Genomic DNA, 144,179 nt, shown 5'->3' with positions numbered 1-144,179 from the left:
GCTGATACTGTAAATATACTCTGGGAAAGCAATTTTTTTTTATTAAATCTCATTATTTGCTGGAGCAGTCCTCAAAAAAACCCAAAGGTCAGATTCCAGTAGTATTAAGAAGGAATAATAAAAGTTTTTGTAACTTTTGCTTAGACCTTAGTATAATAACATCCTATATAATAAAGTCTAAGTGTCTCTGCGTCCAGTCCCTGTGTCCGTGGAATTCGCTACTGCGCATGTGCCCCACGGCTGGAACTGCGCAAGTGCCCCACAGACCGTTAGCTGCTGGAATTACCTGTCCGAAGAGAGGATCTGCCGCCTGCCACCTGAAGAGGCTCCACCGCCGGCGTCTGAAGAGAGGCTCCACCGCCGGCGTCTGAAGAGAGGATCCACCGCCGGCATCTGAAGAGAGGATCCACCGCCGGCGTCTGAAGAGAGGATCCACCGCCGGCGTCTGAATAGAGGATCCACCGCCGCCAAAGGAGAAGAAGAAGCCACCGCAGAGGAAGAAGACGTCACTAAGGAGAAACTGCGTGAAAAGGGCCCAGACGAACTTGACAGGTAAGTCCCACTGGCCACCAATGTTAACCCCCCCTGGCCACCAATGTTAACCCCCCTGGCCACCAATGTTAACCCCCCTGGCCACCAATGTTAACCCACCTGGCCACCAATGCCTCCTGGCCACCAATGTTAACCCCCCCTGGCCACCAATGTTAACCCCCCTGGCCACCAATGTTAACACCCCCCTGGTCACCAATGTTAACCCCCCTGGCCACCAATGTTAACACCTCCCATGTCACCAATGTTAACCCCCCTAGCCACCAATGTTAACCCCCCCTGGCCACCAATGCCCCCTGGCCACCAATGTTAACCCCCCTGGCCACCAATGTTAACCCCCTGGCCACCAATGTTAACCCCCCGGCCACCAATGTTAACCCCCCCTGGCCACCAATGTTAACCCCCCCCTGGCCACCAATGTTAACCCCCCTGGCCACCAATGTTAACCCACCCTGGCCACCAATGTTAACCCCCCTGGCCACCAATGTTAACCCCCCCTGGCCACCAATGTTAACCCCCCCTGCCCTCATCACCATCACAAATATTGCCAGCGCTAAATGAGCCAAGGCCCAAGCCACAGGCTCTCCTTTTATCTCACCCAGGGCCAAGATTAGGGGAAGGCTAACTGAAGATATATGCGCCTAGTACCCTCCATTGTTTCACCCTAAGCACATGCCTCTTCTACCTACCCCAAATTTAGTCACTGATGGAGAGTTTGCTTTCACAATCTAGACTTTGTTAGGTGCCTCATTTATTCAGCGCAATTATTCTTGCCCTATATGTCACTTTTGCAACCATGTGATGCGTATATTAAATACTAACATGCCATGCAGCAGGAATATATTCTAGGTGGTCACAATAAAATAGGTGATCAGGCAACTTACAGATGTAAAATAAAGCACCAACAATATTTAATTGCTACAAAGCTAATAAGTGCTTAGTCTAAATGTGTAGTGCATCAAAAGTATAACAGAGCTGCAACGCTGCTTTTGCGAGGTAAAAATGGTTGGCTTTATTAAGGTCACAAAAGACAATGTTATAGGCCTTTCATCTTTCAATGAGTATCCAGAGCTTTAAAATTGCATGACATTTAACTAAAGGCACACGGACCATTCATCTTTTCTGGAAATTGCACAGGCAATCTCCAAAATACAGTAAACTAAATAAATATTAATTCCAACAGAAGCTTACAGAGGTGCTTTACAAGTGACTGGAACTCTGCTGGAATGATGGAGCACTATTCTTCCACAAGACATTTCAGTGAATGTTTTGTTAAGTTCAGGGTCACCCTTAAAATGTAAACTGTAGCCTGTGTTTTAGTAGGTTATATACTAAGGTTTAACTATAATTCCAAAGTCAATAGCAAATTGAGCAGTCATTGGGGATATTGGGGAACGTTGTGATGGCTTGCATGGGGTGCTGGATAAGGACCATTTATATTAATTGTTATGATTATTTGGAAGAATAACTATAATTGTTAACTTTATGCTGCTTTTGTTAACATTGTGATTATTGTGATCGATGAATATCTGACCCAGGTGCTATCATCCAAAACTGCATACAAACTTCCAAAAATGAGGTGCACACTGGGAGCCTTTTCCAAAAACTAAAATGTCATATTTTTATTTAGTACATGTTAACAAACAGGTCAACGTATATATATATATATATATTTAGAGTTATTAAATGGGAGCTATCTTGAAAATGAAAATGTTAAATATGCTTCATTTTATGAAAATAAGCCACTTTCTACAGATCACTACAAATAACTTAAAATTTGGCATTGTTTCACAACCCTTCTCAGAAGTCTGTCTCTCTACATGCAACTTTGTGTCAGCGTTGGTTTGAAAGACAATTAGCTCTAATACACTGTTTGGCAAAGGGAGCACACATCAATGAATCTGGTCTGTCAATCATAATTTGACCCCAAAACCTGAGAGAAGGATAGTAAAGAATAGCTTGAATACAGTACAGACTTTTTAATTTATTATATCTAGAAAGTTCTATATTTGCAAATAAACTGTCATATTCACAATAGTTTTCCATTTTGTCCCTACTACATACTGTCAGGCCATAAAATGGTAGGAAGTAGCATGCGAATCTCCGGCCCAGTCAGACCATAATTACAGGTATGAGCCTGTTATCTAGAATGATCTGGACCTGGGGTTTTCTGGATAAGGGATGTTTCTGTAATGTGGATCTCCAAACCTTTAGGTCTACTAAAAAATCATATTTATTAAACCCAATAGGATTGTTTTACCTTCAACAATAATTAATTATATCTTAGTTGTGATCAAGTACAAGGCACTGTTTAATATTATAGGGAAAAATTAATAATTTTAAAAATAATTTAATTATTTGATTGAAATGGAGTCTATGGGAGATGGCCTTCACATTATTTGGAGCTTTCTGGATAACATCTTTCCGGATAACAGATCCCCTGTACTTGCATTTTGTCAAATGTGTAATCAAAACAACAAATATTCATAACATGCATGAATATGTTATCAGTTATTTCTAAATTTAATCTCCAGGAAAGGAAAGTTGTTTTCTGATTAGTGCTGCACTTGTAGTCCGAGCTCTGTTCATGTGATAGTTGTATTTATATTGTTTTTTCCAAGCTGAAAAGGAATCTGTCATAATGCCAGGGGACTGCTCATAAACCTTTCGTTCCAGTAAACTAAGTTGGTGGTGATGGCAGGGTGCCAGCGTGTATCACTGCCTCGGGTTTTCCACGTTTTATTTAGCATTGTAGTGAGGTTACTAAGTTACATTGCTAAAAATTGGACTTTTGAGCAGCATTTTTTTCAAGAAAATTAGCAAAGCAAAAAAAGGATACCTTATTAAGTTATTGGAGGGCAAGTTCACCTACTAACAGAAAACCTATATTGCTATTGACTTGCAGTAGAAAGCTGTTCTTGAATGAAAATAATAACTATACTAAAAATACAGAGGGATCTACCCTATTTGTTAAATATAAGGAGATTATAAGTCAGCAATGAGTTTCGTGACCAGAAAGCCACATGTGAAGTGCTTTTATACAAATCAAGGAAGTCCAAGATGTCAATTCCATGTGTTGTGACACAAGTGGCATTCCTAAGCACCAATTAAACCTATTGCTCTTGTTTATTATATGTGTTTCTAATAGTCTAATGGGGAAGGTACAGTGTGTTCTACTAGTGGGTTGTGAAAATGGCAGGTTTATAAATACAGGTTATAAATACAGCTGGAGTGACATACATATTTGGAGAAGGGGAGAGATAAGGATATACAACTGGAATACTACTGGAACTGGAGTGATACACACTCTGTTTCAGTGACATATATGCTGTTGCAGTGGCACACATGTGTACTGGTTACTTCCTGAAGCATTGAGAAACATTTGTTTTGTATTTCCCCACTGTCTTAGAAATACAGTATATAGGGACTAATGTAGTTCATCAAATATGTTGGTCTCATTTTAATAATATTCATTTATTTTTCAATATTTTCCATTTTTAGTTGATCTGGTGAAGCTTTAGCTCCATTTGTATGGAAACAATACCAATAAACATTAACTCTTGTCCACAGTATTTTTTAACTGAACATTTATAAAAATGGCCACTATAATTCATTCATTCTCATAAATTGTACATAACCTCTCAATCACCCCTACCTTACATACTCTGCACTGGTATCTGTTTTATTCATGTGCATTCCAGTGTATATTCTGCATGAAAAGCTGTTGTTCTTTTTTTATTTGTGTTTTTTATTTGGAGGTGGACTGTGAGAGCAATAACATTTGCTGGCTGATAAAATAGATCAAATCAGACAGGCCATATTCACTTGGTGCCCTGGGCTCTTGTGGTCCTCCAAATATTCATTTAATCCCCAAGGCATGTCCTGTGCCCATAGTACAGTATAAAAATAGTAGAATCTATAGATTCAATTTGTGCATGGGCCTCGTGTTTTATAGAAGTTAACAATACAGGGTCACTCTACAGAGACATACATGTATATAAATTCCTAGTTTTTCCTTTGTAACATCAACACTTTTTCTATGTATTATTTTATTTTTATGACTTAGTTACCTAGCTTATTAGGAGAGGCACATATACTAAAGGTTGAATTTTAGTGGTATTAGAGCCTTTTGAAACCATGATTAAACTATATTTCTCTAAAATCACCAATGCCATGAAGGTTATTAAAAGATCAGAATAAAAAAGTACAAACTGAAGAAAATGTTGAACAATCCAAAAAGAAAATAGGAATAACTAATACCTCTAATAATTTGAATTTTTCGGGGCAATTTTCTAGTGAAAAAAATATCCGAAAACCTCAAAGTCTGAGTTGTTAAAAGAAACGTTCAATAGGATTAGCCCAGCTCCTATTGACTTCTATGGGACCTTGATTACTTTTACTTGGCACACTTTGTATTACAGTTTTTTGTGGTTTTTACACTTTAAGAAATCTTATATTTTGTGAGTTTTGAAGAATTTTTTACAGAAAAATAAGAATTTTAGTAAATCAGCATCTTAGTGTGTGAAAGGGTACATTGTCACTAAAGGTTCGCTTTATCTGCGGCATTTTTCATGTTAACCCTCCTCTATTGTCTTCTATGTTCTATGAAAATTATTCCCCCCTTTGTGCCTTTCTCCATTTTATTAACGCTCTTCTCTTTTCTTTGATTTCTAATTGTCCAGCAACCCCTCCTGCCAAATGATATTTGTATTCTAGTCAAGTCAAGAGTCGAGTCAAGAGTGAGTTTATTGTCATTTCATCCATATACGTTTGTACAGTACACAGTGAAACGAAACAACGTTCCTCTAGGACCATGGTGCTACACACAACATAGATGTACCGGACAAAAAGTGCAAGTGCAAAAATATGCAACTCCTGCAAGACAGGACAGCGTAATGCAGGGACAGGACAAGACAGTGCACACTCAGCAGATGTAATATGTTAAGTAAATAATGCTAAACGTCAGACATGATGGGTGTATAATTGTGATATGACAGCAGTAAGAACATGATAAAGTGCAGATGTGCTCATAGAGAACAATTGTATCCAATGGCTATATAGTTATACAATGGCATACAGTGGCTGTGCAACGTTGTGGTATATAGTAAGTGATTTTGTGCTCCCCTGAGCGCCTTTCTTGTTCTAATTAATGCCTTCCTACCATGGTTAGCACTCTCCCCAATTAGCATCCTTTCGTTTATTAAAAGAACATAAATTCCTTCTAGCACCCACTTTTCAAAAGCAAGTAAAGAGCTACCCAAACAAGTCACATTAAAAATGTGTTCAATTATGAATATTGAATATTACAATTAAAAATCTTCTATGTAGCTTTTCTTACTGACAAGGACAAGATTCATGTCTAAAAAGGTTTGTTCTTCTATATAATTTGCTTGTGGGTGATACACTGGGACTTATTTATAAACAGTGGGCAAATTTGCACATGGGCAGTAACCCATGGCAACTAATCAGATGATTGCTTTCAGTGCTCAACCTACAGCTGTTGGAAAAATGCTAATGATTGATGGGTTGCTATGGTCTACTGCAAATTTGTCCACTATTTGTCCATTATTTATAGATGAGCCCCACTGTTTTTAAGAGTTTACACTGCTGTTGTATTTAGGGTTGCCACCTCACCCGACAGACTGAACTGATTTATGTGCAGCCATGCATCATGCATCTAAATGAATTGCTAATTAGCCATGCAGGCTCTGGATTCCATATGTGTTTGGTTTTAAAGGGATGAGGTGGCAACCCTAGTTGTATTATATCAGAATAACATATGCCACTTTGTTCTTTTTATTTACATGACCATAAAGACAAAACAAAAATGATTTTCCATGTTGAGTATTTTTCTAGAATCTGTAAAGACAACTTTTTTTGGGTTTGCATTGCTTTACACTGTTTATACAGCAAAGCAAAGCCAAAAGTTGTCTTTACAGATTCTTGACAAATTCTCAACATAGAAACAAAGCAAATGGTTTTTAACATTTTATGGCAATACAGTATGTATGAAGATTACATGAACATAAATATTAATTTATATGTTTATAGCTACGTGTACATGAAGATGCTAACTCAATGAGAACTATTTATAAAGTTCTATTTGGCAAAACAACCCAACCCAAAAAAAGAAGCAATTCATTTTCCCATTTATTGTGCAGGAATAGCTGAGATTTGGAAATTTACTTTAAGAGAAACAGCAGTTGAGTTTAAATTCAAATAAAGGAAGCATCAGAGTCAATAATGCGTGTCATTGAAATGCAGAATGATAATCAGATTGATTGGGTGATGAGATCTACAAAGGAAAATAATAAAAATAACGCTTGTGTTATTTGCAAGCATGACTCAAAATCAATGCCCATCGGCTTTTGGATAAACTGACCCTTAACTGCAATGGAAAATATGTAGTAGCCACTGTATAAATTACAACATATATTAGTTTCTAAGGAAACAAAGCTGAAGAAAAATTGACATGGGCCAACAGCGCTTGTTTCTGCTGTAGGGAGCACTGTGTTGTCACATAGAATTTTGTTTTCATGCCCTGTGTCTGTCAAAAGGATTATTTATAGATGAATTAATCCAACCCCACTCTTGTGATGTGGTTAAAAGAAAATAGTAAAGTACACAGAATTATGTCTGCATTTTATAACTTAAAATTTGTTTTAAAGCTAACTGGATCAATCAATTATAATTACAAGACCATATTTATACATTGTAACTGATTAGTCTCATGATATCATTATGTTTATTAAAGGGTGTGATTATTCATTACATTTCTGAGCTGTGGGAAAATCTGGAACTAAAAATGTTTGGATAGTAGTATTTATATAAGAGATATAGATAGATAGATAGATAGATAGATAGATAGATAGATAGATAGATAGACAGATAGACAGATATTTTATTTTATCAATGGAACATTTTTCTAACTATGAAAGAAAAAAATTATTTTAAAGAGAAACCTTCACTGTCACTCGGTGTAACTGTATGTGGCAGGTGCCCAACGCCCCATCATCTTTCTTGTCACATCAAATAAAGCAATTATTATTGTTATGTCTTTTTAAAAAGTGTGGCACTAAGTTTCCGTGAGTACAGGTTTGATTGCACGGGGACATTTCTTAAAAATTGGGGGGGTTGGGAAGGCAGAGTGGATATTAAGTGCATTGAACAGGAAGTAGAAGATAGGCAGAGACAGATATCAAGAGGTTACTGCAACTATTTATGTTAAGTGCAGCATTCTGTATATACAGTATATATACTCTACTGTGCACAAATCCCTACATTCTCATGTATTGACTTTTAAATCTGGCTTTCATATTTTGGAGGGTATAGGATGGCTAGTATTCAGATAAATAGCTGCCCTGAATAATATAATATACATATAGATTTTTGCATAATCTGACAGCATACTAATGAAAAAGACTCTGTTGCATAATCCAAATTGTTGTTCTTATTTGTATTCATTTTTAATGTTTACAACTTTTAATACATTTTCCCCTTGGTGTCTTACCAGCCTTAAGACAAAGCCATAAAATTAGTCACTGTGTAGACTGCTTTAGCAGCCAGAACTGATGTCTACTTTAATGTCCAATCTGCAGTAAATAAAGCTTTTAAAACAATAAATATACTGCACTTTATTAGATTCAACGGTTAACAGTAACGAAAGGCAAGATATAAAAGTATTAGATATATTATATCTTGCTGCATATAGAGACAAGGGGCAAGGATAGGAAAGGCTATCTAAAAATTAAGGGAGTAACTACAAAGGAAGCAGACCCTGTGGCTGCAGGGGGTCCCAGTAGGTATAGGGGCCCCATGAGGCCCAAATAAAGAGCAATTTCAATATATGTTGTTAAAAAAGGACAACCTCTGGATATGTTGGGGGCCCTAAAAATAATTTGCTGTGGGGCCCACTAAAATCTAGTTACGCCACTGCTAAAAATATTACTTATGTAGAATTGCTCATTTATCTTTTATTACACCTCAGTAGAAAATATCAGAGGTTGAACAAGTGAGCTCCAGACTGACTGACACATCTAAAGGGCAGCAAGTTAGCTTATTAGTTAATGGCAATTATGGAATTAGACACTTTTGATCTGAATGAGTTTAGTGGTCAAGATTACGTAGAATACAATGTTCCCAAATTGCATATATTTACTGATGTTGCAATGCAATCAGTTTCCTGAATTGAGCAACACAATTCAACCTATCTTGTATTTGGAATATGTCCCAGATATCATTATAGCAAGCTGTGGCTGAAATGAGTGTCAGAGGTATCAGACTGTTGTAATAATTTCCTTTTTGCAAAGTATGTGTGGCTAAGCATGCCCACGATACAGGTGGAATACCAGGAAACCAAAATGATTTCTCACACTATAGCGTTTTTCCCAAAATTCCAGCATCACTGAGGTAAACCTCCTGAATGCCGGCATTAGCAAATAGCCTTGCTAATATTCAGACAAGCAAATTCACACACAGTTTACATCAGGCTTAGCTTGGCTCCTCTAAAAATCCAATGTGAGGACCAGAGCACAGCTTACCCTGGGCCACAAATTCTATTTAAGTGAGTGCAACGGGGTGAATGCTTTAGCACTGGCACCCCAGAATATAGTTCATCAACCTCATAGTATAGGTTTTATAAGTAAACCCAGGTGGTATTTGTGCATCTTGGCTGTAAAGCCTGAGCCATCCAAAATATTGTAGGATCTGGGGGTCACTCAAACCACAACAAGATATGGTGGGGTATGTGTTTGTTTGTTACACATCTTCTCAAAATATATTTATATAAAGATTAGTGCTTGGCGAATCTGTCTCATTTCGCTTCGCCAAAAGAATTGCTAAACTTTAAAAGAATTCACGAAACAGCAAAAAATTTTTGAAACGCATTGAAGTCAATTGGTGTCAAAATCATTTTTATACGCAACAATTTTGACACAAGCTAATCTTCTACGGCAAATTTTCACTGCAGTTTCGCGAAAACATTCACGGGCTGTGAAATTGCAGAAATTCTACGCAAATTCATGCCTGGTGAATAAATTCGCCCATCACTAATACAGTAAATATAAATATATTTATATTGTCTTTTCTTTGTACAGTGAAACAATTTATTTTAGTACATTCTCACTTTATTCTCATAGAGAGGGCAATCCTTACTTACATGAAATTCCAAATAATCTACATAATATCATACACCAGTGTAAAAATGATCTGCCATTTTTTATAGTGTTCAGAAGAGAGCATGCTATTTTAGCTTTTCTGTATACTGGCAGTTTATGTGGCTAGTGAAAACAGCCAGCATCATTGTATATTTTATTTTCAAGAAGCCTTTAAATGAAATGTGTATTTGCTGTCTAGCCTCTCTGTGCAATTTCTTGTATACAGTAAATGGATGGAAACCTTCAAATATATCAGAGTTTAATAAATATAAAAATGAAATAGTATGCTATCAAATAATAGTGCGCTTCAATTATATTTTGACTGGGAAAGAATGTAGGGCACATTAACAAAAGTCATGGAAACATAAACCTTGCTAACCTGTAAAATGAGAAAGGAACAGTGGGGTAAGCTGTTTTGTGCAGAAAGTGGTCTTTTGGGAAAAAGAACCAACATGTCAGCAGGGACATATTGTGTACTGCAACCTTATAATCAGCATGTGTTCTGTGCAGTTGGCAGTTGCTGAGCAACTGAAGTATTGTCACAGAGATTGCTTTTGTCCTGAAAAAAGAAACATTGGCTGTACATTTGTAAAATGCAATTATTTTTAACTTTCTGCTTGGCACAGATGGTCCCAAAAGAACAACATGCTTTACGGAGAAAGGAATATATTTACTGTTTTGTTCACTGGATACTATCAATATATCAAATAACATTAACTATACTGAAAACTGGGTAAGCAGGGAAAAGCCTATCTAATTGCAATATTTATGTCTTAGAGGTATAGGATCCCTTATTCAGAAAGTTCCATATACAGTAGATTTTTAATAATTTATTCCAAGTTTTAAAAATGATTTAGTTTTTCTCTGCTAAAATAATAATAAAACAGCACCTTGTACTTGATGGTAACTAAGCTGCATGAATTCATATTGGTGGCAAATCAATCCTCTCAGAGGAAGCAGACCCTGCGGCTACAGGGGGGCCCAGAAGGTATAGGGGGCCCAATAAGGCCATTTCAACATGTATTGGTAAAACAGGATATCCTCTGGATATTTTGGGGCCCTAAAATGTATTTGCTGTGGGCAGGACCGCCATCAGAAATCGCAGGGCCCCATACGACAAAATTTCCTGGGCTGCGCCCACCGCAAGCCCCACCTACAAGTCTGCCCTCCCCACGCCACAGGTCCCCACCACACAGTAAAAAAACAAAAAAGATATTGGTGGCCAGGGCCCCCCCCCATTATAAGAAAATTGGTGGCCAGGGCCCCTTAAACATCCATGCCTTCCCGAAGTCAGCAGCTCTCAGAAAGATGGGGGGCCCGGCTAATCAAGTAAGTGTGGCGTGGCTGGGCCCCCCTTACCCTCGGGCCCCCTACAACACTCCCCCCTGTCCCCCCCTGATGGCGGCCCCGGCTGTGGGGCTCAGTAACATCTAGTTACGCTACTGAATCCTGTATTTAAGGTTTTTAGCAGACTTAAGGTATGGAGATCTAAATTACTGAAATATCCCTTAGCTATGAACCTCAGATCCCAAGCATTCTGGATAATAGATCCTATACCTGTATTATTCATATACTTACACATATTTCTTTTATAAAACACAGTGGACTGCCTTACATATTGGTATCTACCATGATTTTTATGTATCTTGCAAATAAGGGGGTTATTCACCATAGGTTTAGTTGTTTTTTTCATGGTAGTTTTCAGACAAAATTCTAATTTTTGGGTTAAAAAACTCAGATTTTTCGTGTTTTTTTAAAAACACTTACATTTTTCAAGATTAATTATACCCTGAAGCTGGAAATAACTTGAATCTGAAAATACTTTAGCTAATACCTGCAAGGTCATGTAGAAGTCAGTGGCAGAGGTCCATTCAACTATTTGAAGATGTTTGTAGCCTTAATGATGGTTTGGGGTTTTTTTGGTGGGTTTTGCTTGAAACTAAACTCACTCGAGCGTTTTGGGTTTTTCACACTGAATTCACTGATTTGAGATTTTTACATTTGAGTTGTTTCATAAATTAGAAGACATTTGAGTTGTGAGTTCAATCAAAGAATAAAAAACTCACAAACTCGGCCTTTGATAAATAACCCCCTTAGTGTAGGAGGGTAAGGTTTTTCTAAGAACAAAAAGGAGTAAAGCTGTATATATATATATGTGTGTGAGTATAGGTATAAGTACAGGTGAGGGTATAGATGTGAACAGAAAATGAAAAAGGAAGAGCTAAATGAGAAGTTTAATAGGTGTAGTGTATGTGCAGCAGATATAATGAGAAATCAGGATAATCAGGAATAGCACCCAGGAACTCACAAAGATGAACCAACAACGTGCAATGATAAAAACGCCAAGTCCCTTTAAATACTGTTTGAACTTTGCGCCATTGCGCGCCTATAAAAACCCTAAGCCACAGTATCACCAATGCTCGTAGGAGAAACACCATGCGGTGGGAGTCCCTGCCAGCCCACTGGACCACCAGGGTGAATTTTCGGCACAGTTTCTTTCAAATATGGTGCCCGGAGAGCTCCTCTGATTCCACTGGTTGATGTGGAAAGTACGGTGTTTGTCTTTCTGACACAACATGTTTTTTTCCATGAAACAGACTGTTAGGTGAAATTTTAGCTTACATACACTATATATTTCACAAAACTGTACCACCTGAAAAAGATTGTTTATCCCTACTGTTTGTGTTTATTTTCCCCTTAATTCCTGTTATTTCATGTTCACACTTCAAAGCATAAATTAGGCAAACTGAGCTTTTCCATTTCTGATTTTCCTAGAAAGTAGAAAAAGCCAATATAATCAATAGCTTCCCCTGACAGTATATGACATGTACTCCATTGAACATTCCAGACAGAGAGAAAGACAATATTATTTTGCGCACTAGAGCATGATAACATTCTGCACTTAATGTGACACCAGCTGCAGCCTGTAGTGCACATTAGGCTCTTTCAAATGGAGTAAGTGTGCTGAGCTAACATATTTCATTGGCCTTCATGTCCTAATGCAATCTTTACAACATCATTTAACTGTTTTATAAATGCCTCTTCCCAATATTATAAATCAATTTGAAGCCATTCACTTACTGCATCTCAAGCAATGTGCTCACGTATTACTTTACTTCTGCACATAAGAGCATTTCAAAAGTGTAAAGGCTCTCTTATTCTGAATGACAGGGCATATTTACTAAAGTGTGAGTTCTCTTTTTGTCTAAGGCCACCAAAGTTCTCATCAATACACCAGGCACATTTTCATGGAGACACTGTAAATCTAAAATAGTATTTACGCTACCATAATTTGCCAAAATTTTGGTTGCGTAAATTCTGTGGGTAAATTCATCAATGTATTTTCCCCAATATAATTGTAGTGAGATTCAGAGAGATGACACAGAGAGAAAGAGATAGATAGATAGATAGATAGATAGATAGATAGATAGATAGATAGATAGATAGATAGATAGATAGATAGATAGATACAGTAGATAATACAAATCTCTATCTATTAAGAGATCTGTAAAGGAATAATGAAATCCAGGTATGAGACCTGTTATCCAGAATGCTCAGGACCTGGGGGTTTTCGGGTCTTTCTGTAATTTGGATCTTCATACCTAAAGTCTACTAGAAAATCCTGTAAACATTAAATAAACCTAATCGGCTAGTTTTGATTGCAAGGATTAATGATATCTTAGTTGTGATCAAGTACAAGGTATTTATTGTTTTATTATTACAGAGAAAAAGGAAATCATTTTTAAGACGGCATTTCCGTAAATCTGAATTTTCTGGATAACAGGTTTCCGGATAACAGATCCCATACCTGTATTTACATAACATGCATTTACAGTACTGGCATTGTTGTAATGCTAGCTTATTATTTTTCTCCCATGAAAGCAATATGCACTTGAAGCTATGCTTGTTTGCCTTTTTACTGTAAACCATTTTGTGCCAAGATCCCCCCACACACACACACACACAAGATTGGATGAATCGCCTTCAGGAATTGTCACACACACTTCCCATTATTTCTTTTATCAAAGCAGAAAATCTGAAGCACTGTCTAAAATGCAAGGTGCATCAGAATGTGTAGCATTCCATATGCTCTTGTATGTCACACTACTAAGAGCATGTCAGGACAGTGATGCTGCTATAATTTCAGCTCCAATTATTTTAGACAATAATACAGTATGGGAAGAGGGTGACTCATTAGTAACTAATCCTGTCTCCAAATGATATAGATCACTTTTAAAGCAAGGAGGCATAACAAATAACTGAAAATATTAAAGCTCCTGTAATTACACTATTATAAGAAAAAGACTGTTCTGCGAGTAGATAACACCAACAAAATCATAATGATTTGCAAATCCAATGTCACAGCAGGCACTGTGAATGGTGATACTACTGATACTGCATGTTCTTCTAATAACTGCCACTGCTTTTGTGCATTCCACCATGTGTTTTAGAAAGGTTGTATGACATTTTTTTTTATTAAAAAAAAAAGATATGAGAGCTCATTGGAAATTGTAAGTATAATGCTTGGCATAAAACTGTATAGAGAAAAGCAATTCACAAAGGTTTTTTTGCCTGTATTCACTCTTTAGAAATGATTTGGCAGATAATTCAGCTTTGAAGCTTATGGCATTCCATACAAACTCCAGGGCACACAGGCACAGGTATCCATTGGAATGAATACTTGCCTTGAACAGGTGGGTATTTACAGGGCTCCTATTTTGTGTTCCTATAGGAACTTCCACTTCTTATACTGTATCTGCATTATAATTGCCGGGTGTTCCTACAACTTATGCCTGATTTATCAAACAGGCAAAAGGTTTGCATCTGCATTAACAAATTAGGAACAACGTGTGGCACTTTACATTTTGGAGAACACAGTAATTAGTAAGTGATCCGTATAGTGCGGATCTATTCAAGGTAGTTAATATAAGGGGTGTCCAGAGTTCCAGGATGCCCTTAAAAAGCAGCTCCATTGATATTTGAGTGAAAATTGTGTTACTCTATACTAAGTATTGACTCAGTGCCCATAAACTCCAGTAATACTACAACACATAATGGATCATTTAAAGATGCAAATTTGCATTGTGTAAAAAATTGCATCCATTAAGAGTAGTTTTGTCAAAAGGTGCTCTTTGATATAGTTGCACTCTGCATAATTCAGGCCATCCCACCTTCGTTCTGAATTGAGCATGGTGTCCTATTAATGCAGGAGAATTCTGGAGCTACCAGCATCTCCAAAGGTGACAGTAGCTCCAGGATTCCCACAGTGGCCTGGGCTAATGAATGTCATTCTGCAAAATTGCATCCAACTTGCGACTGCAATCCTGCAGGCAGACTGGCACATACCCCCCAGTAATGCTGCAGGCACATCCTACAGGAATCTTAGAATATATTGTAATCCCCAGTAATGCTGAAGGCACATACAAAACTATGTAATTGTCAGTTATCCCACAGTACCCTGGCACACAATCTCCAGCAACACTGCAGGCACATGTGAAACTATGTAATTGCCAGTAATACAGGCACGCTGGCATATAATCCAGTGATTGTAGAGTTGTTTATTAGACTTGTCCAGTGCATCTCAGGTTTATACTAGCATTATCCCTAATTAGAAACCCATGAATGAAGGGTGCCTTCATACTCAATATTTCAATAGACACGGCCTATATAACATAAAAAACAGTCCCATGGTATAAAACAACATCTAAGAGCTGTGGTCTCCAGTCGAATATTTTTTTTGGAAGTTCCCTTGAATCATATATTAACCTGTCATTTTCTAAATGAAAATTGACTCAGTGCAGCCTTTGCAAACATCCATTTAATAATGGAAAGGACATTGTCATTGTCAATTTTCTGCATTGTACCATCAGCAAGTTGGTTGAAAATATTTGTAACTAATGAATGTTTTCAAGAAACAGTAATACAATCATTGCCTAATCATCTGTTTGTTTCAGGCTTGTCTAATTGTGAATCTGGTGTCAATAAATAACTGCCTGACTGACTAGGAAGATAAATTCTATTGACTCCTGTTGATATCACCGCAAGCAGGAACATACATAGGACAGACTATGTGCCTGCAGGAAGGGTTATTTTTGAAGAGACTGAGTGCAATATATAATATCTACAGTATATGTATTATTATTTTTATTATTATTTTATTAGATAAAACTTTAAAATTCCCTTTACTTTGACTTTGTTCAGATTTTGCACAAAATACATTTATTAAATGTGTCATTTCTGATGTTTGTAGCACTGACATTTGTCTTAAATATGTCACATCCCAAGTGTAATCTATAACTGTCAATGGTACCATTCAAAATGTAGCCAAAGGGCAATGTGATGGAGAAGAAGAGCAGGTGCAACAAAAGTGGAAAGATAAACTACTCTTCTGTTTAAATCAATTCAATTAATTGTGTTAATACTTAGAAAAACTAAAGTACCGTATATACTCGAGTATAAGCCGAGTTTTTCAGCATCCAAAATGTGCTGAAAAAGTCTACCTCTGCTTATACTCAGGTCAGTGGTACCCGACCCGAGTAGCTGAGATTGCAGTCACTTTTAATCATTCCTATACCAACAGTTCACTTGGGGAGAGACTGCAATATCCCACAATGCCCTCTGTTGGTTATATGAAAGAATAATAGTGACTGCAATATCACACAGCGCCCTCTGTTGGTTATATGAAAGATTAACAGTGACTGCAATATCACACAGCACCCTCTGTTGGTTATATGAAAGAATAACAGTGACTGCAATATCACACAGCACCCTCTGTTGGTTATATGAAAGAATAACAGTGACTGCAATATCACACAGCGCCATCTGTTGGTTATATGAAAGAATAACAGTGACTGCAATATCACACAGCGCCCTCTGTTGGTTATATGAAAGAATAACAGTGACTGCAAAATCACACAGCGCCATCTGTTGGTTGTATGAAAGAATAACAGTGACTGCAATATCACACAGCACCCTCTGTTGGTTATATGAAAGAATAACAGTGACTGCAATATCACACAGCGCCCTCTGTTGGTTATATGAAAGAATAACAGTGACTGCAATATCACACAGCGCCCTCTGTTGGTTATATGAAAGATTAACAGTGACTGCAATATCACACAGTGCCCTCTGTTGGTTATATTAAAGAATAACAGTGACTGCAATATCACACAGCACCCTCTGTTGGTTATATGAAAGAATAACAGTGCGCCCTCTGTTGGTTATATGAAAGAATAACAGTGACTGCAATATCACACAGCGCCCTCTGTTGGTTATATGAAAGAATAACAGTGACTGCAATATCACACAGCGCCCTCTGTTGGTTATACAAAAGATTAACAGTGATGGCAATATCACACAGCACCCTCTGCACATGGTAGTGGGACAGTGGGACAATGCACACAGTAATCCGTTTGGCAATTCTCTGTCACCATCAACTTTGCAAAGAAGTCCGGTTGATCGCTGGGGGGGTCGCTTTGGCAGAATGTGCGCTGCTGGGAGACAGGGCTGTAGTTGTGTCTAGGCTTATACTAGAGTCAATACGTTTTCCCAGTTTTCGTAGGTAAAATTAGGTACCTCGGCTTACACTCGGGTCGGCTTATACTCGAGTATATACGGTAAGCATAAAACATTTTTATTTACAGTATATTGCACTATTATGTACATGTATTAGTATGTATGCAGAGTCATACAATACAATAATACATTAACAGAACAAACAGGGGTCAGTACGATATTTAATATAAATAAATCTCCGTAGGTTTGCAATTAATATATAAGTGGCACTGGTAGGAGGATAAGATCTGCAGTTTACAAGTGGTTGTCACTGCCTCATAACTATTGATAGGCAATTTTTTTGCCAGGTTTACAAAGAAAAAACACCCATAGATTCCAATGTATTATGTGCTGAAAAAAAGATTCCATGAAAAAACACATGTGGGATTGTAATTCTGATACAGGCATTTTGGTATTTCCACAACTGCCTATTCCAATAATATGGACTATTCAGAAAGATAATACAGTATTACGTAGTTGTTTGTGTACAATGCTGGGTTGCTGTGATATAATGGTCACTAGTTCAAATCTATTGGTAAACTTTCTTCTACATAGGTATCATTGTGCACTAGGTGACAGTGCCGGTTTGTAAATTAGATCAATGTAGTATGGCCACTATCAGGACTAAAGGGTACTTTACTAACTGCAGGACAGGGTGCACATGTAAAAAAAATTGCGCAACCACTTTTCTCCCTATCCTGCACGTAACAAAATTGCTCCATTTCTCTGCATTTCAAAGCGTAGTCCTGTCCCAACTCACCCACAAACTTGTACATCAATCAGATGCTGAAGTTGGGTATTGGCAACAGATGCAGGACGTAACAGTAGGTGCCGAATTGCAGGCAGACCCTGTACATAAACGTTTTATTAATAATTTCTAAAAGGGCCCACATTTGCACCCCTTAGTGCTCTTGCACTTCTTTCAGGGGTCACAGTAATATGAATTTAAATCAATCCTGTAATATATAAAGGGGTCAGTGAGTTATGTCTTCATGATTTATTCTGTTGATTTTCACAGTGAGTGATAAAGCAAAGAATGCAACTTATTTATTTAAAAATATATTTGAAATTATATCACAAAATAATATATTAAAAAGTCAAAACATAAACACAGCATAAATACTCTGCTGTCTTTCTCTGCTCTTCTGCTATTTAAAAAAAAATTACCAGGATAGGGACACATTCCAAGATTCGGTTCCTTTCAGTGCATGGCACAGAAGAACAATGCCACTGCAACATAGATTTTTAATTTGACAATCCCTGAAATGTATACTTTGGTGTTATTTAATATGTTCAAAAATGCTAATAAACAGAGATTACACTACCATACATTTATCATTTTTATTTGTATTTGGTGACTCCAAGATTATTTAATGGCCCGGATGGATATCCTGGGCAGTTGCAACGTTTATTTGATTCAGTATCTGAAACAAGATGCCCAATCAGTTGGAAAAGTATTTACTAGACTAAATAGATGACACTTTGCTCCATTAGCATGAATTATATTATGTAAGCATTGATGACTCTTGTCCAATTATAGTGCCAGAAACTTCCAACCAATGGCTATTTAGCAGATACTGCTTTCTCAATGTCCAGCTGTAAGGCCATAAACTGAGCAAAGGTTTTATATACACCAAAAACGTTGAGGCACATCACTGCAACAGAATAAATATTGTGTAAGTATAATCAGGAAATTAAGGATTTCAAAAAGCAACATAACAAAACAATTTTTGACTATGTTATGGTTTGTTTTTAATTGTTATGCACATATCTACTTTTGTACTGAAAGATTCTTAAATTTTACTTTTCCTATCAACCATCTGGTTTTGGGAGAAGAAAGAAAGCACAGACTATCATTAAAGGTATGGGATCCATTACCTGGAAACCCGTTATGCAGAAGGGAAGGCCATCTTCCACTGAAGTCATTATAAGCAAATAATTGAATTTTTATAAAAATATTTCCTTTTTCTCTGTAATAATATAAAAATACCTTGTACTTGCTTCTAAGTTATAATTAATCCTTATTGGTGACAAAAAAATTCTATTAGGCTTATTCGATGTTTAAATTATTTTTATTAGCTTACGGTATGGGGATCCAAATCACAGAAAGATCCCTTATCCAAAAAACTTTAAAGGAGACGGAAAGGCAAAAATAATCACCTATCTCTATGTATTTCCCAAGTCCTCCTAAATATATAATATATAGTTTCAACTCACATATGACAATCCAATCGCGTTGAATCACAGTCCTTGTTCGGACTTGGCAAAAGTTTGCCTGCAAATAATACTGCCAAAGTACTTATATCTGTTTTCTTGAAATCTCCCACCCTTCATCCACAAATGTTTCTTGCAGTGTTTTTATAGTATACTAGAAGTCACTGGCTGCCAAGGGTGGAGTGTTAAAGGGGATAGAATTGCTCTCTTGCAATTTACAGGTATACATCAATATATCTAATTAGAGATATTTGTATTTTAGATCTATTTTACCAGGCTTACCAGCAACCCTAGGGATAACTGAATCCAGGAAGTACATAGAAAATGCATAGACAGTTAGGGTTGCTAAAACTCAGCGTAATTGAAAAGTAGAAGTATAAACAGTATAAAACTGTTTATAACCGCTAATATCTTAAAAAATGTCAATTGCACAAATGCTCAAGGAGGTACTCTGAGCAAGTTTACATCAATGAATTTTTTGATTTAAGATTCATCAAAGATACAATTGCACACAAGTGTGAATTTACATGGAAAAGGACAGTCAAAGATAACATGGTGTATATGCATGCATTACTGCAACAGCAACAAGGACTAGTCCAGGACCCACATACAATGATGGGCGATTATGTGGCATATAAGGATTTGGTTTACAATGTTAATTATTGAAAAAGGTGGCCTTAGGGAATGAGTTAGGCACAAGGAGAGTACTAAGAATAGAGCAGTGCTAAAATGGGAAAATAATCTAGACTGCAGGAATATATAGAGCACTTTGATCATTCATGTACTGAAACACATGCATAATAGTCCTTCAGTTTACTACAGCAACCTGACTCCCGTCACAATTTAGCTTGTATCCTGATTAAAGGATGCTTTTTTTACACTGACATACAAATGCGCCCCCCGCATATTATTGTGTTTTATGGCTGTTTATTCACTTCCTTAGTAGTTTCTTTTTTTGAGTACACATGACCATTGATGTTTACTTCCACTGCCATGCTAGTAAGTGATGTCTATAACACAACGGTAGGGAAAAGCAGAATGAGCTTAGTTCAGCTTAGTTCAGATACTGGTGGAGGAAAATGCCCCTATTGGAATCGGGAAGGATTAAACTACTCCCACACAAATGTCCCCAATTTTTCTTCACAGCAGGTTCAAGTCCTCAAGCTTATGTTTCTATGCACTTTGTTAAAACATATTACCAATATATTGAGTACAGACTTTTACTTTTGCATGTGATGTGCTTTTGATGCTGAACTGTTTGTGAGTAAGCAGTTGGTGTTCTGTGATTGTTTTTAAAATATTTATTAAATGGAATTATACTATTATCCTTTCTTTTATCTCCTCTGTATACATTGAGTAACAAATAAACCAAAGAGCACAAAACAAATGTGAAATGATATGCATACTAAACATGACACCTGTCTTTTGTAAGTTGACATATTATTACATTACTGATTATAATATCCACATTAAATGAAGGCATTTGAATGTTTCTGTAAGTCAAAGAATGAATCGTTTGTTTTAAATTACTTTCATTAATATCAAACCCTTGAAAAGCTGAACTAATCTTAATTAATTCTTCACAAATATTGTTATACATTTGGGGCTCTGGTAACTGTAATATGAAATTATAATCACCGGTATTTCCTGAATTTTTGTATAAACTTTAATATTCTGCATCTTGTAATATATGTGTGCCACCTAATGGTTTTATTTCATTACGAGCATAAGATTGCATTGGAACAAAAAATTTATAAAAATCTTTAACATGCATTTATTGGTGTTTATTGTGAATATAACCCAGTCAGGGGATCCCCAACCAGTAAGGGCATGGACACACATTGGGATCTTAGCCGAGTTTTCGGCATGGTTTGCACCGCGGTTTTTAAAAAAGCCGATCGCCACGTAGATACGCTTAGTGTTTTATGCTTAAGGCAATTGCACATTACGCTAGCGTATATGCAGCGGTCAGCTTTTTTAAAAATCACGTTGCGAACTGAACCAAAAACGCTGCTAAAGTCTGCATGTGTGTCCACGCCCTAAACGTGTGTCTTTATGTCTCCAAAATTTGCCTTTAGGCCAGGAATTTACAAAACTATCCAGCACAATTAATTCCATCCAGGATGTGGCATCCTTGCAACACGATCTTGGCAATCTGGGCAGCTAAGTGGCAAATGAGATTCAATGTTGATAAATGTAAAGTCATGCACCTGGGATGTAAAAATATCCAAGCCACTTATACCCTTAATGGGACTGCACTAGGCAAATCCATTATCCTTGTAGGTGATAAACTTGGCTGTAGCAAACAATGCCAGTCAGCAGCATCAGGGCAAATAAGGTTTTGAGCTGTATTAAAAGGGGCATAAAGTCACGGGAGGAGGGGGTCATTCTTCCACTGTATAGAGCACTTGTAAGGCCCCATCTAGAATATGCCGTACTGTTTTGGTCTCCATCACTCAAACAGGACATTATTGTATTAGAGAGGGTACAGAGAAGGGCAACTAAGCTGGTGAAAGGTATGGAAAATCTTAGCTATGAGGAAAGACTGGCCAAATTGGGGATGTTCACACTGGAGAAGAGGTGCTTAAAGGGTGATATGATAACTATGTATAAATATATAAGGGGATCATATAATAATCTCTCTAATGCTTTATTTACCAGTAGGTCTTTCCAGCTGACACAAGGTCACCCATTCCGATTAGAAGAAAAGAGGTTCCGCCTAAGTGAGAGCTGTGAAGATGTGGAATTCTCTCCCTGAATCAGTTGTACAGGCTGATACATTAGATAGCTTTAAGAAGGGGTTGGATGGCTTTTTAGCAAGTGATGGAATACAAGGTAATGGAAGATAGCTCATAGTACAAGTTGATCCAGGGACTAGTCCGATTTTTGGAGTCAGGAAGGAATTTTTTCCCCCTCTTAGGCAAATTGGTGAGGCTTCAGATGGGTTTTTTTCCTCTGGATCAACTGGCAGTTAGGCAGATTTAAAAAAAAATAAAAAATAAAAAAAGAGGTTGAACTTGATGGACGTGTGTCTTTTTTCAACCTTACTTACTATGTTACTATGTAAAGCAAGCACCTGATTTAGGGCCCCCATGAGCAACATCAGGGGTAGTGAGTAACATGTTGCGGAGATCGCTGTTATAGAGCAGCTTTAAGTTATTCTTCAAGTTAATCTTAGCTCAGACTATACAGGTGCTTTCTGTCATGACAACAATGTACTAAGACAAATCATGAGAGCTGATTTATACCTCTAAACTGCTTAGCCACTCAGTATTTCTTTGATCTGTATAAGTTTAAGGTTTGAAGTCAACCATCTGAGTAAATGGTTCGAAAAACAATAAACACTTTAAGGCTAAGGATTTATGACCTTAATATGGTGCTTCACACAATCCCAACCCCAAGACAATTTTAAAGAAATTGGTATTACAAATATAGAATGGTATTTAGCTTGTATATTACTGTGCAACTGAGTGTTGAAAGGTATATTTGTGTATTTCTATTGTTTTTCTACTAATATTATTTTGTACTGTGATTCTCAGATCACTTGAACTCATATAAAGTCGGACTGGGCCAGCGGGACACCTGGAAAAAACCTGGTGGGCCACTGGCCCTCATGGGCCCCCGCTGGCCCAGACCCACTCCCCTGATCTTCCGGGACCCATAACAATGGCATTCACACGGGGGCCCCTGAAGTTTAACTTGGTGGGCCCACTATTGTCCAGACCAACCCTGAATTATCTACAATCTCACTAAATATGGGGTCCGTAGAGAGCAAATTGATGTCTCATAGGGTGCCTGTTTTTATTTTTCCATTTTCAAAACACACATAAAACAGAACTTAACAATAGTTAGAAAAGAAGAAGAAGTGAGGTAAAGAGGCAAGTTGATCAGTTGTTTCATATCATGTTAACACATGATATGAAATAACCCATTTACTTAGCTCGAGTGAAGGAATAGAATAAAAAAAACTTCGAATTTCAAATGATTTTTTTGGCTACTTCGACCATCGAATTGGCTACTTCGACCTTCGACTACGACTTCGACTTCGAATTGAACGATTCAAACTAAAAATCGTTTGACCATTCGATAGTCGAAGTACTGTCTCTTTAAAAAAAACTTCGACCCCCTACATCGCCACCTAAAACCTACCGAAGTGCCATTCGAAGGATTTAATCGTTCGATCGAACGATTTTTCGTTCGATCTAACTATTTGCGGTAAATCCTTCAACTTCGATATTCGAAGTCGAATATCGAGGGTTAATTAACTATGTAAATCTGCCCCTTAGCGTCAAATATTTTGTAGCTCCATCCAAGTTCCCCATATGGCTCCTAATTTCTCTGGGCAACCTCTCGCTAAGTAGGTAAGTTTTTGTCATGGGAGAGAGTAATTTACCAATTTCAGCCAGAGCTGCAGGGAAGAGGGATCCAACAACTTCCAAGACATTAATATTGCCTTTTTTGCATCGTATATTTTTTATATGTATTTTTATGTTTCAGGTAATAAACTAATAATTTGTAGCATTTTGATGGGTGTATCAATGGTGGTTATTTCACACATAGCAATGGTGTCCCTGTTAATATGAATTCAAGCTTTATACAAGGTATTCTGGCCATAGATACTCAGAAACCTTCAGGGAAGCTCAAGGTCAGAAATAATATATAGGAAACATAAATTAAATTACCCGGTGGGCCATAGGTTTAATACTCAAAATGTCGAGAATCACACAGGCCACCTACCAACATTGAATTTATTTACAGCATTATTTTTAGCATCTTGTTAACTGCTAATTAATATCGCAAATCAAATCACCCATTGAACCTAGGCCCTTACATTCATAGCTAGACATAATCACTTTAAAGGAATTTCCAAAAATATGGACTATTTTGTAGGGACAATTTATTTCTGTAATGTGTTTTTTAGGAAGATTTGTGTTTTGCCAAGTGCCAAGATTCCAAAGCTGGAAATACATTTTAGCTGAACATTTTGCTGAGTGATGTCTCCAAATTAAAAAAGGCGGAACTGAAGTGAATAGAATACAGAGAATTTCTGGGAGTTGTCATGGAAATAAAACAGACGTCAGAATTCAACAATGATGCGAGAGGAAACTTCATAAAATAACCATTTTCCCCTTGGGATGGACAATATAAATCATCCTTTATGTTTCTGCAATGACTGTGAAGAATCCATTAATGTATTTGAAGTGATTTTCATTTCTGTTTTATCTGAGACAAAGGATGAAAAATGAGTTATATCCAAATTATTTGCTTGCGTAATGCTTTTTAAAGAATTATTTTATTCTAGCTTAAGTGTGCATATTTTCAGTAACAAAATGAATGTTTGTATTCCAGAAGCCCCTTAAAGTGAGGCTCATAGACAAATAACAGTGTAGCATTTCTTAGCACAACCAATTAAATTGCTTTAGTTTCTAACAAGCACTAGATTAATCATTGGGTTGATTGAGTTGTACTGCACTATTGACAATTCAGCATTGTCAGCATAGAATATACATGGTATTTTAGTATATAGCTTTTCTCAGTACATATTGTACTTTTTGGACATTTGAATTCTACCTGTATCATGTTTCCAAAATCCCAGTACTGTAATGAAAGCTATATGTCCAGTGGCAAAAATGAATACCTCACTGGAAATAGCTGCTTCTATGTATCCCTATTCCCAATACATGCACATTCTGCAGATCATGGTACGGATTATTAAATTAAATTATAAATGGAACGTGAGAATAATTGATTACAACTGAACAGCAGAATTGGAATTACAGAGCATTTTGGAATCAATGTTACTGAAAAAATGAGATTTCAAAGATGTAATTGACATGTAGCACCAAGTGGACAGGAACATTTCTACATCTTGCTTCTAGCTGCCATTCAGCCTTCAGAACAAGGAAATACATACAGGTATAGGCTAATTGGCTGGGGCTTAAAGGTTCCTTGCTTGCTCACTAGAGCTCCTGAGTTCATGGTAAGTGCATCATGGTCTTACTACTTGGTCACACTGTTTGCTGGGGGACATGATTTTGAAATGCACTACAGACTTTTGGGTGAATTTAATATGTTTTGCACAAAAACCTGTGCTAATGTTAGCGACCATGTTAGCGTTTTGCGAACATTTGCAGTGTATGTAATACAATTTCTCAATCGCAAAGCATTTTTTGCAATAAGATATTTAGCAAAACTCCAGAGCAGATGTTAACACTAAACCTTTGCTTAGCGATAATGCGCAATGTAATATTCGTCTGCAAATGATTTTACATTGAAAGCAGTGCCTTTTAATTACATTCCCCCCTTAATAGACAGTGTCGAACATATAATGAGGGACTTTGATGAGCCACGTGAGCTTATATATTTGAACCAAAGTGTGATAGTAAATCCTCATTTTTTGGTAACAATTATTTTTAAAGGCAAACTGTGAGCTGTCAATATTTCTCCTTGTGTTTGTTTACAAATAATGGCTAGTTTCAAGCAGTTGGTCAACTCCAGACTGTGGATTAGACCAAGCACTGGCACAAGGGTGCTTCTAGCAGCTGGTCAACACCACAGGGTGGGTTAAGATGAGCGCCAACGATTTCTTTCCACATTTATACCTCCCATAGAGACAAAGAGGAAAACCAAAGAGGGATATTATAAGCCACATCTTTTATTAACAAATTAACAGGAATGAAACAGAAAATTACATGTAAATAATAGCAATATTAATGTAGGGATGTGAAAATCTTAGACACCCTTACACTTTACAGACAGGCACATCCCTAGTAATATGGACAACTCAGTTGGCCCTTATGGGGACCTTGTGCTTATGTAACCCCTGTAGTTCACCGAGTGTACACCAGATGGCACTGTGCCAGAGTATAAAAGGTTTAGGAACCATGAGGTCTGGGTCCATTGCTTTAGCCCAACCAATCAGGCTGGAAGGGAATGGGTAGTGTTGACCCTAGGCGCCTTGGCCCTAGTAATTAGACAGCTATACTCAATTATAGATCACTCTAGGAGTGATAGAGAGGTTATTTAGTTGAGCAGCTCAAGGCTCCGCCGAGGAGATTAGAGGGATTAAGATCCCAGGGTATTACTGACCCAGAGTAAGGACTAAAGTGTTGAGATAGGGATGGTAGGAATTCCCCTAGTCTGCCACTGGAAGATATCCTGAAAACTGGGCAATACCCATCACTTTGCTGTCAACTTACTCTCTGCTGTATATTCCCTAGCCTGTGGGGATTCAGCCTATACGTGCTGTGAGTATATGCTTCCTTTATGCTGCTGTGTATGTTCTATGCTCCATTGTGGATCAATGTGCTGAATGATCTATGTGCTATTGTTCAATAAATACAGTTCTATGTTCAACCGTTAAAGAACTACACTATACCCTGCCTCCACCGCGTTGCGAGGGCTTGCCCCTGAGAAAGAGAGCTCATCTGTGGTATCAGCCCACAAAGGAAAGTAGCTAGAACTGCCCTCACGCAAGTCATTTTACTATAGCGCTACATTAACATAAACAACAATATATATATCTATAGGAAAAACATTAAAGCGGCCACATGCAATGCTTGATGAAAAAAAAAACACTCAGTGGGCTATTTGTCATGCCAGTCACAAAAGCAATAGGTGGATAAGTGAGAGCATGCAACCAGAATACCTCCATCCTGGGCCCCTTGCCGAGGAGACCATCACCAGCCTTGGCACACGTGCTTCAAACTGGGGTATGTCCACAGCCACGATAAATAACTCATCCCTGGCTCACCACTAAAATGGCTACTATTTTCTTAATAAGCAAGCTAGGGCTCTCCTGTCGGGGAAGTCCTTCAAGACTGCATGTCTGAGGGTCATATGTACTGACACTAGGCTCAGTTTTAAACCCCAATAGAAGATCAAAACTTGACCCAGTGTTAGTGCTTTGTAGGCCTTTGTAATTCTTTATTTCACTACTTCCTTAAAAGTAAATATCCTCTTTACTTTTAAAGTAAATATCACTGTAAATGCTAACCTTAATCTTGGTACAGAATTCCAGCTGTGTAATTATGACAGCATATGATTATATTACACACTTAAAGGTGGGATAAAGTGCTATTGAAAATACCCATGCTTCTAAGAAGAAAAGAACACTTCTTTTAGACAATGGTGTCCTTTTGACATAGTTGTAAAAAGAGTTATTGTAACATATTTCACAATAGGGAGGAACCTCTAATATAACTAATGATTCTTTAATGTTTTGGAGAAGTGGGAACATAAAGAGTAGGAACTACATTATGCTTTTTATCATATTTTTAAGATTATGTTAGTTTATCTTTATTCATTTCACTGGAGACCTGCCTGATAGTAATAAGGGAAACATTTTAGACTGTAAACTCTATAAGTCAGGGCCCTCTCTACCTTGTATTGGTATTTTTGTATGTAATCGGTATGTTCAATATATACACCCATCTATTGTATAGTGCTTCAGGATATGTTGCTTGATAAATATGAATATTATTAATAATAATATAGCAGAACTTCGATTTTATATTTCCAATTAGTACTTGTGATCATAAATGAGGCTTATTATTACAAATTATGGAACAGTTTTTCTAATGTGCAGTATAATACCAGACTGGGGCCTCTCATTTTTTGTAAATCAGTTATGAGGAAGATTCCTAAGAAGTCTAAAGGCAAAGTGTATCTACACTACAACATGCTATCACAGACTAGGTAACACCATTAATTAGTAATATAACACTAGAATATATACATAAAATCAATCTGGCCCATTATTCACAAACTCTATAAATACTTCTGTGCTAAGGCATACTCATGCACCTTAAAGATAATGTTGAAGAAGTGAGAGAACGCTCAGCAGAAAATGGATGATAAGCAGTAACACTGTATCTCATTCATTGTGGTAATACTTAGAAATTCTGCAGTAGTCACACATTGTATTTATGAGAAGAAATGTTATTCTCTTGGGATGCTAGAAACAGTGATATATCACTTTAACTTTATCTTAGATCTATCATTCTACTATTTCTACTGATCACCAGCATCTGATAAATGGCCCTCCAAGACAAATTAATCAAACTGCATAGCGAATATAACTGTGTTTTAACTGCATTTACTTACTGTCTTATTTTTAAACCACCTGTTTTGAAAAGATACTCCGTTTAACTTTTCCTTATTAAGAAGAACAGGTATTGCTTAAATAATCTTTTTTTTCTTTTAAGGTAAATAAAAAATATAGCAATATTGTAGGTAACATTAAGCTACATTGTCCTCACTGTATGGGGCAGATTTATCAAGGGTCGAATTTCGAACTTAAAAATACTTTGAAATTCGACCATCGAATTGAAATACTTCGAATATCGAAGTCAAAGTTTTTTTCATCGAATTTGGGTATCCTGCGGTCGAAGTAAAATCGTTTGATCGAACGTTTCGAAGGATTTCATCGATCGAACGATTTTACTTTGACTTTCAAAAACTTAGAAAAATGCTCTAGAAGGTCCCCATAGGCTAATATAGCACTTCAGCAGGTTTAATTAGGCGAAGTATTGAAGTCGAAGATCTTTTAAAGAGACGGTACTTTGATTATCGAATGGTCGAAGATTCAAACTTTTTTACTTCGAAACGAATTGTAAGTCGAAGTTGTAGTATCCAATTGGATGGTCGAAGTATCCAAAAAATTACTTCGAATTTCGCATTTTTTTAATTCAAAAATTCCCTCGGAATTAATTTCGACCCTTGATAAATCTGCCCCTATGTGTCTCTATCATGAGTTGTGCTGTCTAGGCATATAATAAAAAAGGACCATTGAATAGCTAGTAATCCCATACTGCTAAGCATCAGTTAGTTGCTCTTGAATGAATAAAGGACTGCAGGTTACTGGTGATTAATGTAGGTTAAGTTCTCTCAAAATCAGCATTAGCTTTAGTAGCAGAGACTTGACTTGGGAGTCTTGACAGCCTCAACAAGGGATTTTTCCCTCAAAGAGCTTGTGAGCTCATGAGAGTATGTGGCATTTGTGAAAGCTGTTATTCTTCAAACCAGATTTGGCAATGTTGGAGTCCTCTCCAAGGATATCTATTTTTTTTTTATAAAATTGTACTGAGGCACTAAAACAGCATATATGTCAGGGAATGTGTTCAAAGGAAGAATTTTGGAGCTAAGTTACATTAGGTGGATCTTGGAGATCTGCAGACAGTGTCCGACTCCAAAGAGTTGAATGTGCCTTTTGGTTTAAGTGTTCTAAGTGCCTGTTTATGAAAGCACAGAAGACACTGCTAATAGTGATTGTTGTTGAAGAACAGTTAATTTGTGCCATTAATGGAATTTTTCATTGTTTCACCAGTGCCACCTCCATTCACTATACAGTATTCAGGCCTCAAGAATCATTAACATAGAGATAAACAGACAACAATTAGACTTTGTACCCCTGTGCTCATTAATGAGTGATTATGGGAGGCTGTTGACTTTAACATTTTGTAACATTAAAAAGCCCCCTCCCAAGATACCGGGTCTTGGAAATGACACTGTAGAAATCCTATCAGTATCCCTTTAATGCCAAATGAGCTTCCCTGACATGCTAAAGTAAAGCTGAATGTGATAATCTTGTAATAACTAAAAGGAGGGGAGAGAAATTGAAAGAAGTGGCCCTCACAGTTGCACCTTCCCATATATAACCTCCGAGATAGTTATAAGTATTGAAATTAAAATTAAAACATAACTTTTAATCTACATTTAAAATCGATGTCCAAACAAAAATTATGTTAATTGTTAAAAAAGCAGCAAGAACCAGGACGTTGATTGACTGGTAAAGGAGGGATATCACGAACAGTGCTAAGCAACCATATGGCCCAGCAACTTGCCTTGCTGGTAAGTATCAATTCTATCGCTAGTTAAAGATTCCACGGTTCATATAGCCAGTTCCAACCCCTTCACCCTCATAATACACCACCCGTTGTAAAGTGCCATTAAATAATAATGCCTTATAACTCGGGTACTTTGATTTCTACAGAGAGCTGAAGTTCTGGCCCACGGATCAATTGAACCCATCCAACCCCTTCACCCTCGTAATACACCCTCCTGATCCGTTTTACCAACAAAGTCCCTATCAGACGTCCTGCCTAGCTGAAAGCTAAAAGATGCGCCTGACGCGCGTTTCACCCGCCAAATGCGGGCTTGGTCAAAGGCCGCATTTGGCGGGTGAAACGCGCGTCAGGCACTGTTAGTTAACAAAGAAAGCCACATAAAAATTAAATGTGTGTTAGTAATACGATTACTTTACAGGAGAAGAAATTCACAAACAGGTATAGTGAATTATTTATTCACAGTGAGCAGTGAAATAGTGACCTTTTTCAACTGCAAACATTGGTGCTCTATGCAGAAAAAAATGAGAATTTATAAGTTGGAAGCCCCTCATATCTAGTTACAGTTGGAAAGGATAGCTTTATGAAGGACCTGTTAGCACAAACACAAATATATTTTTCTATTTAACAAATTAGCGTCATAATGAGGTTTGATTGGAGACGTGGTGTCTACAAGGCATCCCTAAGGAGTTGGGATCCCCTTCTTCTGGGCAACTTGCCTAAATGCACTGTACTGTTTAATGCAAATGTAAACAAAAGAAAGTAAGTGATTCTCCATATTCAAGACTGCAGAATTTATTTCAAATCAGCTGCCAGAGACTCATAGTCTGGTCCCTTCATGCTTTACAACTGTACCTTTCATACTAATATGCTTTGATGATTTATTCACTCACAGGAAATTCATTTGAAAACAAACTGTAGAAAACTAGAAGCAAGAACCAGAATGTTCAATATAACTACTTAAATCTTCAATTACAAATGTTTTTAAGGTATTGCATGTAATTGCAGCAAATTCAGTCATGGTAAAACAAATCATGATTTATAAAATGTCAATATTTATAACAGTTCTTTGTTAAAGTCAAACTCACTCACATGTGCCCTTTTTATAGCGGAAATAGATTTTTACCCCAGTGAGATGGTATGTCTTTATACAATCCTAACTGATCCATCTGTACTTATATACCACCAAGCAATTCTTACTTATATTGTGACACCTCTGTATCTATAGTATCTTTATTATAATAATAGTTATAATATATAAAGCATGTTCATGAACTGTTGAGTCCTGCAGTAAATGGTTATCTGCAGGGCAGGCTAGAAATTCAGTAGGTACTGGATAGCAGAATGCTAGTGCACTGCGATGCTGATTTATTAAATTTAAAACAAAAAAATACATGTGCAGAAATAAGCTCAACAAAACTTTTTTTCTGGCAACCACGTGTTTTTATTCTGGAGTTCAAGAAAAATAAAATCATTGTGATCACAAAATGGGCTAGATTCAATTCAGTGCGGAAAAAGGTTTATCACATGCGAAAAAGTCATGTATGAGATTTAATTTGAGATACAATTTATCACATGAAAACTCTATCTTATCCATGAGTTTTCACGTGATAAACCATGAGATACGTTTTTCTCCCTGAATTAAATCTGACCAATGGTATTTAAAGGGGGACACCACACAAACAAAGCTTAAGCTTTTTGAAAAGTAGACATCAATTCAAGCAACTTTGCAATATACATCAATTAAAAAAATATGCAGACTTTTCATGATTTTTAATGGTTTCTGACAGTTCCCTAAGCCTAGTTCCCTGCTCTCCTGCTGATCTCTCTGACTACTTTGCTGAGCTGACTGACTACTAGCAAAATGTTGCATACATTTGTCAAGTGCAAACTCATGGATGACATTTCAATTCAGTTCAGAAAAAAACATTGTTATTTATTATTTATCACTAGTGATGGACGAATTTATTTGCCAGGCATGGATTCGCAGTGAATTTTCACTTTTCACCACCTGTGAATTGCTTCACAAAACAATAATAAAAGGAATATGAAGAATAATTTTGATGCTCATTGACTTTAATGCATTTGGACAAAAAAGAAAATTGTCATTTGCATAAAAAATGCTTAGCCATATAAACTGATGTTTACTGAAGACTCTAAAGTGATACAGTAGTTCCCACCAGCAGCAGCCTTTAAAACATAAACCCGAGGAAATTTTGTTTGTGTCTTTCCCAAATGGTTCAAAGAGCATCAAAAATCCTCCTATGACTCTAATTGTCTTGTGTCTGTGGAATGCATTACCATTGTATAATAGTTGGCCCCCTTGCCAGACAAATTTCCGGAGGGCCGTCACACTTAGGCGCCCCTGCTCACGTCTGCCCAGAACCTCCACTCCCCTGCTGCATGCTCGATCATCGTCACTTAAAAGAAGAGTGAAGTTGGGGATTTGAACACTATAGAGGAAAAAGATCCCTGCTTCCTCTATAATTAAGCCACTGATTGTTGTATTTTCTTCAATATGAGCACAGCTAGTTCTTTACAAATGCACAATGCGATGTTCTGAGCACTGATTTCTCCAGCTCCAGGAATCCAAAAATAAGATACTCCAGTTGCTGGTGAATAACTCCAATGCCCAATTCTTTGTGGCAATGACTGTTCTCTTGTTCATTCATTTTTTTACACTTATAGTTATTCAGCTATGGTTCTGCTTCATGTGTTGTGACCAATAATATTCTATACAAATAAATACTGTATATAAATAACGACAGACAGAATTATGCTAGAAATAGGATTGAAGTAGAAGGAAGGCTCCATTCCAAGCTGGTGCCAAATTTTAGGGCACCTCCCAGATTATAATGACTTACCTGTTACCCCAGGCATGTGCCTTGAGCTAGTGCAGTTTTCTGCTAAAAGGAGCGGAGTATCAAATCATTACAATCTTTGGGGGGTGTCCTAACATTTGGCACCCCCCTTGGATTGGAGCTTTTGTTCTCCTTAATAAGATGTGACATAATGCCTAATAGAACAGGAATCAGCCTTAAAACACTAAAGCCACCTGAGTCTTGCATGTAAATGTAAAATGGCAGTTTTATTTTGATATGATAAATATGCAGTCAAATATCTGAATGAACTAAGGTGTCTTAAAAACGAGCACTCAGATGTGCAAAACTGCTCACCTTTCATGTTCATTTAAAATTCTGTGCCCCACACCAGATTAAAAATAAATCATGATTTGCAGAACATGGGGCAGCCCTGCTCTTTGGCAGGCAGTAAGTCCAGGGGACCTTTGTAGCATGTGCTTGCCATTGCTCCATAATGTGCTCATCAGGATGACATGAACAGTTGGGGAGGGGAGGGTGTCTACGTGCCTTCCTCCACCATTCCTCATGAACATAAAGGCTGAACAAAAGCAGAGCTGTATTCATGCATCAACCACATGCTTTGACTTATGCCTGTGGGTGTTCACCCAAGGATCAGGGTGCAAAATGCAGAAAACCTGCCATTCTATTTTTTGCACTTTGCACCCTTCCCCATAGGTGCCAAATGATTCCAATGGCGTTTACTGACTTTTTCAAGAGGCTCTTGTTTCAATTTCTCCACATGGAATTATGGAACTAGGTACAGAACCAGTGACAAAAGAAGCAAAGGCATGACAGAAATATTATATGTACTACTTCATTGTTGCTTAAGGAATCTGAACAAAAACATATTCTATTATATTACTGGTACCTTTCCTAACCTATACAACCCGTGGCAATTTGACAGATTGCTTTGATCTTAAAACATCAGCATTGTTCCAGGTGAGCTAAGCAGAAATATAGAGCTTAAACGTTCATTAAAGCTTCCTCGAGTGTCTGCGTGCAAAGGTTTAACAAGCACTATTTGCTGGGATTCAAAGATCTCACAAGAGTCTCTGAGATGGCTCCATTTTTATTGAAGCATTAAAAAACACATTTTGTAATGAGTTCCTCAATTGCTTCAAGTGTCTGTCAAAATAAATATTTCAATGCGCATGAACCAGAAACTAAGCATATTAATAAGGGATCTAATCCCACTTCTTTAAATCATCAAAATATGCTTTCTTAATATTGCATCTCTATATGAAGTGTGATTGATTCACATTCTTTGTGGCTTTAAACACACTTTTTTCTGAAAGGCCACCTACCATCTGTTGTTAAGGATTAAGGATTAATCTATAATGTAATGCACAGCACTTGCATTTTCAGAAACATTTAATGGTGTTAACAATGCAGTGATTTAAACCTATGCAATTTTCTTGATGATTCTTGATGTTTCTAAGTGAAACTAAAGCTAAAATCTACATAATTGTATTTGCATTTAATTGAAAACACTTTGAGATTACAAAATTGCTTTAATCTCTCTTTCTCGATCTACACTCTTTTCATATAGATTGAAGTCGTTTGTCATTGCTATGTATTAATTCCATGTATAGTATGCATATTCTTATCTCTTATATTTGAATACTTTGAGGGTTATTCACAACCACAAGTGCAAAGAGCTAGGAGGGGCTATATTTAATGGATTAAAGAAAAGAAAAAGGTTTCCTATAATTACCACCTTTTACAGTAAAACAGCAATTGTTATTTTACAAAAATGTATTTTATTCTTCAGGTATTTTTAAATAGAATGTAGAATAGATTGTATCATTCTTTATATATATTGTATACTGTCTATATTATAATTTGCTTAATACCAAATTTCATAACAAAGGTATTATTGAACATATTAAAGTCATGCACATTGGGTACTTAGATTCTGATATAAATAAAGTGTCTAACAGTATGAAATTGTTGTCCACTGGTCCATAGTTTCAAAAGCTCTACACCATTTCCCCAAAGCACAATATTTTAAGCATATATTTATTTCCATTTGCAAGGAATAACCCAAAGCAGAAATTTCAGGATTATAAAAAATGCAATGTCACTTTATTTACTACATATGTGTGTTTTTTCAGTACAAATAAATAATCAATAGCTAATGTACATCACACATTCTCTACTTCTTTACTGTCATTGCAGTGCTAACCTCCATCTGCACTAGGCTACCGCAGAATAACAATTTATTGTTTTATGATTTCTCATAACATGCTCTCCTACTTCCATATTTCTCACTACCTCTCTACTTATTTTTATTCCTCCGTCTCCTCTTTTCCTTCTGCTTTCCCCTTTATACATATTTTTTCCGCTCTTCCCCTTCCTCTTTATATTCTTGTCTTCCTTTCTACCCCATTGGCTCACCCACTGCTTTACTTTTTTCCTCATTCTTTTTATTTATGCTTCCTTTCTATTTATGATGTCTCCTTCTTGTTCCCCTTATACTATCTCCATTGTTCTCTTCCCATTTCCCTCTACAGTTCTTCCGCACCTTTTATGGGCACTCTTGACTGGTGGGCCTTTCAATCATCCTCCTGTTGTTAATACAGATGTGTAACCTTTTCATAATGGTTGCATCAATTCTGTCATCCATGAGTGACTTTGCCTGCAACCTGCTTCACTCCATCATACCAATAATTGTTATGCAGAAACCTTCCCTTTCAGGAATTACGGATTGGGCAGAGAGGCAGGAGGTCCCCTGTCAGTATACTCAGCAAGTGTGAAGTGAGTTCCTGGGGAACTAAGATAAAGTTAATTGTTATTGGGTTTATTTAATGATTTTACAGCATTATGGTATGGGAATCCAAATAACTGAAAAACCCCCTATTCAGAAAACCCCAGGCTCTGAGCATTCTGGATAGCAGGTCCCATTCCTGTACACTTGAAGACCCATATATGATGACATTCTTTTGTTAGAATAGAAGGAGTAGATTTCCTAAATTTATATACAGTTTTGACAAAAAGGCTGATTCAGGGTTCACTGTGAGAGAAAGTGAATATAATACCTGTAAAATGTGTAAGAACATAGCGTATGTTAAAGGAACAGTAACACCAACAAAAAATGTTTTAACATAATTAAAATAATATACTATACAAATAATGTACTAATGCCCTGCATTGTGTTTGCTTCAGAATTGTTACTATAGTTTATATAAATAAGCTGCTATCTAGCCATGGGGGCAGCCCTTTGAGATGAAAAAGGAAATAGCAAGATACAAGTTACATAGCAGATAACATACTGTAGAAGCTCTGTAGAATACAATGGTGTTCTGCTGTACTTATCTGTTATCTCCTATGTGTTTTCGGGGACTCTGACCTTATTATGCTAGGACTACATCTCTTAGGAATGATACTTTGCAGCGGTGCACCAAAGACTATGAAACAGCACTTCTGTTTGAATTTTGAGACTATGGGGTATATTTATCAAAAAGTGAAGTTAATAGTGAAGTTCCGCCACTAGCGTGAAATTCCGCCACTCTCCATTCATTTCTATGGGATTTTTATAGGTGTATTTATCAAAGAGTGAATTTCACTCTAGTGGCGGAACTTCACTCTTTGATAAATTTACCCCTATCGGTCTGTTTACGGCACACTCATTAAAAATGTTCATTTATTTTCACTAAAAAGTCAGTTTGGGGCTCAAGTATAATTAAAAATTAGATAACATGCAAACAGTCAAAATGTTGGATATCTAGAGTACCGTATATACTCGCGTATAAGCCGAGTTTTTCAGCACCCAAAATGTGCTGAAAAACTCAACCTCGGCTTATACGCGGGTCATGCCGTAGATACGCTCCTTCCGCGGCCCCAGCAGGACTGTCTGTGACTGACTGTCACGATCGCCGCCCGGAGCAGGTCCAGGAGCTCCGGGCGGCGCGTCCTTCCCTGCCGGCGTTCGCTCCCAAAATGGCGGCGCCCATGGCCGCCACGTGGGTAGCGGCGCCGGCCGCTACCCACGTGGCGGCCTTGGGCGCCGCCATTTTGGGAGCGAACGCCGGCAGGGAAGGACGCGCCGCCCGGAGCTCCTGGACCTGCTCCGGGCGGCGATCGTGACAGTCAGTCACAGACAGTCCTGCTGGGGCCGCGGAAGGAGCGTATAGCCGAGAAGGAATAAGAGGGAACATTAGGTGGGCCCCCAGGGCCTCGTCAGCCCAGATCCACTCCTGCGGCTGGCAGAGCTGCTTCTTGCCTTCACTCCTTCCTGACCTCCCCCACTCAATAGCAGCTGTAATACACATGAAGAAGGTAAGCACTTGGGGAGAAGGGGGGACAGAGGGGAATTTGTGGCTGGGGGCCCCGTGCGGGTGGTGGGGAGGTAGTGTGCAGCCTCTGATTCCATAGTTTTCTGTTCCATAGTTTTTGTTACTCCTTTTTCTCAAAATTGTCTACAAACTTCTCAATATGATTTTATCTGTTAAATCATTTCTTTTAAATGTAAAAATTAGCTGACTTTTATGTCTCGATATTCACATTTTGAAATCTGACATGGGGCCCCTAGGCTTATACACGAGTCAATAAATTTTTCCAGTTTTCTTAGGTAAATTAGGTACCTCGGCTTATACACGGGTCGGCTTATACACGAGTATATACGGTAATCCAAAACAGAATTGTATAGATTATCTTATTATTTGTTTTAGCATGAACATACATTGCAATTATTTATGATTAAATGAAGGGTGTGAGTATGATGTTGGGGACACAAAACCTTTGTTATCTTGTCAACTTGTCAGCTGGAAACAGAGCGTTGTAAGGGTTCATTAGAAGTGGTAAGTGGAAAAATAGAAGGTTTTTTGGTCTCTTGCACTCTCCTTACAACATTGGAGCCTGCTCCAATAAACTGTGCATACGAGCAAAGGACAGGGAGTAATGGATTATAGGAAACCCCGAAATTAGCACCTGCCTTTAGCTATTTAGTGGGCACTTGCAAAAATGCTGGAATTCTTTGAGAAAAACCCTGCAACATGGGTATAGAAAACAACACATCATTCACATCAGTCCCTGCCCCAGTGGAGCTTACACGTTAATGGGGAATGTAATATGTTTCACTAGTACAAAAAACCTGTGCAAAGGGGCTGGCGACTGTTATAGACCATGTTTGTGTCCTTTTTGATTGATTAAAAACCTCAACAACGTCATCGCAAAGTTTGCAAACAAATGGCTTTTGCAAACATTCGCGGCTTATTTAATATAATTTCACAATCTCAAAGTCTTTTTGGCTACAAAATATTTAACGAAACTCAAGAGCAGGTGTTAATGCTAAACCTTTGCTTAGGGAAAATGTGCAATGTAATATTCACAAGCAACTGATTTTAGATTGCGAGCAGTGCTAAAGCTAACGCTTGCGACTTTTAATTACATTCCCCCTTAAGGTCCCCATCACATTCACACACACACTATGGTCAATTTTGTCGGAGCCAGTTAACCTGCCTGCATGTTATGCACTGAAGTACCCAAAGGATTCTGATTATATTGCTGTTCAATGCCTTTTTTTTTTTTTTAAAGGGTTCTTATGCACTAACATTTATATGAGATGCCATGTGGGAGATTTTTGGACATGGGAATCTATAAGTTAAAGAAACCCATTCTTCCCTATGTTTCTTGTATCCACAGTGAGCTGACAGTTGTAGGCCAAGTGCTACATGTTGCTTCTCACTTGCATTTGGTGGTTCAGCACAGTGTTATGGGTACATGCCACAATAGAAAGGAATGGGCTCAGTTAACACATAAACACCAGGGTGTTTTTAAGTGCATTACTTTTGGTATTATTGTTTTACATAGCTAATTCCATAGATCTTGCAGTATCTGCATATTTACATTTGCTATTATTACCATCAGCAAGGTCATAGTGGGTTCTTAAAATGAACATTAGGTTAGCATTCCCTAAAAATGAATATAATTTATAAACGATTTTGCAGCAATGCTAGTTTAATTATGTATTTCAGCTTTCATTATCCCACTTCAACAGCACCACCTACTGGGGAGAACAAAGAGCAAAATTAAATGTATGATATTTTTTTCAAATTCATTTACTGCTTCATAAAATCCATGGGCATATATATGATATTTACTCAAGTTTAGCATCCGTGTGATGAAATCATTTACAAATCTTTGCTGAAACAGATATGTGCTTGGGAATTAATTGGGCCAGTTGGCTCTTTTCTGCTCTTACTTTCTGTTTACCTTATTGTGAGCCTTTTATTATACTTACATTTTATATACTTACATTCTGAAGATTTATTGGGACTGATTTATCAAGGCATTTTAACTGTAGAGTAGTTGGGGGGAAGGTTTTTTTTTTCTTTCTCATTGCAAATAGTGGCTTTACCATAAATATGGAATGAATTAAGCACATGTGAGAACAGTTTTTATTTCCTGGTCAGTTTGTGGCCTTATTAATGCTTCAGTCTTGCTCAGTGCAAATCTGTATGCTCCAATTGTGTTACATAAATCTAGTCTGCTCACACAATTCCTCCAGTTTTAGCTCTAAGCCTTATTGATAGATTTTTTAAATAAAATATTTATGCTGTACTTCCTAATTGCTTATCCTCCCCCCATATCATGATTTAAATCAAGCTTTATTTTGTATTATCGTTTTAAAAAAGAAACAGCATTTTCCAGTATACATTTTTAATAATTAGGAATTTAAAAAAAGCATCTAGAGCGGCGTGGAAAAAAAATTGCAAAATGTGAAATCTTCAGTTCCCAAATGGGAGACCTTTATTAGCTTTTGTGATGGAATAGGTAGGCTTGCCAAGCCCATTTATTCACATTGCCTAAGTGCTAATGAAAGCTTCTGAACAGTTTGATGTGGAAAGTGATTGAACTAACAATCCTCTAGAGTTTTGAGTACAAATAAAGGCAGCATCTCCAGACCCCTGCTGCATAACTACATCTTGCTGCGTAATGTTCATGGCACTTACGTTTAGACTTCAGCTGTTGATGTATGTTGCATGTATATTGTACACAGCCACAAAATATAATTATCTTTTGTTTGCAACACCATTTTTATTACACAGGATATGTGTGCAGCCTATATTGCTTCTATTGGAACTGGTTGATTAGGGGCTAATCTTTGTTAGATGTGAGTGGGGGGGCTTTGAATATGATTGATTGATGTTTCAACCAAGATAATGAACTCATTTGAGTTAGTCCTTCCTTGGGAAATGCTGTAGCAACATACATAACAATTCTGACTAGTAATAGTGATATAAACACTCAGATATTACATTATATTGTGTTATTATTTCATATTATTATAGTGTCAAGAGAGTGTCATTATATAAGTTACTGTAATATCTGTATGGAATACCTCCAGCATCCTTTCACCCAGAACAGTTGTGGTTAATGTACCTGTTAGTTTTCAAATGTTGTCACCCATTTAGAGTTGCCAGTTAAAAAAAAAAGACTATAACTTCAGATGTACAAAATGTCTCTGTCTTAAATATATTGATAATGGTTTGAGTGCAGAGGACTCTTGTATTTGTCTATATGTACACATGGAGTAGTCATGTAGTACTTTATGTGAGTCCCCTCCAAAGTTGTTTATTACTTTTACATTTTGAATGCTTTATAATTTGGTTTGCTCTGAGCTGCCCCTTCTTTTCCCAGCCTGCAGCATTTAATGAGTAATTTGCCTGTTGTGTCCCCTATCAGCAGCAATACAACCCCCCATTTATGAAGTACATGATGCATAGCTGTTAAGGATACTTTCAAGTATAAGGAGTTTGATTACTGTTATAATAAGCAAATTCAGCAAGTAGTTGTTTCACCAGTAGAGGCTGTTATGCAAGCTGGCAGCACAGATGGGTCCATTCACCTAAATTATCTACCCTAGGGAAATCTAACTTTATAATTAGATAATTCCATTTTCTATGCTATCCTGCACCAGCAAATTTATCACGACAACTAGTTTAATGATAAGCCCTAAAAATGAATATGGCTAGAAATACACTGAACTTGCTGCACCAGCATCTATATAACAGTAATGATCCAGGCCTTCAAAATTGGACATTCCTCATTTTGGATTTTGGAACTACAAATTCAACTGAATGCTTCATTCTGATAACACTTGAGGCAGTTTCTATGTTTTTTTTATCATTACATAATAAAAACACCAGTGGAAAATAATGGATGCACACCAGCTATAGCTCCTTTCTGCTCCCTATCCCCAGTATAGAGCTACCTTTTTGTTGCAAGCAGAACTTCTCCAGCATGTAAATATAATTCATTTCTTCCATGTCAACAAATACATATATACGTATCCCCACATGGCCCACTGGGTTTGCATTAATGGTATGCATTAATGGCATGACAAAATCTCTATGGCAATGAATATATACAGTATAACAGGAACCTAAGGTTTCACTTTGTGCAAAATTATAACTTTTGGAGGAGTCATCAGGTTCTTCACCAAATGCTATTGTGACTTAGCAGGTAATTAATGTGCACATAAATATTGAGCATTTTTGGAATGTTCCCCTAGAGTGTAGTGAAGTGTTTAACACTTAAATTGCTAGTGATTTATTAGAACTGAATCTGTACACAAAGACACGTGGAGTAGGAAAGAGAAGGGGTGAGATGTGGATTTTATTGCCCATGTTGTTGAGCTGGAATAGATTATATATTCAAAGACCCACATTTGCTATGATACTCTAATAAAGAAAAGTGCCTGCAGCCAAGATAGGGAATGAATGCTAGACTGTTGCATCCCTACAAAGCGGTTATAAGGTTTATCTTCCTAATTAATATTTCTTATTTTTATAATAGTTTTTGATACAGAACAGTTTGAGTCTGCAGCTATTTCTATTTTGTTCAGAAAATATTTGTTTGTCGTCTCAAATTCATTTTGATCATAGAACAGTATCTCAGTCTCATGCTAGGTGGTAGAATTATGTGACTTTTCAATTACATATTTGGGGGAGGTGTTTTTGAGAAATGTTTTGCTGAATACTTTAGAATTGATCAAAAACAATTCTGCGTAGACAGTAAGGGAAATAAGCTGCACATCATTGCTAATGAGCACACAGGTGCATGGCTTTCATTTGCTCTGACATTTCTTATGTCTGCAAAGAACTTTCTTGATTAAATATGGAAACAGGTTAGAAGAAAATCATGTCATTCTTTTACATAATATATCATTGAATCAAAATAGGGTGCATGTGAGTTGATATTTGCCCCTGCCGCATGTTGACAGAGTATCCAAAACTAGCATTCCCAAATGTGTTTTTGGGTTATAATAGGTTGTGCCTTAGCCCTAAAGCATGATCTATTCTATCACTATGATGCATGTTAGGATGGACTGTTTATAACAGAAGTATTACTATAACAAGAAACCACTGTTTATATTGTTCCTTTAAATTAACATTACTAATTATCATTCCTAAAATGAGGACACATTTGCTCCTGTGCAGTTAACTAGTAAGTACTTTTCTAAAAAAAAAAAAAAAAATCAATGTTATAAAAAGTGACATTTCAGTTTTACAGTATGCACAAACTAATTTCTACACCTCCTTCCTTCTTGTGTCCTTCTTTTGAGGTGCATGCAAATCAACTGTTCTACCCTCTCGCTGCACGGGTTGCTGTTATTTACAGACCTCCTTTTGCCAAATCTCCTGCTACTTTTCACTCTGACTTTGAATCCTGGTTCTTTTTTTTCCTATTTTCCTATGTTCTGATAGCCCTGCAATTATTCTTGGTGACTTCAACTGTCACTCAGGTGGCACCTGAGGAAGGGGTTTTCCCCCGAAAGCTTGTGTGTGAAATTACGCTGAAATAAAATGTTTTAAAGGCAAATTCTGAGGATGGTGTGCTTCATATCCTGTTATTCAAGATAAGGAATTTGGCTGACTTGGAGGCAGCTTGGGAGTGGATGCACCCTGAAAAAAGTAAGCGGTGTGCTGAAGAAAAATCATATTTGGACTGTAACCCCAGTCCTGGCCATCATGATTTCTCCATCTAACCACCTCCTTTGATCTCCAGCAGTGGACAAATACAGCAACCCATAAGGATCTTATCTTATCTTTCTGAATTCAACAGTTATACTTTTCCTCTTTCAGGTCACCATCTTATCTTTTTTTCTATTTCAAATACTCACCTCTATGCTAACCTTCAGCAAAAAATTCTGGTTTGCAACACCCACACTGTGGATATAACTGTTCTATCTCATTCTCTTGGTTCTGGCTTTTGGAGTCTACCTTTTGGAACACTAGAATATTAGTCTAGTCCTTTTAATTCCCTTGCTAAAAATTAGCTAGATTGTCAGTGTAAGATGAAAGGCAAATGCAGCATTTCATGTTACATGTTGCTCCGACTGCCTGAGGATTTATATGATTTAAAATGTAGGTTTAATATTATGGGTAACTGATGCTTTTTATGTTAATGTCTAAACTGTGTAATAATCAGTGGCATAACGAGATGTTACTGGACCCCACAGCAAATTAATTTTAGGGCCCTCAACATATGAAGAGGTTGTCCTATTTTACCAATATATGTGGAAATTGCTTATTAATTAGAGCTTCATGGGACCCCTCTACCTCCTGGGACACCCTGCAGCTGCCTCACCAGTCTCAGTCTCACCAGATTCACTGATAGCTCTATTAGTCTTGCCTTTCTACTCATGTTAGTAGTATACACAATCAGAATAGACATATAGAAAAGTAATAGTAGCCACAAGAAGTGATTACAAAGGCAAACGTGCAGATGAGATAGACTGTAGGAAGGGTCTTTTTAAATGAGTGAAAGATCAGAGTTAGTATATCCAAAATGGCATTCAAAAGCAGCTAAAAGTTCATTCCGTTTGCAGTATGAATAAAGTAAGTGATATGCTCATATACCTCTATTACATCCAAGGCAAAAACCCAGTAATCTTGGATACTTTTTTGAGACAGTCTTTCTATCAAAGATAAAACTCAATTATTATGTACCACCAATTGGGGTTTAGAGACACCATTGTCCAAATGAATGTGCCTTCATGGAGCAACCTTACAGAGTTTGGACTGAAATGAGAATCCGTGACATTTGCTGACAGCCCTTAGAGGTAAAGCATGTACAGTTTCCCACTTTCTCCTCCAATTTAATCTGGCTCATAATGATGGGGGCTATTGGCATCTGTTGGCAATAACTTTCACAAGCCACACTCCCTATGAATTCCATGATTCCATGGTAATCAAGAAAGACAATGACCTCAGGACTCTCTCTTTTTTAAAAAAAAATAGAAGTAAATAAGTAGATTATCTAGATGAAAATAAGAATGAATATAGTTTAATAGGCTTGTCGCTATAAATCAATGCAGTTATGAGCTGGTCATTTGGAAAGTGTTACCCTTTTAATTAAAAATGAAATGATATTCCTTTTTTCAAAGGATGTTTTATGCTTACCCTGTTATTTCTGAAGTGGTAAATAACAATGAGCAAAATCTACCAGCTGCTCTTTAATCTCATATTGAATTGGTAATGGCCCACTGAGTAAATTAATGTGAGAGCCGTTAAACACATTACTAGGCAAGTTACAAGAAATTGGCAGAAGAATATAACGACACAAAGAAACTGTAGGAACATGTCCATATATTTTGCAAAAACATGACATTGATTAATATTGTCTTTATATAATTAGGAAATTGAAAAATTCAGGCAAGTCAGGATGTAATATTTCCTGAAGGCTGAATCGCTTCTCTCCTAGAATTAAAAAGTAAAGATAATATATTTTTCAATCATCTAATTGCTTTTGTCTGCACGCCAATCATTTTTCTTAAGATTGGTTTAGAATCTGCCGCCAGTTGCTCAGCATTATTCTGCAGTATATTTAGTTTTTTGCTTCTTTTATCTTTAATTTTCATGTTTTTGTTTAATAAGGAATTTGACATTGAACTATTTTTTAATATTTCTCTATTTGTGTCTGTTAAAATGCTTACCATAAAGGGGATGCAAACTGTTTTTCTTAACCATAGGTTATTGAAATGTTACTGGCCTCCAGTCTCTAGGTTAAAGGTCACTTTCCCCTATCTTTCCAAGGCCAGTTATAAATACTTTACATATAAAATTATAAACATCACAGCTTATGTATATTGGGATGTTGCTTAAAGGAGAAGGAAAGCTACTTAGGCATTTTATTGCCAATAGATTAGCTGCAATAGTGCAAGCTTGAATGCTATATTTATTCTGTAGAATGTTTTACCATACCTGAGTAAAAAGCTCTAGAACCTCTCTGTTTGTTTAGGATAGCACATGCAGTATTAACATGGTGTGACATCACTTCCTGCCTGAGTCTCTCCCTGCTCTGGGCTCAGATTACAGCAGAGAAGGGAGGGGAGGGGGAAGAGGAGCAAACTGAGCATGCTCTTGCCCAGGGCAATGAGGTTTAAGCTGAAGGCAGGAAGTCTGATACAGAAGCCCATGTGTACACAATAGATGGAAAGAAATGCAGTGTTTCTTTTGACAGGGGACTCAGAGCAGCACTACTTTGGGGGTTTACTGGTATATTTAGATGGACCTTTCTGATAAGGCTTACTTAGTTTTAACCTTTCCTTCTCCTTTAAAAGTATATTTTCTCTCAATTTAAAAAATGACACCTGTGCCCAAATCTTTTGGCACAATTTCTTGCCACTATGGCATCCTGAAGTTACTTCCACTTTCGCAGTGACAGTAGCTCCATAATTCCTCTGTGGCAATTAGCACACTGCACTTTATTTATCTGAAAAGATTTGTGGGGAGCATTGAGGCTTGGAGCAAAAATACACCAAAACCTGAAAGGGATACTGTCATGGGAAAAACAAATTCAAAACGCATCAGTTAATAGTGCTGCTCAAGTAGAATTTTGCACTGAAATCAGTTTCTCAAAAGAGCAAACAGATTTTTTTTATGTTTAATTTTAAAATCTGACATGGGGCTAGAAATATTGTCAGTTTCCCAGCTGCCCCCAGTCATGTGACTTGTGCTCTGATAAACTTGTCACTCTTTACTGCTGCACTGCAAGTTGGAGTGATATCACCCCTCCCTTCCCCCCAGCAGCCTAACAACAGAACAATGGGACAGTAACCAGATAGCAGTACCCTAACACAAGATAACAGCTGCCTGGTAGATCTAAGAACAACACTCAATAGTAAAATCCAGGTCCCATTGCAACATCTTCAGTTACATTGAGTAGGAGAAACAATAGCCTGTAAGAAATCAGTTCCATATTGCAGCACTGGTTCTTTCTGAAAGCACATGACCAGGCAAAATGACCTGAGATGGCTGCCTACGCACCAATATTACAACTAAAAGAAATACACTTGCTGGTTCAGGAATGAAAATGTATATGGTAGAGTGAATTATTTGCATTGTAAACAGTGTAATTTAGAAATAAAAACTACATCATAAAAATCATGAGAGAATCCCTTGAAATGAATGTTGCCAATTTTAGAGTGACTGCAACTGGTTTAAACGAGCCTTGTAGTTTTTTTTTCAAGATGTTTCTATTCTATTTTTTTAAATCCTTTTCAGTCTAAAAGCAGCACTAGCAATCTAACCCTAGTTTTCCATCTTTACAGTTGTAACCTCTATCTATGTGCATTTGCAGCATTCAAAATGTGATTGTTTCAGTTTAAAACTAAATCCCCAGATCATAGATAATGACACCAAATGTTACGACTGTAGGGGTCCTTTTAGTTAACCAATGAAATTATACCTTTTTTTGCTAGATACTAGCAAAATGTATTTGAAAATGTATAGTATGCCACTGCAGAGAATATAATAATTAATTAACATGGGGCTAAAGGGAAATTGTGGATCTTTTTTTCTGATATTTGACTTCATGTGTAAATTTTAAAAAAGTTGCACACCATAAACAACAGGGTAGTACTTTGGTGCTTGTCTCAATAATATCTATGCAACCCAACAAATTATGGCATTATTAGACAATTATTTGTCAAAAGCCAACAAAGATTCTGATAATATCTGATGTTTTGGTCTTATTCAGGACCATGTAGAAAACATTTTGTTTGCTGGTCTTGAGAAAGGTCCCTATGGGGACCAAAGTGATGACTTAAATAAACATCCTTTACTAAGAACCATGATGGCACCATTTAGAATCTTTATATTCTTTATCTTCTTTATCCTATATACAATTAGGGACAGTAACTAGAAAAAGCCTAAAGGGAAGATATATATTTCCAGGTCAGCATTAACTAATTGGGTAGTCACTACACCTACAGCTGCGTCTCCTAGCAGTGCTTTTAAATCTTTCCCCTACTTCCTGCCTCTTCACCTTCATTAAGCATTATCGTTTAGATGTCAGGGCTTTTAAAAGGGCAATTTTGATCATAAGTGTGGTGTTTAAACACTGTCACTGTGTTCAGACATACTGTGCATACTTCCTGGACAGCTTAAAAAAGGAAAGTAAAAGTTACTGTTGTGTAATGGCTGCATGAGAGCCTGCAAATAAAGCACTGTTATACTCTCCTCATCCTCGGCTACCCAAAACATTACAAATTGATGACGAGATGGCTCTTCTACGTCTGCAGCAGCCTGCACCTTTTCTTCCAAACCCTGGTGAGCCTACCATACCTTTTACTGCTTTCATCTGTATGTTTGAAAATTACATTATTGCTGCTGACCAAAGGGAGATTTCTGCTTCTACTATCTGCGCTAAATCCTTCAATTTCGATATTCGAAGTCGAAGGATTTTAATTCCCAGTCGAATATCGAGGGTTAATTAACCCTCAATATTCGACCCTTAGTGAATCGGCCCCTTAATGTCAAATATATTGCCAGAGAGCATTGAACACTATGATCACATAGAGTGACCTCTATGATGTCTTTTTATAATATAAATGGAACGTTTATATCAATTAAATAGAAATAGAAGTCTTTTGCTTACAGTCAGACAACCTATTGGCATCACTGGATTAGATAGTCACAGAATTATTATCTTTCAGCTAACTATTTTTATGAATTTTGCAATAACAATAATTATGTAAAGAAAGCATTAGGAGCGTCACTAATAAACAGATCAGTACGATGCGGGTATGAAATATGTAATATAATATAATAGTAATATAATCATGAAATCCACAGTTACATTATAAGCTCAATACCAGATGGCCAAGTAGAATAGAAGAAAGAGAAAGGAGAAGCAGGTTGCGAGGAGATGTCAAGTGCATAAATTATAGAAGCAACCAAGAGATACAAAATTTGTACAACATGAAAATATTGAGTTACATGAGACAATTTCTTGTAAAGAGTTGAAGGAGGCAGGATCAATGTCATTCACAGTGCTCCCCTGGTTGGTATTTGATTTCCCTTAGAAGCCACTATTTGGAGTATTTGAAGGGTGCCTATTTAAATCAGGGATATTCAATCTGCAACGTTTTATGTCATTTATACTCAGCCTAACAGCTTGGTGTAATTTAAGGCTTGGGGCAGATATATCAAAGTGTGAAATTAGCTCACCACAGTAAAATGTCACCACTTTCTATTCATCCTATGGGATTTTTAGAGGCATATTTTTCAAAAGTTCACCATTTGATTAATACGCTTGTAAAAATCACATAGGTATTAACAGAGAGTAGTGGAATTTTACTGCGATAAGCCCTAATTTCTGTTCCTTGTTGCTTTGCTGCTGCATAAGACTGTATGTTGAAGGGTGAAGTGCATCCCCTCACAATCATTTATATCATCACTATATCTTTTACTACCAATTGTACTATACTGTATCTAGATAGGGAGTAATTATACACAGGACAGACAGTCAGTGCATTAGCATTGGGGCATATAGGTTTTTGGCTGTACATTGGGGCTAAGGCTGAGAGACATTAATAGCCATTTATCATGAAACTGAACACAAGTGCTCAGAGAATCCCTTTTATCCTTTCCCCAAGTAAGGGGATAGGTAGGGTGCAGGAGGGGGATGCATTCTTTCTTCTACTGTTTGTGTTTGCTCCTCATGAATACAGCGCTGTTGAACACAGGCAGCACTGTATTCATGCAGAAAGAGAAGATCTTTACAAGGACCTTTGAGCTGTGGAACATCATAAATGGTAGAGTTTATGCAGCGAGATGCAGCTGCACTTGTAGGGAACAGAATGCATAGATGCAGAGATTTATATAAGATGTCCATACTCTATTACCTTTTACACTTATTTCAGAAGTACTAAAATATATAGACAATGTACATCATCTTTGCCTGTCTAGATTGTTTCTTCTTTCTATAGGCTTCAATATTTTAGTTTGTGTACATTATAACTGTACAAATAAAATTGGTATATATTTATTTTCACTGAGCTGGAAAATACATCTAACTTTTATTTTGTTGCAAAAAAAAAATCTTTTATCTAATAAAATCAGACAGATTAGAACAGAACTGATAAATGACTTTGTCTGGCTTTCTTGTCTGGAGTCCAAAAGCAGGCAGTGTCTCAGAGTAAAAATGAGGCTGTTACTGCTAAAAAGAAAATGAAATATCCATGCAGTAGATAAATGGTTTCTGTGCTTCATTAATAATGATTATTTATCAGGACAGAGATAACACCAAGACAGTAAGAACACAAATGCTTAAAATGTCAGATTTCTTTCCGATTTTCACATAACATTAATTTTATGTTAAGTAGAAAACATGCTACTTTCTAAGAATCTTATTTTATGCATCCTAAAACTGAGCATATGTTACAGTAGAATATAAAATTCCCAAATTAGCAAGAAAACCTGGTGGGCCCCAGCCCTCTTGGGCCCCTGCCAAATCAGGTCTTGTCCCTTGCCTGGTTTCCCCTGGTAAAAATTTGAATTAAAGTTATGTGATGTGAACCGGGCTAGTGATGTCGGGAGGGGGGCCCTGTAGATTGTGAGGGGGGCCTTTAAAGTCATAGCCCTGGTGGGCCACTGCTGCTGGAAATGCCTGTGTATGACTTGAAAAGAGTCAGTAAACTACACTGACAGTGTGAAAGGTTTTTTAATTAACAATAACTCTGGTGGATCATCCCCGGGGCCAGGAAGCTGGCCGTTCCAGTTAGGAACATCACAAAACATCATCAAAACAGCTACAGCAATTCAACATTATCTGAATTAAATTTGAAAGTTCTCCAATTTTTTGAGGGTAAAGTCTGTTTCCTCCATTTTCATCCCACAGACTCAAAACATATATGTATGTTAAAGAAGAACTAAAGCTTAACGAAAGAAGTAGACTAAAGATGTTCTGCATTATGTTTTGTTATTCTATACCAGCCCAAGTCAACCACAGCCTTTTAGCAGTGAAGATCTGTGCCTCCAAAGATGCCCCAGTAGCTCCCTATCTTCCTTTCTGCTGATTCACTGCATATGCTCTGTCACGTACATGAGCTTACCGACCAACACACAATATACTGTATATATGGAAAATAAATCTCATAATAAATACACAAGGAAGAATAGCAATTAATTGAGACTCTCATTACATTACAAATGACGCTGCCCGTCCCACAACCTGAAGGCCAGTATTGTCGGCAAAAAAGGTTGTAATACTATCTTTCAGAAACATCTAAGAGTGGTTTGGGGATTAACCTATATTTTTAATTATTTTATACTATAACTCTAAACTTACTAATTACCAGAGAGTTTTCTTTTATGGTACAGAGTTATTTCAAAGCATAACATTGCCACCTAGGGGATTAATATAAAAAGCAGAAAACAGTTCTAATAAACACTTCCCCCCTTATTCAAAGGAACTTTTGTCTATAAAGGGATTGCCATACTAACAGCTAACATTTTAACTCAGAATGTTTATATATAAATATTCCCCTATGCCATGCAAGTAATGTTGCTAACTTGAATGTGCTTATTGCTTAAATTGAACGTTTTGTGGTTGATACATCACTGGCTGCTATCATATATGATCAGTGCATAAGACATTTTCTCTCCAGGAGCTACTGCTATCAACAAATAATTTGATAGAGGGCATCAACATTTGTACATATATACATCGGCAACCACACTCTGATCCGGATTTTCAAAAACTCTTGTGGGTGCTGGATCAAATATTTTTGTATAATCATTCACATAGAACCGCACTCCAAATTTTTAAGTGAATACATCTCCTTAATTGCATAAATCTTGTGTGTCCAACGTCGGACACACAAGATGTATGCAAAACAGGAGATGTGATTCACTTAAAAATTTGGAGTGCGGTTCTATGTGATTGATTTTCTATATTGTAAAATTGTACAATGCTGCGTATCTTAGTAGTGCTTTATAAATAAATAAATATATACTGTGTGTGTGTATATATATATATATATATATATATATATATATATATATATATATATATATATATATATATACACACTATATATATTTTTATATATATATTTATATATATATACAGTATATATATATTTATTTATTTATAAAGCACTACTAAGATACGCAGCATTGTAAAATACAGAGAGTGTGTGCCATGTAGTAAGAGCCATAGTAGGAATGAAGGCTCTCTCCATAAAGCTTAAACTCTGTGTGTATTTCTCTAGATTAAGCATCTTGCAATGAGAAAATGTGTTGCTGACCTTGCCCCTAGTTCAGCATCATAGCTGCTGTGTTGCACTCTTGGCCTCCTCTAATATTTACAGCCTATTGGCAGCTGTCACTTCACAAATACAGGAAAGCTTGCCTATGCATTTTGGATATGCCTTCGAGTTAATCTTGGATCTGGGATTTAGAACATCTTCAAAATCCATCCTCAGCACTTAGGACAATGCATTTTAAAAGTAAGTTATTCAATGTTCTTAACATAAGCATATAAATTCTAAACGCATAAACTTTTACTGAGGAATTGGCACTATAAAAAGGTTCTCTGGGCTGACACCATCTAAATAATGACATAAATATATATCTTCATATTATTGCAAAGAAACAGGTTCTTAGCAGGAAATGTCCAGATTCACAAAGCAAAATGCATTTAGCACTTCCTTACCCTGGGTAAGGTCTGACAGGCCCCCAAATGAGGTCTAAGGACTCCCCTCACGAGTACAGAGCTTTCTGTCTGCATCAGTGCTGTATTTATGAGTGGCAGACTGGGAAAGGCAGGCATCACACCCCCCTAACCATTTCAATGAAGTGCCCTATGATGGAGCCCTGTAGCGGGCCATGTACTTGCAGGTATGAAGGTAGGACTTTCAAATGCTGGTATATGGTAGATGCAGGTTTGTGGGTCCCATGGTTGCGGGTTGGGATGCAGGTCTTATCTATATCAAGTTTTGCTCCTTTACACATTTTTTAAAATGTTTTTTCTGCCCCTGTCCACTTCTAATGATGTCACTACAGAATGCAGCAACATAACTTCCTTTAAATGGTGGTCAGCGCGTTGTGATCAGGTTGCAGATAAGGCAGTTGTAGGTTAGGCAGTGGGTAAAAATGTGGGTTTTGGGTCCAGGTATGGTTTGAGGGTCACTGGATTGGGTCGGGTTTCAAGAATGGACCTGGGAAGGACTTTGCCCTATGACAAGCGGTAAGGATAAGGTTGCATTGTACCTGCCTGAGCTGCTCTCTGCATCCCACATTGGATTTTAAATCCCAGTTGACATGAAATCTGGGCTTTGACTCGGGTGTTCTAAAATATTCAAGTTGGGCCACACAAGAGGGTTCACTTAAAAATGCCCTGGCTGCAGATGTAACAGCACAAAATATACTAATTCAATATAGCCAACTACTATTAGATTTGCTCTGTAGCACCACCTTTTCCTTTCTCTTTATCCTTTTATTTACTAGGCTCTATTTCAGTGGCATGTTATATTTGTTCTTTTTATGTAGACACATCAGCAACATGATTTTCTGTTTCATGTTTTTCTATTCCTTGTCGCCAATTTGTTATTTTTTGGTAGCCGAGGATGAGTAGAGTATAACAGTGCTTTATTAGCAGACTCATGCAGCCATTACACAACAGTAAGCAACTCTAACACCACAAGCTGTATAGAAAGTATGCACACTCAAGCACAGTGACATCTACAGGCCATTTGTATAAACACCACAGTTATATTTGTAATTGATATTGTATGTATATATAGTATATATACATACATACATTGGCAGCTGCACTCTGATCCGGATTTACTGTATTATTATACATCTTTAATGTATAATTCTTCACATAGAGTTTATTTCCAATAAAACATTTATACGTTCATAAGACCTGCAGCTAACCCTGTGGTCTAACCCTTATTTGTTAAATGTTAAATTATTTTATATATATATGTACAGTATATACATATAATTGTTATGAATAACTTGCCAATTCTATATATATATATATATATATATATATATATATATATATATATATATATATAGTACTTGAAACAAAAAACCGCACTCACAGGACTTTCGCAAGAAAATAAGCCCCCATGGGCTGTGACATTTATTCCTCAACGTTTCGGCTAGTACACTCTAGCCGTCACCTCCTGAGGACGGCTAGAGTGTACTAGCCGAAACGTTGAGGAATAAATGTTACAGCCCATGGGGGCTTATTTTCTTGCGAAAGTCCTGTGAGTGCGGTTTTTTGTTTCAAGTACTGTATGCAATTCCGTTACCAGCACCTAGGCGAGTACCTACTTTATTGTGGAGTGCACCATTGCGGATCTGTTATATATATATATATATATATATATATATATATATATATATATATATATATATATATAAATTGTATAGAATTGGCAAGTTACACAGTGCTTTACATTAATTCATAACAATTATACATGAAAATATGCCTCGTACAAAATACAGCTACCAGTGATTTCTATTTTTACACCAAAATCAAAGTGTTTTAATTAATTAAGATATATGTATTCTACAGAATTTATCTGTTATCTGCTACTAATCCTTTGCTATTTCAGCTTTGAATGGCTACCCATGGCAAAATAGCAGCTTATCTAATATATATAAACTATAGTAATGTTTCTCAAGCAAACACACCAGTGTAGGGCAACAATATTTTCACACAAATGCATTTATTCTTCACCGCCCATGTAAGACTTGCCTGGTAACTGTTCATGCACTTCTGCTAAGTGAGGCAGTGCTTTGGCTGTCATAAATTGCTCTCTCTTTCAACTTAGAGATACAGTAAACCATAAGGCCCCATATTTGGCACAAACCTGCAGTACTTTTGCTAAAGGGGAGGGGATGCCACTATAGCCTAACCCCAATCTTTGTGAAAGATTTAGCAGAACAATACCTAATTTGCATATTTGCATATGCATGTTAGGTGCAGAAAGGGTTAAAGAGAACCACGCACTATGTAATGCACTTAAAAAACATTTCACTTCATTGTTTGTGTGACAAAAAGTCATGTGGTTTTAAGGATTCGGATTCTGTTCAGCCAGGCACTTGGATTCAGCAGGACCCTGCTAAAAAAGGTGGATTCCCGAACCAAATCCTGGATTCAGTACATCCATAATTTTGGGTACCAATGTTTCTTAGCCAGTTACTAAATACTAAGGGCCAGGTTTATCAAAGGTTGAAGTTCGAAGTCTTACAAACTTCGAACTTCGAATTCAAAAAGACCAACCGAATGGTGGTCGACGTTTTTTGGGGTCGAAGTGGGCCTACTTCGAATCGTGCGATTCGAAGTAGCGCTACTTCGATCTACTTCGATTCAAAGTTTTTTAACTTCGACCTTCGATCTCCCAAACTCCCCCAATTGCCTCCATACAGGTTCTAGGAGATCCCCAATAGGCTAAAACAGCACTTCGGCAGCTTTTAGGTGGCGAATGGTTGAAGTTGAAGTTTTAAAGAAACAGTACTTCAAAAAAATCCGACCTTCGAATTTCGACATTTTTTTCAACTTCGAATCGAAGTTGGACTATTCGAAGGTCGAAGTACCCTAAAATTACTTCGAAATTTGAAGTTTTTAACCTCGAACCTTCACTTCGACCTTTGATAAGGTTGGAAGGGGCATCAACCTCTCTTGGGGGCAAATTCACTAAGATCCGAAGTTGCGCCAGCAACAGCTTTGTCGCACATTGCCAGGCGTATTTTCGCAAATTCACTAAAATGCGAATTTGCGCTCATGGAGGCGAATGGTAGCGAAGTTGCGCTAGCGTTAATTCGCCAAGCAAACCGAAGTTATGCTAGCGATGCCTAATTAGCATACGGTGCCAAGTTAAAATACAATGGACATATATGTAGCACCAAATACATTACACTACACAAGCTGGGAAAGCTTCATAGAATAAAATAGAGTTGTTATTTTGCCCTATACATGTGCCCACTGTATAGTTTAGGTGCCATATGTTAGGAAATGTAGGGGGGAAAGAGGGTACCTACAAAAAAATTAACAATCTTTTTCAGCCTATCACCCTTAAAAAAGGAAAAGATGCCAGCGTTTTTTGGGACTTTAAATTTAATCTTTTTTTGAAGCAAGTCTTATCTACTCTAGTGCACTTCGCCTGGTCTGAGGTGACGAAGGCAAGTCTGGCGCAAGAGGTAATATTCAGTAAAATGCGCAAGTTAGTGAATTAGCATAGTTACGTCCCATTCGCCATAGCGCAACTTTGCATGGCGTAAGGATGCGATGTAGGTCCACTTCGCTAGCGAATTGATGCCAGCGCCCGTTAGTGAATTGGCAAAGTTATGAAATGATGTCACGCTGGCGAATTTGCTTCGCCCTTTAGTGAATCTGCCCCTTGGTCTCTAAATACTAAATGTATATATTAACTAAACAAGAAAATAGAATTTAACAGCTCATAAAAATATGCAGTAACATTTTCAGACTCATGTCAAAATAATCAATATCTAAAAAAAGTGCAATATGGTGAGTGCAATAAACGTCAAATGGGCTGCACCCCAACTGAAGCTTGATTTTTTAGGAGGCTGTAACCATTTGCTACTAGTGCTGGGCGAATAAATTCGCCAGGCGCTAATTCACAGCAAATTTATTTGTTTCGCCTCCAGCAAATAAATTCACAAAACTCCCAAAAAAACGCATTGAAAAAGTCGATTTCGGCAAAACCGTTGCATATTAGGACGCCCATTGACTTTAATGCCAACGTTAAAATTATGTGAATTGACGCAGGCATCAAAATTTATGCTGATGTCAGAATTCGAGTTTCGTAAATTCGCCCATCACTAGTTGTGACCTTGGGAGAGACTGTTGTGGTCATATGTATAGATTCAATTATGCCTCTTGTTTTTTATTTCTCTTATAATCGATATCTGAACAGTAGTCATGAGTCGCCATTCCAACAAAAATCCCAATTGCAATGGATTCATCTTAAAGTGAATCACAATAATGCTGGGGGAAAATGCAGCACAGTGGGCAAAACATAGCAATTGCATAATGTGCTATATTCACAATTGAGTCTTATATTACATCTATCTATCTTTAAAGTTTTCTGCATTGAATATAAAGCACAATTTGAAATTGTAATTTGAAATTGTAATTTGAAATTGTAAAAAATTGTAACTGGTAAAACACTGAATTTCAGAAGCAAGCCTGACACCTACTGATCATATTGGAAACCAAATTATACAATGTAGTAAAGCATTTGTTGTAAAATATCTCTGGGGCTCACCAATTGTACATGTTGTCTGATAATAAGCAGCATAGCTGGATTAATTAGTAGTGCAGTACTGCTAGAATTGCTCAATACACTTGGGCCCACTGGGGCTTAACTATCTGTTTCACACCTCCAAACATGATGGAGCCATAAATGTGCCCTGGATCCTCTCTGCAGCATAAATTCATTTTGTAAGAACAGCTGTATGGAGGCAACCAGGCCCAGATTTGTGGCGAGGCCACAAAGGCCTGAGCCCAGGGCAGCAAAATTTTAGGGGCGGCATGCCGTCCTGCCGCATCCAAAGGAGAGCTGGGTGCTCCGGTACTCATTTGCACACAGGGGCCGACGGGGCTAGGACCATGTACTGGCGGTAGAACCTCGCAGCCATGGGAGGGCCCTCACGCGAAACGTCCAGTGCTGGCCTCGGGGCACAGCTTACATAAATCCGGCCCTGGAGACAGCATTCTGCCTAACAAGGGATCTTCTCATAGAAGAGCCTTGAAACACCACCGAAATGCTCCACTGCTTGAAGGAGATCGATCACAAAAATGAAAATTAAATATAAGCTTCATCCTGCTGATATAAGAAACTTTCTAAATACAATCAATTTAAAATTTGGTACCATTTATGAAATAATCAAGTTACTCTTCATTCGCCCCCTCTGAGGAACCTGCCTCTCTTCATTCTGTCTTCATGCAGTAGGTGGAGTCGGTTTTTGATTGACAGTTAGGTCTAATACATCCTTTGGGGGGGTTGCACCATTAACCCAGATGCTTACCCTTAAATATAACTGGCTTTGATGGAAATCCTGTTTCCCGTGCAGAGTGTTTGTTATTTTGTTACCTTTTGCTTGTGCTGGAGTTGGTTATTTGAGTTATTCTGCTAAGAAAGGAATCCCCCCTAAAAGACGTATTAGACCTACCTGTCAATCAAAATCTGACCCAGACCTCAGCATGAACAGTGACAGGTTGTGGAGAGTGAGATACTAAACAGAAACTTGATTATTTCTTAAATGGTACAGAATTTTAAATTGATTGTATTTAGAAAATGTCCTATTTCAGTGGGATGAAGCTTATATTGAATTTTCATTCTCGTGATAGATCCCCTTTAACAGGCAGCACACAATGTTCATCTTCAGAGGATCAGTAAATAAATGTTTGTTTTTTTCTATGTTCATTATATATGCTTCTGTATCACTACCTGCTTTTATTAAATTACAGCTCTTTCTGCCAAAGTTCTTCCACAGACCCAAGTCACTAGTGTTTTCTGTGCTTAAAAATATTGTTATATCATCTACAAGACTAACTCTACCTGGGTGTTGACACAGAGATTGCTGGGGTTACCAATCAATGCCTTTATTTCTAATTGGGTCTCCATGGGCACAAATAACTAGCTCTTTAACTGCACAAGAAAAAGTTGCATAGTAGATGTGGGATAAAGAAACTGGTAATCACCTAGGACAAAGGCATTTAGGCACAGTACAGAGATTATTCAGTATCAAAGTAATTCTGCACTCTGGCTACCCAACACCATAGACCTGAGCAAAGCAGAAATCATCAGCATCTTTCCTTTTCTCTTTCTTCTGGTTACAAGGTGTACAGGAAGAATTTGCTACAACTGATACATTTGGATTGCCAGTGTCGCTAGGTGTTGTACTTCAATATCAGCTAGAATGGAGGGTCAAGAGATTCATAGTAGTCTTCAGTAGAACGCAAATGAAAACAACATGTAAGTGAGTGACTGAATTAATCAGCAGATGTGCTGATCTGGGAGGTAAACAGTGTTTCATCCTGGTTACGTTTACCTTGCTTTATTAAACAGTCTTAGTAAGTTACAGAAGTTAGTACTGAATTTAGAGTTGCATGCAATGGTTTATAAAATGCCCAGTGGAAGTACATTGTTTAATCATGCATTCTTTTAAAGTCATGGTATTGTCATTTATTCAGTTTATTTTTATTTATAGAAAGCCAGTATTATAAACGGAAACACAAAGAACAGGTAGAATGAGTCCTGCCCATAAACTTTTACAATCAGCCAAAACTACTGAAAGTTATTGAGGTTAAATGTGATAGGGTATTTTGTTGCTGCAACACATATTTTTATTAGCTTTTTTTTATTTATTTATTTATTTTTGCAATACTGCTTCGCTCTTACAGTACATTAGCTATTATTAGAAACCCAAGTCTAGTAACAATAGATTGTCCAGTAATGTAATGTACTGTATTTTTACCAGTTTGGCAAGTGAAATACTACCCAGGTGTCACACATGCAGTGCAGGTAACTGAATCCGTATCCTTCATGGATACCTCTAACTGTCACACCTCCACAATCCAGAGTGCAGTGCTGGACTTCCATAGGTACCTGACCAACTGAATGACTCCATTGCACACTGCAGCCCAGCTTGGTACAGTCGTTAGCAATTGGAACCTAAATCCAGGGTCGGACTGGGCCTGCGGGTCTGAACCTGAAAATGGTCCTCACTTAAAGGTGTTCTAGGTATTCTAATTAAGTTACAGAATCAGGTACTGTAAATGAACATCAGAACGCCAAATCTGTAGAAGATGAAGCAACTTGAACAAAAAGAAATATACAAATTCCTCAAGGTAAGATGATTACATATATTATAGAAATCCATGTCCATCCAGCAGCACTCACAGAACACAGTCAGGGTGAGGAAATAAGTCACAAGAAATGGAAACTTAAAGGTCATGTTATTGAGAGTCATACAAAGGCCCAGGCATTTTAACACATGCAAAACACATAAAAAATATGATGTACAAACAAAAATGCATGCAAATGCATTTGTATGTGCTTATTGTGCAATTTTAAAGATATAGAGCCCTAAAGCAGAGGAGTGTGAAATTTTTTTTAATTCTAAGCACTGTTCCATTATACTGTATGTGCTGCTTTCATCTGCAATTACATTTGGATATACCTTTAAAACCATTGAATATTTTTGATAAATATACATTTGAAAAACTCCTTCCAATTAAATCATTTTCAACATTTTCAAAGAAGTGATGCCATTTATGTAAATGTCAGTTGTTGCCAGTAGATGGAGCAGTGTATGCAAAAATAGGAGAAATTAAACTAGCTCCTGCTGAAATGTAGTGTGCAGGCTGAAGTTCACACTGCATCAAATAGAAAATGAACAGTAGAAAATGTGTCCAGAAGCAAAGGCAAAAGTGATAGAACGAAAGGTAAAGGTGTTGATGTTAAAAGGGATTTATACCCTTTTTTTAATATAAAATGACTTATAGTTAACCTCTGTGTCCCTGTCTATGCAGTTTCTATGCACTTCATTAGCAGTCAGTTAACCCTATGGTTGACCCAAAAGCGTGGTACAGGTATTAGCATTCTAAAACTGTTATCTTAAAGGAAAACTAAAGCCCAACTAAAGAAGTAGGTAGAAATGTTGTACATGATGTTTTGTGCTTATGTACCAGCCCAAGGCAACTACAACCCTTTAGCAGTAAAGATCTGTGCCTCCAAAGATGCCCCAGTAGCTCCCCATCTTCTTTTCTGCTGAGTCACTGCACATGCTGTGTGCTGCTGTCAGTTACTGAGCATAGGGACCTACTCACAATATACAGTGCACATAGAATAGAAATGTCACAATATAAGGCTGATTAGTAATTAATACAAATAATTACTACATGGCAGCACAGAAACCAGTGCAACTAGTATCAGAATTTAATATTCACCCCTGTAGCATCAACTTATATTACAGACAAACCTCATTTTCTGCTTGATAATTTGTGACGAGCCCTAAGTTCAGCTTCTTAACACTGAGCCCACTGATAATGTGAGTGTCACAGACACTTTCCAAGATGGTGACCCCCTGTGACAAGTTTGAAGTCCTGGATCATTGCTGCTATTGACAAGCTGAAACTTTAGGCTGGTGCAATAAGTTCAGTATATAAAATATGGCATTTTTAGCCACATTGATATTTAGGCTTTAGTTCTCCCTTAAAGGCATCTGAGCAAAAAGTGCTTAGAGGACCCCTCTAAGTTTTCATAATTAATTTTTTTGGATTTAGATCCATTTTAAGGAACACACCTACAGCTCATGAACTTGTGGTGTAACAAAAGCAGAAAGGTCAAAAAGGAACAGTAGGAAGATTAGGAGTAAAATTAGAAATAGTGGAAAAGATGACGTAATGGAGGAAGCTGCAGAGAAAATGGGAAGAGAAGTACAATAAAAACAGTTAATAGACTTATATGGAGACGGAGCTGTAAAATACACGGATAGCTTCTTCTCTGTTAATATGCTCTATAATAGAAAGCTACAGCCCAGTCCTATAATAGAAAGCTAGTCAATTTTAGAAAGATCTATCAAATAATATCCAACCAACGACTTTAAAATTAGAATACAACATTCTATATTGCTTTAAAAAGATAACGTGTGTATATTTTTCTATGTATATTCTGCTCCAGACATCTACACTGATTATTAGACATATGCCCTGATTAACAGTAACACAAACAAAGCATTGATATTCCTTTAAATCCTATACATCTCTACATGTTTAAGCAAAACATTGCACAATTAACAGTTTTTTATGTATAGTTTTTATAGATTTTGCCTTTTGTAGCTGCCTTTGCATTCATAGTAGACAGAAGTCAGATGTGTCTGTGGGTACAGTTTCTACTTCAATATGTTGAAGAGCACTGGAGACATCTGGTGGACAAAATATATTTATTGGCCCTTCCCTCTACAGTTTTAGTAGTTTTACAGTTTTTTTTTTAGGCAAAAAAATTCTGTTTAAATATATATTTCTGACTTGTTGGTCTCATTCTCTGCTGTTTTCAGATTTTCATTTTTGTAATCCGATCATCTTCTATACATTGGTATGTTTAATAAGGGTATTAAGAAATCCCTAGTGTAATTTTTTTCAGGAGCCAATGCCTTGCTGCCCCAAAGACCTCTGACCCTTACACCTTTCGTTCAATGAAAGGGTGAGTTAATCTTTACCTTCAAAAAGTCTCAGGTGTTTTTCAAACACTTTCAGATATAAACCGTACAGAACAAAAACAGTTACCAGACTAAAGCTAACCATAGTGAATAATTCTACGCATGCAAGTTAACTCTCAAGACCCCTGAACAGTGGAAGGATTATTTCAATCAAAGGTGAAGATGGACCTGAAAGCTGTTGTGTCCTATTTTTCATTTTTTTAAAATCTGTGTTGATTAATTGACTTTTATTTATATTTCTACCATTTATTGCCACTTAACTTTATATCAGGGGCCTGTGTGTTCCAAAAGCTTGCAGTTGTTACATATTCAGTTAGCCTATAAAAGGTATCACCAAACTTTCGATTTTCTACATTTTTTCAATGGCTAACATGGTACAACATCTCAAAACTTTATATCACAGTTTCAGAATATCACTCAATACATCATACTAAAAGTTAACAAGTTGTTCGCAAACCCCTTTAAAAACCCTAATGTCTATTATTTTCAAAATGCACATGGGGTCTGCACCTGCAGCATTGACTATTACTGTACATATATCATTTCAAGTGTGTTAGATTGCACCACTTTGCAGCACTGTACTCTTTTTTACAAAACAAATGGTACTGACTGGGTGAAGTTATTACATTTCTATATTATAATAAATAAAAATCATTAAAAAATGAAGTGCCACATGTAAAGAGACACAGGAGCAAGGCCCTGCCCTGTAGAATGCCTGTTCTAACATGTATTTATGAAACATCATTTATTTTGTCATAATCTTTCTTGAAGTGTATTTACACTCAGTTACTGTTCATCTGCCAGACAGTTGATTCATCCTTTGATCTGATCGACCTCTTACAGTAAAACAAAAAAACATTATTTCAGCAGGTATTGACAAGAATTTGCAATATGCGGGCCTTTGATTTATGTTTGGGCAAAAAGACCCTACACACCTGTTATTTATAGTTGATAGACACACACCAACAAATCTATTCTCATATTCAGCACCCTGAAGCAATGGGGCTTTCCTTTGCTGAACTGTCTGGGTAACAAGATTTCACTCACATGCATTTAACCAGTGATGCGTCACAGACATTCAGTTGGGTGAACCCATCCTTTGTCAGGAATCCTATCTTTATAGAGATGGAGGGATGAAATGCTGCATAAAGCAGACTGTGGGAAAGCAATGTAAAACTGCAGCATATGCTGCACGCTGGCATATTGTGACTGACCTATTGTGTATTGCAATGTAACTGTAGCAATATAAGCAGGGGCAATTACATTCACAAGACAACAATGTATTTACAAATTTCAATTTATTACCAAAAGCTCAGGTTTTCAACGAGAGCAATTCAAACTATGGCAAAACGTAACAGACCTGAACCTTCTACAGGCAGTGGCAGAACTACTGTTGTGTCAGTAAATCGCTAGAGACCCATAAGGAGGATGGTGGTGGTGGAGAGGCCCTACAGCAAATTTTGCACTGGGGCCTATACAGTTTTAGTTATGTTACTGTCTACAGGCCATTGTTCTGTATATTAAATACAGTCCATACCTCCCAACATTCTGGAAACAGAAAGAGGGACAAAAAGATTTGGCGCGCGGAGCGCATCAAATTATATGTGGCCACGCCTATTTGTGTGGTCACACCCCGTAATTACCATGTCCATTTTACAAAGTTTGGCAGGTTATGAAAGTTTGAGCACATTTCTGTGGTTTTTATGTTATTTCAGTTTTGCTAATGAAGGTGAATTGCCCTTTAAGCTGTGAGTCTTAGTTCTTCTCTTATCTAAAATGGTTATAAAAGTATCTTTTATGTATTCTTGTCTCTCCGCCAAGAGTCAAATAAGTTAGAAACTGTGTATCTTTTTCTGGCTGTTCAGTGCAGCAGATCAAAGAGAAACTCGGGACAAATCAGTACAAATCCAGGTCTGCGGGTTGAGCTGTCAAAATCGGGACTTATACACTAGGGATGTAGCGAACGTCGGAAAAAAAGTTCGCGAACATATTCGCGAACTTGCGCAAAAATGCGAGCGGTTCGCGAACGGTTCGCGAACCCCATAGACTTCAATGGGAAGGCGAACTTTAACATCTAGAAAAGACATTTCTGGCCAGAAAAATGATTTTAAAGTTGTTTAAAGGGTGCAACGACCTGGACAGTGGCATGCCAGAGGGGGATCAAGGGCAAAAATGTATCTGAAAAATCTGCCTGTGTGTGCTTGGAAGAGATAGTGTAGGGGGAGAGCTGTTAGTGATTTCAGGGACAGATGATAGTAAGTTTGCTGGCTAGTAATCTGCTTGATACTGCTCTGTATTGGAGGGACAGAAGTCTGCAGGGATTTGAGGGACATTTTAGCTTAGGTAGCTTTGCTGGCTAGTAATCTACTGTTCTCTTTAAACAACTGCCATACGTTGACCTTGTAGGCATTGTTTGCCCAGTTTTTTTGGACGCAGCCACTGAAGCACAGTTGCCAGAAAAAATATGCCATATAAATGCTGAAAATAGTCATTTTTCGCCATACGTTGACCTTGTAGACATTGTTTGCCCAGTTTTTTTGGTTGCAGCCACTGAAGCACAGTTGCCAGAAAAAATATGCCATATAAATGCTGAAAATAGTCATTTTTGCCATATACGTTGAGTCAACGTATGGCAAAAAATGACTATTTTCAGCATTTATATGGCATATTTTTTCTGGCCTCTGTGCTTCAGTGGCTGCGGCCAAAAAAACTGGGCAAACAATGCCTACAAGGTCAACGTATACACTACTACAGCGGTGGATACGGATTACGTAAAATATATTATGGCTGCTTGAAAAAAGTCACTCCGGTATTTTTTCTGGAGACGGTAATATTATGGATATTTAGACAGAATGTGAACAAGGTCACACAGCTAGATGGCGGGTTGAAGAAAACAGTGTGCAAATAATGCCTACAGGGCAAATAATGCCTAAAAGGTCAACGTATACACTACTACAGCGGTGGATACGGATTACGTAAAATATATGAATGCTGCTTGAAAAAAGTGACTCCGGTGTTTTTTCTGGAGACGGTAATATTATGGATATTTAGACAGAATGGGAACAAGGTCACACAGCTCGATGGCGGGTTGAAGAAAACAGTGTGCAAATAATGCCTACAAGGCCAACGTATACACTACTACAGCGGTGGATACGGATTACGTAAAATATATTATGGCTGCTTGAAAAAAGTGACTCCGGTGTTTTTTCTGGAGACGGTAATATTATGGATATTTAGACAGAATGTGAACAAGGTCACACAGCTCGATGGCGGGTTGAAGAAAACAGTGTGCAAATAATGCCTACAGGGCAAATAATGCCTAAAAGGTCAACTTATACACTACTACAGCGGTAGTAAAATAAAAAAAAGTAAAATAAAAAAAAAATGAATATTAAAAAAAAAAAATTAAAGTTGGTGCTGCTGAACTACTAGGAGCAGCAGATTAGCACACCAGTCCCACTCCCCAACACTGCTAGACTAATAGCACTGGGCTCTTATAGTAGTAGTAGTAGTAGTAGTAGTAAAACAACAAAAAAATAAATAAAAGCAGTCCTTACAAGGACTACTGTTATTGCAGCAGTCAGCAGATGAGATCAGAAGCAGGATAGCTGCCCACTGCAGCTACATACAGAGCACTGCAGTAGAAGGTAGATTACTAGCCAGCAAAGCTACCTAAGCTAAAATGTCCCTCAAACCCCTGCAGACTTCTGTCCCTCCAATAACAGAGCAGTATCAAACGATTACTAGCCAGCAAACTTTCAACTGTCCCTGAAATCACTAACAGGCAGCAGCTCTCTCCCTACACTATCTCTTCAGCACACACAGGCAGAGTGAAAAAACGCTGCAGGGCTTCGGTTTTTATAGGGAAGGGGAGTGGTCCAGGGGAGAGCTTCCTGATTGGCTGCCATGTACCTGCTGGTCTGGGGTGAGAGGGCAAAAAAAAGCGCCAACAATGGCGAACCCAAAATGGCGAACGTCGCGCGACGTTCGCGAACTTCCGGCGAGCGCGAACACCCGATGTTCGCGCGAACAAGTTCGCCGGCGAACAGTTCGCGACATCTCTATTATACACATACATTTCTCATGTTACACTTTTCCAGGTAAAAGTTGTTGAGGCCCTTTAGAAGCCAATGGGAGCTGCGCTGATCTTGTTGGACCGTTTTAATTCAATTCAGTTTTCAAACTTTTTTTCACTAGGAATTGTGGAAAGTGGGAATTCATCCTTTAATAAAGACGCCTTTCAAAATCTCATAGATATAAATGGAGAGTGTCGGAATTTCACTCTAGAGGACTGTGGCGATCTTTTAACCTCACTTTTTGATAAATATACCCCTCTGAGTTTAATCGGGGTTGCAAAAAAACACTTAAATGCAACCTTTGGAGGAGAAGAAAAATATAGCAGAGAAAAAATATTGTACAGTACATGTAGTATATTAGTTGTCTTAAAACACAAGTGGCGTGCTTATAATAGTTCAATATATAAATAAATTTCTCCTACAGTATAAAACAGAAAAGCCAATGACAATATTTACCAGTAAAGTAATGAATATACTAAATATATATATATATATATATATATATATATATATATATATATATATATACAGTATATATATTAAACATAGAAATGTTACAAATCATATTTCTTGTAAGATTGCATTGTTATGATGATCAGTACTCCCTTTTTGCACAATACCATTTCCTGAGAATTTTCTGATCTTTCATTTGCAGGAATTTCCCAGCTGAAAGTGTAATGCTTAGCATGCTATCTCTTTTCAGAATGTCGGAGATCCAGGGTCGGACTGGCCCGGCGGGAAACCGGGAAAAAACCTGGTGGGCCCCGACCCGTCATGGGCCCCCGCCGGGCCAGACCCCCAATCGTGTTATTTAAAATAAAAAAAAAGCCGGAAAGCGCCGTGCCGTCTGCGCATGCGCGCCAGCACCGCACCGTCTGCGCATGCGCACCAGCACCGCACAGAAGGAAAGGAGCGCACTGCACGGTAAGGTGCGGCTCAGCAAGGGGGCCCTTGACAAAAGTCCCGGTGGGCCCCGGGCCCCCCAGTCCGACACTGCGGAGATCTGTATCCAGTGATACAATCAGTAATATATTTTTTTATTTACTTCACTTCTCTCATGTTGTGACACAGCTGGCTGAGCATTTTCTCAGAATCAGACCCTTTTCTTATATACTCTCAGTATAGAATCTCTAGGGTAGAGCAATGTTTGGATGAATCATGACAAGGGGACTCACCGATTGACCCTTTGCCCTCGGCCATCCCACTGAACGCTATTGTTACATACTGTACCTTAATGAAACACTGGAGCCAGAAATGGGGTAGAATGGTCACAGCATTTATTCACATTTTATTAAATAAAAAGGACATTGCCAGCCTAACCAAGGCAATATTCTGAATCCAGAGTTCTATAAGAGATTGCTACTATGCTCTGCTTTTTCCTCACTGAAGACTTGAGATCAGCAACATGTCATTATATCCAACACTGAGTATTAGTCTGCTTCTACCTACAGATAGGATGCAGGGCCGGATTTACATATTGGGCACCCCTAGGCCCACTGCTGTTCGTCGCCCCTGTCCCCTCCCCTTTATACGTGCAAATTTTTATCATCTGGACCAGAGCAATGGGGATTGGCGCATGGGAAAGTTAAAAAATGATTGTATCTCCAGCGCATCCCCAGTGTTTTTGAACCAATGTGGGTGTGGTTGGGCAGCATGCCGCCCCCCTAAAATCCTGCCACCCTAGGCCCGGGCCTAGGTGGCCTTTCCAAAAAGCCGGGCCTGAGAGGATGGCCCCAAACTCTGCTACCAGCAGAAGAGAAGTTCGGCAGCCCTGCTGCCGCTCCTAAATGTGCAGTGTGTTGATGATAAGGAAATCCAAGCAGGCTGTCACCTAGCACAAGCAGTAGTAGCGCGAGAACCTCCTTTCTCCCTTTTCTAAACATTCCTGTGCAGTACTCTGGCAAGGTCTTACTGTTGCTATGACAAATTTGGTTTTGATCCAGAGGAAGACAAAAAACCCAGCCTGAAACCAGTGCCAATTATGCTTCAAGAGGGAAAAAATTCCTTCCTGGCCTCAATGGAGATCGGAAACATTCCCTGTTCAAGCATTTGACATTAATTTAGCATGAATTAATACAGTGCAGACTCTCACATTTATACTGTATAAAGATACGGAAACCACAATATAACAGTGCATTTAGGAAAATATCCGCATCCAGTTATTAATAGATAATATGTGAACATAAAGAAGAAAAACTCCTGAGATTTTCATAAAATATGCAAAAAATGGGAAAGATGGGTGGCGTGTTTCTACCTGCTCAGAAGATAAGGAAATGAATTGCTTCTTCCCTTGACATCATATCCCTCTCTTTCTCCGTACCCAGCCCAGCTTTCCCTTCTTTTAACTCATTGCTTCTCATCCAATCACAGTTGTATCTGATTCTGCCAGTCTTTTAACATAAACCAGTGTAATTTGGCTGCTGGTCATTCGGATCCCTTGTCATGCAGCCCCTGTGTTTATAGTCTTTCCTTTACAGAGTGAATTGCTCAGAAGTGATCTGGAAAGCCACAGCAGAATGCAGGCCCGGACTGGCAATCTGTGGGTTCTGGCAAATGCCAGAGGGGCTGCTATAAGGTGCCATAGAAAGTCAGTATTTAGTGGGCTGGTGGGGGCTGTTTGGGCCTCTTTGTACCTAAAATGTCAGGGCCTATTTTAATTCTCAGTCCGGACCTGGCAGAATGCCTTCTAATCTGTGTGCATACTATATAAATAAACAAGCTGTTGAAGTCCTCGGACACTATAATACACCAGCACAATCTGCCTGCTCCAACTCTCTGCTAATAATGTCCCAATTATACTTGCTTATTCTGCTTGTTTGCTCCATGTTTGCAAATGTAAGAGGTGATTTTTAATATTTAATATCCCTCTGTATGCCTATGATTAAGGGAATGCTTTCCCGAAATGCGTAAGGCGATGCTGTTACCTTAATGTTGCAATAAACCTCCTCAAACTTATCCAGAGTGCCGCTTGATTTGCTTATCTGAATTTGAATTGGCACAGGTCTCTGAGCTCCATTTCAGCAGCTGCCTCTCTGAATTCAACTCTGCTTGGATTTGACAACAGTTTATTCATGAAGACCAAGTGGAAGTTGTAGGCATCTACCTCCTACCCATAGCATAACTGGTGCATCATTCAAGCACGCAAGTTAGGACGCCCTGGAGGGTGCAGGTCGCACAGGTATGGAATCTGTTATCCGGAAACCCGTTATTAAGAAGGCTCCAAATTACATGATTAATTTTTCTCAGTAATATTAAAACAGTATATTGTATTTGATCAAAAGTAAGATATAATTAATCCTTATTGGAAGCCTATTGTGTTTCTTTAATGTGTAAATTATTTTCTTGTAGACTTTTGGTATGGAGATTCTGATCATTCTGGATTACAGATCCCATGCCTGTATTTACCATCTCCTCTACGGCAGGTGCTAAGGACAGAGATGCCTTGCATCCATCAATGCTGGTCTCTTAACTACGCACTGTATTTTGTTATATGGCAAAGGTACGCACAGCCAATCTCTGGACAAAAGTGCTCCCTGACTAAGCACTAAGGAGTGCACTTGTATTACCATTAATGGTCTTACATGTCTATTCAGGGTCTTTGTAAATTATCCTTTTAGTTTCTTACTAGTGTCCACTTTGTTAAATCAAAGTGTGCTTTTTCCAATTCCTCGTACCATTTACACTCTGTACTTTGCATTGTGCCAGTTGTACATTTTGCATCCATTTTAGCTCTTTGTGCTTGTCACGTATGGCAAACCCAAACCCCAGGGAAGTGACTGGATTCCTGCCTAGGCATGCTCTTCTGCCTATAACTGCCACCTTTGGCTTTGGGCCTGTCTCTCAGCTATTTGGGTGCTGCCAGGACTTACTTCATGAGAATCCAGCAACTCCCACAGGGACAGGTAAGGGCACTGAATGTAAACTCTGGGAAGGAGCCAATAAGGAAGGAGCTGGACATAGTCAATACAGGTTGGGACAGATCCAGATAACAGGAGCAGAATCGTGAGGCAAACTCAAGGTCAGGGTCAGAACCAGGAAATCACTCAGGGGACAGGAACGGAAGCAGGAGTCAAAAGAACTTTAAACACAGGTTACAGAGCACCTTGGACCAAGCACACTTAACCTATAACAGGCAGTGTGTCAGTGCAGAGCTGGGGGTTATATAGCCAGACGGATGACTAACTCAGTACACCTGTAAGTAGATTGACAACAGGTAAAACAAACAATGTCTACTTGGGAATACAAAGGGGCGATCCTGCCCATTTTGCCGCCCAAGGCTGCCTTCGTTTGCTGCCCCCGTCCCCACAGCTCTCACCTTTTCATTGCTGGACGTGGGTCGGGGGTCAACAACACTAGTGCAGAGAGCACAATTCCGCTCTCTGCACTAAGGGGGTGCTGCCACCTGAGGCGAATACAGGGACACCAATAATGGTGAACCAGGACTTTAGCTTTAGCTGTTTGCTTATGTAGAGGAGAAGCAGACAGCATTGATAACACTAGGCCACTGGTTCAAGCCCAGGTAGGATATTACAGTGCTTCCATTTGAATGAATAAATACTACTGAGTTGTAAATTGTTCTGTAGGAGCTTAATGTTAACCTGTAAATAGTATATTTGTATATAGAAGCAATGTATTTATGTACACACTAAAAGCTGTACCTGCTGTAGCATGAACTTTGTGGGATTACTCACATAAGGGGTTATTTATTAAAGGTCGAGTTGATTTGTATTCGAGTTTTCAAGGGTAGTTTTCAAAACTTTCCTGGTTAAGTTTTTTGAAATGTATTATACCCCAAAGATAGAAATAGCTCAAATGCAATAATACTCCAGCTAAAACCTGTTGAGGTCATGTAGAATTCAATGGCAGAGGTCCCTTGAACCATTTGAAGATGTTTGTAGCCTTCATGATGTTTTTTTCGGTGGGTTTCACTCAAAAACTCAATTGATACGAGCAATTCGAGTATTTCACACTGACTACACTGATTCCAGTTTTTTACATTCGAGGTTTTCATAAATTAGAAAACATTCGAGTTGTGAGTTCATTCGAGGTATAAAAAACCTCACCTACCTCTAAAACTCGACCTTTGATAAATAACCCCCATAGTCTTTTTGGAAACAAGGGTTTGTGCTTTCAAAGAGGTTCTATATATATTGTTTAGTGTAAAGAGGTTTCCATTCACATGTATGCAGTGAACTGATAAGCATCTAATACAGGTATGGGATCACATAGCTCAAATTACAAGAACAACATCTCCCATTGAGACCATTTTAAGCAAATATTTCAACTGTGTAATAATAAAACAGTATTTTGTACTTGATCCTTATTAGGCTGCATAAATCTGTATTAGGTTTATGTCATGTTAAAATAATTTTTAGTAGACTTAGGGTAGGAGATCCCAATTACAGAATAAACAGAAAAAAAACTTGCAGAGAAAACCCCAGGCACCAAGCATTCCAGATAATAGATCCCATACGTATGTCATGTTTAATGCTTTTGCAACACAATGTTTAATAATGTATGTGCTTCCTAATTGTTATTAATATATGCATTGCACTAAGTTTCTGTACCTTGTGCAGGTTTAACTTGTACCATGGAACTCAGCCCCTGACCAGTATTTGCTGACTGATTGGTATTAGTTGGGGCACATTTGGGGAAAATCTGCTGGAATGTTTTAACCTTATATTAAGAACTAAATGACAAACCTTATGCAGGCTTTTAATAACTCATCTATACTATATTTTATTAAAGGCATGCAGCATACATATTCTGGGAACAGCAATATTTTAAATGGAACAGTAAGGATTCATTCAATGTGCAAAAAAATAGATTTTAAGTATAGCCTGTGTTAATAAATATACAGTACCTTTGTTCAGTTGACGCCATAATAAATACAGCTTGCTCAAAATATAAGGCATTCACACTTAAATAATGTTAGTATAAATATATATATAAATACAAATGTATATACAAATAGGTCTTTTAAAATGAGTTTAAATAACTGGACCAGTACATAACTGGATACAAAACAAAAAACAATTCTTTGCAATTGAATGTAGCAGAGGTGATATGCCTTTGCTGCTACCTATAAAAATACAAGTGGATACCTGTTTTGTGTTTTTAGCAGGTGTTTCACAAATTATATTGGTAGTTTCCTGTAGTTATCATAAGCCATAGAAATGTATTATCTTCTGGCCTTTGGAAAATCCCCAGGTAATTACTGTATATTCTATAAATATGATAGCAGAAATGGGAATTCCTGGCTATGAAGGAGGATTATCTAAAAAGTACAGAGCATAAGCAAAGAAAAGGTTTGTTGTTGGCACTACAAAGCTCATGTATGTATACTCATGTTAACCGGTTCTACCAAATTTGTTTTACAGAATGTCAAGATAATACTGTTCTGAACTTCTAACCTCTGCCTAGATGGAATTTAGCTCCCCTAAAGGTTTTGGCAGCACAATTGATAGTAAAAATATTTTTGTGCGTGTGAATTCTTACTAAGGGATTCAGTTATGAAATATCAAAGTGGAGAATCCTCAAGGATTCCCAACAGACATTTTCCAGATTTATCAAAGTTTTCCTCATTGTAAGAAAGAGTCTGTGAGAGTTTGTAACAAATGTTACATTCAAGACTTTGCAAGGGCTGCACCCCTCCTCTGGAACTCTCTCCCACGGTCTGTCCGACTTTCTTCCAACCTTTCTGCTTTCAAGAAATCTCTTAAAACACATTTCTTTTGAGAAGCCTACCCTCACTCTGCTTAACTACCAAACGCAACACCACATACAGTACCACATTTCTCACCCACTTAATTCGATCTTGCCCACTCCCACACCTTGTGTATTACTCCCTTCCCTTTAGAGTGTATGCCTATGCATATGGCCTTCCTCATCTTTTGTACCGGTATTGACTGTGATGTATGTAACTCCATATGTTCTATGTATATAATTCATGTGATGTAGTTGTATAATCACATTTACTTTACAGTGCTACGCAATATGTTGGCGCTATATAAATACATGTTAATAATAATAATAATAAAATGTATCAAACCTGATATCCTGATACCTGTGTAAATTCCTCATAATGTGTTTGTTTCCTTTAAGCCATTTATGTCATTCTAATTTATTAGATGGCAGTGCTCAGTGTAGCTCAATAGCATTGCTGAGCACTATTACTATTGATGCTACTGCTTATCTTTCTTTCTTTTCCTTTCCTTTACCAGATGCCAGACAAGTATTGCTGAGGGAAGATGTTGAACTTGCACTGCTATAGAGAAAGCCCTAAAAAAAATCACTATACATATCAGTCATAATCAGAAATGTTTCATTTAAATAATACTGAAGATTATATTTCTAGTCGTTACAGACAGAAAAAATTGCCTTTACTTGTAATATTAGACTTTACAAAATATGTTCCGTGTCACGATAAAAAAAAACGTTCCAACAATTTCACTTGTCTTCCGGCTGGGCAAACCTTATGAATACTCTTTGTTCCATTGAAGAAGCTAGGGGAGAAAGAAAAGATTACAATAACAATATATTTTATAGGACAGTATACCTCAATGTTATAATATAATGAGCAAATCATTTCTAATTTTACTCTCTTGGGTTTGATATATAGAAAATGGGGTGTAATATACCACTGCAGGTTACAAACTGTTGAAGGCTAGCACTTGTATGACCAACATACTGTAATCAGTCAGTAGTTGGAGTTGTAGCTCAACAGATGTGCACTGAATTCTCTCTGGTCATACAACCTTTAAAATGCTTTTGAACTAGAAATCCAAGCATAGTTATAGCTGTTAAGTAAACCAGGCCAGGCGACATCAGGGGGAGGGCCGGGTGATGTCGGGGGTGGGCCGTGTGACATAGGGGGCACACTGGGTGACGTCGGGTGTGTGGGCAAGACAGATGATGTGGGGGCAGGACTGATGCTTGCATGTCACTTCAATGTCCTAATTTGGAAATTCGGGCAGGCACTTTTCACCCAGGCAGTCCTTCCAAAAACTAGCCTGTCCAAGTGAAATCCGGACAGGCGGCAATCCTAACTCACAGCAATTCAGAAATTAATCAAATGCCCTTTACAAATAAAGGAAAATAAATGACTGCATATAAAGAAGTCACAAGTGGGGATAGTCTAAACGCAATGTGTTCCATTTCTTAGTATGCATTTCTTCAGCCTATTATTTGTCCATAATGAACATACATTTTTCATTTCTACCTTCCCTAACATGGATAGTTTCCCAATAACTTAGCATGTTTAGCTGTAAACTAGTTAATCGTCTCTTTTCCAGTTCTTAAGGCCTTGTTCCATTCTTATATGCTATCCAAAATGTTCTCAAAATCATATCTACCATTTTCTTTTTCTCAGTACCACCATGCATTTTCTTTCTACTTTCCTACCAAAGCCACTATGAATTCATAAATTTTTCTACTTTACAGTACAGTTACAGTATATACTAGAAGATCTTGTTTGGTAATACTTACCCCCACCAGAAGATATATGTTTTACTTTAATTTTAAAATAACCTCTCTCTTGAAGCTTCTTTTTGTAGCTCACTAAAAAAAAAAACAGAGGTTAAATCAAATGGTTGCATTTTGGATCAAAAACATTACAAACATTTAATGTTTTTTTAGAACAATTATGACATGTGAGTTGTCAGAAATAGAATTGTTTTATCTATTAATAAATAATAACTTATGTAGAGAACCAGAGATCCTCCTTTAGAGTAGTCATTGAATGGTATGGTATTGTACTTTGTCTCAATATAGTTACCTAATTTTACTAGTTTATCTTTGCTAAGTGGCTGGAAAGTGATATTCATTAGAGTTACACTCCCAGTAAATTTAAACTGAACAGAAAGTTGTATCACTATCACACTGAGCAGTGTATAATGTATATGTCCTACTAAGTTACTGGGAGTGTAACTCCTAATGAATATCACTTTCCAGCCACTTAGCAAAGATAAACTAGTACAACTTGAACATGAACAACCTATAGTAATCTGTATATAAGTGAGCCCCTCTATAATTATTCTGTGTGTGTATCACTTGCCATAAAGTCTCTTGCGTACTGGCCCAGCCTCCCCACTAACTCTGCCAGTTCTGCTCCTTAATTAAGCTGGCCATAGACGCAAAGATCCAGTCATACGAATCCTCGATTCGTGCGATTTTCGGACCGCGTGGAGAGTCACAACATTTTTCGACCCACGGAAATCGGTCGTTTGGTCGATCGAACAGGTTAAAAGATTCTATCGGCTGCCGACATAACTTTCGGATGATTGCTGTCAGGGGCAGAACATCGGCTGATCTGTTCTTTTCTACTTTATTTGATCGGAATGGTTAGTGGCAGGTGGGAGATGGCACTGAATTGAGGATTCTTTGCATCTATGGCCAGCTTTAGGCTAACAATTCTCTAAATAGAAACACTTACAAACCATAAAATATTGGCTGACCAGCCATCTATGTAAACTCTCCCATATATTGGGCTTTTTGCCTTTTATTAGTTCCAGCTTGGATACCACTAGAGATGTCGCGAACTGTTCGCCGGCGAACTTGTTCGCGCGAACATCGGGTGTTCGCGCTCGCCGGAAGTTCGCGAACGTCGCGCGACGTTCGCCATTTTGGGTTCGCCATTGTTGGCGCTTTTTTTTGCCCTCTCACCCCAGACCAGCAGGTACATGGCAGCCAATCAGGAAGCTCTCCCCTGGACCACTCCCCTTCCCTATAAAAACCGAAGCCCTGCAGCGTTTTTTCACTCTGCCTGTGTGTGCTGAAGAGATAGTGTAGGGAGAGAGCTGCTGCCTGTTAGTGATTTCAGGGACAGTTGAAAGTTTGCTGGCTAGTAATCGTTTTGATACTGCTCTGTTATTGGAGGGACAGAAGTCTGCAGGGGTTTGAGGGACATTTTAGCTTAGGTAGCTTTGCTGGCTAGTAATCTACCTTCTACTGCAGTGCTCTGTATGTAGCTGCAGTGGGCAGCTGTCCTGCTTCTGATCTCATCTGCTGACTGCTGCAATAACAGTAGTCCTTGTAAGGACTGCTTTTATTTATTTTTTTGTTGTTTTACTACTACTACTACTACTACTATAAGAGCCCAGTGCTATTAGTCTAGCAGTGTTGGGGAGTGGGACTGGTGTGCTAATCTGCTGCTCCTAGTAGTTCAGCAGCACCAACTTTAATTTTTTTTTTTTAATATTCATTTTTTTTTATTTTACTACCGCTGTAGTAGTGTATAAGTTGACCTTTTAGGCATTATTTGCCCTGTAGGCATTATTTGCACAGTGTTTTCTTCAACCCGCCATCTAGCTGTGTGACCTTGTTCACATTCTGTCTAAATATCCATAATATTACCGTCTCCAGAAAAAACACCGGAGTGACTTTTTTCAAGCAGCCATAATATATTTTACGTAATCCGTATCCACCGCTGTAGTAGTGTATACGTTGACCTTGTAGGCATTGTTTGCCCAGTTTTTTTGGCCGCAGCCACTGAAGCACAGAGGCCAGAAAAAATATGCCATATAAATGCTGAAAATAGTCATTTTTTGCCATACGTTGACTCAACGTATATGGCAAAAAATGACTATTTTCAGCATTTATATGGCATATTTTTTCTGGCAACTGTGCTTCAGTGGCTGCGACCAAAAAAACTGGGCAAACAATGCCTACAAGGTCAACGTATGGCAAAAAATGACTATTTTCAGCATTTATATGGCATATTTTTTCTGGCAACTGTGCTTCAGTGGCTGCAACCAAAAAAACTGGGCAAACAATGTCTACAAGGTCAACGTATGGCGAAAAATGACTATTTTCAGCATTTATATGGCATATTTTTTCTGGCAACTGTGCTTCAGTGGCTGCAACCAAAAAAACTGGGCAAACAATGTCTACAAGGTCAACGTATGGTGAAAAATGACTATTTTCAGCATTTATATGGCATATTTTTTCTGGCAACTGTGCTTCAGTGGCTGCGTCCAAAAAAACTGGGCAAACAATGCCTACAAGGTCAACGTATGGCAGTTGTTTAAAGAGAACAGTAGATTACTAGCCAGCAAAGCTACCTAAGCTAAAATGTCCCTCAAATCCCTGCAGACTTCTGTCCCTCCAATACAGAGCAGTATCAAGCAGATTACTAGCCAGCAAACTTACTATCATCTGTCCCTGAAATCACTAACAGCTCTCCCCCTACACTATCTCTTCCAAGCACACACAGGCAGATTTTTCAGATACATTTTTGCCCTTGATCCCCCTCTGGCATGCCACTGTCCAGGTCGTTGCACCCTTTAAACAACTTTAAAATCATTTTTCTGGCCAGAAATTTTTTTTTTAGATGTTAAAGTTCGCCTTCCCATTGAAGTCTATGGGGTTCGCGAACCGTTCGCGAACCGCTCGCGTTTTTGCGCAAGTTCGCGAATATGTTCGCGAACTTTTTTTCCGACGTTCGCTACATCCCTAGATACCACATAAGTGACTGTTTGCTACTGCTCAAATGTTTTTTACATTGATCTTACATGTTATTGTGTTATGTACAGTGAAGTCCATTCTCTCTTCTAAAACATTTTTAAAAAAATTCTGCAGGCGTCCATGTTATTGGTAGTTTTGTAAGAAAAATATTTCTGGTTTGATTCTCATATTGATTGCACAGATACTGATTGTTATGTGGAGAAAGGGTAATGGGATGCACCATAAGCAACATATACAGGAAGGGAACAGGAGACTACTATATCTTTTTCATATGGCGATGGTTACCCACGAACAACAGCCAAAACACTAATCCATTCCCTTATCTTATCCCATTTAGACTATTGCAATCTCCTCCTTACTGGTCTTCCTGAGTCCCATCTCTCCCCTCCAATAAATCTTAAACGCTGCTACTAGGATCCTTCTGCTCTCTCCTAAAAGCTCAACCCCAACTAAAATCCTTAGCATGGCTGCCTGTTAAGCAAAGGATATCATATAAAACCCTTCTGCTAACATTCAAAGCCCTTCACTTTTCTGTTCCTCATTACATTTCTTCTCTTATCTCACTATACGTTCCTGGTCATCTTCTCCGCTCTTCTCAGAGCCACCTTCTCTTCACACTATCCAGATCCACTGCCATCTCTCGTCTCAAACCCTTCTATCTTGCTGCTCCTTACCTCTGGAATTCCATCCCTGAATTCTTCCGTAAGGAATCCTCTCTCTTAATCTTTTCAAGAAAAAACTAAGAGTTTACCTTTTGGACCACTAGAACATTAGACTAGTCCTGTCCCTACTTACAATGCCTTACCTTGTGCACTTTTTTATCGCCAATTTGTGCCTGTATGTTAGCCTCCCATCCACTTAGACTGTAAGCCCTACAGGGCAGGGACCTCCTTCCCACGATGTCTATTACCACATAGCACTTAAGCTCTTTGTCCTATGATTCTGTATATATTTATTATGTGATTTGTCTCCCCCATGTATACTTTTATATATATTGTACTTTTATGCACTGTACATCGCTATGGCTCCTTAACAGAGCTTTACAAATAAAGTTATACATACATACATACATACATACACACATACATACATACGGAGCTTCATTTCAGTTGTAGAAGGTAAGATTGAAACTGTAATCTTAATTTTATGGTACCTATGTATGTATGAGCTCAACTATCTATTCTGATAATCATATTTACTATGGACAAACATGTATGCTTTTATGTACACCTTGTATTTAAATAATTGGATTTAATAATTAATGACACCTCAGTTTCTACACTTTATTTCAGCTATTAAACCATAATATTAGCTCTGACAGAAACACAGAAAAGGTTTTCAGTCTGTGTTCTGTACTTGTGTGTTTTGTGTGACTATAATTATCTTATCAACAACAGAAGCAGGTTTCAGAAGGAAACTACCTAGTTCAACATGTGGGAAATTCCCTAGCAATGCCCTGTGGCAGAGTCATACCGACAGTATGCAAAGCACTAGACTGGGATTTTCAGTGACTGTAAATGCAGGTGTGTGTGAAACACCTCCAGTAGTACGCAATGACTTTGCCTAAATAATTCAAACTAGGTTTCCTACATTTCTTAAAATATATTTGATGCCACAACCTTTCGGTTAAGATTACATTGTTTTTCCTGACTGGCTGCTGAATAAAAAGTGTATATTGCCAAAGGGTAATGTAATATTGCAATTATGTAATATTTGCGCTTAGTCTGATATAAAATTATCATTCATTTGCCTATTTACACTGATAAAGCATTTTTATCACTTCACATTGGGAGACATGAGAGACACACACAATCACATAAAATATGCAGTGTATACATACTGTATATGTATATATGCACATGTGTTAAAGAACTGTAGGTACTGAGCAAAACTAACAGATTTATATCCTAATAAATGACCTATAAAAGAATCTATGGGGCATATTTATTATGCTGTTTAAAAAACAGCAGGATTATACATCACACATCACCAGGCTTTGCCGTGTAAAAAACAGCATACAATTTTAATGTATTTTTTCTTAGATTGCAGGAAGGTATGTAAAATTACGGTGGCAAATCAGGCGTTTGCATGGCGTAAAAATTACACACACCTTGATAAATTCGCCATTTTCTTTACATAACTTTTTGAAGCATTTTTTTCAGCGAATTTCGTTTACACAGCATAATGGTCTAAATTCCATCTTTTACCTTTCCACCATTTTGTGATGGTCTATTTGATCACATGACAAGAAATAATGCAGGTTCCAACTGTAACAGGAAGAAGTGCAGAAATGACACATAGCTCTCTCCACTAATGTCACATGGCATATATATAGGGTGGACTTTAATTCTTAAATGACAGTGTTAGAAACATATTTTATTCATGAAAAGTCTTATTTATATGAAACAATTGTGATTTGTTTAATGTGATATATGTTTAAAGAGACCTGCAATGTTTAGCAGTTAAGTAACTGCAATGAGCCAGTTGTGCAGAAATTGGGAGCTGTACATGCTGAATAGTATATAACTTATCTTTATTTGTCTGGCTGTTTTATATTCTCTGCCCTACTGGTTCTGAACCCCTGAAACATGGTAACGTTCCTTCACATCTGCTTTACAAATCTAATTTTTAACACCCTCCACTCAGACAACACTGATGAAAATTGCCAACAATATCCTGTGCAAAAGAATATTTCTCCATCCTTATTCTTCTAAACTTTCTGCAGCAGTGGCATAACTACAGACCCAGTGGTTGCAGGGGGCCCAGGAGTGGAGAGGGCCCAGCAAGGCCTTCCTTCCTTAATGAGCAAATTCAATATATTTTGGTAGAATAGGTCAAATTACCAGTGTTGGGGCCCAGAAACATCTAGTTACCCCACTGCTCTGTGTTATGTAATATATTAGATCAGTGCTTTCCAACTTCTATGGTACTGAGGGACCAAATTCTTCTGGCCTACATGGTGGAGGGCCAATAATGGAAGCCAGTGTTGACCACTCCCTGTTTTTAAGCCACACCTACTTTAAACCATACACATGTTACCACAAGAACTTTTAACCATATCCACATTAATGGTGGTAACATACCAAAAAACCAAATGGTTGGTGCTCACTGCAGGGATATCACTCATCACTCATATGTGAAACAAGTTTATTAAGTAATATTAAGACATACCCTTAAATCCATATGCCTCATCCTCACACGTGGATAGCACAGCTACCCCCGGCACATGATTAAACACCTTGAGGACCCCTTAACAAGTATTTCCAAGTGCTAACAAATCCCCACCAGGTTCACCTCCCCTAGGCAGACCACGGAACACACAGACAGAGTATGACACAAACAGAGAGCATAGGGCGGGCGGTGTATAGCACACAGGGTTGGACTGGGCCTGTGGGACACTGGGAAAAAATCCGGTGAGCCACCGGCCCAGACCCACTCCCTCGATCAGCTGCTCCATAATAAACAGCTCTTGCAGTGCGGCGTGCTGGCGTACACACATGCTCGCAACACGTCTTTCACGCATACTCGTGGTAGTGTTCACACGGCAGGAGTTTAGAGCTTGAGAGGGAGCCATCGATGACTGCCAGAATCCAAGGGCCATCCCACCAACGATTTACATTCTAGCCGGCGGGAAGGCAGTTAGGGGAGATTAGTCGCCCCAAGAAGAATCGATTTGTCGCTGGGCGACTAATCTCCCTAAATAGCAGTGCGTGTCTCTGTTTTTAGGGGTGTGAACAATAGAGGTGTCACAGGTGTGAACAATCCAGAGGGGTTACAGACATGAAAAATACAGGAGTTTACAGTCTGAATTTGAGGTGTAAACACTGCAGGGGCCAGTTAAGATCAGTACTGCCACAGTTTAAATTTACACAAGGTAAACAGTCACAGCAGGCAGACTTTCATGTGCGGGCTATACAAGGGGGGGGGGGAACGGGATGGATACAGCCAGTGGGCCGCCGGTTTGGACAGGTCTGTATTAGATCATTCTTTGTCTTTCAGTTCTCAATTCAGTGAGTTCTAACACACATTCAGTGGGTTCTTCTTCCAACCCAATGCACCTGGCTGTTGGGGACCACAAGGTCTTTTTTTTGTTCACTCTTGCCATTACCATATCTCAGCTACATTACTTCAGCTACCTCTGTCCTTCCACTTTACTTTTACCAACTACAGTAAATAATGAATGCCCCATTTCCAAAAAAGTTGTGACACCATGTGAACTGTAAATAGAAAGAGAATGGAATGATCTGCAAATCATTTAAACCCTATATATGATTGCAAATTGTACAAAGACAACATATCTAATGTTGAAACTGAGAAATGTTATCGTTTTCTGAAAATATATGCTCATTTTGAATTGAGTGCCAGCAACATGTTTCAAAGAAGTTGGAACAGGGGCAACAAAAGACTGGAAAAGTTGTGTAATGCTAAAAAGAGTAAATCCCAGAGAGGCTGGATCTCTCAGATGTAAAGATGGGGTGGAGTACCCCCACTCTGTGACACACACGGGCAGGGGCGATCTGCCAATATGGCGAGCTGAGCCGCTCGCCTCAGGCGGCAGCGCCAGAGAGGATTCCAGGGGCGGCAAAAAGCTCCTGCACCATTAAGAGCCGAATTTCCATTTTTAAACCTGTACTATTCCGAGAGAGAGAAATTGCGCTCTCTGCAATAGTGTTCCTGCCTCCCGTCCCAACAGGTAAGCCGGTGAGGGGGGCGGCATTGCGGGAGCCGCCTCAGGTGGCTTCTTAGTAAGAATCGGCGCTGGACACGGGCAAATATTGCAACAATTTAATACTGTTATATATAATTTTCTGAATTCTGCAGATGTGTCTTTCCTATATTTAATTATTGTACTGTTAAAAAATTACCCTATTTTTAACCCTACAGAAAGAGCTGATGTTTTTTCAGTGAAGAGGAAATTGAAAAATTAAATTAGCTTGTGAGACGCACGCACTTCATTCCAACATTACAAGGTCACAGGTTATTGTGACTAGTGCAGAGCCTGAAAAGCAAAAGATGCAAAGTAGTTGTAAAAAGATCTTTTTACCTTCGACATGCCTACCTCTCACTTCTTTTTATTGTTTCCAAATTCCTCAGGCCTCAGCTCTTAAAAGAGTAAAATGGTGAATTTAAAAATGGGTTAAAGGTAAAATGCACTTTCCTTGTTTTAATGTATATGTCATCATATGCAAAGCTGTTTGCTGAAAGTTAACTATACATACAGCCTAAGGCTAAACAATGTTTAAACTGTAAACATTTTGAGTATTTACAAAAACCCAGTCTATTCTTGTTGGGCCGTGCTTATGCAAAATTCAAAATCCAGGTACTTTTTAAAGGTGTTTAATGGATTGTGTTTAACTGGCCATCTATTGTTAGTAAAAAGCCCCAAATTAGACTGGGTATCTTATTCTTTAATGAAATCCAATGTTTAATAAACTGTATAAAAGAGTCTCCCATCGTCAAAGTTTTAAAACATCTAAAAATATGTTAGTTTAAGAAGTGCTTTTACATTGAATTTGGGAAAAAAATCGTTGCTCAATAAAAATTCGTACAATTTACAATACTATTTTTTAAGTCTATATTTTTCAAATGTGGACAGGTATGCTATCATCAACTTGTATTAAATGTGTTGGATCAACTTGTATTAAGTGCTATTTTCAATAACCCTGTGTTTTCTCACTTGCTGATGTTTCTAATGTATCAGCCAGTATGACTGACTTTGCAGTATTACTGGCTTTGCAGCTCTCACTATAAATATTAAGATGGATATTAATATTAAGATATTACCATATTCTTTGCCCTTCTGTGTGCTGTATGGACCAACTGGTACATAAAGCATTAGAGAGTTAATAAGATATATATATATAATAATATAATATATATAGTCCCCTTATATATTTATACATAGTTATCATGTCACCCCTTAAGCACCTCTTCTCCAGTGTAACCATTCCCAACTTGGCCAGTCTTTCCTCATAACTGAGACTTCCCATACCCTTTAACAGCTTAGTTTACCTTCTTTGGACTCTTTCTAATTCAATAATATCCCTTTGAGCACTGGAGACAAAAGCGGCATGGTTTATTCTATTTAGGGCCTTACCAGCACTCTGTAATGCTATTAATGACTTCCATATTTTTACAACCCAAGTGCATAACCTTACATTTATCAACATTGAATCTCATCTGCCACTTAGCCACCCCGATTGCCAATTTGTCAAGCTCCTGCTGCAAGGATGCCACATCTTGGATGGAATCAATTGGGCTACATATTTTTATCTAATCTGCAAATACTGATACATTACTTAAAATACCCTCCAAAAGTCTTTAATGAACAAGTTAAATAAAAATGGATCCAATACTGAACTATGCGAGACCCCACTATGAAAGGCTTTGGCAAAATCCAAATAGATCTACTGAAATCCCACTGTCCAACTTATTACTAACCTCATCATTAGAGCAATCAAATTTGTCTGACATGACCTATCCTTATAAAGCTGTGCTGATTACTGCTCATAATGCCATTCTCCAGAACATAATTTTGAATATGATGTATTTGAATAAAATGCCCAAGTCAAACTTACTGTCCTATATATGTCTGCCTGAGATCAAATCCCTTTTTAAATATAGGAATTACATGAACTTTCCTCCAATCCATGGGTACCATACCAGATGAAAGTGAATTAGGAGCATGAGAGCATATGTGCACAGGGCAATTTTTTTCATTGGGTCCCATTCGCTCATTGGCAGGGTCCTCCAACCAGATAGCAGGCTAATAACTGAGACTCATAGGCGGGTTTTCAATAAGGCTTGGGGAGACTAAGCCTCCCCAAACCTACCTGGCACCCTAATAAAATTTAAAAAAAACTTGCTCCCTTACTGACATGTGCTGCACTGCTCTTTTAAAAGGACTGGAAAGCTTACTGCAGTCCTTCCCGGTTCTGCTGCAACCAGCTGTGTTTTGATTGGATCATTCCCCTTGTGACTCCTCCAATCAGAGCACAGCTCTCTTGTCAGACAGTAAAATGTACCAATTAGGGCTACAGATGTAGGTGGGGCTGGGGAGATCTTATTGAAGGTACTGTAGAAATGATGTGTATGCTGTAACCTTTGCCATAGCACCCCACTAGCTCATTTGCTGCAGATTTCATCCCACTCTCGCAGGTTCTAAGGTACTATACTGTTTACCTTCTAAAAGCTGCCTCACTTGCTGGATTTAACATTTTGTCACCTAGCATCATTAATATTCCTATCACCCTTGCAGTAGTAGTTAACTCTTTTCCTCTGAAAAACAAGTTTTGCTTTTTGGGGGGGTTTTGTTTTTGCACTTGAATTTCTTTTTCTTGTTTTTGTCATTGTTTTGTTAATTTTTGGTTAGTTAAGGCAGAGTTCTCATGAAACTGCATGGATGGGGTATAACCCTATGTTTCAGTGTAGTGTGACAGTGTGTGTGTGTGTGGGGGGGTCTGAATGTCAGGCATCAGTACCCAGCGCCGATTCTGACTAAGGAGCCGCCTGAGGCGGCTCCTGCAATGCCGCCCCCCCCCCTCACCAGCTTACGTGTCGGGAGGGGAGGCAGACACGCTATTGCGGAGAGCGCAATTGCGCTCTCTCGCAATAGTACAGCCCAATTTCCGGTTCAAAAACCGGAAATTTGGCTCTTAAAGGTGCAGGAGCGGCTTTTTGCCGCCCCTGGAATCCTTTCAGGCGCTGCCGCCTGAGGCGAGCGGCTCAGCTCGCTTCATTGGCGGCGCGCCCCTGTCAGTACCCACTGTATATAATATGTCTGGATACCTACCTACTGCTTTTCACTGTATGCATCTCACTGCATATAAATGTATGGGGTGTCACTGTCCATTGTATCTCACTGCATATAATGTTCCTGGGGTGTCACTGTCCACTGCATCTCACTGCATATAAATGTATGGGGTGTCACTGTCCATTGTATCTCGCTGCATATAATGTTCCTGGGGTGTCACTGTCCACTGCTTCTCACTGCATATAAATTTATGAGGTGTCACTGTTCATTGCATCTCACTGCATATAATGTATGGGGTGTCACTGTCCATTGCATCTCACTGCATATAATGTATGGGGTGTCACTGTCCATTGCATCTCACTGCATATAATGTATGGGGTGTCACTGTCCATTGCATCTCACTGCATATAATGTATGGGGTGTCACTGTCCATTGCATCTCACTGCATATAATGTTCCTGGGGTGTCACTGTCCACTGCACCTCACTGCATATAATGTATGGGGTGTCACTGTCCATTGCATCTCACTGCATATAATATACCTGGGGTGTCACTGTCCACTGCATCTCACTACATATAATGTATGGGGTGTCACTGTCCACTGCATCTCACTGCATATTATGTACCTGGGGTGTTAGTACCCACTATTTTCCTGTCTGTAAAACAAAAATACATTTAAGCTAACTTACCTAGGACACAATGCTTTAAACTTCCAACATACCATACAAACAAACCATATTTCAGTCTACAGCACATTTTCAATTTTAAAAAAGTGAATAATAAAGCTCCCACTTAACACTCCACAAAACGATGTCCCCTTTATTAGAATTAAGGGGAATAACTGTGAACATGGACAGATGGATAACCCCTCTTATGTGACCTCAGTTGGAATCTCATGGAAGTGCACGTGTTAGTACTTTTACATCCTGAGCATTTTAGAAAAGCACTACCACCTGCACTTCTGCACAGTTTTCCTGAAAGTTAGTAGACACTGCTAGAAGTGGTTGGGGGGGGGCAATCATTTTTACGCCAGCAGATCAATGTCTGAGATTAGCTTTAAGTCCCTCTTTAGCCTCCCCAAACAAAAAATTCACCCTCCACCTATGCTGAGACTCCATATGTACTGAAGGTTTTGTGTGACTTCTACATAGAACTTGAAGAACTTAAAGAACATAGAAGCTATTGATATAGACTGAAAGATTTATGATTTATTTGACAGTATTTGTGGGGGTAGAGACCAACCTCTGTGTTTTTTAGTGTAGAGGGATTAAAGGCAAGAGAATGCCTGTTGAAAAATTCAAGAGGTAGAAAATGCAATGATTACCTAACTCATCCATGCTACATGAATATGGAACAAATAGATTTGTTCAAATCAAGTCAGTAGTTTTATGATAATGACAATATAGTTTGCTGTAGAATATGTCAGAAATAAGCTTCAGAACAGATACAGCAGAGATATACAAAATATGGAAGATAGAATAGATATGATACATGCAATAATAATTATGAGAGAAATTACTAATGAATTTGCTGAATTCAGCTAAATCACTTGCTAAAACAATAAAATAGTATGCTTCTGTTTGCTGGAGGGTAAACGTAATACAATCCCCAAGGTTACCAATACTTGGCAAGTTATTATTACTTATTTTCTTACAGGATATTTAAAGGGGCTCTGTTCCCAAAAAAATGAATTTATTTCTATACACTGTTGCAATGTCCACAGATATTCTGTTTTTGTCAGTTTCTAAGATATTTGCTTGTTTATGCTTCACAAATCAAGCTTTTGGCTCAACTGAGAGTCAACAACTCTAGGGTTAACTGAATGCAAAAAAACAACTAGGGGCCTATTTATGCTGCTTTGTAAAAAGTTGACTGGAATTAGATTTCAACAGCAGAGATCTAATTGGTTGCTATGAGCAACATTGCCAGTAATGTTTCACTCCACTTTTTTAACAGCATGATAAATAGACCCCTAGACAGTTAGGGTCTCTCACGTGTTGACATTCAGAATGAGCTGTTGAGCTGAAGGCCTAGTATTTACAACTGTTTAAAATTGCTGATAGTTCGAAAACCACTAATAATTTAAAATTAATCTAAATTGCACAAATGCTCAGAAAAGCTCCCTGAATAATTTACATCAATTCATATTTTGACTTTAGATCCTGATATATGACTGTTAGACACAATAAAGGCAAAGTGCAGAGTCAGTAGAAACTGCACAAAGACTGTTAACAAAAACCCTACAGAATTCCATTCATTCATTGATGCTATACCTGACAGTAAGATGCATCCAACAAAGCCGAACATTGCAACCAATATCAACAGAACTGACGGTAGTAGGAATGTCTCCAAGAAGCTAGCTTCACCATTTGACTGTTCTTGTGACCCTGCAAAAAAAGAAAATTAAAATAATTAGTATTGTGATACTGTATATAGGATGTATACAATTTATTTTAACTATTTCTTTTTAAACCAATTTGCAATGCACATTGCAAACTTATGTTGCTACTGCCTTATGTATCTGTCAACCTTTTGCAGGAGCCAAATGTGAAATCCTTACAACATTAACCTTTAGAATGAGTTTTATTTGGTAACTGACATATGATCACTTATTCAAACACTGTGGTACTACAATTACGCAGAGTTTAAAGAAAGCAGAAAAAGCAGAACTAAATATTTCCTGGTTTGAACATACTGTACAGTTTGTTTCTTGACTACAGTACCAGAATGAGAAAACACCACGGTGTCCTTGCTATTGTTAGGGAATCATATGGAGGAAGTAACTCTTTGACTAAACAACAAAATGTTCTTTAAAATAAAGCTCAGATTTGAATAATTTTTTCAAGGCATTTACTGCAGGATATTTTCAACAGCTTTGAGAAGATAAAATGAGGTTGGCAGGTTAATAATTCATAAATGCTAGAATTTTTTAAAGACATACAGAAATACAAAATAATAATAAATGCCCCTAATGTTGATTTCCAGTTTTTAGTTTTTGGTTTTTTTTAATTTTACTCATGTCGTCTACATTTGGAATTGAAGTTTCTTTACTTACTGCATGGGATATTGCAGATATTTACTGGAACTGAATACTTTACATCTGACCTTGAGGCCTTAAATAAAACAAAATTTATAATTACATTTGTTTTAGATAATATATTATAATATATATTAAGTGCTAGTTTGATGTGCAGCTCTATACATTCAAACAATACATTGAAAAAAGATGAGGAACCAGAAATTACTTTATTATACAGATACATTAAAGGAATAGTTCAGTGTGAAAATAAAAACTGTGTAAATAGATAGGCTGTGCAAAATAAAAAATGTTTCTAATATAGTTAGTTAGCCAAAAATGTAATGTATAAAGGCTGGAGTGACTGGGTGTCTAACATAATAGCCACAACACTACTTCCTGCTTTTCAGATCTCTAAATCTGAGTTAGTCAGCGACTTGAAGGGGGGCCACATGGTACATTTCTGTTCAGTGAGTTTGTAATTGATCCTCAGCATTCAGCTCAGATTCAAAAGCAACAGATATGACCCATGTGGCCCCCCTTAAAGTCTCTGATTGGTTACTGCCTGGTAACCAGGGTAACCAGTCAGTGTAAACCAAGAGAGCTGAAAAGCAGGAAGTAGTGTTCTGACTGGTATTTAGTCACTCCAGCCTTTATACATTACATTTTTGCCTAACTAACTATATAAGAAACATTTTTTATTTTGCACAGCCTATCTATTTACCCAGTTTTTATTTTTACACTGAACGATTCCTTTAAGGGCAGCATACAAGTGTTGACACAAGAGGAATAAGGACCTGCCTTGTATGTAATCTAAGTGTGCTTAGAACTGTGGCAATATTTATTTGCGCAAGCCTTACATACTTTTACCAGCAACAACAGAGATCATTATTTTTTATTTTGGTGGCAAAGAAAGCATTAATTTCTTACTTGCCAGGCAGTTCATAAATATTATTCATCAAAGATATTACAGAGGGATGTAAAACATGTTCTTGGAAAATACATGCAGAGAGCTATTTTTCCTTTGTGTGTGCTTGCGTTTTGCACACCTGTTGCTCCTCATCCACCAGCAGTATAAAAGATTGTGCATGTCTGCAATCAGTCCCTTTTTGTCTGTAACAATAAACCAGTACCTTTTCCTTGATTACAACAAAGCTGCATAAATCCATATTGGTGGCAAAACAGCAGTACAGTATTGAGTTTTTTTTAATGTTTAAATGTGTTTTAAGCAGACTTAGATATAGTAATCCAAATTAAGGAAAGAACATCAAACAGTCCAAACCCCATACCTGTACACCATCTTCAAGCAGGTCTTTCAATGTGCTATGTGTAATTAAAATTCAAAATGTGAGCTTTAAAGATTGTAGAGACATGGTGGCAGCAAGTTTTGTATGAGTGTTGAGGGTGTTTGTTGGTGTTTGGGGTGCTTCTGTGTTAATCTGACCTGTATGCAAGGTGTGTGAGACACTGAGTTAGTGACCCCCATTCATTTCTACTTATCAATGGGTAAAAGTGAAAGTGCCTTTTTAAATCCCATAGAAATGAATGGATAGTGGCGGAATTTCACTGTAGTGGACTGTGGCAATCTCTAACTTTACTCTTCGATAAATATACTCCAAAGGCTTAGATGCAAAACATGTTGAAGAATATATTTCAAAATATAATCCTGCAGTATCCTTATGCAAGTCAGTGGAGCTTAACAGATACAGTTTTGTGCTGAGAAACAGTCTGAGCTTTGTAGAAAAACAGGTTTTGTTAAAGGCACAGAATGTGAGAAACACTGAAACTATCTACATTTAGAAAGCTCTAAACATCATTATATTACTATTCCTGCTATTAATGCTGTTCACATTGAATACAATGGTAAACTGAATCCAGCTACCGACATAATGACATTGGTACTAGGCCATACTATAATTAAGGATATAGAGGCTGGGGTTTATTAACAGGATATAGGAGTTAATAAACAGGAGTATACTGTATAATATGAGATGCGTACTCAAATTTGCACATTAAAATAGGGTCTGCAATGAGGTAACTTCGCAAAAGTATATAAAGATAAAAAAAAGTTTTTTAAATAAATCGTGTATTTACATTTATAGTTAAAGAAAATGTTATATATAATATGTTACTGTTATTATAGTCTACTAATAAGTATGCAGATATGCAGCATTGCAGCTCCTGTAAACTAAAGATAGATATCTTAAAAGCTTTATCTAAATAGAATATGAAATCAAAATGGTATCTGAAAGGTAATTTTGCCTGTGACATGGTATTATACATCAATTGGGAGTCCACATCTGATTTCCATCTAATTAAGCCCAAGGGACTCGCCCCAGTTCTCAGGCAATAACATACAAGAAATTCCTTTACCCAAAGATAACTGTCCCAAGGCTTTTTTCAGTAAAAAAATGTCATTTTATTTAAATTAGCATTAAAACTCAGATACAAACGAACCCCACCAGGCCCACCTTACGCGTTTCGCACCCTCCGGCGCTTAGTCATAGGTGCCTACAATCTGCCTGTGACATGGTCAGCCATGTTGTAGTTTTGGCCAATAACACCCAGATTTAATTACCTTGAGATTGTCTTCTCCATAAAATAGTGTAGTAATAAAATGAGGTAATTCAATACTCCCAGCTACCAGATCTTCATGAGCTAGACACAAGGTATGTTTAAGTAAATAAATGAAGTAAACTTTGAAATACTCTACATCTTGTCCTGTTAGGGTTCCCTAAACACAATGAAGCAGAATGTCAGGGAAATACCTGATACATCTGATCATGAATTTAATATGTTTGGTCTACAGAAGAGACTTGGCTAGGTATATCCCAAAGCAGTGACATAATAATTAAAATAAGGTCACTTTGTCACACTTTCTCATATTTCCTTTCTTAAACATAATTACAAAAATATCTGACTAGTACCCACTGTCTGTATTGTAGAATACTGCAAAATAACTTGTTGTACTATTACACTAGGGGGCTGATTTATTAATGGTTGAATTTGTTTTTTGTTTTTTTTGCTCTAATAGTCACAAACTCAAATAACAACTTTAAAATCAAATATTTATTACGCTAAAAAATTTGAAAAACTTCAGCATCTAAAACTTGCAAGATAATGTAGAAGTCAATGGGAGCTGTCCTAGACAAAATTTATACTTCATATTCGAGTTTTTTAAAAACATTTTGATCTTGTAACTTACCAATTCGAGCTATTCAAGTTTTTTTCCATGATTTTAGTCAATCGAGTTTTTTTATATTTGGATTTTGATTGATTTTTATTTTGATAAATGGGCCCCATGTGGCCAGCATTAATATGGTAAATGAAATGAACACAGTAAAAATGTAATATATTTACCTGAATGCAAAGATTAGGTCCACATATATCACTTGATACATTTATAGTTGCATAGTGGGAAGCCTCCTGTATAAAAATAAATTAATTACTATTTTTATTCTAGACTTTTGTTTAAATGCCATATCTGACATGGCCTGCTTTGAGGCACTGTACTGGTTCATTGGTTAGAAAGGTCATAATAAAACAACAGATTTGGATATCAGTGGTCTCATTGATTGGCAGGCCTGGATTTGTAGAGAGGCCACCAAGGCCCGGGCCGCAGACGGCAGGATTTTAGGGGGTGGCATGCTACCCAACCACACCGACAATGGGGATTCGCGGGAGATGCAACAGTTTTTTAAATTTCCTATGCGCGAATCCCCATTGCTTCGGTCCCGATGATGAAAATTTGCACGAATAAAAGGAAGGGGATGGGGGCAATGAAAGGCAGTGGGCCTAGGGGCACCTGATATGTAAAACTGCCCCTGATTTTTTTAGCAAAGGCATTTTGTCAGGCATTTTCAATCGTGAGCTAGAGGTAGAATTTTTCTGCCTGCATATCTGATGATTCAGCTCTTAACATTTGTAGTGAAAATTACTAAAGGTTGCAGGAAAGATTGTAATTGAGACATGTATGGCCACCTTAAGTGTGTGCATATGTGTGATAAAGCTTCACTTTTTCATATTGGATTAATTTGTAAATTAGTAATGGTCCTTCTTTACATTTGAAGAACTAAATTATACCAGGTTATGTATGCATTTCCTTAAATAATAATGCAGTGGACAGGTTGCTTTGTATTTAATTCGTCTTCAGCAAATTAAAGTAAATCAAGAAAAACTTCAAGTAAATGAAGGCTCCTTAGTTATGTTATATTCTAAAATGTTAGAATTACAATTAAGAGAGTCATTTAAAAACAATTAAGGGCAATGGTGTCATTGGGTTTCAGATATATAACTGCTGGTAAATTCTGCCATACAAGAGAAAGCTATTTCCCCTGTAATCAGGAGAATAGAGAAAAAAGGCTGCTGCATGCAGCTCATTGTCACGTCTTTGGGCGTCACAGATGTAAGTAAATGCTGTAATAAATTAATAGACATCAGAATCATTTTAACATTATTTACAGTAGGCCATCAAACTGGCATTGTCCTTAAGGTGTATATATATCATATATTAATTCTATTCGCTCTGGAAAGTGGTTTGAAAATTATCTACTAACCAATGGGATTGAAGCAAAGATATTAAGGCTGTCACATATAAGTTCTGTCCTGTTACACAAGTGCAGTGTAAAATTAGCATTGATCTTGGATGTGATTCTTATTTCTGACAAAGAATCTGTAGCTGTTATATTAACATTCCACCCTAAAGGGAAAAACAAAATCAGTTACACTGATTTTTTAAGCTGTTACAGTACATCTAACCCCATTAATATGCCAAAAAAATGCCTTATTTTATATATTGAACTTATCAAATCCATCTAAAGGTTCAGCCTCTCTATAGTAATGATCCAGGCCCTCAAATTTGTCACAGGAGCGCCCCATCTTGGATTTTGTTAGAAGTGTCTGTGACACTCACAATGCTCAGTGTGCTGTGAGCAGTTGTTGAGAAGCTACGTTTAGGGGTTGTTGTAAATCATCAAGCAAAAAATGGGGTTTGTGTGTCTGCTACAGGGAAAAATGTTAAATTATAAAGCAAATAACACAAAGAATCTGAATTAACTACTTTTATATTTCTAGAAATAAACAGTAAGTGACAGCAGCACCGAGCATGTGCAATGAATTAGGAGAAAAGATAGGGAGCTACTGAGGGTATCTTTTGAGGCACTTATCTGTAATGTTAAAGGGCTGTGGTTGCCTTGGGATGGTACAGAACCCCAAAACATAATGAGTATAATTTCCACCCTACTTCTTTGTTAAGATTAAGTTCTCCTTTAAGTTCACAAGTAGAAAACCCTATGTTTAAAATATAAGTAACAATCTGTATGATCTTTATATTATTATTTATTATATTATTAAAATAATTGATTATTTTACAATTGTTGTTACCTGGAAACTGTTCATGTGCAAAAGGACATCTAACCTGGGAGTCCATATTAGTGGTAAACTGAAAACAAAGAGTGCAGGGGAGCTGGTTACAACTAAGACAAAAAAACATGTTTTTCTTGTGGAAATAATCGGGTGACTATTGCAAAAGTGTCCACAGAGTTGAACCCTAAAAAGTAATGCCCACAGAGTTTCACAACAACTCTCAGTAAAAACTGTGTGGGAACCACCTACGTGATCTGACTCTTTGCACTGACACCTTAAGTGATCCAGAAACGCTTTCATTAAATAGAACTAACACTAATTACAATCTAACATTTTAACTTCGGTTAGATAAAATAAATTGCAGAAGGCATTAAAGAGTTGAACAAACAAGCAACACCTGTCTTTATACAAAAATCTATGAAATGAACTAAAAGATGAGTCTCTCCTTGACCTTTTATTTATTCTGCTAGAAAAAAAGTTAAGTCAATGTTTTGCTTACTCATAACAACAATGGTATGCCAATAAATGTGAAATTAAAATGTAAAACTGAATACTGAAGATGTTAGATTAAGGCTGCCTCTGCAAAATAACCTCTGCCCATATCCTTTATTGAATCTTGGTAGAAAGAATTTTCAAAGTAAACTATACTAATGATTATGAAATATTTTAGATTTAACTCTAAAATATAAATTCCATAAAACATAATTGCTAAACATTGGCTGTCATATTGCTTTCATTTTTTTATGTATGTGACAAGAGCTTATAAATCACATATCTTATTATGTAAATGATACCCCAAGGCAACTGACTTACATATTACATTTACATAACCATACAGGAAAAAAGTAATATATGTGGTAAAAAGAGCCTAGATTTAAACAATTGGCCCTGATCAACATAAACAGAAAGCATGCTTCCTGCTCAAGAATTTGTTGTTCTGCATAACATACAGCAGAAAAGGTCAACTATAGTCTTGTTGTTTTTACCTTTGCACAAAGTCTAGGATGAGGGTCGACTTGAGTATATAAAACCTGTATGGAAAGAGTTAGTTAACAGTAATTATGAATTTAGTTTGGCACCTATATTTGCAGTTTTATGAATAATTTGACATTTTGAACATGTAAATGATGCAGGTTCACATCTATAGGCTTTGTTACATCATAATGATTGCACACTTATTTAATTTCCTTGAAACCAAAAAAAACCCATATTGTCCATATTTACATACACAAAAATATTACTGTAATTACTGGACATGTTTGATTGGTGTCCTACATATTTTATCCAGCTTATTTCCACCCACTGTCACACATTTTTGCTGCTACCTATCGATTGAATTCCCTGTCTCATGCTATGCAAAGGTAAGGTCTTCCACTCCACATTGACATGGCTACTCCTAATTCTTGCAGTTAATGGCTATCCCCTCAAACAATCTTCACCCTAATCCTTTGGGTGTAAGCCTTTGCTGATATGGCCATACTTGTGTCACATATTTTGAGAATAAAGAATTTCTATGGATATCCATGTACTGATCTAAGATGTATATTCTTGCAAACTCCTCTTTTCTAGCATAAACAAACCCAGTTCTTCAATTCTTCCTAGCTTAACTAACCTACTAATAAGCTAATGTGCCAACAATACACATACTACACACATTGTTACAAAATGTCACATTATAACTCTTTGTACTGTTGATTTACCGTATATACTCGAGTATAAGCTGTCCCGAGTATAAGCCGAGGTACCTAATTTTACCTCCAAAAACTGGGAAAGCTTATTGACTCGAGTATAAGGGTGAGAAATGCAGCAGCTTCTAGTAAGTTTCAATCTCGTTTTTGGATGACTATTCTAAGCGCCGGCGAATATTCTTAGGCACCGGCGAATATTCTAAGGCGCCAGCGAATATTCTTAGGCGCTGGCTACTATTCTAAGGTGCCGACGAATATTCTTAGGCGCCGGCGAATATTCTTAGGCGCCGGCGACCATTTTTGCGCTTGACCCGAGTATAAGCCGAGGTAGAGTTTTTCAGCGTATTTTGGGGGCTGAAAAACTCGGCTTATACTCGAGTATATACGGTAAACCAATTTTTACTCTCACATATTCACCATAACCACATTTCTTACCTTATACATCTTGGCAGCTTAATGCCAAGTGGTATTGCCTTGTACAATTTACTGCAAATTATAAATCACCCCCTTATTGTTTATTAGTAACAAAACTTGTTCATTTAGTAACAAAAATCATAGATGCAGAATAAAGAACTGTTGGTGAAAAAATATTGAGAAAGTATTCAGTAAGAGAGGAATGTTTTTTATGGCATCAAAGGAGTTGCAGGAGTTGGACGTAAGTTACATGGCAGAATATGAAATATTAGTGTGAGCTACTATAAATCACGCAGAAGGTGAAATAAAATATTGGTGTACAAGTTTCAGAAGAGACATTTTTTATTACATCTCCAGGTAACTCATTCTAGTTGTTTGAAACCTTCTATCATCATATATTGCATATACATTAAGTGATTTAAGAGAAACCATGCAAATGACAGCTTACCTTATCGTTGATTGTGTTTAATGAATTTGAAAAGTTTACACATGTGTCATTCTGATCAGTCATCCAACAAAGACTGACAGTGGCATTAAGAGGACAGAGAGATTGCCATGCTAGCGTCTGAGTAACAAAGTTGTATGTAATGCTGTTCCAAATTGAATCGGCATCTATAAAGATACATATATAAAAGAATTCTTACTGTAACAGTTCAGTTGCTTCCAGAGCATGGTAGCAAGACAAGTAACATTAGTTAGAACTGATCATAGAGGAGTACTAATATTACAGATAGGTAAACTTGTTATTAGAATGTGAGATCATTTCAAATGTAATCATTTTAGTTTTTATAGATTTGATATTACAGGTATGGGACCTGTTATCCAGAATGCTCGGGACCTGGGGTTTTCCAGATAACGGATCTTTCCGTAATTTGGGTCTTCATGCCTTAAGTCTACTAGAAATTAATTTAAACATTAAATAAACCCAATAGGCTGGTTTTGCTTCCAATAAGCATAATTATATCTTATTTGGGATCAAGTACAAGCTACTGTTTTATTATTACAGAGAAAAAGGAAATCATTTCTAAAAATTTGGATAAAATGGAGTCTATGGGAGACAGCCATTCTGTAATTCGAAGCTTTCTGGATATTGGGTTTCCGGATAAGGGATCCTATACCTGTATATACAAAGAATACATTTTCTTTGGGTGTTGTTTATGAATTTGGAACAAAACTTTTCAAGAATCATCTTCTCCATGAAGATGTCAGCAGGTACTTGTGTTTAAAATGCATGGGACCTGCATATAGTAGGGCCCTCTCTTACTTTGTTCCATTTGAACATTTTACATTGAATTCTGGCATAAACAGGCTGTAGCTGGAGGAATTGGCAGAGTGGAAAAGCAGATGGAAGTGGCTGGTAAGGCACCATTATGAAATGGCAGGCTATAGCAAGCAAGATTTTAAGTGTTATGCTGGGGTTGAAAGTAGCATATTAGCTAATACTGCAACCAATGCTCAGTTATGTTAAATGTGGTTATTCAGAGCAGATAGATATATCTGTCCTGTTTTCAACATTTATATAAATAGAGCTATACAAATTCCATACATCTTGTTAACTTCTTTTTAAATAAAACATACTCCCTAAATGGATTTTGGACAAGAAAACAAATCAAAAGGCAAAAGTTTGGTAAGACAGCATGTTAGAATGTCACAAAAACAAGTCCGCTGTTTGATTGGGAGTTACATCCTTTACGTGTCATTGTGTCATATTAGAAATTGTTCTAAACTGAAGTTGCCAATGTCCTGTTGAACTGCTAACAGATATAGAACCCATTAGGTCCACTGGTAGTCACAGCTTATTAAGAATGCACATAAGTTTATCTCAGCGAACCTTGGCCAGACTGAGACTGCTAACAAACCTGTTTCTCCATTTATTGTTGACACTCTGTTTTTTTTTTTATCATACCCATGCATGAAAACTTAACCCAACAATCGATAAGTGTTTCACTGCTGTTTGTCTTTCTTAATGAAGAGTTTAGTGTGTGTGGAATATACAGACAAAGTAAAATCTACAGATTAAGCAGGTGGATTGTGTGCATAACATTTAAATTGTTAGCTTTACATATGTATGTGTACATTTGAAACTGTTTTTATGAGTGTGCATAAAAAGGTTAATATTTATCTGGTTATTCTGTTCGCTCCATGAAAAACTTTTTCCCGGTAAACTTGAGGGCTCACCTTGTAATTAACTTTTGGTAGGTTCAGGCAGCAGTATTTTAAGACGTTCTGATAACAGTCTCAAATGTTGTAATGGTTTTAAATTATTTAAATTTTTTGTTATGTAAATCTCTGGTTTAAATGTATATATTTAAAATGTAACTGGTGTCCATGTCTTAGTTTTCCTAGAAAATTGAGTTTCAAAGTAGTGTTGGAATATAACCTAAAAATAAACTTAATAAAAAGCAGTATACAAATAAGAATAACAATAGCATTGATGCTTAATGTTTTTCTGATTTATGTTGCTACATGTGACCCCAACAATGAGGTAGCATGTTAAGTTGCAGGCTAGATATAATTGAAACCCATAAAAATACTCTAGCACTTTTGTATACTTTACATTCATTTTCTGTTTCTAGCTGTTCCTGAGATATTTACATTTGCTAAGAGTAGGATTTTATCTCAAAATCAACAACCCAAGGGTTAACTGAATTCAGGAAGTACATAGAAATTGCATAGACAGTTAGGTTCACCAATGTTGTGGGCCTTTAAAAAGCTGCAGAACTGAAACCCTGCCTTAGGCAGAGGGAACAACAGTGGGGTTATCTATTAAAAAAAAAAAAACTTGAATTGTTTGAGATTTATTATAGGATGGAAAAAGTTTGAATCTGAAAATCTGGCATCTCATCTCAGACCTACCAAGGTTGTATATAAGTCAGAAGGAGAGGTCCCTACTCTATTCGGAATGTTCTGTGGTCTGCACTGGGATTAGCCTGAAAATCCAACTATTTTGGACTTTTTGGGCAAAAATCTGAAAAATTCTGACTTTTCAGGAAAAAGCCCAAAAAAAGTCCAGAAATTCGGGGAAAAAACTTGGGGAAAAAATCGTACAATTTGAATTTACCTTGGTTTTTTCAGATTTGTCCCCAATGTGATTAAATCGTGCACTTTATATAATAAATAAACTCCAATGATAGATTCTCGCTTGGTCAGACTTTAATATACTTCTTGACTTAAAATATTAAAAATTTGCAAATTTAGCTTTTTTTTTTGCAGGCTGAGAGAAGCGGATCCACTCACTTTTCCAGCTCCGTTGATCTGCATGAAAAGTACAGCTTCCACTTGAGTGGAGTGGCAGCCTCTGCTCCATGTACCTGCACTCAAGTGGACATGGGAAAAAACAACAAAGGCTGCAAGAGCATTGAATCGAACACTCCATTTGCCCTGGCCCTTACAGTTTTAAACTGCCAATATCACAGAAACCAGAAAATTGCGGAAACACTTAAAATAAAATGAATGTTAATTGTAAAAGTGCTCAGAGGACCACTCTGGGTTTACATCAATTATTTTTTTATGGGCTTAGATCCTCTTTAAATAGTCTGTGGGTGGACTTCCTTGGTTTCAGCATCCTGGTACTGGCTGTTATTTTTTAAAAAAGCATGCCAAGCTGTTCTGCTCATGAATCCTCTATCACTGCCAAGCTATTTTTAACAATCAAGTAAGAATGATAAATTGATACAATGATGCTATTGGTTAATAAAGGTATATTTCAGTTATAGATGTATGGAAGATACCACTATTAAGATGTGAGTGTATCTTTATTCACCAGAGTGAAAAAGCATTCCTATAAGACAACTGCATGGGACTGATCTGTTTTTTATGAGTTTGATGACAGTGTTTGTGGTTCCTTTTCCTTTATGATAAATACCAGGAGACTGTGCAACTTGGCCTTACTATTTTCATTATTTCTGGTCCACAATAAGAAAACTGGGTGCAAATTGCATTTTAAATTGTAATTTGGAATTAACATATGAATAATCCAATATTATAGAGGTAATTTAAGACTGCAAGTACAGTTGCATGTCCATAAATATTCCTGCAGTTGGTTGCCCATAAAACCTTATTCATAAAAGGTACTTGCATCAACATGTGTTTCTTGCACATCCAAATAGTTGTGCTTGTCACTGCTGTGTTCCTTCTGTTCCAAATCAAGTCCCTATTGAGGCAGGGGAATCCTGGAGCTACAGCTATCACTAAACCAGGTGGTAGTTACAAGATTTCCACAGCACCCGGAGTCAATAGGCATAGCACCAAAACAAGTCAATCAAAGAAGTCACCCTTACACTCAACGCCAGAAATGCTATCTACCAGAAACATTTCAGCATAACTGTAACTAATTCATATCAAAGTGCAATTGAAATTGCTTCACTTCCAGGAAAAAAAGCACTGCATTGTGTGTAAGAAACATGATGATTGCACTCAAAATTGCACTTTGCACACTGCACTTGCGGTCTCAATGCTTTCTTAACGTAACTATCCCTTCAGGGACTATAATATTATTTAGAGTTGTATACATATTTCCATAAATGTTTTTTATTAGAAAAAGTAGGAATAAAATAATTCACAAAAGAGAATGTTTTTATAAATATTTAATTTATTAGTTGCCAGTGTGTTTCTGTTTTATAGGGTAAAATCCTAAACTTTATTTACAGTGTCAAAAAGATGGAGAATATGTTTCGTAGGAGAATATGAAAAATTTGCAAACTTAAACATCACAACACTTCAGCCAGGTACACAGATGAGATTCTGATCGGATGAAATTCTCTGGACCATTGAGTTTACCCCCACCTAAAATAAGAGGAATAATTACTCTACATGTGTAGTTTTTCTAAAAAATATTTATTGCTCACTACATGAAACTGAACTCTTAGAAACTCTAGAGAGTTTTCTGGCCTGGTAGGCATAACAGTCTCCCCACAGTCCCACTGACAACCAGGCTCAGCAAGATCTCCTTGTATAACTTCATATATTGCTCTGTTCCTTCTTGTGTATTGAAAATATTATAAAAAGTACATAGACTGTTTACTAGAAAAAGATATTTCTGGCTTCATTTACATTTTGAAATGTGTCATTTTGAATTATTTTTTAATTAAGCTGTTATCTGTGCTACAAACTGGTGATTACATATTCTTACACATACAAATGCTTCAGAAAATAATGGCATATCTTTTCGATAAATAAATAATTACAGAACATGTTTCAATATGGTGCCCAAAAACTAGCACTCAGCACAATGGTTATTATTCTTGGATTAATGTCTTGAATTTTCTCTATAAATGCATTAGCTACAGTTCCAATATTATTTTATCACTTGGAAATTATTATTATCACTACCACCTATTTATAAAGTGCCAACATATTCTGCAGCTCTTATTTTAATTTTAATTCACTGTTGAGGTGAATGCAAAAAGTAACTAGTGGATATAGAAGTTTGTATTGCAGAAACATTTACAGTTACAGGAACATTCATTTTTGGGTTCTGTGCTACAGAAATGGTGAGTGCACCAAGCTAGAATAAAAGATAAGGCATGTGTTTGATGAACAGTTTTACCCTTGCTTCTCTAAATAAATCTTTTTAATAAACTATTCTTGCAATCAAATTTATTGCCAACATTTTAGATGTCATTTACAACTAGAACGAGCAATTGCAGTAATGCAAAATGGCCACAGTTACAAACATTTGCCATTCATTAGAGGTACTTTCATGTAACTATGCCAGAAATTGCACACAATTGGGCCTTTTGATGGTTGTAGCCGCTCCAGTGTTCCCACTACATAGTGTATCAATTGTCATAGTAAAATTTCACCTAATTGTGCTCGGATGTCATTTCAGTGATTAATGCTGGAAATGACACCAACAGATTTCAACTGCAACTGTGGCCAATTCTTGCTAAAGTACATGTGCAACTGCGCTAGTTTTAATACAACAGTTGCAAATATGTCAAACGCATGGCTCCCTCGTGGCTGCAAATAAACTATGTTATGGGAAATGAAGCTAAAAATATGGAGATTTAATTCAAAATAGCACTTTGCACACTGCAGATCCGGAAGTATATGCAAGATAACAACACAAGGGCTCTCTTTTATGGTTGGTAATGCTAACAACATAATATAAAATACATTTTCACATTACTACTTAAAGCAATTGCACTCTCTACAAGTGATGGATTTCCTGTTAAAAAAAAAAGTTTGTTGCCACCCTGGTAAAAGTGGTAGACAGTTCATTCATGTGATCTATCTGCTTAGCCTACCACTTGACCCATTAACTTGGGGTATATGTTGTTTTTATATGCATTCTTACATCTTTCATTCTTATAAAGGTTGCTGGAGTTGGTTTCTAAAAGTCAGCAAAACAAAAGATCAGATTACATCTAAACATAATAGATGTTTGTGTCTGTATGCATTTGTACAGTGATAGATAACTATGTTTAGGTTGTTATTGACATTTACAGTTGTCACATGTTTTGCTTCCATAGCAAAGTTTGGTGCACTTCTAATTAGGTAATGCATTTCAACCTACTCCATCTGTTACACTGTTTATAAATAATATTTCAAACCTCCTCCATTGTTGTTTAATGTGAAATCAAATACTCTTTCTATAACAATACACTTTCTGGCAACAATAAAAAGCTGTTGAGTTGATACAACATATTCAAATGTTAAATAAGGTTAAACTCACATCAAAGATAACTTTACAGAAAATATTAAATATGAAAGTTAGTTTAATAAAAAATATTATACAAGTGTTCTCAGAGACCCAATATTAAATTCATAACCCATCTGTTAAATTTTACCCTTAAATTTTCAGACTTTACTGAGCGCACTTGAGATATGTTGACATATATGGAATCTATAAGCTAGTTGTGTCAATAGGTGATTCTACATAGCAAAGAAATAAAAAAAAAAAAACTAAATGTATAGTGGCAATTTATACTTCTCTTTGCCTCATACATCATCTATCCACTCTTTGCAGCAGGTTTTCCCTTGCACTCTAGTCTGTCTTTGGAATTATCTGCCACATTTTATAACATGACTCCTACATCTAATAACACAACATGTTTTTCAAGGCTTTTCCTTCTATGTAAACCAAAAGTACTTCCATGCCTGTGAGATGTGTACTGTAATTACTTTAAAGTAAGGTAAAGCATGCATTTTACCATTTCATTCAAAAGAGCCAGTCTAGTAACTCCATGGTATATGAGTAAAAATAAACATGCATATAATTAAGGATTTTTGTAGTAGATACTACTCATAAAAATATGGCCCATAGGTTATCAATAGGGGATACACCCTTTTTTAAAGAACAGTTCAATGTAAAAATAAAAACTGGGTAAATAGATGGGCTTTGCAAAATAAAAATTGTTTCTAATATAGTTAGTTAGCAAAAATGCAATCTATAAATGCTGTAGTGATTGGATGTGTAACATAATAGCCAGAACCCAACTTCTGCTCCTGCTTTTTAATTCTCTAACCTAATTCTAACTCTTTCTTAGTTAGTCAGCGACTTTAAGCGGGGCAACATGGGACATAACTGTTCAGTGAGTTTGCAATTGATCCTTAGCATTCAGCTCAGATTCAAAAGTTGTGACCCATGTGCCCCAACTCTCAAGCTCTCAAGTCACTGATTGGTTACTGACTGGTAACCGGTCACAGAGCTGTAAAGCAAGAAGTTGGGTTCTGACTCCAGCCTTTATAGATTAAATATTTAGCTAACTATATCTAAAAAAAATTTATGTTACACAACCTATTTATTTACCTAGTTTTTATTTTATTTTTACAGTGAACAATTCCTTTAAGATGGTATTTTTTGGCCAGTTAGTAAAAGGTTTAGCCATATGGAATAGCTGTTTTATTTGCAGTCCTACTCTTTGTAGTTGTCCATGCAGAACACGTGTATTTTACAATCACTTTTTCCTAAACGATCTAATATTTTTCAAAACAGCTTGGCAGGTTAAAAATATATATATATATTTGAGCATTTAGACACTTTTTCAATTTACCTGTTTCAAAAGTACAAAAGTTTAAACTAAAATTACAAACACTTTCAGACGCTTTAGACCACTAACATATTTTTAAAGCTCTTTATGAAATGTTTTACTTGCCATGTTTGAATGGACAAATCCGCACTCTTCTGGAGTCAGGAATCGCTGACCATCCCTGAAAAAAAAATCAAAATTGATGATTTGCTAATGTTGAAGAATTTGTAGAAAAACATTTTGAGCAAAATGCATTAAAATTTCAGTAGATCTTAAAGCAGATTTAAACTTTTTCAGTTTTAATGTTGCATAAAGATTTTTTTTGAGGGGGGTTCAGATTTGGGTGAATGTGTCATTTATTCTCCAGTCATTCTTTCAGTACAAACTGTGTGCATTAGTAAAAATTAAAAAGTGCACAATTTTTTTTGCGGCAGTAGATTATTTACTCATTTCTGTGACTTTGCAGGTTTGCAAAGCTTGTAAAAAAATAATCCGTAATACCCACAACAATGGTCAAAAAGATTGTTTGCATAGAGTATCTTTTGTCCTTTTTTATTACATTGCTCATATATAAAACACTAAAACCGGCACTTTCCTTTAACCTTAACACAAATGACTTTCATTAAAAAAGAAAATCTTTTTCTGTTGAGCCCACACATGCAGAATAATGAACCAGTTACTGGAAATAATTGATCCCAGTGAGAATTTAAACCAATTAATAGATTATTGAAAGATTCATTATCACTGCTGATCTTACTGGGTTTCAATTAAATTTATGGAATAAACATTTCCTAAAAATGGAAAAGTTATGGAGATGACAGATGACATCAAGTATCAGCACTCACATTTTCTTGTTTCAATTAGCCTCTTAGGTTATCAATCCAAAGACTTTTACAAAAAGATATCTGCGCTTTTAGGTTTGGCTTTTCTTACATGGGTGTTTAAAGTGATACTAACACTAAAAAAAAAATGCTCTTCAAAATGTTTATGCACATTAAAATTACCTATAGGTCATGATGATCATATTTCCGTGATAGGGCTTTGGTAAGTTATTGTTACTTGTTCCTAAACCTGGCTGTTTTGCCAACCTGACAGCCCATTCAGTTAGAGCTTCTAATGCTAATGGCACTACTGCTGCACAAATATGGCAGCCTCCTCATAGAGGAACATGAATCAAATTCAGTATCTATTTAAACTAGCTTTTTACCTAGTGGCATACCTTTTAGTTATATATTTTAGCAATTTCTGTGGCCTATTCTGGAGGTGGGAAGGCCTGTCAGGCTCTTTATGTTGACTGCTTTCGGGCCTAAATAATTTATATGACATGTCTGTAGTGAACTTAATGTTGCTTGTCCTTGTTCATGACATAGCTTTAAACTGATGGCACTTTTTGATTCAGGATCAGCTCCAACAGAATTACATCATAACTGAATAGACAAAATCCAGAAGCACACCAGAAATAGTTGCTGCATGAAAATAGGTGATTTGTTTAGCCCAGAAGCATTTCACAAACAAGGCAATGTTTCAGACCCTTCCGGGCCCTTTATCAAGTACCACTCACAAAAAAAGTTGCGCAACACAAAAGTGACACTATTTTGCAAGTTTTTTGGCTGTTGCCTTGTGGCATATTGACTTGTGGTGATTATTACATTCTCTACATTGTGGTTTTGTAGCATAAGCACTAATAACCAGTAGGAATAACTATAGTCCATAACTGTGCTCTGACCATAGACACTGCTGTTATAAAAGTGCTATTATAAGTAAAATAACTCCTTCTTTGCCACAGAATACTTAAAGGGATACTGTCATGGGAAAAAAACAAATTTTCAAAATGAATCAGTTAATAGTGCTGCTCCAGCAGAATTCTGCACTGTAATCCATTTCTCAAAAGAACAAACAGATTTTTTTGTATTCAATTTTAAAATCTGACATGGGGCTAGACATTTTGTCAATTCCCCAGTCAAGTGACTTGTGCCTGCACTTTAGGAGAGAAATGCTTTCTGGCAGGCTGCTGTTTTTCCTTCTCAATGTAACTGAATCAGTCTCAGTGAGACATGGGTTTTTACTATTGAGTGTTGTTCTTAGATCTACAAGGCAGCTGTTATCTTGTGTTAGGAAACTGCTATCTGGTTACCTTCCCATTGTTCTTTTATTTTGCTGCTGGGGGGGAAGGGAGGGGGGTGATATCACTCCAACTTGCAGTACAGCAGTAAAGAGTGATTGAAGTTTATCAGAGCACAAGTCACATGACTTGGGGCAGCTGGGAAATTGACAATATGTCTAGCCCCATGTCAGATTTCAAAATTGAATATTAAAAAAATCTGTTTGCTCTTTTGAGAAATGGATTTCACTGCAGAATTCTGCTGGAGCGCACTATTAACTGATTCATTTTGAAAAAAAAAACATTTTTTCCCATGACAGTATCCCTTTAAAAGCAATTACACCAGCTTTAACCATCCCACCCTTTTCCCATATAAAAGTTTATTTACCTCAATACATAAACACGGCAAGATTTCAGCATAATTCAAATTCACCGATCTTACTGAATTGTCTGCTTTTATCTGAAATAAAACAAAGAATAAAATGTTCAAGCATACACACAAGCTATTTTAAGCTTGAATGGTAACAATTTAAACCAATGCTGTTTCAGTATTAAAATCTTCTTCATATAAAACATATTAATTAGGTTAATGTAACAATGATAGAAAGGTTTAAGTACCAGGTTTAAGTGCCCATAAAAACCAAGGAGCAAGGCAAATGTACTAATTGTCTGTATGAAAGCACACTCCTAATTGGTTTCTATGGGTTACTAGGCCTGGGGCAAATATTAATAAATACAAATCTATACAGACATTTTTCTATGCATTCGCAAGACCTGATAGATATTTTCTCATGATCCCTCAAAATCATAATCTCCTTTGGAAATGTAGGAGGTTTTATAATGAAAGGTTTACTATAGGTCTAAGCACCAATAGCCACCAAGAAGCATTGACTGGTCACCTGTTTAAAAACAACCATCTGATTTATTGTTATGGGTTTCTTTATCAGAGCAAACTTTGTGCCTTTTATTACATGCAATACTGTTGGAGGTGCTAGTAGCTCAAACAGGCGTTGTAGCAAAAGCTGTGAGATACTGGTAAGATAATCAAGGGAATTTGTAAATGATGGATTGCCATGATGTAAACATGGGTATGATACTACTATCATAGAAGCGTTAAAAACCTTAAAGAGAAGCTGACACCAAAAAAACTTCTTTTAAAAAAATGATTCTTCATTTGAAGTTACCTATATGTCATGCTGACTGTTTTCTCCTTAAAGCTTTCTTTCACTTAATAAACCCAGTTCTGCATCCGACTGTGGCCGACTGTGGCAGCCAGACTCCTGCTTCCTGTCAGAATGTGAGCTCGATGATGTCACAAAGGGGGCGGAGCTTCCTCCTCCTCTCCGCTATATCTCTCTGGCATCTGTGAACCATGTGTGCTTTAGTAACTGATTTGCTAAGTACTGTAACTTGGTCATCATTTATATAGTTTCTTTATTATTATATAAAGTGTCACACTGTTTCGGTGACTTGCGGCTGCCGCTGCGGAACTGTTATGTCCTCCTCCTCCTGGGGCTTCTCCGATCCAGCCGGCAAGACTGTGGCAGCAGCTGAGGACAAACACAGGCCCCTGTCCTGGAGTCGGAAGGGCTCTCCTCCTGACGGGCGAGTGTTGGCGCAGAGAAGATGCGCACGGAACTAGCACGTCTCTTAGCGCGCAAATCCATCCGCCCTCCACCCAGTGCACCGCGTGATGTATCAAGGCCCGGCGAGCAGACTGTCTTCGGCGCTAAGAGACGTGCTAATTCCGTGCGCATCTTCTCTGCGCCAAAACTCGCCCGTCAGGAGGAGAGCCCTTCCAACTCCAGGACAGGGGCCTGTGTTTGTCCTCAGCTGCTGCCACAGTCTTGCCGGCTGGATCGGAGAAGCCCCAGGAGGAGGAGGACATAACAGTTCCGCAGCGGCAGCCGCAAGTCACCGAAACAGTGTGACACTGTGAGAAAGAGAATGAATATGCATTTATACTTCATTATATAATAATAAAGAAACTATATAAATGATGACCAAGTTACAGTACTTAGCAAATCAGTTACTAAAGCACACATGGTTCACAGACGCCAGAGAGATATAGCGGAGAGGAGGAGGAAGCTCCGCCCCCTTTGTGACATCATCGAGCTCACATTCTGACAGGAAGCAGGAGTCTGGCTGCCACAGTCGGCCACAGTCGGATGCAGAACTGGGTTTATTAAGTGAAAGAAAGCTTTAAGGAGAAAACAGTCAGCATGACATATAGGTAACTTCAAATGAAGAATCATTTTTTTAAAAGAAGTTTTTTTGGTGTCAGCTTCCCTTTAAGGCGTTGGTGTTTGCTGTGCATGCTGGGAGTGCTGGGTGCAAGGAGGGAGTAAGTGCAAATAACTGACTGCTGTGTGTTCTGTGAATTATCTGACTGAGACAAACAGCTTTTTCTTTTCTCTCTTTGGGGTAAACTAGTTGATACATTAAGTGCATTTACTTTCTTTTGTGTTTTAGCTTTAGAGGTCTAAGGGGAACATAAAAAAAAAAAATAAAGTTAATAAGGGTTTTTATTTACTGCTGGTAGCAAATAGCATTTTTTTTTCTCCTTTCCCTCTTTCTTCTAATTAAGGGGGAGGGGTTAATCAGGTAAATTCTGAACAGGCTTTGTGTGCTCTGGTTGAAACCTTACACTTGTGAAGGCAAAGCGAGTGTGGGAGCTGCTTAGCGAGTGTTGCATGTGATCGAAGTGTTGCATGTGAATTATGTGTTAAGCAGCGTTAAAAACCTTAAGGCGTTTAAAACTGAAAAGGTGTTGGTGAGGAATTACATTTGGGAGACTGTAAGTACCCAGTGTAAATATGAGTGGGTTTGCTGGTATTACTCAGTGTGTGTCTTGTCACATGTATGTGGTGTTGGAGCAGCAGTTCCATGCAGTATTTACATGTGAGAGATGTCGGTGGGTTTTCATCTTGGAATCTGAGCTGCAGACTCTAAGGGGTGAACTTGCAGCACTGAGAGCATCGGCAAACGAGGGGAATGACAGGAGGCTCGCAGAGCAACCACTGGCAGGGGCTAGTGGAGTGGGGGGAGGAGAGGGGCAGTGGAGGCTAATGAGGCAGGAAGGTTTGTGACAGTCAAGAGGGGAAGTAGGGGACAGAAGAGTAGGGGGGCTGGTCCACAGTTTGTCCAAAACAGCAAATTCGCCGTTTTGGCTGAAGATGCTGGGGAGGAAAACTCCGAACTGGCGTGTATGGAGCAGGCTGACTCTCGGAGCACCCCGGGAGGCAGTGGCTCTAATACGGGTGGTGGGGGGAGTGCAAGGAAGGAAAGGCAGGTTCTAGTTATAGGGGATTCAATTATTAGAAAGGTGGATAGGGTAATCTGTCGCAAGGCCCCTACATGCCGAACAGTCTGCTGCTTGCCTGGTGCTAGGGTTCGGCATGTGTTGGAACGAGTGGACAGATTATTGGGAGGGGCTGGGGAAGACCCAGCGGTCTTGGTACACATAGGTACCAATGACAAAGTTAGAGGAGGTGGTGAAGTCCTCAAAAATGATTTTAAAAAACTAGGTTCAAAGCTGAGGGCGAGGACTTCCAAGGTAATTTTCTCAGAGATATTACCTGAGCCACGAGCAACGCTAAGGAGACAGCGGGAGCGTAGGGAGATTAATGTGTGGCTGAAAGATTGGTGTAGGGAGGAGGGTTTTGGGTTTTTGGAGAACTGGGCTGATTTTTCAGTCGGCTACAGGCTCTTTGCTAGGGATGGGCTGCACCTCAATGATGATGGGGCAGCTGTTTTCGGAGAGAAGATGGCTAGAGGGTTGGAGGAGATTTTAAACTAGGTGTGGGGGGGGAGGGTTCAGTAAAAGATTCAGTGGTAGACAGGTTAGATGAGATAGTGGGCAAAGAAAGGGAAAATGGGGGAGGAGATTTGGCTGGGGATACTGTTAAGGATAGGGAGGACCACATGTCATATGTTCAATATGGTGCCAGTATTAAATGTATGTTTACAAATGCAAGAAGTCTGACTGGTAAAATGGGAGAGCTGGAGCTGCTGGTGATGGAAGGAAAATATGATGTGATTGGTGTGGCCGAAACATGGCTGAATGAGTCGCATGACTGGGCAGTAAATATCAGTGGCTATACTTTGTTTCGGAGGGACAGAGGCAATAGAAAAGGAGGAGGGGTATGTCTGTATGTTAGGCAGGATTTAAAAGCTCATATAAAGGAGGAGGTTATGTTAGAAAATGAGGGGGCAGAAGTCGTATCGGTGGAGTTCTTAACCAATTGTAAAGAATCCAGCAAATTAATTGTAGGCATATGCTATAGACCCCCTAATGTAAGTGAGGAGGAAGAGGCAAAGCTCCTAATGCAAATAGAAAAGGCTGCTAGTTTAGGTAAAGTAATGATAATGGGGGATTTTAATTACCCAGATATTGACTGGAGCAACGGTACTGCTAGATCAGTTAATGGGAACAAGTTTATAAACTTATTGCACGACAGTTTTTTAGCACAGGTTGTTGAGGAGCCTACCAGAAAAAATGCTATTCTTGATTTAGTGATCTCAAATGACCCAGAACTTATAGCAAATGTGCAAGTCATTGAACCCCTGGGTAATAGTGACCATAATGTTATATCATTTAATGTCTGGTGCAAAAAACAAAAATATACTGGGGCAACAAAAACCATGAATTTTGCAAAAGCTAATTTTAGTGCCTTGAGGGCTGCCCTACAGAGCATTGATTGGGGCATTAGGTTTTCAGCTAAAAACACAGAACAGAAATGGTTGTCCTTTAAAATGATATTAAATCATTACTGTTCTCAATTTATTCCCTTAAGGACTAAACGTAGAAGCTCTAAGAATCATCCTGTGTGGCTTAATACAGAAGTAAAGAAGTTAATGGGAAAGAAGAGAAAGGCATTTAAAAACTACAAATCTGTAGGGACAGAAGCTGCATATAATGAATATAAACACTGTAATAAATGTTGTAAATCAGCAATCCGGAAGGCTAAGAAAATAAACGAAGAGTTAATTGCGGTGGAGGTGAAAACTAACCCTAAAAAGTTTTTTAAATATATTAATAGTAAAAAGATGCAGGTTGAGAGTGTTGCTCCATTAAATAATGGTACCAGTATGGTTGTAACAGATACAGATAAGGCAAATGTGTTAAATCAGTTCTTTTCTTCAGTGTATACAATAGAGGAGTCTGGGTTCACAGGCTCACTTAATAACTGCACGAATGGTTCAGCTCAATCTAGTCTGTGGCTGACTCAGGATATGATTCAAAAAGCTTTAATACAAATTAATGTAAACAAGGCTCCAGGGCCTGATGGCATACACCCCCCGGGTTCTAAGAGAGCTTAGTTCAGTTTTAGACCAGCCCTTATTTCTGATTTTCTCAGATTCACTGTCATCTGGTATGGTGCCTATGGATTGGAGAAAAGCTGATGTTATTCCAATATTTAAAAAGGGATTACGATCTCAGCCTGGCAATTATAGGCCAGTAAGCTTGACATCTGTGGTGGGCAAATTATTTGAAGGCTTGTTAAGGGATCACATTCAAAATTTTGTCCTAATGAATGGCATTATGAGCAACAATCAGCATGGCTTTATGAAGGATAGGTCATGTCAGACGAATTTGATTGCATTTTATGATGTGGTAAGTAAGATTCTGGATAGTGGGGGGGCAGTAGATGTGATCTATTTGGATTTTGCCAAAGCGTTTGATACTGTGCCCCACAAACGGCTGCTTTCTAAACTAAGGTCTGTTGGGCTTAATGAAGTCGTTTGCACGTGGATAGGAAACTGGCTACAGGATCGGGTACAGAGGGTGGTTGTTAATGGGACATTCTCTACTTGGAGTAGGGTTCTTAGTGGGGTCCCCCAGGGCTCAGTATTGGGTCCACTTTTATTTAACTTGTTCATTAATGACTTAGGGGAGGGTGTTGTAAGTAATGTATCAGTGTTTGCAGATGACACAAAATTATCCAGCCCAATTAATTCCATCCAGGATGTGGCATCCTTGCAACATGATCTTGACAAACTGGCAATCTGGGCAGCTAAGTGGCAAATGAGATTCAATGTTGATAAATGTAAAGTCATGCACCTGGGATGTAAAAATATCCAAGCCACTTATACCCTTAATGGGACTGCACTAGGCAAATCCATTATGGAAAAGGACCTTGGAGTCCTTGTAGATGATAAACTTGGCTGTAGCAAGCAATGCCAGTCAGCAGCATCAAGGGCAAATAAGGTCTTGAGCTGTATTAAAAGGGGCATAGAGTCAAGGGAGGAGGGGGTCATTCTTCCACTGTATAGAGCACTTGTAAGGCCCCATCTAGAATATGCCGTACAGTTTTGGTCTCCATCACTCAAACAGGACATTATTGTATTAGAGAGGGTACAGAGAAGGGCAACTAAGCTGGTCAAAGGTATTGAAAATCTTAGCTATGAGGAAAGACTGGCCAAATTGGAGATGTTCACGCTGGAGAAGAGGCGCTTAAGGGGGGATATGATGACTATGTATAAATATATAAGGGGATCATATAATAATCTCTCTAATGCTTTATTTACCAGTAGGTCCTTCCAGCTGACACGAGGTCACCCATTCCGATTAGAAGAAAAGAGGTTCTGCCTAAATATTCGGAAGGGGTTTTTTACAGTGAGAGCTGTGAAGATGTGGAATTCTCTCCCTGAATCAGTTGTACAGGCTGATACATTAGATAGCTTTAAGAAGGGGTTGGATGGCTTTTTAGCAAGTGAGGGAATACAGGGTTATGGGAAATAGCTCATAGTCCAAGTTGATCCAGGGACTAGTCCGATTGCCATTTTGGAGTCAGGAAGGAATTTTTCCCCCTCTAAGGCAAATTGGAGAGGCTTCAGATGGGTTTTTTGCCTTCCTCTGGATCAACTGGCAGATAGGTAGTTAATAAAAAAAAGGTTGAACTCGATGGACATGTGTCTTTTTTCAACCTTACTTACTATGTTACTATGTTACTATGTTACTACTAAAATGTGGGTAGTTATGAGTGGAATTCACATGCATCAGGGACATAACATTAATTTATGCAGTAACTTGAACTATTAACAGTAGCTTGATTCATGGACTAATATTTCTTGGTTTACTACTAGTTATCTTCCTAATATTTTTATAATAGAAACTGCTACAGCCTATGTGACAGGTAACTGTAAATTTTCTATTTTTTATTATAATTCTCCTCACTAAGAAGTGTTTGGTTATAAACTGCTTTTTTAAAAACACCACTACCACATCTTCTAGTTCCAAAAAGTACATTTAATTACTATGAATAAGATAATTCACTAACCAATGCATGTGCTCCAATATCTTTGCAGATGAAACGCTTCCAGCAAAGACGGACATTATAATCAAATCCTTCAATTATATCTGAAACTTGTACTGTTATGGATTTTTTTTCTTCATTTATCGTGTAATCTAATTTACCAGCTGAAATTTTTAAATAAACATTAGAACATATCAGTGCAAGAAAAAGGTATTTATCACAAATATTTTAATATTAGCAAAATATTAAGAAGGTTAGCATGCACTTCTGCAAAAAACGTATTTAAAGCACTATGGGGCAGTTTTATCAATGTTTACGAGATGGGCATCTTCCATAGACTCCATTTTAATAAAATAATTCACATTTTTAAAAATGATTTCCTTTTTCTGTGTATGAAAACAAAACCTTGTACTGGATCCCAACTAAGATGTGGAGGCCTATTTATCAAGGTCAGATTTTATAGGTTTTAGAGGTTTTTGAAACCACGACTCAACACACTAAACTTCTCGAAAACCATGACCATGTCATGACATCAAGGGGCTGATTCACTAAGCTCGAGTGAAGGATTCGAATGAAAAATACTTCGAATTTCGAAGTATTTTTTGGGTACTTCGACCATCGAATTGGTTAAATTCGTTCGAATTCGAACGAAATCGAACGAATCGAACGAAAAATCGTTCGACTATTCGACCATTCGATAGTCGAAGTACTTCCCCTTTAAAAAAAACTTCGACCCCCTACTTCGGCAGCTAAAAGCTACCGAAGTCAATGTTAGCCTATGGGGAAGGTCCCCATAGGCTTGCCTGTGATTTTTTGATTGAAGGATTTTCCTTCGATCGTTGGATTAAAATCCTTCGAATCGTTCGATTCGAAGGATTTAATCGTTCGATCGAACGGAAAATCCTTCGATCGATCGATCGCAGGATTAGCGCTAAATCCTTCGACTTCGATATTCGAAGTCGAAGGATTTCAATCCGAGGGTCGAATTTCGAAGTATTTTTAACTTCGAAATTCGACCCTTAGTGAATCGGCCCCTTACTGTATTAAAAGATCAGAATACATCTTCTCTAAAACCATGGATGTCATGACATTTACTGTATTAAAAGATCAGAATAAAAAAGTACAAACGGAAAATGATGCTCTAAAAAAATACAAAAACAGGTATGGAACCTGTTATCCAGAATACTCGGGACCTTTGGACCTACTAGAAAATCATATAAACATTAAATAAACCCAATTAGCTGGTTTTGCTTCCAACAAGGATGAATTATATCATAGTTTGGATCAAGTCCAAGGTGCTGTTTTATTATTACAGAGAAAAAGGAAATCATTTTTAAAAAATTTGATTATTTGATTACAATGAAGTCTATGGGAGCATTCTGGATAACGGGTTACCGAATAACAGATCCCAAACCTGTACCTCTAAAAAAATCTAGTTTTTTGGAGAAACAAAAAACACAAAATGCCCTAACTGATTTAAAACAGTCCAATAGGATCAGTGCAGTTCCCATTACCTTCTATAGGACCTGGACAACTTTTACCTAGCAAAGTTTTGTATTAGAGGTATTTTGTGTTTTTTACACAATAAATCTAAATTTTTTAGAGCTTTTAAACAAAAATATAGGAAAACCATGATTTTGCCCATTGTGAAATTTTTCATGTAGAATACAGCCATGATGTCTGTTTGACTGAAAACACTCCCAGCACATAATTTCCACCACTTGCCTTCCACATCTACTATATCTTTAAAAGGGGGTTTTAATTATGCACTGCAGTCAAAAGGGGATTTTAGTCAACCAGATTTGCAGAATATCTGACCTGAATAACTGGGAGAAAGATTCAACCCTTAATAAATCTGCCCCTTCATGTATATTAATATTTTGAAGAGTAGTTTTTTAGTGTCAGTATCACTTTAAATAAAACCATTAAATGATCTTCTACATTTACCATACATTTAAGCTTTTTATGTTACTGGAATGATTTTCTTTTAATTAGAATAGACTGGCGATGATACCATTCTATTTGACATTCTATTAACATTAATTTTCTAGCTGTAAATCACCCTACTTGTCACATACATTAAAGTCTTGAACTTTCATGAGATCAGTTTGACAGTGAGAAATCATAAAATCTTGGGTCCCAAAAAAAGAGAACTCTGACAGAGGCTTTTTGCAGACCAGAATATTCAGCATTAGTTAAAGTTTAAATAAATATTTATATTATTACCATACATAGTAAAATGATACTGGAAGTCAAGGAAGATTTATATGATGACATATAGCTTCCAGAACTCCAAAGTGCATTCCTTCTAATTTTCAGTAGTAAAGTGATAAAGTCTTATTAGAAAAAAAATTTTTGTTTAGATTCCTTTAATTAGGTAATGGACCTGTGGCTTGAAGCAGTCATAGAAATAGTAAAATTCCCAGATACATTCTGTGAAGCACATTATCCCATATAATACATAACTGCTATTATCATTGTAAAATAATATCATACAGAAGACCACTACACACAACAATATCCATAAGGATTTAATAAGGAAACAGCAATATGTATCCTTTTAACTTACCTAAACATGACAATATGTTATTTTCTACATCTTTATTGTCACAACCTAGAAAAAACAGCATTAAAAGGTATGTTTAATATTCTTACTTCAAATAAATAATTAATAATATATTCCCAGTATAGGGCATATGCTATGGTTCATGTTTGTCATCGCCAACCATCTTGCATGGGGAATGCACTTAGACTCAAAACATGGCAGTACTAAATAACTTTTTAATGAAAATTGTGTTTAAAAAAGTACAATTAGGGGTAATGCCAAATTATATTTTCATTAGCACGCCCGTAACCCATTATTGATGTTTTCATTCATTGATTTTCTTCAAAGGAATACATTTTATTTTAATGGCTGGAAGAATTGTAGATTTCATTCCAGAAGTTAAAAAACAGGATTTCGATTCCTTAATAAAGTAGGATCGCTCTATATTTATCAATGCTCAGCAATCATGACTTTTCTACAAAAAACTCTCTTTACCCACTGTGCACAAATGGAGTCATTGCAAGTATTCAACACCAGCCTTACAAGCCCCACGGGTGTGTATGGTTTCATTTCAAGATGACATTTGTGAATGTTTGCCATGCTGACAACCATTCCTGCTGTATATAATTGAAGGCTATTAAGAACAATTCCATGTGTTTTCTACCTGCTACAAAGCTACTAACTGCTGGTATATATACTAGTGTTACATTCAAATGTATTTCTGTGGCCTTTTTTTAAAGGAACAGTTGTGTAAAAATAAAAACTGCTTAAATAGATAGAATGTGTAAAATTAAATATTTTTCTAATATAGTTAGTTAGGATGTCTAACACAATAGCCAGAACCCAACTTCCTGCTTTTCAGCTCTCTTTTCAGCTACTTGAAGGGGGGCCATATTGAACATAACTGTTCAGTGAGTTATGACTCATGTGGCCCCCCTCAAGTCACTGATTAGTTACTGCCTGGTAACCAATCAGTGGAAACCATAATAGCTGAAAAGCAGGAAGTAGTGTTCTGACTATTATGTTAGACATCCAGTCACTCCAGCCTTTATACATTACATTTTTGCCTAACTAACTATATTAGAAACATTTTTTATTTTGCACAGTTTTTATTTTTACATTGAACAATTCCTTTAAAGCTATTGGTCAAGACACTTTACTAAGCTTTATGCATAGATGAGAGACCAATTCACACCTTCTCTGGAGAGAAGAAATTGTTATTACTCAAGCTTCAAGACTATATGAAACACATTATGCTATACAGTATAACAGTATCTTTATATTTACTTCTTCCTCATGTAAATACTGCTTTTCACTTATTTATTAAGCCAGTATTACCCAGGAGGACAGGAGACCTGGAGCGGCATGGTGTGATCAAATGTGCCTTGCGCTTCGTTGTGCCCCTAAAGGTACTGAACCCTCAAGTAAACCTGTGCCTGCCCAGATAATATACAGAGAACAGCATTTTTGAGTGAATGCACATAACATAAAATAATTCACATTGTGATCATTGATTCAAGCTCCTCTATATAAAAATGCAGACAGAGGATCACACTCACAGGACTTAATGCAAAAATTCTGGTGTTTATTGGAGCAAAAAGCTGATCACCACTTTGGGGTTTTTTTTTTTGTTTTATCTGAACAAGTTTGATATTTAGAGCTTGTGAGGTACATAGACCTAAGAAAGTGCTGTACTCCATACTTCATTGTCAGTGACAGATGTAAAGCACAGGGATCCTCTTCCTGCTGTACCACAGCTGTTATGCACAACTGTTATTTGTAATAAGAGCCATAATTGCTGAGGCCACAGGTTGGAAAAAGACAAAACCCATCCCAGTATAGAACTGTGGATTTCTTAAAATCTAGACATTGACATAACATAAGTAAATACTCCACAATGGTAAAGTCAAAGAAAAAGAAGAAAATCTAATCTAGCATTACTTTCACTGTGATCTGTAAATATACTCAGAAATGACTGATTATCACAAAGGATATAAATCTCTCAAGGGACTATAGACCACCCACTATGTTGTAGAGTGTAATGGGAGACAGGAACTTTATTTTAATAAAAGTTAGCAAATACAAATGTTATTCTTAAAATAGCAGAATCTACAGGTTATTATTACCAATATTTCAACTTCCATCATGACTCTGCTTGCCTGTTTGAGCCTAGAAGCAATCCCTTATCTGATCCTAAAGAAAACATTTTTTTCTTGTATGCTGTATGTTTCAAGTTATGCTTGAAATGTGCATTCAAAATAAAGAGCAGTATTGTGCTGTTTTACGTTCCTGATGTGACATTTTTTTGTCTTTGCTTAACATGAATGAATCATAACAATAAAACGTTACATACAGATCATTTCCCCCTTCTGTACTTCTAATTCCTAAAAATGTACACCACTGCATACTGTATATACATCTGTAGTATATGTATACGTATATGTATATACAAAAGTATTTAAATACATAAATTACTTTACAATATAATAGAAAAAGAGAAGCAACAAGCTGAACATGTAGAATTTGGCACAACTGAAAATTGCATTTAAGGGGTCATGTTTTAAACGTGGTGGCAACAGTCTTTGGGTTTTGTCTCAAGATAGCTTCCACAGGCGTCCTAATCATTTAATACAGCTCTCTTATCTTGTAATAATCCATTTATAAGAAACCGTTGGCTTAATGTAAAAGGGACTTGACCAACTGGAAATGTCCAAGTATAACATTCATATGGTAGGAACAAGCCCAAGCAGCAATTACTGCAAAATGTCAAACCCTTTATCAAGTGTGGTTCGACATCCGAAATATGTTGTGTAAATAAACGCACTTTGCAGTAATTGCTGCTTGGGTTTGTTCCTACCATATGAATGTTATAGTTGCACTAATAACATATGGACGGGATGTGGAAGAGGAAGCCATGATAGAAGGTTTGGCAGTGTATGGGCAAACAGTTGTTTATGGAAATGTCCAAGGATGATAACAAAAAAAGTTTGCTGTACATACATTGGGCACAGTTGATTAGGCCTTCTAATGGTATGGCATACTCTACCTTATATTTACATTTTTAACCAAGGTGTGTAAGATAAGTAAATTGTAAGAAACTGAGTAATTTACTGGCACACTATAATGATTTTGTGCACCTTCAGTCTTTCGGGTTCAAGGCATATTTTCGATTGTGTTTTGAAAGTTGATTTTTTTTCACTCCAGTATCTTACCTTCAACACTGTGATACTTTTCTAGTTCAACATAGCAAAAATTTGGCAGTGTTTTCATGGTCACATATACTTGTTGACCAATACTGACTTCAAAGCTGTTAAGCTGAATATCAACCTGAAAGAAAAAGAAAAATCTTACAAAGACATAGGCACATTTATTTGAGTCTTTTTCTGGTTGGTTAAAAAGATTATTGTGAAGCAGTTGACACACCATTTTATTGTATCATTCTTGTGCCCTATGCATGACAGCTTTCTGCAAGCATTAAAAGAGTTGCTAAATTCATCCATAAAACCAGAAATACATTTTAGCTTTTAAATGTGTAAGATAAGAATAAGATAAAATTATTCTTTTGCAAATTATTATTCAAAGTGGTGAAATTTCTAAGCAAAGCAATGCCAATGAATTAGAGTAATAGCCAAGTGCTACCCAATGGCATAAGTAAAACACACCAGGCCTCCTCGGAGGGGCTTGACACACACATCCTCCCCTCAGCAACTAAACCCACTTTCCTTCTATTTTTAAACTAATTGCTGATTGGTTGCAATATAACACTTGTGTTAGTAAATGAGCCACTTTGCAGCCCACCCTAAAAGTGACCCATATCTTTTAAAATGTAAGAACATTAGTTATCAGGTCAAATATTAGATATGGTGTGATAATACTAACATTCTCTCTCATAAAGAGATGATGGATCTACAAGCTGCTTTAGATATCAATTTGAAAAACGCATTTATTTATTTATTTATTGTTATTTATATAGCATGGACATCTTCCACAGCACTTTACAGAGAGTGCAGAAACCCAAACAGGCACAGGAAGAACATACACATCTTGTGTGATCTATGTAAATGTAATTTTACATTCAGCACTACCAAATAAATAATTTCTTGGTAATAACTATCCTATTTACTATGAGAGAGGTTTTCATTAGAAAGCCATGCATTACTTTATACCCTATGTATTTTTATGTATGAGAACTAAACCCAGAGCGTTTCTGTTACCTGGTGTGTAAACATGAGCCTTTTTGCCCTATTCAGCTTGAATGACTGCCCCCATTGCTACACAGCAACTTATTTATATAAACAAATGCAAAATGCAATTTTTACCAATGCATGGCAACAGAATATTATATTTAAATGCATATAATACCCTTTCAATTTTTAATGTTATTGGCCCTTTATGTAGTATATGCAGTGGATATATAAGTATGCCTAAACAGAAGGCATACATTGGCCACAAGATGGCAATGATGTTAATGATCCAATGAGGAAGGGCTTAAATAGTAAAAACTGCTCCATATGGTGTTTTTAACCAGTTATTAGTATATATATATTATATAATGATAACATATAATTACAATAACTATGCACAGTAGCAAATATTAAGGAGGTTATTTATTAAACCTGATTTTTTTCTGGTCTGGGTTTTTGGGGCAAAAACTAATTTTTTTTTTTAGATATATTATATCCCCAATGCTACAAAAACCAGAATCCAAAAATCTGGCATCTCAAACCTGTCAACGTCATGTATAATTCAATTTCAGATGTCCCAATTTGAATATATGGTCTGCACTGGGTTTAGCTCGATAATCAGAAAAATTTGGGGTTTTCAGGAAATAACCCAAAAAAATTGAGCTATTCTGGGGGGAAAGTCGAAAAAAATTTTGTTTTTGTGATGGATTCAGAGTTCAACGCAAATTAATGCAGAAAAGCATCAGTACTGGTACCATTAAAAAACAAGAAAGCTTGTACACACTGGTTGTTTGCAGAGCAACAGGACTCCTGACCTGACAATGTGAATATGTTCTTTTGAACAACACTCGAAGGGCTCTGAATAAATATATGTATGTATTTCACTATTTATGGTCTGTTTATAAAAACAGTGTAATTTGCATGCAATGCACCAATATGGGTGGTAACAACAGCATTAATCTTTGTTTTTAGCAAACTTAGGTTACGAAGACCCAAATTACAGGACGATACCTTATTCTACTGTTGATCAGTCCTTGTATAGTCTGCCATGTATATAAGAATTATTATGCATTTTAGTTCAAAAGAATATCATTATTCATGTGTTAATCTTACTGGAAAAAATTGTTTCAGAAACACATAAAGGTCAATGTTCTATTGTGACATAAAACCTATATAATATTACATTTCTTTGAACTGGAAATATTTACAAATAAAAATAGGTACAAAGTGATGTATTGTGTGTTCATTCTGCTGAGACAGAATCACAATAAATCTATACCTAGTCTCAAATTACTTTACCTTTGTCTGTCCAAGTTTCTGGTATGACTGGGTAATAAATTTCCCGTACTTGACAAAATGAACAAAGCCATAATGTTAACCATGTAATTTATCATCATGACATAAATGTTATGTTAAATTCACTAGACGTGAAGAAACTTAATATAAGATAATATTACACAATGACTGTCCAATTATGTATAATGATCTGCATTAAAATACGTGGATAAAAGTGCAGCTCTCTGTTGAGAGAGCTCTGTACCATGTTTGCTTTTCTGCCTGCGACCATGAGAGCAAACGTACCTTGTGACCATCAAGATTCTTTGATTTGTGCGAAAATCTCACACTTTCACACTGAGTCTGAGATGAGCTTATTGTCATGACACATATTTCTACCCCTCGAACATGTTCTGTAATAAAATGAAACTTTTTATTAGAAAACCCAAAACACAGTCAAGCATAAACATAATATCAATACAAAGATTAATCAGCCAAGTTTGTATAGAACTGAAACACATAGGGGCAGATTTAGAGTTCACCTTATAATAAATACAGGTCTAAAATCTGCCTCATAGAATTGCTATCACTATGGAGCTATCTGTCTAGAGAAGGGTTGTCCATCTAGAGGCCTTTGGGACAGATATGGCCCTCTAAGTATGTTATGGCCCCGGCTCCACTCATGTGCTCCACAAAATTCTTTGAATGACATAATTTTATTATATTTCTTCACTCAAGCATACAGTATTTGGAATAATTGGCCGACTACATTTAAAAAAGGTGAACAAAATTACCACAGATGACTTTCCATTAAAATCAAAGCAAGTAGCCCACAAATATGTAATATGAGCCATTTGCAACTCTCTGGTCTGTATGTTCAAGCAATAATAGCATCCATGTAACAATGTAAGCATTGAACAGGTATTTTTTAATGGTTGTTCTTTGTTTACTCAACTGTTTATTCAGAAGCAATTATTTTTCTCCCAAAGCTATAGACAGATACCTATACAGCCACCAAATATATTGCATTGTACAGCATGCACTCTGATATTGATATATGTACCTGTGTAGTAAAAAAAAACACTATAGATGAGCTTCTTAAAATTATTGAACAAATAATGCTAAAATCAGTCATGTTTTAACTATTCGTATTCTTTAAATAATACATTTTGAGCCTTTTCTAGCTTAACTACACACTCCCAATGGCAATTCTATACTTCCCTTCACTTTTACAATAAAGTACCCTAAAATTCCAGTTTGTTTTGCTGAAACATATCATCACCAATTTTAGTGATCCTGATACACAACAGGTAGAACTTAAACCCATATTTATGGTGCAAAAATACAACTACTTATGACTATGCCATTAAAGCATGTGCTGATGCAGATCGGGGAAACTATGTACAGTAATACAACATGGATGCACTCATAATATAAGCAGATCAATGCAGCATATGCCATGACAGATTTAATTAGAAAAATGATGCTCAACATTATTCATGAAATTGGCCTTATTGGTTTCCTTGACTGTATAGTAATTCCTTTTTAAAATGTGAAAAAAATATGGGTTATATTGGTCATTATTAAATTATTCCTTAATCAATATGAAAAGTTGGTTGCATCTGAGATACGCATTTGTAACTGAGCCCAGTGACAAATGCATATCTCAGATGCAACCAACTTTTCATACACTCGGCAAAAATTTCAGTAAAAAAATCAGTAGTTCAACAACTTTAGGCATCTTTGAGCATACCGTTCAGAATGGCAGTCCCATTAACATTGATATAAAGTGAACACCATCTCTTCCCACTGCACTTCATAACTGTTGAAACTTTCATATTTTGCAGCACATCTGAGGGTAAAGAACGAGGTGGGGTCCGACAAAAAAAGCTTTGTTTGGCTACTGCAAGAAATGAATTGAAAATATATATCAGAGGTAGGTACACTTGACCACATTTAGCAAGCAGTGGGTTGGGGAGTAATTTTTTTTGGCAAGATTTTTTCTGTGTCTGTCAATCATGACAAAGTTCAAATGTTTTAACTCAACATAATAACATGTTTATATTTTTACAGACAATGAGCTAAAAGGTCATCCAAAAGTACCATGCACATTACAAAATAATAAATAAAGGCACAAGCAGGAGGTCATGGAACTCAGAAGTGACTTTTAATATCTTTATATATTAAAATAAGAGGTACATTATTCATTAAAATACACAAGTTTCAGTGAGCCATGTTACAGAATCACTAAACACAGATTATAACTGATAACATCACTAAGCACTATTCATAAGGATTTCATGAACAGTGCTTAGTGTATTTACAGAATATCTCTTTTGTATTTAACTACTACTAATAAATTAAAAGTATATGATGCACATATTGGCTGTAAAAAAATGTCCTATCTATATCCTTATAAAAAGATTTACCGTCCATTACGCAACTACATGCAAAATGCAGAGAAGAAAAGATGAGGAACTTGATTTTATATGCAAACTTGAACAGTTAAACTGAAATTCCATTCTGTTCATTTTATTTTTAGAACAAGGAAAGCATGAGCATGGTATTTGCTTATTTCCTTGAACAAAAAGTCAGAATGCTGTTTGTACTGCACTGTCTGTGTTGTTATAGTTTAGGAAAAGATTACAAAATGAATACTTACATGTAGCTTTCTTACAGTTTATACCCTGAAATAGAAACAAGAAAAATTACCAAGATTTTTAGATCTGACTCACTAAGTGCCTTAAATCTATGCTACACCCATTAAATTCTGTTTGACACTTGCCCTTAACACTACAAATATTTTTTTTAATAATTACACTATTCCAATGATCTCATCCATATAATAGTAAAATGAAAAGAATACATTTTACCAATGATTATAAAACAACATTACTCATTTTTATGGTTAGTCACAATATCCCAGTGCCGTTGATTGGTGCACGTTAAAGCACTGGCCTATTGCATTATTATCAGCTTAATTAATCAGCTTATGTGTCTACGGTCAGTTTTGTCCTAAATGTGTTGATCACAATTAATTTTCCTTAAAAAAATCACATGTTATGCAAATTAATATTTTATTATTCATTTGTAAATGCTTGCAAGACTGAGGCTAATGCCACACAAGGGCTGATCTTTACCTGTGGATAAAAGCAAGCTTGGAATGAGCCCCTACACTGGCATCTCCTTCCTTCTTCATCAACACCCGGAACCATTGAGTTGGCCCGGGTGCAGACACACGTGGCGGATTTCAGTTGACACAATGATTCTGGGTGCAGGCAAAGAAGGAAGGAGATACAAGTATAGGGGTTGATCCTTGGCCTGCGTTTTTCTGCCTGTAAGAGATCATTTATTGCAAATGCAATGTGCAAAACACAAAAGCAATCCATACCACCATTGTTTTTTACCCATAATACAGTGTATTTTTCCAAGAATAATAGCATTATTGTGGGATTGCATCCTCCGACACTACTATGTGTCCACGATTTACCAGTACTGTCTACATTGGTATTTTACACATGCATAATTTTTGGCATGGCTGCACTCATGGCGCCAGTAACCAGTTTAATGTGCATTTCACTAGGTGCAAGTCAGTTGGGTGTGTAGCTGCAGAACTCAAAGCAAACCTTGGAAGTAACACTTGCTCAAGGCATTCTGGCACATATATAGGATCAGGTATACATCCAACCACATTTGTATTTAAATTAATATATTTTTGCCAGGTTCAACCAAACACTGAATTTATACCAGCAATTAGAAGTTTGAATTCTCCCATATGTAATTATGGGCAGAGACATGCAAATCACTCAGTGAAGTTAAAAATTAGCACAGTCCAGTAGAGTGAAATACCACCTCTCTCCATTCATTTCTCTGGGATTTTTAAAGGTGTATTTCTCAAAGGGTGACAGTGAAAGTTCACCATTTGATAAATATGCCTTTAAAAATCCGATAGAAATGAACGAAGAGAGGTGGTATTTCACTCTAGTGGACTGTGGTGATCTCTAACCTCACTCTTTGATAAATATATCCCTATGCATCCAGAACCACTGGTTTACTAGCACAGATTCAGCCTAAAAATTCAAAGCCATACTATATATCCAAACTTGCAGGCAGTCTGTTTCAATGTTGTTAGATGTCATTAGTCCAAAATATTGGAACATGGTGTCTTCAAAAAAGGCCACATGCTGACTTCTTTTGCACACCATATGTCTGCATGTGTTTGTTTTTTTTGCTGATGTGGGTTCTGCAAATGCTGATCAGCTAAATCAATTAAAAATCTTTGTTTTGCTTGGTGGGAAACTGTATGTGTGGTCAACTTTGACTTGATGCCATACTGTGGAGGAGATAATTTTAAATCATATTTCACAAAACGTGTGTGGCAATAAATACTCCAAACATTTTCCATGTTGAAGCAGTAAAATCGCATGTATTAATGTTCTGTCCACCTACCAGCCCTGCAGGTGCCCAAGCCATTAACAGAATACAAGTCTAAGTCTGTCAAAGCAAGGCAAGATGGTGGGCTCCCATGGGACCTGTGAGATTTTTTCATAAAAGGGGCACCGGCCTAGGAACTTATGATAGTGCTTTACTTGTCCATTAAGCTGGAGTTGTGGAAAGAAATTTGGTGCCAGACACCAGAGGTGTAAAGATTTGTACCAGTTAATAAATTGCAAGAAAATTAGCACATATTTTGCCTGCTTGGTAAGGGGTGCCATTGGTGTAATGTATACACCCCCTAAGTTGCATGTGATTCATGCTGTGATTCATGATCCGTGTCTATATTCTGTTCAAAGCAGGTATTCAATACAATGCACTTGCACTTAATACACAAAAGTAGGCATATAGATATGTATAAGTAGGCATAATCACATTGGTATGGCAACGCTGTATCCCTTCAGTTGCATGCAAATTTAGCTGGTGCAACACCAAGCCTCTATATGTACAAATCTCAAAGGGAGTCCTGTACTTACTACCAGGTCAGAGAAAGTATTAGATATAAAGGGGTAAATTTAATAAGGGGGAAGTGGCTAACGCTAGCGAAAATTCACCAGCGTGACTTTATTTTAGCACTTTGCTGATTTACTAATGGGTGCTGGCGTAAATTCGCTAGCAAAGTAGACATACTCTAGCGCTATTTCGCACCCTAATGCCAGACGAAGTTGCGCTCTGGTGAAGGGACATAACTATGCTAATTCACTAACTTGCGGATTTTACTTGATGTTGCCAGCTCAGACCAGGCTAAGTGCAATAGAGTAGACAGGAGGATCTTCAAAAATAGTTGAATTTTTTTCTAAGTCCCAAAAAACGCTGGCATCTTTTAAATTTTTCAGGGTGATAGGCTGAAAAATATATTAAAATTTTTTTTGGGGTACCCTCCTTCCCCCCTACTTTTCCTTACATATGGCACCTAAACTATAGAGTGGGCACATGTGTAGGGCAATATAAGACCTCTATTTTATTTAATGAATGTTTCCCAGTGTAATGTAGTTTATGCTGCATATACGTCCTATGAACTTTAACTTGGCACCGTATGCAAATTAGGCATCGCTAGCGTAACTTCGCTTTGCTTGACGAATTAACGGTAGCACAACTTTGCTACCAATGCACTTACAAAGTTGCACCCATTAAAATATAGTGCGTGACAGACTTCGACCTACTTTCACTCATCTATATTGGCATGGCGGTCATTTTGCTGGTTTCACTACCTTTAATACATGAGATGAAAGGATTAGAGTTTGCTTCTGCAAGGTAGTCCAGTCTCTAACATTTGCCTGGACCAGGTGGTAAGTTCAAGGCAACCTTTGCATTTATGCCACTAGAATTGCATACAATCCAAGGGTGCATTGTGGGCAGAACACATGATGCTTTGTGCCTTTCTTTGCACTTTGCATCTGAATTGGTTGTGCATTGTATAGTGACAACATATAGGACATCAACCATACGAAAACTACCACATTGTAGTTGGCAGAGTCTCTAAGTACAAAAACCCTGAAAACACAAAAGTTGGAGAGCGTGCAGGTAAAGCATCAGAGATGTGTATACTATCTATAGTGTATATAAATATTTGAATACAGGAATAGTATTTACAAATAAAGTAGGTACAAATAAATAAAAAAAGACAGTATCCTGTGAGTCCTGTGCATCAGTTTATTCATTACAGTTCTGTTATTTTCTGTTAGATGAGGGCACTGAGTTCTTAATCTTTTTATTCTGTCATGGTCTAAAAGACAGAATTTTGCCTTTGCATTTGGGAACATTATTATTTATTTAGCACCATTGTTCCCCGCAGTGCTTTACAAATACAAGACCACACAGTTAACCTATACAGACATTTCACCAAAATCAATCAATCAATCAATCAATCAATTCACTGTTACAAATGGTTACTTTAAGGAGACAATATGGGGAGGTTCCTGTTCGTGAGCGTTTACATTCTAAGACAAAGAGCAAGTGAGACATACAGTGGTATTGTAGAGTTCCTGTTGGTTATATTACAAACCGTGCATTGGTTTAAAAACTACAAACAGAAAACTATTAATTTAAATTTCATCATAAAATGGTGATGAAACTAAACGGATGGCAATAATGCAAAAAAGCATGCCTGGGGACAGATGATCAATACAAATCCAAAGTTCTCCAAGTTGAGGAGTATGCTCTATTGAAAGGAGAAAACATAGAAGGAAGTGCTTAAAATTTACAATGCAATTACAACTGGATTACTCACTTGTAGCCATGTATCCAGGAAGAGAAAAAAACTATATTACCTCAGATTTAATTGAATCATTTTGCAGAGTGTGCAGAAAGGTGAGTGGATCCATGCAAACAGTGGATTATGTTTGTGCATGCAACGGTGTCTGTGCATTCCAAAGTTTATATGCACTGGTTTCATATATTGAGTGAGCAAGTACTAGCACACAGATTTTGGTTAACACTAAACATGGACAAAAGTAACTGTTTATTCCCATTGTGCCTATCATTCATAAATTTCAGTTTGCTGAATAGAATAATTTCAGATTTTGATCCCTATAGTTCTTGGTTCAGATCAGATCAGACTGCCCAGAGCTGGAGAATATATGGAAACGTTGATAAGGAGCTGCTTTAGTCATTCACATCTTTATATACAATACATGCTTTAACAGAGCAGTCTTTGCTAGGTACATCAATAGTGGTTGTCCCCCACCCCTGGCCTTGGCACTATTAGCCAGTATACTCAAGGGTTATAAATGATAAAGTGTGGTGCAGGAAGCGATCTGAAGGTGTATGCCTAAACCTTTGTTGGCAGAACATGGAACCTTTACTTATACATTTTTTTGCTGATTTAAAAAACAACCATGCCCAATAACATCATTCTACTTGGCCTGCAAGGTTAGTAATGAGGAAGCTAGTAATGGGGTTTGCTGCTGCCTTGTTTTATACCACATGATCCTAGAGAAGAATCCAGGAATTATAGGCACAATGGGCAAAGTACTATGAATGAACAAAAACCGATCCATGTAGTTTCCAAGCCTTATGTCTTGTATTGCCTCTCTTGAATGAAAGTTCCATCCTTAAGTATCATTCGGTAGCTGTTACAAGCCAGTGCCAGGTTATGGAGCATCAACTAACCATGCACCTCCAAAGAATGAGCAGTAAAACAATGCAAATAAGAAACCTTCAAGAGATGTTTTACATTATGCCGCACCCTTGCTTGGTAAGTCCTTTGCATCTAAGGGCAACCAATTAGCTCAATATCTTATTGTACCTCCACAGTGGTAAATCTATTTCATTTTATCCCTATAAACAGATGCATTTGACTCATAAGCCATCAAAGGGAACTGTGTAAGGAGGAAACTCCCATCTTCCTCAAGTTCCCTCCTGTCTACAAGGAGTGTGTTAGCTAATGCATGTCATAGTTCATACTCATAAACAAAAGAAAATGTAGATGCACACAATCTATTTAATTCATTCAAATGAACAGTAATGTAAAATATTATGTAACAGCAAACTGGTTTAGGCAATCCCGATGGTTATAGGGGATTTTTTCAGGATTGACACATAAATGTCTGTCAAAGTAATTACGTCCTAATTTATTGATTTACTAAAAATCAGAAATGCCCTTTTCAAAAGCAGGAAGTGATAATTTGTCAGGTTTACTAAAAAGGAACTTAATGTAATACAGACGCTTTAAATGAGGAAACAATGGCAACACACGCACTTTTCTTGATTGCTTATCTCAAACCAAGATATGCATCAAACTACTATGCATTACACACTTTGTAAACAAAAGTACGAGTAATAGAAAGTTATCTGTATAAATAGGTTATTCTCCATATCATGATCAATGTGTATGCCTGTTTTGTGCTTCAGCAATTGGTTTTATGTTGCTATTTGAAGTATAAATTATTCGCCAGTTTTAAAAAGGGCATGTTATTAGCGTTTATTAGAGTTCAGAGTTTTAATCAAATGTAAGTGGCAGAGTGTTTAAGAATAACTGGAACTATTCGAACTATAACACCAAACAAGGGAGTTGCTTGTTGAAATGCTTCAGTTTTGGCATAAAATACATGGGATATACACTATGTTCCCTTAGAAAATGGATAAGAGAACATATATATATGTTAACCAAAAAAAAGATGAGAAATCTGTTGGCAGGCATTTTGCCTTATGTTCTAACAAGGCAGAATCTTAGCAGGTTTAGGGGTAAAATAATTGAAAAAACCACCACCCCTTTAAGAAAAGGTGACATCCTATGTCCCCTTAAAACGATACTAACACATTCCTATAAAAATCATAGGAAATTGTCAGTATCCAGTAAATGCTGCACCCAGAATAGTTCACCTCAAAGCTTCCCCCAGCCCCATGAACCTGTGGGCTGCTGACTCTCTGAAACTAGTAACAGATCTTCCGGGTTGCTTCAGTGACACTGGACTGGAGATGGAGCAATCCTTCCACAGGCTAAAGACTTGTTTTCATTCCTAATTAGCCTATGTAGGATTGCGCCGCCCCAGCCCAGCATCACTGAAACTGCACAGTAGGTCTTTTAGCAGTGTCGGAGGGTCGGGTCAAAGAAGGTTTGCTGGGCTGGGGGTGCAGCAACTACTTGATCCTGTTCCTATGATTTTTATATCGCTTTAAGCTATGGAAGGATTATTGCATTCTTACATTTATGTACACACATCCCTTTGTATCAAAGGAGGATTGTCCTCCTCTAATGAAGCACCCAACAGCGCAAAACGCGTCAGCAGGGAGTGGCTGACACAAGGTAGTCAGACAGGGGGGTTGAATTTGTGTTGTGTATAAAATGCACAAATAAATGTTTTAAGTAAGAAGCTTTGCATGTCTTATTATACAATTGGACATTACGGGGCCCATTCACTAAGCTCGAGTGAAGGAAAATAGAGGGAAAATAGTTTGAATTTCGAATGTTTTTTTTGGCTACTTCGACCATCGAATTGGCTACTTCAACTACGACCTTCGACTTCGAATCGAACGATTTGAACTAAAAATCGTTCAAATATTCGACCATTCGATAATCAAAGTACTGTCTCTTTAAAAAAAACTTCGACCCCCTAGTTCGCCACCTAAAACCTACCGAGGCCAATGTTAGCCTATGGGGAAGGTCCCCATAGGCTTTACAAGGTTTTTCTGATCGAAGGATTTTTCGATTCAAAGGATTTAATCGTTCGATCGAACGATTATTCCTTCGATCGTTCGATCAGCGAATTGCGCTAAATCCTTCGACTTCAATATTTGAAGTGGAAGGATTTCAATTCGGCAGTCGAATATCGAGGGTCAATTAACCCTCGATATTCGACCCTAGGTAAATGTGCCCCTACATGTCGGGTTTAAATTGCTCTTCTTGGTGCCGTATAAATTACACTTTATACTTTTCTTTTGTTGGGAGTTAAATGTGTTATTTCTCATGTCATGTTTTTACATTTATTAGAGGATGCTGTTTGCCTCCCTTTAAATAGTTATTTGCCTATATTCTGATGTGTCTATTTATGTCTATCAATGATGTGTATATTCTGATGTGTCTATGCAAGTGTCTAGCAGACTGGTAGCAGGGAATACGGTACATTTATCTGGGGTGCTGTTTAGAGTACATTTATAGATAGAAAAAAAATGTTTACTTCTTCTTTAAGGATAGGATAGCCTGAAATGCCTCAGGCCTTCATAGTGCTGTCTAATGTTTTTAATGTATCAATAAACTGCTCTGGTGTTGCTTCTTCAAATATTTGTGAAAGGAGGATTGCCCTCAAGCGTGCACCCAGCCACAGTCGTTCTTTCCAGAGGGACTTGAATACTGAACTTGCATGGATGATTTATGCAGATTACAGTTGGTTAGTCTGGAGCAGTTTCCTCCTATAGTGTTATGTTTTGGACCATAACAGTGAATATACTTTACTGTATTTACATTTTAAGATTGTTGAACTTATTTGATAAAGGAGTGCATTGCTGACACATAAAAAAATAAAAATAAGCGACTTTGCAATATAGATGCATTATTTTTTATTTACAGGAGAATTTGTTCTAACAGATATATGCACATATAATGAATTAATTCTTAACAGTTAGAGAAATACAAAGGTTTCAAATTTCCATTAATGACAGCAGTGAGGAGGAGACATAATAAACCAAATGCATCCAATATTTTGGAATGCATAAAAACCTACCATATGCATGTTATAGGTGATGATCTATTGGTAATAAAATCTTACCATTGTGCAATTGCTGGTTATGTGATGATATTTTGACTCGTCAAAACTCAAATTTTCAGATAAATACAACACAATTTTTTCGAGATCTATTATACCCCAAGCTGGAAATAGCTTGAATCCAAAAATATACCATCTAAAACCTGTCAAGGTCATGTAGACGTCAATGTCAGAGGTCCTTTGAACCATTTGAAGATCTTAAAATAGCCTTCGTGATGTTCGAGTTCTTTTCAGTAGGTTTCGCTTGAAAACGTGATCAATTCAAGCGATTTGAGGTTTTTTTCAACTGAAAACGTAATCAATTTGAGTTTTCAGGTTGTTAACCCCGAGTTTTTTTTACGTTCGAGTTTCTTCAATTAGAAACCTTTCGAGCTGTAAGTTAATTTGAGGTCTAAAATTCGACCTTTGGTAAATAACCCCCTTAAAGAGGTGATTTACCTTTAAGTTAACCTTTAACATGTTATCATGAACTATTCTATTCTTAGCAACTTTTCTAGATAATCTTCACTTTTTTGTATAGTTTTTGAAGTAGTTGCCTTCCTCTTCTGCCTCATTTCATCTTTCAGTTGGGGGGGGTCACTGACCCTAACAGCCAAAAAAAGATGTTCTATGAGGCTAAAGTTGTTATTGTTAGTATTTATTACTTATCTTTCTATTCCACCCTCTGCTATTAATATTCCAGCCCTGCCTGGTTGCTAGAGTAAATTGGACCCTAGCATCCAGATAGCTACTAAAATTCCAAACTGGAGAGTTGCTGAACAAAAAGCTTAGAAATGACAAAAAATTAAATGTAGACCAATTGCAAAGTGTCTCTACATCATATTACATCATATTAAAAGTTAATTTAGAGGTGAACGACCCTTTTTAACACAAACATTAAGTTGTGATTTTCTTTTGACACATATTAGGCTGCTATTGTGAGACATTGTAATCATGCTTCAAAATCAGATCAGATTTCACTTTTAATATACGAGTATAAGAGTGCAACAGATTAAAGCAGGTCTTTTTTTCTAATCACTGCTCCACAGGGTTGCCTGCTCCTATCTATGTAATTTGTGCAATTTCTTTCAATCAGACCTGGTTTATTTTTGACCCAGCTCCTGTCTCTGTAGCCCTGCTTAGCATTACAGCTTTTCTGGTTTCAACCTGGCCTGTGTTCTAAACCTAGCTCCTGTATCTTCCCTTCTCTGCCTCCTGTTTGGCACTTCAGCTTGCTGTTAACTTCTTTTGAGGTGCAAGTCCCATCAATGCCAGCAAATCTTCTGTTTTGAGATGGAAAGACAACTCCATTTTTTTACCAGAGTGCCCTTGGCATTTTCTTTCACCTGCTGAGTTTCCACAGGGAATTGAACATGAAATCCCACATTGAAGACTGATCACTCAAGTTCTAGGCCAATATTAATCAAATATGATTTCATACTAAAGTATTCCAGGCGTAATTAAAGCCTATTTGTTGGAAGACCCGTATCAATTTTTGCACCCTAGAGGTGTTTGCCTTTGCTTTGTTACTTTTGCAAAATTTCATTCCAACCAATATACTGTAAGAAACATGCACTACGTATATACTTGCTACCAGCACCTTACCAAATTTCAAATTACATTGAAATTTGATATTGATTGCAATATATACTATTTTCTAATAGAGCAGACAATTCTGCATGAGTTACTGTAGTTCAAGTGAAAAATGTAATTTTAAGTGTAATGACGATTTCAAAATCATATTTTCAAGTAGGTATCAGCACTTCCTAGGTTGTGTCACACTATGACAGGATTATGTTAAGTTGTGAAATTCTATTGGTGTGTTACCAGCCTACATTACAGCAAATTTTTTGATACTGGCCTGGGCCTTAGCCAACGTGTTACTAGCTAAGCTGGTAAAGTAATAGCTAGTGGCAGCTACCTTTCTGGAAACAACACGCCTTACCTATATTTTTATCTTTCTTCCCTGTTTACATTGGTATTAAGCATATTTTTTCAGTGACCAGTTAGCAACCCTAAACATTAAAAAGCCAAAAGATAAGAACTGTAAAAAAAAAAAGCTGTAATTTTCTTTTAAAAATACATTACATAACTTAATTGAATTGAATTTATACAAGAATGTAGTGGGTGTTTTAGAATAGATATTCACTATGATTTATTTTTATAGTAATAATAATTTAAGAACAAATGCTCCATTTTAATAATCCTCAGTGAACAAGAAGATATTTGCTGTAAAAAAACAGACCAGTAAACGCTACAGTCCCTGCTGATTAGTTGTTATGAGTTACCGTACTCATATTTGAGAAAACCTTGTCCCTATTATTACAGTTCTCGCCATAATGATTTATTGGTGAGTTCCATCCACCTTACTACTTTTCTTGCTACAACTCTTACAAATTGTGACCCAGGGTTGATTTACAAATGTAAGTGCTAAACTGTACATGTAACATTCCCAATAGCAATCAAGCAGCAGAAGTTTTGAAGCAAAGTTGCACAGTAATAATATAATACATAAATTCTATAAGAATTCATGTTCCAAATCTAAAATATAAATATTGCTGCAATAGGGCATATAGGGGCAAATTTACTAAGAGCCAAAAATTCGTCAGCGACGGCTTCGCAGGTAGCGCAACACTTCGCTAGGTGAAAATTCGTTCAGACAACACTAATTCACTAACATGCGAAGTTGCGTCCAGGGCGCTGAACGCTAGCGAAGTTGCTCTAGCATTAATTCTGTAAACAGAGCGAAGTTGCGCTAGCGTTGGCTAATTTGCATACGGCGGGAAGTTAAAGTTGAATGGACGTATATGTTGCAGCAAATACATTACATTACACAAGCTCAGGGAAGCATAATAAAAGAAAATAGAGGTATTACAATGCCCTACACATGATCCCAGTGTATAGTTTATGTGCCATTAACTATATGTTAGGAAATGTAGGGGGGAAGCCGGTTACCCCAAAAAAATATTACGCTGCCTATCTCCCTGAAAGAAGGAAAAGACGCCAGTGTTTTTTTGAGACTTAGAAACATTTTCAACAAAATATTGAGGAAGTCCTATCTACTCTATTGCACTTCACCTGGTCTGAGCTGGTGAAGGCAAGTCTGGCGCAAGAGGTAACGTTCAATAAAATCCTCATCTTAGTCAATTTGTGCAGTTACGTCCCATCGTGAGATCGCAACTTCGCCTGGTGATTGAGTGAGAATGAGCGCAAGCGTCAGTCTCTTTCACTAGCAAAGTTACGCCTGGGCCCATTAGTAAATCGCCGTAGTACCGAAATGAAGTCACGGAGGCAAATTTTCGCCAGCGTTAGTCACTTCACCCTTTAGTAAATTTGCCCCCTCATGCGTAGTGGCTACAACTATTTCCTGTGATGGCAATTTATTACATAAGTCACATTTGTTGACACCTGTATATCTGCTTGTAATTTTGGCACAGATTGTTGTTGACCTTGTTGACTATTATAATTATGTAAACTGTTTGTGGAAAACATGTTCAGCTCTGCAGCTTTAAAGGAAATTGCAGTTATAATTCACTCCCTTCCCTCATTTCGTTGCCATGTTTTCATGCCCCATCTGCCCAATTTTTAAGCTACACATGCATATTTATGTTTAACCATAGATACCCTCCATGGGAGTATTTCCAGATGCAGGCTTCCTTGTTCTCTGCACATGTTCCAACTTATGCATGCTCCTGGCCCACTACATGTGCACACTATACATATAATGCTTTAAAAGTTATTATTTATGGTTTCACAATATATTTGGAAATAGGTAGTATAATACTTCAACTCAGAAATTATTTGCATGCAGAATTGCTGCGTCCTATGTTTGCTAGCATGATTAGCATGTAGAGTACTGAAAGGTGGACAACAGGGTGCAACAATGGCAGAAAACATTGAAATGCACTGCACAAAAAGGAAAAAAGTGTTATATTTGTAAGGATACTTATCATTTACTATGGACGTTAGATACTTTTATGTTGCCTGATCTTTAATGACGGAAGCAAAAAAACGTCAGAAAGAATATACAGTGAGCATATATTCTGGCTTGCTTGTAAGGAGGTGAAATATTATTATATTTCATTGTAAATAGTTTGGCAATATTTAGTTTGGCAGGTAGGTGGCACCAAAAGGAGATCTAAACCCTAACATGTTTTATATACTGAACTTATTGAACCAGCCTAAAGGCTCAGGATCTCTACAGTAGTAATGATCCAGGCCTTCAAAATTGTCACAGGAGTTTCCCATATGGAGGCACATGCTCAGTGTGCTTTGAGACGTTTTTAAGAAGTTAATCTTAGGGGTCATCGCAAATTATCAAACAGAAAATGAGGTTTGTTTGTCATATAAGATGATATTACAAGGCAGATTATTAAATTCTGATGCTAATTGCGCTGATTTCTGAGCTACTACGTACAGATAATTATTTATTAATCAGCTTCAGTCTTATATTGTGACCTTTATATTCTATATAATACATGTATATTGTGAGTGGGTCCCTAAGTTCAGGTAAGTTATGGTAACACAGAGCATGTGCAGTGAATCAGCAGAAAAGAGCTGATTGGGGCATCTCTGGATGTCAGATCTTTATTGTTAAAAGACTGTGGTTCCATTGGCTGGTATAGAAGACCAAACAGCTTTTTAAGGTTGGCATTTAGGGCGAAAGTATCAATTTAAGGAGCATATTTCATGAGAGGGAACATGAGAGAAGAAGAAGTGTTTCTTATTCATATAAGTATATGGGCGATAAGCCCCATCAGAAAGCAAGAGTTTGAAGTGGGCTGAGGGCAGGCAGGGGGCGGAATGACAGGTAGTTACATATTTTCCAGCAATACATTGCTGGTAAATTTCTATTACTGGCCCTGTCCTTGGTTGCTATTTTAATGACGAAGCCAGTAAAATACCGGCCAGTTGGCAACCCTAGTGGGTGATAAATGTGAGTCCTCTTTGGCCACAGTGGGTTGCTAAGAAAGATGCAGCAGTCCAGACTCATAGACTGCTAAAACGTGTGGCTTAACAAATAATGGGCAAGGTATGGATGGGTCAGGGTTGTGTTTGGGCATAATCCAGATTGATCAAGGTGTGGTCAAAAATTAATTATTTAACTAAGCATTTTGTTTTATCTTGTGGCCTCATAATACTTAGTTAGTGAACCCCCACAAAGACGGCCTGGAATGCCAGTGAGTTAAGGACACAGGCTCTTGGGAAGGAGGGTCTGCCAACTAAATAATAATGAGCATGATTTATAATGGCGGCCTTGTACACACACACACATATTAAACTGGTTGTTCACCTTCCAACACTTTTTTCAGTTTAGTTGGTTATAAATAGTTCACCAGAAATAAAGACTTTTTTCAATTACTTTCTATTTTGTATTTGTGACTTCAATTTTTAACCTTCTTGTGTCTTTCTGAAACAGCTCTGGGGTGGGGAGTTGCAGACTGTAAACTGTTTTAAATTGATACATTAGTTGATGATACATTTCTTATACCCTGCTGAGCTGATTGCCGGGGTTTGATACAATAGTTGCTAATGGTCCACTTATGCTGCTGAGAAATGTATCAACTAAAGTAGCAAATGGTAACATTTCAGAATCTGCACAGTCTCCAGACTGAAACAGACAGGAACATACATCTTTAATTCTGGAAAAAAACGGCAAAGATTAAAAAACAGAAAGCAATTGAAAACAGCCAAAAACAACTGAAGGGAAAAGTGTGTTTGAAAGGTGAATAACCCCTTTCAGTTAACCTACACCATATATGACTTTATGTATTGTTACAGCACACACATATGAATTAACCCGTATCAATTAAATGATGTTCAGCAACAACTCACAGGCACACACAAACACATGTGACAAGATAATAATACTGCAAGCACTCATATGAAAAAAAGCTTCCCAAGGTCCCATTAAACAACTTCATTACACCCCATTAAACAGTTTTATAGGAAGCACACATTTTTCTTTCCAAAACAGACCAGGAGACAGTTTTATTCCAGAGAATGAAACAAAACACAACCTATCCTGTACCTCTCATCCTGTTTTATACTGGTCCAAACATAACTGTAATACGAGGTGTTACATGTAGGTATTGGTAGACTTATACTTCATTCCCACACAGATACACTGCCCTCTTGTGATATTTTCTCATTCACACCATCTTATGTCAGAATGCTTGGGCCAGTGCGTTACATCCACTGACATTTACTTGACAAAGAAATGAATGTATAATAAAAAGCACAGCACTAAACTGCTATATTCACAAAATGCCGATTGCAGATACTCCTTATCCCTATCCAAGTTAATGGTGAGTTTGGAGCCAATCATGAAAAAGAAATGATAGCAGCCAGCATTTTCACAAGCTAGTGCATAGCTCCTGCTCTGGATGCAGGAAAACTTTCCCTTGCTTCTGAACTGGTGACAATTTATTCATACAGATTAGGGAACATACAAAGCTGCCACAGCTGCCCTGTACATTTCAGTCTACTAGGAGAGTAGTGCACAGACTCTAGTTTGAAATTGACTCATGCTCATATTCTAAACTTATCTGTTACATAATTGCAATAGAAAAAAAGGCATTATTTATAACATTCTCTTCTCTGTGCTCAATCCTAGTTCTGAGTTTTCAGACAATGTAGCAAAATCCTGTTCTTGCCCAAGTTTGTGAATCAGGAAATTTGTGCTTTAAAGTTTGGAAGTCACAACCAATAGTGAAAAGAATCTAAACATATATATCCTTGAAAAATGTCATAATAAGGACCAAAACATTGGATTTTTGTATAATGTGTCTGAAATAAAGTTGTTGGTGTGTCAGTCTGATAATTATATATATATATATATGAAAATGTGTAACAGTGGAAAGTTATTTTGAACCATGTTTTCTTTCATTATGCAAAATAAAGCAGTTTTTGGGTAGAGATCTCCTTTAAAGTTTTAATCTTGCTTTCATTAGAAAATATACAATGTATTGTACAAATGTCTTGTTTTATATCATCTTTTACATGTTTTACATGTTTTACAAACATGATACATATGAATGCTGTAGTCCCAACTGACCAGTTTTAGAATTTAATACATTTACAATGAAGAGGATTAATCCATCAGATGTATAGAGCAAATATTTCCTAAAAAGCAACAACCTCAGCTATTCTGAAGTGTACTTCAACAGAAAGTTCCAAGCATTACAAAACTTAAGCAACATAAATGTATTTAAATAGACAATGCCATAATTTTAAAAAAAAATGAATGAAGTGATTCAAAATGAATAATGCATGGTAAAGTTGCTTACCCCTGTATGGAAACATGTGAGCCCATATTCTTTAATTCTCTGGATTGAATGGCAATAAGACATCCCAAACATCAGTATAATAACCATTAGCCATTCCAAAAAGCTGTATCTCCCAAGGTGATAGTGCATGGCTACTGTCCCTTTAACGTGTGCTCTCTAACGACAAGGAGAAGGGCGCTGCTGAGCAGAATGCTCTCTGTGGGAAAGCACATCAGCCTCACACTCTGGCTGTGACGTTCCTATCACCTAACCTATCAGGAAGGAGTTATTGGCTTTAAAGAACCACCCACCTCTATTAGTTTCAAAGAAGTTGCTCTGATTCACAGCTGCCCTTGCTCAGAGGAGCAAGGGAAGAATCAGTAAGGAATCCTACTGTCCATTCTACTCTACCTCTCCTCTCTGCAGCAGTTAAAATGAGAGAGTGATAAGGCTAAGGGCACACAGGCTGTTGTCAGAGGCTGTTGTTAGCCTGGGTATTTTTGCAGGCTGGGAGAAGCAGATCTGCTCAGTGCCCCTGCTCCATTGATTTGAATTTAATCAGCCTGTGTGCACTCACACACTGACCTCCGCTTTAGCTCTGCCATGTGTGACCGCACACAGGCTGATTGAATTCCTATCAATGTAGCAGGGGCACAATAATACCCAGGCTGACAACAACCACTGACAACAGCCTGTGTGCCCATAGCTTAAAAAAAACACTAAGGAGCTTTATCTTATCAGGTGTTAAATAAGAACATTGGCTAGCCAAAAGCTTTGAGCATGGGCAGCAGCCACTAAGCAATAGTTAATTCACTGGTAAAATCTGATGCTGTTTGCTTTTTTTATGGAAACACGCTTTTTATGTGCGATTCCATTGTGCATCTTCCCCCCCCCATCAAAAGCATTCTCATCCTTCTCCACGTCATCTCAGTGTACCGCTAATACCACTCATGTGATAATATCTACTACCCTTCTCTCCTTCCCGGTTGTTCTTGATTCATTCCTGAGCCTTTCTCTGTTGTTCTCTGGCCTTTCTCCATCCTATCACTGAATATTTATCATCCACGCTTATTCTAGCACTAGTCCGAAGTTTGCAACGTTAGAAATTATAAAAAATCACCCACTTTCTATGGGATCCTATGGGATTTTTAGAAAGGTGTTTATTAATGGATGAAAGTTCACCATTTGATGAACACACTTGTAAAAATCCCACAGAAATGAATAGAAAATGGGTGAGCTCTAATCTCACATTTTGATAAATCTGTCCCTTAGTGTTAGGATTCGGTAGTGAGTTAAGGTGAAGAGAGAGGAGGATAGATAATGCACTCAGGAGGGGAGGAGGTCTGAGTATGGCGGTAGAACCGATGGCAACTGAGGCTGCAAGACAGCAGAACGGATCATAGTTTGAAGTCTTATGTATGTTTGTTCTGAAAGCTGTCAGCTGACATAGTGAAAGCGACATGTAGGAAATGCAAATCTCTGGTGGATGTCACAGAATGTACAAGGTAATCCCAAGAAAATATTGTTGTCAGTGTCCCCCCCCTCTCCTTTTTGACTGTTTTAGATTAACCCTTTATTCAGTCAGTGCTCACTTCTTTGTATTTTATAGAAAGTCACTGTTTCTGCCACCAGTCTGTGGCGATATTGTATTCCAAAACCTGTCATACACAAACACACAGGAGCAGGAAAAGTGGAATAAACCCTAAAATGAGGCATACCATCAGGGTTCATAAGAGTTTCTAGTGCAGCAAAGTTGAATATGCATGCTGGAGATTATAATAAGTCTCAACCAACCACTTCAAGATTTGCAAATAACTTTATAATTACAGGTGTAGGACCTGTTATCCGGAATGCTTAGGACCTCAAGTTTTCCAGATAAGGGGTTTTCCATAATTTGGATCAGCATACATTAAGGGGCAGATTCACTAAAGGGCGAATTGTCGCCAGTGACCACTTTGCACACATTGCACCACTTAGCCAGGTGCAAATTCCCTACCACTACGCTAATTCACTAATATGCAAAGTTGCGCCCTGGGCACCGAACGCTGGTGAATTTTTGCTATTGTTACTTTGGCAATGCAAGCATTTCATAGCGAAGATCTTGTGCTTAGCTCAATATGTATACTGCGGGTAATTTAAAGTTGTATGGAGGTCTTTATTATAAATGTTGGTGCAAATGCTTGAAGTTACCACTTTTTATTACAAATGTCCAAGGAACCTTAATAAAGACAAGAGAGTTAATATAATACCCTAAACATGAGCCCACTGTAAAATGAATGTTCCATATGTTATGAAATGTCTGGAGAAAACCGGTTACCCAAAAAAAGTTTGTTAGGACTTTTGCAGGCAAATCCCACTTAAAAAAAGAAAAAGTCGCCAGAATTTTTTGAATTTTAATGCATTTTCAGGTCACAGGATATGATGTAAGTGACAGAAGATTGAGGAAGATCCAGCTTCTTTTAAGCACTTCGCCTGGTCTGAGGTGGCGAAGTCAAATCTCACAAAAGAGGTAAGGTTCAGTAAAATCCGCACTTTACTGTATTTGCAGAGTAACGACTATTCGTTAGAGGGAAAAGTTGCCTGGCGATAGAGTGTGAACAAAGGCTAGCGATGTTCTCTTTCACTAGGGAATTGACGCCTGTTAGTGAATTGCATTTGCCACTTCGCCCTTTAGTAAATCTGGCCCTAAATCTGCTATAAAGCATTTATAAACATTAAATAAACCCAATGGGATGGTTTTGCCACCAATATGGATTTCTACAGCTTAGTTACACTCAAACACAAGGTACTATTTTATTATTAAAAACATTATTTTCATAATCCTATTCAAATATAAACAAACAGAAATGCACATAACATAAATATATATTACAAAATTATTTAACAACAGAACAACAGGAAAAAGAGAGAAGAGAAAAAAAGGAAGAATATGATGACATGAGACAAAGGTAAGTAATGAAAACAACCCCTGCCGGTAAGCGCAGACTGTATGGGTCATTGCAGAAAATGTACAATACTCGTGTTTTAGAAAAAGGAAATGTACATAGGGATTTTAAAATAAATTACACAAAAGTGGAAAAAAATGAAAGTAAAAAAAAAAGTTAAGCCAATTTGGTTATTATTTACATTGTGTTGCAAGGAGCTTGTGAAATTTTCACTCTCCCTATCTCCATTTCCTTGTGACCTGCACCTGCCTTCTATGTCTGTTTCCTGGATGAAATCACTGATTAAAAACTTGTGGGTTTCCTCAAGGGAACTCTGTTGACCATTACATTTCCTGCTATACACTATACAGTGTATATTCTTGTTAACTCACCAGTTCCTTTGGCTTCCAGTACCACCTTTACCTGGATGACTTTCATATCTCTCTCTCTCTTTTACCGATCCTTCCTCCACTGTTATATATTGAGTATCCAACTACCACTCTGCTTTATTACTAATTTCCTACTTCCCACCCAAATACACCCCCTGGAACACTATCATTCATTCTAGTACACAGGTTCACAATGTTGTGATTCTGCACTCTCCTTTATCGCTAACATCTGACTGCATCTTACATATATTTGAAGAATAAGTAGGCCCTTTACCTTAAATCTACCACAATAACATATTTCTGCAGCATAAATTCCCTCACACAGCTACATAAATTAAGGAGGAGGTAATTGGTGCGTGTGCATGCATGCAGGTGGGGGGGGGGAGCTAGGTTGCACGTAGGGTTGCCATCTGTCTGGTTCTCACCCAACAACCCAGTTTTTGGAAGGGCAGTCCAGGTGATAGCTGCTTGTCCAGATTCCAAATTACGAAATCCAGACAGGACATTGAAGCTAATGACCCCCAACGTCACCCACCCCACCCCTGCCTGGAGTTACCCTATGGAAAAGTTGACAGGTGCAGGTGCTGAGAAGGGGGTCCTTCAGTCGCAGTCTTGGTGGGCCCTGGACGGCCTAGTCTGACCCTGTATGTATTGGTCCTGGTACAAACCATTTCGATCTTTCTTTAACTTTTTATTCAGCTGTCCAGTTTGCATTTTCAGCAACCTGGTTGCTAGGGTCCAAATATCCCAGCAACCATGCATTAATTTATATAAATGACTGAAATATGAACTAGACAGGACAGGAATAGAAAGATGCGTAACAAAAAGTATCAATAACAGTACATTTGTAGCTTTACACAGGATTTTTTTTTTTTAAACGGGGTCAGTGACTGCCATACTGCATGTAGGGACTGCATAGTATGAGGAAAAATTATAGGCACAAGTCTCAGAGATTAACATATGACATATGAAACTGGAAAATCCCATAGCCCATTGGAGCTGTTGGGTATTGAGAGTTCAGTTAAGCTGCCAAGTGATGATTAAAGGCACACATAAGCAGAGAAAGTCCCAGATATTTATCCCAGACATTAACTGCTCCATAAGGAGTGTAAGGTGATCTTGCTTTATTTTTTGGCTGCTATGAAATTGTGGAGCTGCTCACATGGCATAGCCAGAAACAGACAGTATTAAATTATATGTCACTAGTAGTCAAATGCTGGGTGTGACAGTTCTTATGCAACTGAAGGGCTATTGAATATCCCTGGCAAAAATACAACAATCTAGTAATTATTATATAATACATAACAAGTAGTATTCATTGACTGTCTATTGCCTAAGCAGCAGTGTTTAATGATGGGAGACCAGGACATTTGTGTTTTGTAATATGTCCTCAAACCACCCCTGCAGTCAGAATTGTCTAGATGTACCATAAACAGTTATGAAACTCAATAGATAACTAATGGATCTTCAGCTCCATTTCTCTCACCTTCTTCTGTCATTGGAGTCTTGTAGCATGGAAACATACATGTTAGGAATACATTTTGTTTCTAGGTGTGGGTTGGGACCTGATGAACAAGCTTGGCTATTCCAGCATAGTATGATTATCTTGGATTCAAATAACATATAATGCAAAATATATTAGAATTCAACAATAGCACCATGATACTCTAGAAATCCGGATTTAGTCAGGGCACATGATCAAACACTCTAATACTATTCAGTTTGTACTATTCAGTATATGCTTCTAAAAAAGTGAAAAACAGTGGTGGTCACAATGCTTGTGTCCACCTGCTACTGTTCATACAGTTACTGATAGAAAAGTACCCTGTCTGATGCACATGGAGCAGTGGTGCGGGTACATCTATGCAAACAGCATTTGCTCGACCATTTTGAGCAGAGGTCAGTCTGTCACCATTTCATGTGCATTTAACAGGGTGCTCTTCGATGTTTCAATGATAATGAGAAAAAACAAATTGTAAAAAACAAATGCAAACCAAAATGTTTTTTGCTCTTTTCATCAGAGCTGACTGTATGTGGATGTCGCCAGCAGCTTGGGCGTCATTCAGACATACAAGCTAAGGATTGCCAAAGGCCTGTAGCTAGTACACCCACCTATCATTAGAGGAACAGTGC

At 37.4% G+C, this 144,179-nt stretch overlaps 2 protein-coding genes across 2 annotated transcripts; both read right to left on the bottom strand.

The window, feature by feature from the left end:
• Positions 1-72,738: 72,738 nt before the first annotated feature.
• On the bottom strand, positions 72,739-96,245 carry LOC121401505 (interleukin-17 receptor E-like). Its single transcript, XM_041586432.1, has 9 exons — positions 95,901-96,245; positions 94,337-94,381; positions 93,369-93,426; positions 92,543-92,685; positions 91,347-91,412; positions 88,026-88,083; positions 87,244-87,357; positions 74,243-74,314; positions 72,739-73,260 (listed from the first exon to the last, which is right to left on the bottom strand). Exons 1-9 carry the CDS (start codon positions 95,961-95,963, stop codon positions 73,205-73,207), a joined length of 675 nt encoding a protein of 224 aa, XP_041442366.1. The 5' UTR covers positions 95,964-96,245; the 3' UTR covers positions 72,739-73,204.
• A 2,338-nt stretch (positions 96,246-98,583) lies between these two features.
• On the bottom strand, positions 98,584-139,046 carry LOC108711163 (putative interleukin-17 receptor E-like). Its single transcript, XM_018252611.2, has 10 exons — positions 138,755-139,046; positions 123,452-123,476; positions 122,543-122,692; positions 121,096-121,202; positions 118,543-118,657; positions 115,355-115,399; positions 112,810-112,949; positions 105,915-105,986; positions 103,552-103,606; positions 98,584-100,237 (listed from the first exon to the last, which is right to left on the bottom strand). The coding sequence occupies exons 1-10, from the start codon at positions 138,881-138,883 to the stop codon at positions 100,155-100,157; spliced, it is 921 nt and encodes a 306-aa protein (XP_018108100.2). The 5' UTR covers positions 138,884-139,046; the 3' UTR covers positions 98,584-100,154.
• Between the last annotated feature and the right edge of the window lie 5,133 nt (positions 139,047-144,179).

This window comes from Xenopus laevis, chromosome 3L, assembly GCF_017654675.1.
Source record: "Xenopus laevis strain J_2021 chromosome 3L, Xenopus_laevis_v10.1, whole genome shotgun sequence".
NCBI classification, from domain to species: Eukaryota; Metazoa; Chordata; class Amphibia; order Anura; family Pipidae; genus Xenopus; species Xenopus laevis.
Note: the sequence above shows the minus strand (reverse complement) of the source record. Positions and strands in the feature narration are given on the sequence as shown.

Bases quoted from the DNA above. Each gene is read 5' to 3' on its own strand.
- LOC121401505 (XM_041586432.1), bottom strand. From the start codon at position 95,963: ATGACTGATCAGAATGACACATGTGTAAACTTTTCAAATTCATTAAAC. The intron at 92,686-93,368 runs GTAACAACAATT...TTTTCCCTTTAG, and splicing joins TGCACATGAACAGTTTCCAG to GGTGGAATGTTAATATAACA. The intron at 87,358-88,025 runs GTAAGTAAAGAA...CTTTTTTTGCAG, and splicing joins TATCTGCAATATCCCATGCA to GGTCACAAGAACAGTCAAAT.
- LOC108711163 (XM_018252611.2), bottom strand. From the start codon at position 138,883: ATGCACTATCACCTTGGGAGATACAGCTTTTTGGAATGGCTAATGGTT. The intron at 122,693-123,451 runs GTAAGTATTCAT...CATTTCTTGCAG, and splicing joins AAACTGTAAGAAAGCTACAT to TAGCCAAACAAAGCTTTTTT. The intron at 112,950-115,354 runs GTAAGTTAAAAG...TAAAAATTTCAG, and splicing joins TAACATATTGTCATGTTTAG to CTGGTAAATTAGATTACACG.